Source organism: Symphalangus syndactylus, chromosome 8 (assembly GCF_028878055.3).
Source record: "Symphalangus syndactylus isolate Jambi chromosome 8, NHGRI_mSymSyn1-v2.1_pri, whole genome shotgun sequence".
Classification (NCBI taxonomy): domain Eukaryota; kingdom Metazoa; phylum Chordata; class Mammalia; order Primates; family Hylobatidae; genus Symphalangus; species Symphalangus syndactylus.
In genome coordinates this window covers 47,872,829-48,017,007 of record NC_072430.2, presented here as the reverse complement: position 1 = coordinate 48,017,007, position 144,179 = coordinate 47,872,829, and the positions used below count along the sequence as shown (strand labels likewise).

Below are 144,179 nucleotides of genomic sequence, written 5' to 3'. Positions count from 1 at the left end.
TGTTTTGTTTTGTTTAGTAGAGACGGGGTTTCACCATGTTAGCCAGGATGGTCTCAATCTCCTGACCTCGTGATCCACCCACCTCGGCCTCCCAAAGTGCTAGGATTACAGGCATGAGCCACCATGCCCGGCCTATTTTTTATCTTTTTTTGAGACGGAGTTTCGCTTTTGTTGCCCAGGCTGGAGTGCAATGGTGTGATCTCAGCTCACTGCAACCTCTGCCTCCTGGGTTCAAGCAATTCTCCTGCCTCAGCCTCCCAAGCAGCTGGGATTACAGGCGTGCACCACCATGCTTGGCTAATTTTTTTATTTTTATTTTTAATAGAGACAGGGTTTCACCATGTTGGTCAGGCTGGTCTCGAACCCCTGACCTCAAGTGATCCACCCACCCCGGCCTCCCAAAGTGGTGGGATTACGAGTGTGAGCCACCGTGGCTGGCCAGACCCATGGAATTCAATGTAAAGGAGTATAGAAAATTTATTGACATAGGTGCAGATTTCGCATGGCAACTGACTCTAAAAAACTGCCACTTATTGACTTTTGGTGTAGGGCCAAAGAGTATCTATAATAATTTGAGAAGACTACTAAAATACTCTTCCCAACTATACATTTGCATGGGGTTGGATTTTCTTCATATACTTCAATTAAAAGTACATAGCTCAACGGATTGAATATAGAACAAATGTGAGAATCCAGCTATCTCCTATTAAAGAAATTTGCAAAAATGTAAAGGAATATTCTTCTTGGTAAATATTTTTGTTTGGGAAAATATAAATAACACTTTATTTATTTATTTATTTATTTATTTATTTATTTATTTATTTATTTGCGGAGACGGAGTCTCACTCTGTTGCCCAGGCTGGAGTGCAGTGGTGCAATTTCATCTCACTGCAACCTCCGCCTCCTGGGTTCAAGCAATACTCCTGCCTCAGCCTCCCGAGTAGCTAGGACTACAGGCACCCGCCACCATGCCCAGCTAATTTTTTGTATTATTATTATTATTTTTTAGTAGAGATGGGGTTTCACCATGTTGCCCAGGCTGATCTCAAAGTCCTGAGCTCAGGCAATCCGCCTGCCTCAGCCTCCCAAAGTGCTAGGATTATAGGCGGGAGCCACCACGCCTGGCTAAATAACACTTTAAAAATTAAAAATAGTTCCAGGTGTGGTGGCTCATGCCTGTAATCCTAGCACTTTGGGAGGCTGAGGTGGGAGGATTGCTTGAGGCCAGGAGTTTAAAACCAGCCTGGACAGCATAGTGAAACCCCATCTCTAAAAAAAGAAAAGAAACAAATTAAAAATAACTATGTTGCTGGGCGCAGTGGCTCACGCCTGTAATCCTAGCAATTTGGGAGGCTGAGGCGGGTGGATCACTTGAGCTCAGGGGTTCAAGACCTGCCTTGGCAACATGGTGAAACCCTGTCTCTACAAAAAATACAAAAATTAGCCAGGTGTCATGGTGTGTGCCTGTAGTCCCAGCTACTTGGGAGGCTGAGGTGGGAGGAGCACGTGAGCCCAGGAAGCAGAGGTTACAGTGAGCTGAGATCATGCCACCGCACTCCAGCCTGAGTGACAGAGTAGACCCCGTCTCAAACAAACAAACAAATAGCTATGTCAACATGTAATGGGTTTCCTATTGTTATTTTTAAACAAATAAATATGTTTTAATTTCTCAGTTATGTTTCTAATATGGTAAATATATGGATAATACATGGATATAACTGGCATAAACAAAAACTCTTTGTGGTCTTTAATTGTTCAGCGTATAAAGGGGTCCTAAGAGGTGGAAGTTTAAGAACTGTTGCCTGAGGGGTAAACGTTATTAACCAAAATCTGTGGATTAGAAAACTGAGGTTTAGAGAGGTTTAATGACTTGCGCAGGTCACATAGTCAGTGGGTGGGGAAGTCCCAATCCAAGCCTTGCTCACTCTACCACAGGAGGCCACCTTGCAACAGGTCAGCAAGCAAGGGAAAGCCCTCCTGAAGCACAGAGAGGTCTAGGCAGGAGATGCTGGAGGCCCTGAAGAGGCAAAGAGCACATCTGGGGTGGGGTGGGGGATCTGCACAGGGAAAGGAACCAGGGAAAGCCTCTCAGAACAGGTGACACCCACACTGGGATTGGAAAGACAGGTAGGATTTTGACTGTTCAGAAATCATGAGAGACTCCACAAATCAGTATGCTTTATCTCAACCGCATCCAGACCTGGGACCAATGAGGACACTCTGATTCACTCTGTTTTGTTTTGTTTTGAGACAGAGGTTTGCTCTTGTCACTCAGGCTGGAGTGCAGTGGCGTGATCTCGGCTCACCCCAGCCTCCGCCTTCTGGGTTCAAGTGATTCTGCCTCAGTCTCCCAAGTAGCTGGGATTACAGGCGTGCACCACCATGCCCGGCTAATTTGTTGTATTTTTACAAAAAACCCTTCAAAAAACAAAAATTGATCATTTCAGTTAATTCTGGTGTGGGGACTCATGACTTATGATACAGGGATGGGAAGATAATTATTTTTACTGTGCATCCTTTTGTACCTTTTGGATTTTATATGTGTGCATGGATTAACTGTTTACACAAGCATATTAAATGATGTTTGTAAATGAGGTCAAAACCCTGTCTCAAGTAGAGACAGGGTTTCACCATGTTGGCCAGGCTGGTCTCAAACTCCTGACCTCATGTGATCTGCCCGCCTCGGCCTCCCAAAGTGCTGGAATTACAGGTGCGAGCCACTGCGCCCGGCCCACCCTGATTGACTCTAGTTACATAAAGGTGTGACGTGCTCCAGCCAGTCTGAAAGTTCCAGGATCCTGTCCCTTGCTTGCGTAGGCTATCCTTCCATTAGTATGGGCTCTACAATTCACTAATTTAATTTTAACTTTAGAAAATCCTTGGATGGGAGGCTGAGCGAGCATCATTGTTCTTATTCTACAGAAGAGAAATTTTGGGGGGAAAGTTGTTTTTTGTTTGTTTGTTTGTTTTAATATACAAAGAGCTAGCATGGTTTCTTTCACTGGGTGGATGCCTTGGGTAATCTATTCAAGCCAGATCACATAGCCTGGCTTAATGAAACCTATATCCTTTGCGGACTGACAAAAACACTGGCAGCACACATTGAGGCTGTATTTCCAAATCAGGCCGGTCCAATTTGAGCCAACACAAGAGTGAGAACCCTGACCCAATTTTCGAGGCTGGCCCCAGTAGAGCTGCTGGCGCCCCATGTTGAGGTGCACTTTCAGGAGTGCAACGAGGCAAAAGCAAAGAGCTCTGGAAGAGAAAATGGAGACTCTAAAAGGTTAAGTATGAAACTGATCATTGCAGGCTGGGTACAGCGGCTCATGCCTGTAATCCCAGCACTTTGGGAGGCTGAGGTGGGTGGATCACGAGGTCAGGAGTTGGAGACCAGCCTGGCCAACATGGCGAAACCCCATCTCTACTAAAAATACAAAAACTTGCTGGGCATGGTAGTGGGTGCCTGTAATCCCAGCTACTTGGGAGGCTGAGGCAGGAGAATCGCTTGAACCCAGGAGGCAGAGGTTGGGGTGAGCGGAGATCACACCATTGCACTCCAGCCAGGGCGACGAGAGTGAAACTCTGTCTCGAAAAAAAAAAGAAAAAGAAACTGATTGTTTCAGTTAATTCTGGTGTGGGGACTGATGACTTATGAGACGGGGATGGGAAGATAATTATTTTTACTGTGTATCCTTTCGTACCTTTTGGATTTTATATGTGCGCATGGATTAACTGTTTACACAAACATATTAAATGATGTTTGTAAGTGAGGTCAAGGTATTTTCCCATGTGGTAGAACTGGGGTTCCAGCTCCAATCCTTGGGTTCCAGAACCACATCCTAACCGTAATGCTTTCCAGCCTCCTAGAATATGCCATTTTCCAGCTTTAAAAGCTGTGAAGCCTAGATGTCAATGTAAAACATTTTTATCATTATTAATAATGCCACTAGATAGAGGGCCTTTCAAGAGGCCACGATTTGGGCCTGTTAGGAGCTGCTTTTATCTAATTAATGGTGCTACATCAGGCCAGATCAAAGCAGAGGGGACAGCACCACAGGACACTGGAGAGGACAGCTCCTTTCTACCCCAGCTCCTTTTCAGCCTGGGGTGGGGTGAGGGATCTGCACAGGGAAAGGAACCAGGGAGAGCCTCTCAGAACAGGTGACACCCACGCTGGGACTGGAGAGACAGGTAGGATTTTGACTTTTCAGAAATCATGAGAGACTCCAAAATCAGTATGCTTTATCTTAACCACATCCAGACCTGGGACAAATGAGGACACCCTGGTTGACTCTGGTTACTTAAAGGTGTGACGTACTTGATTCAGGCAAATATAGCCAGCCCACAGAGACAGCAGGTGAGAAATGATTGACGGCTGAAACTTATGGAAGGGGAATTTTACCAGCTGAATTGCCAGGTCCTAAATCCAAATTCCCTTCTGTCCTATTGACTACCACCTAGACCCGACTTTTTTTTTTTTTTTTTTTTTTTTTTTTTTTTTTTTTTTTTGTTTGAGAGAGAGTCTTGATCTGTCGCCCAGGCTGGAGTGCAGTGGCACGATTTCAGGGCTCACTGCAATCTCTGCCTCCTAGGTTCAAGAGATTCTCCTGTCTCAGCCTCCCGAGTAGCTGGGATTACAGGCGCATGGCACCACACCCAGCTAATTTTTGTATTTTTAGTAGAGACGGAGTTTTGCCATGTTGGCCAGGTTGGTCTTGAACTCCTGACCTCAGGTGATCCGCCTGCCTCAGCCTCCCAAAGTGCTGGGATTACAGGCATGAGCCAATGCGCCTGGCCGGGTTCATGCTTTCTGCTCCTGGAAATGCAGCCAATCCTGACAGAGTCCATGCATTAGGCATCTTCTGGGCAGTGCACTTGCTCTTGCGCTGAATGTGCATCTATGGCTGGGATGATTGCAACAGCCCCCAGCTGGTCTCCCTATGCCAGACCTTTGCGCACCCCCCTTGTTTACTCTCCACATAACAGCCAGGGGATTCTGCTAAAATGTCAGACAGAGCCTGTCATTCCTTTACACAAAGTGCTCCAGTGGCCCCAACTCACTCAGAGCAAAACCCCAAGTCCTTCCCCACAGCCTGTGAGACCCTGAACAATCCAGGTCTTGACTCCTCTTATCTCATCTCCCACCACTCTTTTTTCCTTCAACTACAGCCCTGTGGGCCTCTTTCTTCCTTGAACAACATCAGTTGCACCCTTGCTTCAAGACCTTTGCATTTGCTGTTCTCTCCGGCTGGAACCCTCTTATCCAGAGACCTGTGTGCCTCGCTCCCTCACTTCCCTCCATCTTGACTAAAGGATCGCCTTCTCACTGAAGCCTTCTACTCATATACTATTTGAAAATTGAACCCTGTTTTAGTCTGTTCAGGCTGCTACAACAAAATACCATAGACTGCTTGGCTTATTAACAACAGACACTTGTTTCTCACCATTCTAGGGACTGGGAAGCCCAGGATTAAGGTGCTGGCAGATTTGGAGTCTGGGGAGGGTCCACTTCCTGGTTCCTAGGTGGCCATCTCCTTACTATGACTATGTCCTCACATGGTAGGAGGGGCAAGAAAGCTCTCTGGAACCTCTTTTTTGAGGATGCTAATCCTGTTCATGATGCTCTGTTCTCATGACCTAATCACCTCTTGAAGTCTCCACCTCCTAATATTATCACCTTGAGGGGTAGGATTTCAACAGAGGAATTTTAGGGGAACACAAACATTCAGTATATAGCATCCCCCAACATTCTCAGTCTCCTTATTTGCTTTCTTTTAAATTTTAATTTAATTTTATTTTTAAACAGGGTCTCATCTCGCTCTGTTGCCCAGGCTGGAATGTAGTGGTGTGATCTTGGCTCACTGCAACCTCAACCTCCTGGGCTTAAGTGATGCCCCCACCTCAGCCTCCCAAGTAGCTGGGACTACAGGCATGCACCACCATGTCTGGCTAATTTTTGTATTTTTTGTAGAGACAAGGTTATGCCATCTTGCTGGTCTCAAACTCATGGGCTGAAACTCCTGGGCTTAAACTCTGGGGCTCAAATTATCCACCTGCCTTGGCCTCCCAAATTGCTGGGATACAGGTGTGAGCCACTGTGCCTGGCCTGCTTTATTTTATTTTATTTATTTTTTTTTGAGACAGAGTCTCGCTCTGTCACCCAGGCTGGAGTGCAGTGGCGCAATCTCGGCTCACTGCAAGCTCCGCCTCCTGGGTTCACGCCATTCTCCTGCCTCAGCCTCTCCGAGTAGCTGGGACTACAGGCGCCCGCCACCACGCCCGGCTAATTTTTTGTATTTTTAGTAGAGACGGGGTTTCACCGTGGTCTCGATCTCCTGACCTCGTGATCCGCCCGCCTCGGCCTCCCAAAGTGCTGGGATTACAAGCGTGAGCCACCGCGCCCGGCCTGGCCTGCTTTATTATTTTTTTTAACGTAGCACATAACACCCTGTAATATACCATACATTTCACTTATGTCTCATGTATTCTTTGCCTTCCTCTACTAGCGTATAAACTCTATGAAGTTGGAAACTTTTGTCTGTTTTGTTCTTTGTTGTGCCCTAGGTAGCTAGAACAGTGGCTAGTACATAGTGTATGATCAATAAGTATGTGTTGAATTAATGCACCAACTCATTCATCTTTATGACAACCTGGAGAGATAGGTCCTGTCACTTCCAACAACCCATGGTTAAGTTTGTGTCGTTGTTGAATTTGACCAAACAATTTGACTTACCAATTTCACCCCTTCCCTACTGCTCACCTCAGGAAGGGGTGAAAATATGTCTCAAATGCAAATGTATTACTTGGACATGTCATCATCAACATATCATCAGTCATCTGCACCTTGGCAAGTATTCACTTATGAAATGTAATCCTCCTATTGGAACTTTTTTATACTTCTCCCATATGGATGAGCTAAGAGATGTGGGAAGCCACAAAAAGTGAGCAAGATGTGGGCCCTGCCTGCAAGCATCTTACAGTCTTTGCAGATTAGACAAGACCAGCTTGCCCCCAGCTGGGATACATACCTAGTATCTCTGAGCCCAAAGCCTATGCACTTTACTAGTACCCTGCTGTCTCCATGATAGTGTGGAGAATGGGATATTGCCAAAGATCAAGGATGGTAGCACAGCTCCTGAAGTATTTTGATCCTGTGTCTCAGAAGATAAGAATGCCCATCTTGAATTTTCTTCTTCCCTGGGTTTGGGCTGGTTAGTCCCTCCAGATATGTTCATTTTTTCCCCCAAAAAACACTCCCAGAGTTTCATTTCTATTAATTTTTAGAGTTAATGAAGGTGTGTTTTATTGTATTATATCTCTTATGTTGTATGAAGTTAACATATATGGAAAAATAGAATAAATGCACATCTACCTGGCAAAAATAGTAAGTGAGGTAGGTATATAACATTCTCAAATACAATAAGGTTGGGTATTCTCCCTGTGGTAAAATTAATAGGAAGTTTTGCTTCTGTCTATGAAGGATTAACAGTTATGGGAATTGCCCTTCAACCATAACTGGACAAAATATATGAAATGCCTATTTCCAGACATTGGATAGCAGGCAGCCTGTGATCCCTGGGAGCAGGGGCGCAGAGGAGGTGAACTGTGTGATTGCCTCTGCCTGCTTCCTAGAGGCAGTTTTCAGACTGCCTCACCGGTGGGGGAGTCTGGGGAAAGCTTAGTCTTACTGAGTTAAGGAGAGCTTCAGGCAGCTAAAATTGCAGGGCAGTGTTCAAGAGACAGGGAGCTACGCAGAGGAAGAGTCCCATAGACCCACACAGGGTCCCCTAGAGCCTTTGAGTGAACAACAATCTGTGCACACTTAGGACAAAACCCATGAGGTGGAGCAAAAGCAATTTCTGGGGAAAAAAAAACTATTACTGCGTAGCTGTAAATAGAACAATTCCTAGAACCTATACAAAGCCTGGGATGGCTGAACATCCTTCTAACCAGAGTGGAGAAGCTGTGTCAAACACACAGGCACTCAGTGGGGACTCCAGAAGAGCTGTGTCTTTGAAGTGGAGCTAAATTAGCCCTGGGATAAAGGTTACTCTAGTCCATCTCTAAAAGAGCTCTATTTGTTATTTATTTATTTGAGGCAGGGTCTTGTTCTGTTACCCAGGCTAGAGTGTAGTGGTGTAAACTTAACTCACTGCAGCCTTGAACTCCTGGGCTCAAGAGATCCTCCCATCTCAGCCTCTGGAGTAGCTGGGACTATAGGCATGAGCCATCACACCTAGCTAATTAAAAAAAATGTTTTTGGCTGGGCACGGTGGCTCACGCCTGTAATCCCAGCACTTTAGGAGGCCGAGGCGGGCGGATCATGAGGTCAGGAGATTGAGACCATCCTGACTAACAAGGTGAAACCCTGTCTCTACTAAAAATACAAAAAAAATTAGCTGGGCATGGTGGTGGGTGCCTGTAGTCCCAGCTACTCGGGAGGCTGAGGCAGGAGAATGGCGTGAACCCGGGACGGGGAGCTTGCAGTGAGCCAAGATTGTGCCACTGCACTCCAGTCTGGGCAACAGAACGAGATTCCGTCTCAAAAGAAAAAAAAAGAAAAAGAAAATATAGTATATATACACAATGGAATACTATTCAGCCATAAAAAAGAATGGAATCCTGTCATGTGCAGCAACATGAATGAAACTGAAGGTCATTATGTTAAGTGAAATAAGCCAAGCACATAAAGACAAATATCGGCCGGGCGCGCGCGGTGGCTCACGCCTGTAATCCCAGCACTTTGGGAGGCCAAGGCGGGAGGATCACGAGGTCAGGAGATCGACACCATCCTGGCTAACACAGTGAAACCCCATCTCTACTAAAAATACAAAAAATTAGCCGGGTGAGGTGGCGGGCGCCTGTAGTCCCAGCTACTTGGGAGGCTGAGGCGGGAGAATGGCGTGAACGCCGGGGGGCGGAGCTTGCAGTGAGCCGAGATTGCGCCACTGCACTCCAGCCTGGGCGACAGCGAGACTCCGTCTCAAAAAAAAAAAAAAAAAAAAAAAAAAAAAAAAAAGACAAATATCACTTGTTCTCACTCACATGTGGGAGCTAAAAAAGTAGACCTCATAAAGATAGAAAATAGACTGATGGTTACCAGAAGCTGGGAAGGGTAGGGGGAGAGAGGGATGAAGAGAAGTTGATTAATGGGCACAAATATATGGTTTGATGGAAGAAATAAAACATAGTGTTTAATAGATCAGTAGGGTGACTATAGTTTACATAATCTATTATACATTTCAAAATAGCTAGAAGAGAATAAATGTTTCTTGCATAAAGAAAAGACAAATATTTAAGGTGATGGATATCTTAAATACACTGATTTAATCTTTTTCTCTTTTAAAGACAAGATCTTGCTCTGTCACCCAAGCTGGTGTGCAGTGGTTCAATCATAACTCACTACAACCTCGAACTCCTGGGCTCAACTGATCTTCCCACCTTAGCCTCCTGAGTAACTAGGACTACAGGCGTGCACCACCACATCCAGCTAATCATTTTATTTTTTGTGGAGATAGGGTCTCACTATGTTGCTCAGGCTGGTCTCAAGCAGTCTGCCTTCCCTGGCCTCCTGAAGTGCTGGGATTACAAACATGAGCCACCGTGTCTGGCCTCTGATTCAGTCTTTACAAATTATATGAACGTATTAAATTATCACATGTACTCCAAAAGTATGTACATCTATTATGCATCAATTTAACAATTTTTTTTTTTTTTTTTTTGAGATTGAGTCTCGCTCTGTCATCCAGGCTGGAGTACAGTGGAGCGATCTCGGCTCACTGCAAAGTCCACCACCAGAGTTCAAGTGATTCTCCTGTCTCAGCCTCCCGAGTAGCTGGGATTACTGGCACCCACCACCATACCCAGCTAATTTTTGTATTTTTAGTAGGATTTCACCCTTTTGCCAGGCTGGTCTCTAACTCCTGACCTCAAGTGATATGCCCACCTCAGCCTCCCAAAGTTCTGGGATTACAGGTGTGAGCCACCATGCCTGGCTTGAATCAAGCCTTGAAAAGATTGAACTAATCTTCATATAACTCAACTGTTTGCCAAAAAGAATCCATCACTCTTTAGAGGAATAAAATGAAATCTAGCACTCAGAAATATAAAATTCACAATATGTTGATTCTAATTTAAATATTGACATATAGGGGTCAGGCATGGTGGCTCACACACACCTGTAATCCCAACCCTTTGGGAGGCCAAGGTGGAAGGATCACTTGAGGCTAGAAGTTCAAGACCAGACTGGGCAACATATTGAAACCCTATCTCCACAAAAAATTTAAAACTCAGCTGAGCATGGTGGTGTGCACCTGTAGTACCAGCTACTCCAGAGGCTGAGGTATGAGGATCATGTGAGTTCATGAGTTCAAGGTTACAGCAAGTTGAGATCACACCACTGCACTCCAGCCTGGGTGATAGAGCGAGATTCTGTCTCAAAAAAAAAAAATTAATTAATTAATTAACATATATACCTAGAAGCAAGCAAGAGTGACCCACAATGAGGAGAAGCCATAAAAACATATCCAGAAATGACAGAAATGATGGAATTGGAAGGCAAAGACATTTAAATAGTTTTTATAAATATGCTCAATATGCTCAAGAACATAAAGGAAAAGGTGAACTCTATGAAGTGAGGAATGAAAAGTGCATATTTCAAAAGACACAAATCAGGCTTCAAGAGATAAAAATACAATATTAAAATAAATTACATTGGATGGGATTAACAGCCATTTAGACTCTGTAGAAAGGATTGCAACAATAAACTATCCAAAATGAAGTACAGCAAGAAAAAAGACTAAAAATTGATGGAAGCTCAGTGACCTATGGGGTCATATCCAGAGGTCTAGCACACATGTAATTGGAGCCCGAGATGGAGGAGAGGGAGACAGAAAAATATCTGAAAAACCAAAAACTAATGACAATAACACAATCTTTTTTATTTTTATTTTTTAGTGACAGGGTCTCACTCCATTACCCAGGCTGGAGTGCAGTGGTGCAATCATAGCTTACGGTAGCCTTGAACTCCTGGGCTCAAGTGATCCTCCCACCTCAGTCTCCCAAGTAGCTAAAACTACAGGTGCACACCACCATGTCTAGCTAATTAAAATTTTTATTTTGTAGAGACAGGGTTTCGCTCTGTTGCCCAGGCTGTTCTCAAACAGATGATCAGCCTCAGATGATCCTCCCACCTTGGCCTGCAAAGCACTGGGATTACAGACAGGAGCCACCACTCCTGGTTAAAAAGAAAATCTTAAAAGTCACTGTGAGGGCCAGGCATGGTAGCACATCCTGTAATCCCAGCACTTTGGGAGGCTGAGGCAGGTGGATCACCTGAGGTCAGGAGTTCAAGACCAGCCTGACTAACATGGTGAAACCCTGTCTCTATTAAATACAAAAAATTAGCCAGGCTTGGTGTCAAATGCCTGTAATCCCAGCGGCAGGAGTATCGCTTGAACTTGGGAGGCAGAGGTTAAAGTGAGCTGATCATGCCACTGTACTCCAGCCTGTGCAACAAGAGCAAAACTCCGTCTCAAAAAAAAAAAAAAGTCACTGTTAGTAGGTAGCCAGAGATTTTTTTTTAATAGAAAAAATATATGAATTAGAGCAGTGTATTAGTCTGTTCTCATGCTGCTATGAAGAAACACCCCAGACTGGGTAATTTATGAAGAAAAGGAGTTTAGTTGACTCACAGTTTCATATGGCTGGGGAGGCCTCAGGAAACTTACAATCATGGCGGAAGGCATCTCTTCACAGAGCAGCAGGAGAGAGAATGAGTGCAAGCAGGGGAAAGACCAGACGCTTATGAAGCCATCAGATCTTGTGAGAACTCAATATCACGAGAGCAGTATACGGGAAACCACCTCCATGATTCAATCACTTCCCACCAGGTCCCTCCCATGACATGTGGGGATTATGGGAACTACAATTCAAGATGAGATTTGGGTGGGGACACAGCCAAACCATATCAAGCAGATTTCTTATGCAAATTAGGCAAGCCAGAAGACAATGGAACGATATTTTTTAGATTGCTGAAGGAAAAACAATGACAACTCAAAAGTCTATGCTCATTGAAAACACCTTTTAAAAATGAAGGTGAAATAAAGACTTTTTAGACAAACAAAAACTGAAGGAATTCATTGCCAGCAAACCTGCACGGCAAAAACTGTTAAAGGAAATTCTTCAGGCAGAAGGAAAATGATACCAGATGGATATTTGGATTTACACAAAGGAATAAAAAGCACATAAAATGTTTAGAATATGGGTAAATACAACCTACGTTTTTCTTTTTTTCTATCTATTTAAAAGAAAGAAAATTGATCATTAAAAGAAAAGATAATAGCAGTATATCATGGGGTTTATGTCCTCTGTAGACTGGGAATCAGGAGAAAATGGAAGTATACTATCTTATAGTTCTTATATATGAAGTGATAGAGAATTACTTGAAGGTAGATGGTAGTAAATCAAAGATGTATACTCTAAAATCTAGAGCAACTATTTAAAAATTATGCATGCCAGAAAACAATGAAATAATATTTTTCAGAGTGCTGAGGGAAAAACAATGACAATCTAAAGAGTCTATGCTCAGTGAAAATATCTTTCAAAAATGACACTGAAGGTCGGGCGTGGTGGCTCATGCCTGTAATCCCAGCACTTTGGGAGGTCAAGACCATCCTGGCTAACACGGTGAAACCCCATCTCTACTAAAAATACAAAAAATTAGCCAGGTGTGGTGGCAGGCGCCTGCAGTCCCAGCTACTTGGGAGGCTGAGGCAGGAGAATGGCACAAACCCGGGAGGTGGAGCTTGCAGTGAGCCAAGATCATGCCACTGCACTCCAGCCTGGGCAACAGAGCGAGACTCTGCCTCAAAAAAAATAAAAAATAAATAAATAATAAAAAAATAAAAATGAAACTGAAGGCCAGGCGCAGGGCTCACACCTGTAATCCCAGCACTTTGGGAGGCAGAGGCAGGCAGATCAATTGAGTTCAGGAGTTCGAGACCAGCCTGGCCAACATGGTGAAACCCCGTCTCTACAAAAAATACAAAAATTATCTGGGCATGGTGGGTGCACACCTGTAGTCCCAGCTACTCTGGAGTCTGAGGTGGGAGAATCGCTTGAACCTGGGAGGCAGAGGTTGCAGTGAGCCGAGATCAAACCACTGTACTCCAGCCTGGGTGACAGAGCAAGACTCCATCTCAAAAAAAAAAAAAAAGATGTTCTGGAATAAGTGATGATGATTACACAATATTGAGTATAGGAAAAAAAAAACCACTGACTTATAAACGTTAAAATGGTTAAAATGGTGACTTTTGTTTTACATTGAATTTATCTCAATAAAAATAATATTTTTAAGTTAATCAGATTTTTAAAAATCTTCCCATAGAGAAAACACCAGGTCCTGATGGCTTCAATGGTAAATTCTACCTAACATTTAAGAAGAAATAAGATCAATTCTACACAAACTTCTTTAGAAAATGAGAGAAAAAGGGATAGTTTTCAGCTTACTTTTTTAGGCTAGCACTACCCTGACACCCAAATCAGGAAAAAGATTTGATTATAAGATTACAAGAAAAGAAATGAATCCTTAATGAGCATAGACACATAGATGCTTAACAAAATTTTTGCAAATCAAATCTAGCAATAGCTAGAAAGGGAAATGAGGCATGACCAAATCAGGTTTATCCTAGGAATAAAAGGTTTGTTTACCATTAGAAAATCAGTCATTGTAATTCACCATACTAACACAATTTTTTAAAAATTAGGAATATCTCAGAGATATAAAAAAAATTTTGGTAAAATTTAAAAGGCTTTCAGCAAACTAGAAATAGAAGGAAACTTTCTTAACTTAGTGAAGGATGCCTATGAAAAATCTTCAGTTAACATAATACCTAGTGGCGAGAGACTGAATACTTTACCCAAAGACAGGGAAAAGGGCAGAAATATCTGTTACTTTTTTTCAACATTTTACTGCATTTTACAGTGCAGTAAGACAAATAATACTAATAAAAGGCATCCAGATTGGAAAGAAAACCATCGTTATTAAAGACAACATGGGCCGGGCACGGTGGCTCATGCCTGTAATCCCAGAACTTTGGGAGGCCGAGGTGGGCAGATCATTTGAGGTCAGGAGTTCGAGACCAGCCTGGCCAACATGGTGAAACCCCGTCTCTACTAAACATACAAAAATTAGCCGGGCGTGGTGATGGGCTCCTGTAATCCCAGCTACTTGGGGAGGCTGTGGTGGGAGAATCACTTGAACCTGGGAGGGGGAGGTTGCATGAGCAGAGATCATGCCACTGCACTCTAGCCTGGGCAACAGAGTGAGACTCCATCTCAATTAAAAAAGAAAAAAATTTCTATGAAAATTTCAGGCCGGGCATAGTGGCTCACACCTATAATCCCAGCACTCTGAGAGGCCAAAGCAGGTGGATCCCTTGAGCCCAGGAGTTCAAGATCAGCTTGGATAACATGTGAAACCTCATCTCCACAAAAAATACAAGGATTTATATGCAGAATATATAAAGAACTTTTACATCACAAAAATATGAAGGCGAACTACTTATTTTAAATAGGTAAAGGCTTCAGGCATCACCAAGCAGATGCACAGCAAAGAAGCATATGACAAGATGTTCAGCATCATTGGTCATTAGGGAGGCAGAAGTTATAGCCACAACGAGATACCACTGTCCACCCACTAGAATGGCTAAAATTAAAAATACTGACAATTACGTAGACTATCCTGGGTTTGGAAAGACAAAATAATAATATAATAAAAATACTGACATTACTAAAGTATTGTCGAGGATATAAAGCTGGTAGGCATGATGAGTGGTACAATCCCTTTGGAAAACAATTTGGCAGTTTCTGTTTTTTTTTTCTTTTTCTTTTTCTTTTTTTTTTTTGAGACAGAGTCTTGCTCTGTCACCCAGGCTGGAGTGTGCAGTGGTGCGATCTCGGCTCACTGCAAGCTCTGCCTCCCGGGTTCATGCCTTTCTCCTGCCTCAGCCTCCCAAGTAGCTGGGACTACAGGTGCCTGCCACCACGCCTGGCTAATTTTTGTATTTTCAGTAGAGACGGGGTTTCACTGTGTTAGCCAGGATGGTCTCGATCTCCTGACCTTGTGAGCCACCTGTCTCGGCCTCCCAAAGTGCTGGGATTACAGGTGTGAGCCACCGCGCCCAGCCAGTGGTTTCTTACAAAGTTAAACAAACACTTACATGATTCAGTAATTCCACTCAGGTATTTGCCTAAGAGAAATGAAAACTTATATCCACACAAAAATTTGTACACAAATTTTTAGCTTTATTCATAATAGCCCATCAGCTCAACTGCCCATCAACAGATGAACTGATAAATACATCTGGTATATCCATACAAGGGAGTACTATTCAGCAATAAAAAGGAATGAACACAACGGTATGGATGAATCTGAAAAATATGCTGAGAGAAAGAACACAGGTACAAGAGCATGCATACTACATGATTCCAATGATTTGAAGCCATAGAAAAAAACAAATCTGATCTAGAAGGAAGGAAAGTGATCAGTGGTTGCTTGGACAGAAGGAGATTAACTGAGATGGGGCACAAGGGAACATTTTTGGGGTATGGAAATGTTCTATATTTAGATTGCGTTGGTGATTACACAGGTGTATAAATGTATAAAAACTCATTATATATTTAAAATTGGTATAATAAATTTGATTAAAATTCTATTGAATCCCCCCAAATGTAGTACCTTATTATTATACAGAATGTGACATTGTAGAAAGGTAGAAGAAAGAAAAAAAAAAAAAGCACCTTACGGTACATCCCAAATGCATTGGGTATTATAAATTATTCTGTAGAAATTTAAATTACAACCACTGTGCTTTCATTTACTTCTCTTGGCATTATTATTACTATTATTTGAGACAGAGTCTTGCTCCATCATCCAGGCTGGAGTGCAGTGGCGGGAACATGGCTCACTGCAGCCTCGACCTCCTGGGCTCAAGCAATCCTCCTGCCACAGCCTCCCGAGTAGCTGAGACTATAGGTGCACACCACCACACTCAGCTAATTTTTATTATTATTTATTTATTTTTATTTTTTTGTAGAGACAGGAGTCTCACTTTGTTGCCCAGGCTGGTCTTGAACTCCTGGGCTCAAGTGAGCCTTCTGCCTCAGCTTCCCAAAGTGATGAGATTACAGGTGTGAGCCACCATGAAAAGCCTGGCAAATCTTTGATAATGCTATATGGTTCATTATCATCAGCAGTACATGAAAGACATTGTAGATATTAGTATATATCTACCCCTGCAAATGTATACAATGCGCACATGATGTGAAAGGAAAGTAACATTTATTGATTATGTACCACAGTATATGCCAAACCCTTCTCATGTATTATTTCTCTTTCATGATAAGAAATTTAAATATTGGCCAGGTGCGGTGGCTCATGCCTGTAATCCCAGCACTTTGGGAGACTGAGCGGGGGGCGGATCACGAGGTCAGGAATTCGAGACCAGCCTGGCCAATATGGTGAAACCCTGACTGTACTAAAAAAAAATACAAAAATTAGCTGGGTGTGGTGGTGCACGCCTGTAGTCCCAGCTACTCAGGAGGCTGAGGCAAGAGAATCTCTTGAACCCCGGAGGCAGAGGTTGCAGTGAGCCGAGATTGTGCCACTGCACTCCAGCCTGGGCAACAGAGTAAGACTTCATCTCAAAAAAAAAAAAGAAAGAAAGAAAGAAATTTAAGTATTGCAGAGATTAAGGCACTGTGAGAAAGACAGGTAAGAGAGCAGTTTCTAGAATCATAATTCCCGTTTCAAATTCCAGCTCTCTCATTGGCTGCATGACTTTGGGCATGTCACTTAAACCCCTGGAGCTTCAGTTTCTTCATCTGTATAATTGAACAAAGCCAGTATCTACACAAAGATTTGCTGAGAGAAATTAATGAGTGCACGTTCATAAAACTCCTAGCACTGAACTAAGTGCACAATAAACAACAACAACAAAATAGTTGTAATTAAACTGCTGGAGAGGATAGGCCGATAGGCCAAATCCTTCCAGAGGTTCCCATCTGACTTCAAGTTCCTGTCTTGAAAAGGGACCTAGGATGCCATAGGGTCTGTGCCCAGAAAGGACATCCATAACCTGCATAGGTTAGCAGTGCCTTTGGGATCGAGGATCTGTCATCACAACAGCAAGGTTTCCTTATTTTTTTTTTTTTTTTTTTTTGAGATGGAGTCTCGCTCTGTCACCAGGCTGGAGTGCAGTGGCATGCGATCTTGGCTCACTGCAACCTCCGCCTCCCAGGTTCAAGCGATTCTCCTGCCTCAGCCTCTGAAGTAGCTGGGACTACAGGCACGCACCAGCATGCCCAGCTAATTTTTTGTATTTTTAGTAGAGATGGGATTTCACCACATTGGCCAGAATGATCTTGATCGCTTGACCTCGTGATCTGCCCACCTCAACCTCCCAAAGTGCTGGGATTACAGGTGTGAGCCACGCGCCCAGCCTGGCACTTGATAGTTTATATCCATTATCTTGTGAAGAAGGTATCATTACAACATCCATTTTACAGACAATCAAACTGGGAAGATTACACAGCTAGAGAAGAAGGACGAAAACCCAGGGCGTTGGACTCCAGTTCCACATGATTTTCAGCCTTCCTGGCAGAGGTAAGTTTGTCCTGCCCGATCACACTTGCCCTTCTCCTGAGGGCCTGGTGGTCAGCAACCACCTGACCGAGAGCAGGAGGGGTGGGGACAGGCCCTGGTCTCACTGGGTTGTGTCTTCATCAAGCCAGCTGTCTGCACAACTGGTCTGCCTGGGGTCAACCAGTGTAGAGACCAGGGAAAGTCAGAGAGTCAAGTCCCCCAGCAGGTTACATCCATATTGAAAAGTTAAAGAGTAGCCGAAAGAAATCTGTGATGATAGGAGTCAGAAGAGTGGTTTCCTGGCAGGCTGGGGGTGAAGGGGATGGTGATTAGGACAGGAAAGGGTACAGGGAGTGGGGTGGTAGGAGTGCCCCACATCTTGATTTGGGGTATGGTATGGTTACATGGGTATATGAATATGTAAAAATTCATTGACATTTTCACTGGAATGCATCACTGAAGATTAGTGCATTTTGTATATAAGTTATGACTCAATTTTTTTCATTATGCAATGTCCATGTAATATAACTCCATTTTTAAAGTTTTCAAAATGCAAAAAAAATTTGTAACATTGTTACCAAAAAAAGAAAAAAAGACCAGCCCTTCCAAAAAAAGCATTCCCTTATCTCTTAACCCTGAAGCAAGAAATTTAACTAACACTGAAGTTGAGATTTTTAAATTTGAAAGGAGCATAACAGCCCCGTGAGTCTGGAAGCCTGCAGGACCTGTGAGTCTCTAGCCCTCTCTCCTGGCCCATGGGCCGCAAAGCCTCAAGAACCATGCCTTTTGAGGGAGCTCTGTGGATCCTGAAAGCTGTGGGGAACATTTCCTGGTGACGTTAGCTTTCTCTGACATAGTTTAATTGTTGTCAGTCCATGGAATCCGGATGCAGGGTTTTGGCATTTAATTCTTTTCAGTTAGGGCTGAAATAGCATTTTCATTCTCCACTCTCATTTTCAAGGTCTGGTAATTTTCTGAGACCATCACCATTTGGGCTGAGATGTGCTCATTCTAGATGCAAATAGGATGAGGAACTTTTCATCAGCAGGCCTGAGAGCAGAATGAGTCTCTCTCTAGACCCATTTTTAACTTAAGTGCTCAATAAATACCAGTCTGTGAATAGCTATAAACCTGTATGCACCAAACAAATAGCTGCCAATTATAGATGGCAAAAACTATTAGAAATGCAAGGAGAAGTTTATAAAAATTAAAGTGAGATGTTTTAGTATATCTCTTCCGTAATTAGCCAGAACTAGTCATTAAAAAGAATTAGGCCGGGTGCAGTGGCTCACACTTATCATCCCAGCACTTTGGCAGGCCCCAAAGTGGGAGAGGGTGTGGGCTGTCTTTCCGGGTGAGTAGGGCATGGGAGTCACTCATCACTTTCCTGACCTTAGCTGGGGGTCCAGCAGCCTCCCTTACAGCTACTGGGACAGAGCATGTGTCACTATGGGGCACTTTACACATTTACTCCTTTCTTTGTTTGTTGCCTGTTTGAATCTGTGTCATGAGAGCATGGGAGCTCCCACTTGAGGAGCATCACTTGAGGCCAGGAGTTTGAGACCACCCTGGGCTACATGGTGAGATTCAGTCTCTTCAAAAATAGATTTTAATTACCTGGGAGTGGTGGCATGCACCTGTATTCCCAGCTTCTCAGGAGGCTGAGGTGGGAGGATCAGTTGAGCCCAGGAGTTTGAGGTTGCAGTGAGCTATGATCATGCCACTGCACTCCAGCCTGGGTGACAGAGTGAGACCTTATCTTTTAAAAAAAATTATAACAGGTTAAATAATACAATTAAAAGACTCACTTGAACACATACACATATATCATTTTTTATCTATTCAATAGAATGCATTTTTTTCCCCTCTGAGCATGAGGTATTTTTAACAAAATCAATCCTGTTGGATATTTGTTTCAAAATAATAGAGAGGGTATTAATGAAAAAAGGTTGACTATGAGTTGACAATCATGGAAGCTAAGTGATAAGGACATTAAACTTCATCTGATATTCTCTCCAGTTTTTTTTTTTCTTAGAGCTCAATTTCTAGAGAATTCTCTCTACTTTTGTGCATATTTGAATGTTTTCAATATAAAATGCTTTAAAGTGATCAATCATATACTTAGGTACAAATAAAACTTCTGTAAAAACTTAAAGTTTTTTTAATTTTTAATTTTCTTTGTTTCTTTCTTTCTTTTTTTTTTTTAAAGAGATGAGGTCTTGCCATGTTGCTTAGGCTGGTCTCAAACTCCTGGGCTCAAGTAATAATCTCACCTTGGCCTCCCAAAGTCCTGGGGTTACAGGTGAGAGCCACCACACCTGGCCTCAAAACTAGAGATTTAAGTGGGCCATATTCTCCGATCCTAATTCAATAAAATTAGGCACAAAAATGATTCCCCAAATTTTAATTGTATGAAAATTAAGAAACACATTTAAATAACCCTTGGAGAGAAAATCAAAATTAAAATTAAGTTATCTATAAAACATTAACAAAAAATCTTTTCATTTATTCATTTATTCATTATATACTGAGTACCCACTGTGTGCCTGGGACTGCTCTAGGCACAGGGACAGAGCAGTGAACAAGACATCCAAGGCCCTGTCCCTTGGAGCTCACATTCTCATGACAGACAAATGAATGAGCAACATACCATGCAGTGGTACGTGCTCCACAGACAAAGCAGTCGGGAGGGGAAAGTGGAGTCGGGGCTGTGTGTGGGGCTGGCTAACCTAGATCAGGTGGTCAGGGAAGCCCTGCTGGGAAAGGTGACATTTGGGCAGATTTGAATGAGGTGGGGCAGCGAGCCCTGGAAAGAATGGCCTGGCATGCTCTCAGAGTGAGAGGTAGTACTTTGTTTCCAAACCAGTCCCCAGGCCTGGCCAGCTCCTTTGCTCACAAGAATGCTGGCAGCAGGAGCCAGGGGCTACAGAAACAGCCTGAGAGAAGGGGCTTCCCAGGGCAGACGGCCATGCAGGCTGTAGCTGTGGGTACCCAGACTGATTCTGGCAGTAGGCTGGCCAGCCGCCTAAGAGAGGATGTCGGCTGTCTGTCTGGGTGAGTAGGGCATGGGAGTCACTCATCACTTTCCTGACCTTAGCTGGGGGTCCAGCAGCCTCCCTCACAGCTACTGGGACAGAGCTTGTGTCACTATGGGGCACTTTACACATTTACTCCTTTCTTTGTTGCCCGTTTGAATCTGCGTCATGAGAGCATGGGAGCTCCATGTTCTATAGGGTAGATTATATGATCCCCACTTTCCAGATGAGGAAGCTCCAGCTCAGAGTTTAGGTAACTCGCCCAAGGTCCTAGAGCCAATGGGAGCAGAGCTTTCTCGCTGCCCTGGTGCATGCCCTCCAGGATGCCTGGCAGGCTGGGCTTTAGAATGGGGTCTACAGAAGCCAGTTGTCATGGCAATAGGGCAGGATGGTGGAGGTGAGCTCCAGCGGTTGGAGTGGCTATTGGCCCCTGTTAGACACCAGGAGTCCTTGGGTGGGAGAGGAGATTTGGGTCAGATCCTACTTCACACTCACACATCACACTTCACACAGGGCAGTAATCTTCCCCTGGAAACAAGGCTGCTCTTGAGGATCACACAAGAACTAGTCAAAGTCCTCCTGCGCAAGGGCAAGTCCATTCCAATAGAGGGAGAATTGCATGACAAAGGGGATGGGTAGCCAAGGGTTGACAGTCCCAGGCCTCGCTGGCAGCACCTCTGGACTTCCAAGGGTGACATCGTACCTAAGGAGTCATCAGATCCACAGCACCCAGCACTGTCTGACACATAGTAGGTGCTTAATCACTGGTTGCTGTTATGATAATGAAGCCTTAATGTCCTTATGCAGAAATTGAATTGGAAGTTGAATTTCCTTTTGGGCTGAGACCAGGAGAGCTCTCCAGGGCCAGGGCTTGGTAACCAGATAAAATTGGTTCCTAATGGGGGCTCTGTGGAAGCTCAGCAACTGGCTCTATCAAATTAGCAGGCTCAATGGACATGAGGGAGCAGAACTCTTCCTGAGCCTGGACCCTGCCATCCCTCGTCCCTCCGAAATCAGATTATGGAGATGGCAGGGCCAGGGAGGAAACTGAGCTAACACAATTACCAGCCCCGGCCGGTCCACCTCAGCCTGGGAATAGGGCAGGGAAAAGGAGAGGGCAGAGAGGAAGCCAGAGTTTCCCTCAGGAAATTAGAAATCCAAGAAACTGAACAGGATAAGCCTTTCCCTGCCTTGCTGTGGGGCCCTATCCTGGGATTAGTGAGCTAATCTCCCTGCTGTTCTTACAAAGCATCAATTCCTCCTCCCTTGGAGATCAGGGTGGTCATTCCTTTTATAGCTATGACATCATCAGCCCTGGCTTGAACCTCCCTAGTGAGAGGTGTTTGTTAACCACCGAGACCTTCTATTCTATGACTGATTCAAAAGCAACTGACTGGACTGTAGCCAAGACTGCCACTATCTGGTCTTGGATCTGTCCTCAACTAGATGTTGAACCTTGGGAGGTCTTCAGCCCATTTCCCCATCTGTAAATGAGATTTTTGACCCCATGGTAGGCATGTGCTCATGTTCTCAGTGTCCATCCACCCCTTTCCCATTGTGAGGCAAGCTGCAATCTTCCAGGTGGGTTCTGATTTTAAAGCCCGTCAGCTCCACACCACGCCTGTTGCCTTCTTGGCCTCAGGAGTTTGGGCATTGCCCTGGCTGTGGTGGTCCAGGCAGAGCCACTCTTCAGACTTTCTTTTCTGCAGGAAGATTTGCTTGCCCTGTCCCCAGATGAGAATGAGGCTGTGTGTTGCCCTGGCTGATGATGTTGGCTGCCTTAACTCCTCGGAGGAAGCCAGCCTGAGACAAGGCAGATACACATGGAGGGCAGAGCCAAGAGAACTGCAGAGAAAGAGACAGAATTCTGATACATTTTAGGGCCACTCTATCATGGAATGTTTCAGTTATGTTTACAGCAAAAAATTGTCATTTTTCCACGTACTTTGAGCTGCATTTTCTGACACTTGCCATCACCCATCTTCTAATAGGCAGAGACTTCTTTTAGGGTTCAAAGTGCTGGGATTCCTGATCAGAGATTGATTTCTTTGTCATTTCTGCTCAGTGACTACAGTCTTACCCTGTGTGACTCACCACTGCATGCACCCACTGTGTTTCCACAGGAAAGGAGACTAGGAATGTGTTTGAAGAGTCCCCTCATTTCCCACCTATGTTTGTAAGCTAAGAGGAGTAGGAATAGGCTATACAGCAGAAGCCTATCCACAGAAAATGGTGCAAAAGAAGAGAAGAGCAAGTTCCAACAACTCAGTTCAGGAAGCCATACAGTCCCTTTCCAGCTGCTGCCAGTTTACGTTGGGTTTCTGTCTCTTGTACCCAAGATAGCTGACTCAGAAAATCATTTTATTCATCTTCGTTTCCCCAGCACCCAGCACTGACTGGCACATAGTAGAATTCCAGTTAAGATGAAGACTTTACTTCCCATTATCTGGACCCTTCTACCAATTTCCCCAAACTCAATATTACATTGGTATTTTTAGTTCTGTTTGGAGGAGCAGATTAGGTTTTGGAAAGGTAGCTTCAGCAAATACCTACCAGGTGCTATCTATGAGTTAGGTACACTGCTAGGTGCGTTCATGTATATTACTTCATTTACTATCCCGAACTGGTCTAGTTAATTTTATGCCCACTTTCCAGAGAGAGGAACTGAGGCTCAGAGAAGTTAGGTGGAATTTTAAAGTCACACAGCTAGCCAGGTTTAGTGGTATATGCCTATAGTCCCAGCAACTTGGGAGGCTGGGGTAGGAGGATCACTTTAGCCCAGGAGTTCAAGGCTATAGAGAGCCATGATCACATCTGTTAATAGCCACTGCACTCCAGCCTGGGCAACGTAGCAAGACTCTGTCTCAAAAATAAAGTCACAGCTGGTACTGGCAAAATCAGAAGGAAACAAATACCTTCTTATACTCACGCTGTTGATAACAAACTTATGTTCAGTTAACAGAATACCAAAGGCCCTGAATGTCCCTTCCAACTTCCATTGTGAGAAAAGCCTCCCACACAGTCTGGCCATGAGTGTCTTTAGGGAGAGCAGGAAGTGGTGGCTACGGAGTTAGCCAGTCAGTCCTCCCCTGGAGTCAGCTCTGAGTCCATTTCAGGGAGTCCTTGGCCAGTGCTGGTGTTCAAGCCCAAAGGGCCAGAGACAAGTGTGCATCATCTGAGGGCAATGGCCATGGGCAGGGTTAAGGTAGGTGAAACTCACCCAGTTCCCATATGAAACCAGAAGCACAAAGAGGAATTACCCAAGGGCAACTCACGTGAGCATCCTATCTCATTCTTCTCAGTTTTTCTTTTTAGACATCTTAATTTATTCTTTTAAATAGAGAAGGAATCTCACTATGTTGCTCAGGTTGGTCTCAGACTCAAGCCCCAGAGGCACAATTCTCCCGCTTTAGCCTCCTGAGTGACTGGGGTAACAGGCACACACCACTGCAGCCAGCTTTAAGTATCTTTACTGAAATATAATTTATAATTTATATACCACAAAATTTACTCATCTAGGCCGGGCGCAGTGGCTCACGCTTGTAATCCCAGCATTTTGGGAGGCCAAGGCGGGCGGATCACGAGGTCAGGAGATCGAGACCACGGTGAAACCCCGTCTCTACTAAAAATACAAAAAAATTAGCCGGGCTTGGTGGCGGGCGCCTGTAGTCCCAGCTACTCGGAGAGGCTGAGGCAGGAGAATGGCGTGAAGCCGGGAGGCGGAGCTTGCAGTGAGCCGAGATCGCGCCACTGCACTCCAGCCTGGGTGACAGAGTGAGACTCCGTCTCAAAAAAAAAAAAAAAAAAAATTTACTCATCTAAAGTGTACAATTCAATGGTTTTTAATTTATTTACTAAGTAGTTGTTACAATGATGCCACAATCTAAGTTGAGAACATTTTTATCACCCCAAAAAGAGAACCCCATATATTAGCAGTCACTCCCAAGTTACCCCTGAACTATTCCTCTTACCCTTGGCAAAGCTATCTACTTTCTGTCTCTATAGATTTGCCTATTCTGGACATTTCATATGAATGGAATCATATGTGTTGTTTTGTGACTGGCTTCTTTGCCTTGGCATAATGTTTTCTTTTTCTTTTTTCTTCTTTTTTTTTTTGAGACGGAGTCTCGCTCTGTCGCCCAGGCTGGAGTGCAGTGGCGCAATCTCGGCTCACTGCAAGCTCCGCCTCCCGGGTTCACGCCATTCTCCTGCCTCAGCCTCTCCGAGTAGCTGGGACTACAGGCGCCCGCCACCACGCCCGGCTAATTTTTTGTATTTTTAGTAGAGACGAGGTTTCACCGTGGTCTCGATCTCCTGACCTCGTGATCCGCCCGCCTCGGCCTCCCAAAGTGCTGGGATTACATGCGTGAGCCACCGCGCCCGGCTCTTTTTTTTTTTTTTTGAGACAGAGTCTTGCTCTGTCGCCAGGCTGGAGTGCGGTGGCGTGATCTCCACTCACTGCAACCTCCCCCTCCTGGGTTCAAGCGATTCTCCCGTCTCAGCCTTCCAAGTAGCTGGGATTACAGGTGCCCACCACCATGGCTGGCTACATTTTTTGTATTTTTAGTAGAGACAGGGTTTCACCATGTTGACCAGGTTGTTTCGAACTCCTGACCTCAAGTGATCCTTGTGCCTCAGCCTCCCAAAGTGCTAGGATTACAGACATGAGCCACCGTGGCTGGCTGGCATAATGTTTTCAAATGCTCATGTGAGCATTCATCTATATTGTAGCATCAATCAGAACTTCATTCCTTTTTATGGCAAAAAATAATATCCCCTTGTATAGATAGACCACCTTTTGCTTATCCCTTCATCAGTTGATGGACAGTTGCGTTGTTTCCATTTTCTGGGTATTATGAATAATTCTGCTCTGAACAGAGTGTGCAAGGTTGTGGGTGGTCACCTCTTCTCTTGATTTATTTATGTATAATAAATAACTCCTCACTCCCCACCCTCATTTTCCTCCCCACATAGGTCACAACTCTAGTGTGTGTAGTGTATATCTTTCATTTTATGGCATTTTATGAAAAATGTGTATTCCTCTTTTGCCTGCGTGCATTTGTATATTTCACATACATGCTATTGTGTTTTAGCTATTATTCTGTCTTACTCTCTTCACTCAACACCGTGTTTTTAGGATCCACCCATGTTGCCAGGAGTACTTCTGATCCATTACTTCCAGCTGCTGCATGGCCCCCGGGGGGTGGGCTGCGAGCACGTGTGCATGTCCACTCCCACAGGGATGAATGCCTCATTTCCCCCAGCTCCCTGTCACCACACACAAACCCACAATGGCCATCCCAGCATGTGTCCCCTTCAGGACCTGGGGTAGAATGTCTAGAATTTATGTGCAGGAGTGGATTGCTGGGTCATAGAAACGTGCATACTTACTTTGAGTTGTGCTGGATTATGAATAATCTTTCCCCTGCCAGCAGGCAACAAGATTAGGGACACATGGATTCATGCATTTTACCAAGCAGAAATCATAGCTGAAATGCACTCACTATCCAGGTTGGCAAAGCTTCAGTACATCAGTGCCGAGGTACACCGTGCCTACTGAAGGCTAGAGGTAGACTCTTTTTATTTGTCTCACATCACTTTGCTGTTTCTAGAGCACTGATTCCCTTTAAACATTCTGGTCTCATTCAGGGAGGTTGTTCTTTATCCCTTATGGATAAAGATTATGAAGGGAAACTACTTCCCAAGAACTTTCCTTTGTCTTGGGGTGCAAAGTCCTTTGACCTGTAATGACCATTTCTGTGTTTTATGACTGGGGAGGAGATGCTGGGAAATAATTGGTTCCTAAAACCCTTCCTAGCACCCAGGATCACCAAGGAGAGGAAAGGAAAGGGAGAATTCAAATGATTAGCTAGGAACTTTTACCTCTGACTTCTGGTTGTTTCCTAGAGAAAATAAAATCCTCACAAGCAGAAGAGCCTGAGACATTTCTTTCTTGTGGAAACTTCCTATATTTGCAGACAATCAATCATTCCAGCAAACCTTCGGGTTATCACATCACTGTGAGTCTACTGAAGAGAAGTCGTTTCTTTTTAAAGAACTCACTCAGAGTTTACCCTAGATCCCTACACCCAAGGGTGCCTCTTTTTACACAACAGATGGGCATCATCAGAAGTCTTTTGCAAAGAACCCATTTGTATGTCATGTGAATCCCTTTGTCCTGATTTTGGTTTCCTAAGTTTCAATTTCTCATAATTGGCTTTTCTTTATACTCCTGCTCAACAGGCTAGAGGTGAGAGTGAATTGGGCAGTGTTGGGACAGTCTGGGCAGGTCACTGTGAGCGCCTGGCTGGTGGCTGGGAGGGGAAGCAGGGCTGGGAGCACCTCGGGCTCCCTCCAGCTGCTGTCACACCATTACCCTCACCAGCTTCTGGTTTTCTAATCCCAGCTCTGTGGAGCGGCTCCTGTGGCTGGCTTTATTCGGAAGTATTTAGGGCAAAAAAGGAACCCTGAATTTCACAACACTGAGCTTCATTTCTATTTATGTTCTCATAAACGCAGAGAGGGAGGAAGAGATGACATTTTTGGAGAAGTCACCAGTACTTTCTACCTCTATTTGTCCCCAACATTTTGCTTAAGAATAGTATCATGGCAGTGGAGCCAAAGTCAACAGGTCATTGGACCTCAAAAAAGACAAGATGATGATGACAATAACAGCTGCACTTTCTACCCAGTTCCTACTAGGCATTGTGCTAGGTGCTTTGTGTATATTTTCACTAATCCACAGGAGAGCATTGCAAGGTAAGCCTCATCGCAACTTTGTGGATGAAGAAATTCAAGGTCAGAAGAAGGAAGTGACTTGGCCCATGTCACAAAGCAGAGAGTTTACCCTAAGTCTCTGGCTTTAAATATCACATTCTTCCTACTACTTCATGCTATCTGGGACCCCCCACTTTCCACCCACCGAGGCCCTCATCTTTCTCTGACTTCCTACTTCTGCTCTTCTAAGACAACTAAGTTGTGACTCAGAGCATGAGGGGAAGAGGTTTCTTGGCACCAGGAAGGGACTCAGGGCTCAGGGAGACAGTTTAGAGCCAGAATAAGCTCATTAGGTCACGAGAAAGCAGGAATGACGGGAAGACAGTTCTTATTCTTGCCCTCTGATCCCACTGTCCCTGGCAGAGTGTGGCACCCTCACCCCCGCAATGCTTCCTCAGGGGAGTAAGTTTGAAGCAGTCTGGGAAACTGGGCAGCTGAACCCCTCCTGACCCCTAAAGTCACAGTGGGGGCTGAGAAGAAGAAGAAAGACCCTGTAACTGTGGGCTCGGCAAGGGTCCAGGGATGTGTGCTGGGCTCAGGTTTTCTCTCCACCCCAACTTTGCAACAACCTGGGCTCCTGCGCCTGCTGTTTGGGGCTAGTTGGCCTGAGGGGAAGAGGGGAAAGAGGGCATTTGGGCAGGGGAGGATGCAAGCCTGCCAGGAGAGCCCGGAGTGTCCTCAGCATGGGCAGCAGGGAGTGAATGAAGGGAAGGAGAACTGCAGGGCTAAAGAACCTCCCTTTCCTGGACTGGCTGCTCCATTGGATGGAGCTTGCAGGACGGTGGCACACAGGTGAGGAGGCACCATTCCTGTGGGCCACAGTGTGGCCTCTATGGACTGCAGACACACACAGAGCAGTTTTGCCCTTAGTTACCCATAGATCATCTTAGAGCTTCCTGTTATTCTAAATGTTGAAGGTGGGAACCCTGGAGCTTGAGGAAAGTGGAGACCTGGCACCAGGAATTCCAGGAATCCAAGAGGCTGTCACCTGCCGTGAGGTCAGGTGCTCGTGGTAAGGGCCTGGCCAAGAGATCTTCCTTCTGCCTGTCAAGGACTTGTCCCTGACCCTGTAGGCACCCATGGCTGAAGTGCAGAGTCCTTGATCCATTACTGGATTAGCAATCACAAGAGTCAATTCCAATTAGAACAGAGAGTCTAAATTATCTGATTGAACACAAGTGAGTTAATCCTCTTGAATGAAGACCTAGCTTGGCCTCTTAGACCTGCTGTCCTGGCAATTCCAGTTTATCCAGTAAGTTTGACTTCTTTTCCAAGGAGACCCTATAGGCACATTCACCTTTGGTCCTCCACCTTTTCAGGGCCCCCAGCCTTCCTCCTGGCCCCCCTTTTCCCTAGTGCACCAGCATTATAATCAGTCCAGCCAACTCTTTCCTTCCTTCCAAGTGAAATCCAAGAACTCACCTTTTCCTGAATTCTTTAAGCCACCCATATTGACCCAAGGGATGAAGCGGCAGAAACAGTGTAGTGTGTAGCAGACAGAGGGTCCACACTCCTACCCCTCAGTGATCCCTCAAGCATGTCTGCTGGTCTTAGCAGGGAGTGAGGTTGCCTACTGGACCCCAAGTCAGGAGAGGAGAGGGAGGGTCAGTAGATCAAATGTAACTGCTGACTCAGCCAGCCTCATGAGAAATATGCCACACACCCTGGTTCAGCGGGGCCCTAAGCCTGGGACATCTCAGCGGGTCTCTCCAAAGAAGGACAATCTAGGGGAGTTACAGGATTTGGACACCGGCCTGAGCAGAAGGACAAATTCATCTTTGTGCCAACTCTCGCCCCCACAGTCAGCCAGACCTGGAATGAGATAGTCTGGGCCAGCTGTTCCACCTATTGGCGCTGACCAGCCTTCCCCACTGAGGCTAAACTTGGCAGCTTCGGCCCATAGAATTCCAACCTAGGCAGCTGCTTGAGAAACAAAGTGCTTGAGTTTGCTTTGAGCAGGGATGTTTAAAACTAGTATAAAGATAACAGGATATGAGCTATAAGCTGCTTATCACAGCTAGTTTAGGAAAAAGACCTTACCAGGACCCCACAGGCAAGAAGGGAACAGCAATTTGAGCCAGTCTTCTTGGGCCTGTAACTGCGCACATTCCATTTAAAACTTGTCCTTTCCTCTTCTGGCCCTTGGGTGCTTGCAACTTGAAAAGGTCTTCTCCCATTCTAAAGCCTCTGCATACCTAAAACCTAATGATTCAGCTCCCACCCTCTGGTCCCTTTTGTCTTTTCTTCCAGTACCCCAGCATGTTTATTGCTTTTCTCTAAAAGTCATCCAAAGGATTCATTTACATCTCCAGGGGGCTGAAACACCAGGACAGCATTCAGCAACCTGGGAGTGGTTAGAGTTGCTAAGCGAGGTGCAAAGACAAGTCACATTAGTCTGAGTGATGATTTTCTAGGGGTGAGGGTGATCCAAGCACAGCTGACCCTGTTTTTTCCTTTGCCAAAGGCTCCACCCTCACCCTGCCTCCTCACAGACCATATTCAGTTCCTTGCTACTGCTGCATGTTGTCTTCAGAGTCCCCGCTGGAGTCATGCTGGGTGAGGGTGGGGAGGTCAAGGTAAGCACTTCCCCAACCAAGAATCACATCTTAGTGAAGGAAGCAGCAAGATGTGCAGACAGCATAGCCTCAAAGGCCAAGCCCAGCCTCTCATTGGCCTTGCCTCTCAACCTCTAAAATGAGGGAGCTGAACTGGGTGATGCAGCTAACCACTCCCTCTCCTTCAGGATAAGCTCAGAAATGCTTATTTCCACCTGGACTCTTCTCTGCTCTCCCCGTGTCCCCACCCTTGCTCTGGCTTCTCTTCTGGCAGATGTGTCTTATTTGAAAAGCTTTTTTCCCTAAGTATAATTCCATTGCCTCTTTTCCACCAGCAATTCAAAACCTTCCTCTCTCATTCTGCTGCATCTCCAAGTGCCGCACATGTACTCCTGGGATCCAGGTTCCATCTAGATCTGTCCTGAGGGTTTAGTGGGCCAGGATTGCACTCTGACCCTCCTTCCCCTTGGCCTAGTCAGACTTCTCTGTTTTTGTTTTACGGTTTGGCTTCTTCTTGAATCAGATGTTACCGAATGCACACGTGTGCATGCACACCCACACACCAGTCCTGCATGGAAAACTCTGGTCAAAACTTTTCTTTGGCAGAGACGCAGAGCATTTCCATGGCTTGCCACTTTCCTGATTCTCTTAGCACTGGCCCAATGCCAGATAGGAAACTTTTAGCTCTGAAGGCCGGAGAGAAGTTTGCCGTCCCAGCCCGAGGCCTGTCATCTTCAGTACCACCATATTGAGACTATAGTTTAATAAAATCTGCCACTACTCACCCCAACCCATGCAGACTTGCAGAAAGTGGAGAGCTGGCACCAAATTCCAGGAATCAATGAGGCTGTCAGGAGGTCAGGCACTCACAGTAAGGGTTGTCATAAGCAAGGAGCTGAGAGACCTCTGTCAGCCAGGCCTGGCTTCAGGTGGAGCCTCTAGACAGTTGGCTCCCCAAGTTGGAGGTCGTGTCCAAGGCCCCAAACTCTGCTTTAGTCAGGTCCACTATAATGGGAATAATTTACTCTTTTTTTGTTTTCAGGTTAAGACTTACTGGGGTACGGTACATTCTTTTTCGGAAGGAGAGGTTACTTTCTCAGCAGACCTCATCCAAAAAAGTCTTCTACATGGTGTGCACACTGGTATCAACAAGCAATGAAAGCAAAAAACAGAGAATGCACTAATGATAGCAAACATTTCAGTGCTTTCTAAATAACAGGCATTGTCCCAGGCTATGTATAGCTTATATATATTATATAATTAATCATTGTATATTATTCTATTATAGTTTGTATATTATATAACTATATATATATAGCATATATATACATATCTGCTCATTTGATCTCTTGACAATGTGCTGAACCCATTTTACAGAGGTAAAGCTTGAGGCTCTGAGCAGCTGTACACTTGCCAAAGATCTTGGCTCACTGGTTCTGGTGGGCACTACAGAGATGTTTTAAGAATGACAGCTCATCAGAGTGAGAGCTAGAGAGCCCTCTGATCCCCAGGAGGGACACATAGAGGAGCTGGAACAGAAGGAATTGGATTTGAGTTGAGAGGGATTTGTTTCACAGTTCCCAAGAGTCTGAGTGACTTGCCCGAGTCTCATGCAGCAACTCCACGGGAGAACATGTATAGGATCTGCTTCTCTTGCTAGTTCAATGCTATTTCCACCTAATTCACAGTTCTCTTGGGAGGAAGAGAAAGGAACAGAAGTTAGCCTTAACTATTTAAGGCAAGGTCTTGGAGAGATAAGAGAAAAAATTGACTCTGAGAAATGAAGAGAAAATAAGGTAAGAAAGTTACAAAAAAAGAAAAAAAAAAGAGAGATAGGGGTAGGACCCAAATATTGTCATTAAGCAATATAGGAATAGGCAAGCATGTAGATGTATGTTACCCTATGAAAGCCTATGCCAGTCACCAACAACCACACACTCACCTGCTTTAAGAGCATGTTTAAGTACATATGCTGGTGTTAGGGTTATAATACAATCCTTTTTTTAATGGCATTTATGCATTCTAGCAAAGAGGTCTGAAAAGATAATTTCTCCCAAACTAATCTGCATTTTTTTCTTCTTCTTTTTGAGATGGAGTCTCATTCTTTCACCTAGGCTGCGACCTTGGCTCACTGCAACTTCCGCCTCCCAGGTTCAAGTGATTCTTGTGCTTTAGCCTCCTGAGTAGCTGGGATTACAGGCATGCACCACCATGTCCAGCTAATTTTTGTATTTTTAGTAGAGACAAGGTTTCACCTTGTTGCCCAGGCTCGTCTCGAACTCCTGACCTTAAGTGATCCGCCCACCTTGGCCTCCTAAAGTGCTCCAAGTACAGGTGTGAGCCACTACACCTGGCCTCTATCTTGCATTTTTTTGACCTCTATTATTATACAGTCCCTGACTCACGACACAATTTTTTGACTTTATGATGGTGTGAAAGTGATATGCATTCAGTAGAAACAGTATTTCAAATTTTGAATTTTGATCTTTTCCCAGGCTAGCGACATGTGCATTAAGATACTTGCTCATAATGCTGGGCTGTGGCTGCAAGTTTCGGCTCCCAGGCAGCCACTGATCACAAGGGTAAACCACCAATACTCTGCAGTGTACTCTGTTGCCAGGGGATTTTGGCCAACTGCAGGCTAGGTGTTCTCAGCACGTTTCAGGTAGGCTAGGCTATGACGTTCAGTAGGTTAGATGGCTTTTTCGTGTGTGTGTGTGTGTGTGTGTGTGTGTGTGTGTGTGTGTGTTTTGAGACAGTCTCACTTTGTTGCCCAGGCTGGAGTGCAGTGGCACTATCTCGGCTCACTGCTACCTCTGCCTCCCAGGTTCAAATGATTCTTGTGCCTCAGCCTCCCGAGTCGCTGGGATTACAGGCATGCATCAACACACCCAGCTAATATTTGTGTTTTTAGCAGAAACAGGGTTTTGCCATGTTGGCCAGTCTGGTTTTGAACTCCTTGCCTCAAGGGATCTGCCTGCTTTGGCCTCCCAAAATGCTGGGATTACAGGCATGAACCAACAGTGGTTTGTTTTAAATGCATTAAATTTTTTTTTTTTTTTTAGACAGGGTCTTACTCTCTTGCCCAGGCTGGAGTGCAGTGGTGCAATCACGGCTCAATGCCACCTCTACCTTCCCAGGCTCAGGTGATCCTCCCACCTCAGCCTCTCGAGCAGCTGGAACTATTGCTGTGCACCACTTCTGGATATTTTTTTTCTATTTTTTGAAGAGATGGGAATTTGCCATATTGCCCAGGCTGGTCTCGAACTCCTGAGCTCAAGCAATCCACCTGCCTTGGCCTTCCAAAGTGCTAGGATTACAGGAATGAACTACCACGCCTGGCCTAAATGCATTTTTGACTTACAACATTTTCTTTTCTTTTTTTTTTCTGAGATGGAGTCTCTGTCTGTCATCCATGCTACAGCGTAGTGGCACGATCTCGGCTCACTGCAACTTCTGCCTCCCAGGCTCAAGTGATTCTCCTGCCTCAGCCTCCCGAGTAGCTGGGATTACAGGCATGCACCACCACGCCCGGCCAATTTTGGATTTTTAGTAGAGACAGGGTTTCACCATGTTGGCCAGGCTGGCCTTGAACTCCTGACCTCGTGATCTGCCTGCCTCGGCCTCCCAAAGTGCTGGGATTACAGGCGTGAGCCACCGCGCCCGGCCGACTTACAACATTTTCAATTTATGATGGGTTTATCAGACATAAAACCCCATCCTAAGTTGAGGAGCACATGTATTGGGGGATTTTGGTTGGAGAATCTTGATGACCAAGTGTTTCAGAGGCCAGTCCCATGGCACATTGAATGCTAGTTCTGTGGATCCAGGAAGTTAATGGACCCACCTGGCACTTTATTTCTTCCCTTGCAGTCTTCCTAATCCCCTTTCCCCCAGATGTCTTCCCTCCCAGCTTCCCTAGATAACAAAAACTTCCCTTATGCCTAAGGAGTCTGGGTGAGCCCCTGGATATCTTAGGGGCTTTATTGTCTTTCCTAGCTTTAGTAGGGGAACTAACAAAGGCAGATAGACTTCTAAGCTACCATTCTGTACTTGGGCTGGAATCTTCCACAAACTCATGGCTTTGGGCCATAAGCCCAAAGGAGTCATTTCCCAACTTCGGTATTTCAAAACATTAGATATCCTATTTCCTTACAACGTGACTGTCTTGCAGATAAGCACTGCTAGATCCTCTGCACATTCGAGTAAATCCTGTTGTGAATTGAACAGAGTAACTCCTCTTGCTTATCCGGGCAATGTTAAGTGCAGGGCACAGGGAAGTTTAAGCTTTGCCTCTAAGCCTCCATTCTGAGAAGCATCTTACCACCACTGTTCTAACAATGAAATCCAGTTAGGATTCAGACAGGTTTTCGATCCATGTGCACTATTGCATGTGAGAAGCATCAGTGAGAAATTCAAAATTACTTTTAACTATTTGAATTCATGTAATTTAATTCCAATATGAGTGCTCAAGGACAAATGAGCACTCAGATCGGAATATCCCACCTGAGAACCACACAGTTTGTTCAAAACCACTATCCTGCTGCTGCAAGGCTGGGACTCACTGAGCCTTACTTCACCTTGGTGTTTCAATCGTGGCATGCTGTCTTGCTTAGGTCATGGGGGAAGGACAGTCTTCCTTTGGAAGCCTCTGTTTTCCTGACAAGCCTTGGTTGGCAAGAATTTTTCAGTTAACTGTAGCAGGCAGCTTTACAGGCAGGAGATACGAGTTTTGCTTTTTTTTTTTTTTTTTTTTTTTTTTTTAGAAAAAAGTTTGCAGTGCATGCCTGAGGCAAGGCAGGAAATGCAATTTGGTATTTGGAAACATCAGAAAATATTTCTTTGGGAGCCGTTTGTAATGTCACTTCACTGCATTGTTCCCTTTGTTCTAACTAATAAAATTATCAGTTCCAGGGTCTCACTATCTTAAGTCCCTTTAAACCTGGTAAAGGAGACCAAATAAATACCTCCTCCTACCCTGCATTTTATTGTCCAGATGTGACCTTTGTCCCAATACCTAAAAGTGACAATGACCATTGTCATGGATGTAGAACACTGCAGTTTTTCTTCTAGTTTTCAGCATAGCTTTCAATCAAGTTTCCAACTAGGCAAGAATTAAAACAGAAAAGAAATAAAGGAGAGGTGTCTAAGCAACCAAGTCTTCCCTGGAAGAGAAGAGGAAGACGTGAGAAGTGAATAATAGGTTTATTTGCATATACACAAGAGAAGAGTTAACCGTTGCTGGGTGAGAAGGAGGTAAGGCTTCAGCAGAGGAAGGCACCTTGACAGACAAACAAGAGACTCAGCTTATTAAATCAAGCATAGTCACAAACTTCACTTGCCCCAAGCCAACAACTTATTTAACTCATTTACCTGCTATCCTAGAGAATCATTAACAAAACCAGCTGGAAAATAGAGAGAAATGATTTTACATATCTGGACCTGCCACTTAAAACTTTATGTACAGGATGCAGGAAAAAAAACATAAGAGGCACTTCCAAATAGTTCTTGATCTAATCAGTGCCATCTGTCCTGCTATTAAAAATATCTATTATGGAAGAAATTGGGCATTAAATGCGCCATCAAAGTTGGGGCCTCAATTCTAAAACAGTTTAGGCAAAGGTACTCTAGAAGTGGTTCCTGCCAGGTTTCCAGACCCACAACCGTAGACACAAAATCTCTGGAGAGGGTGGAGCAGCTACAAAGCAAGCGTTTCTCACCCTGCTCATGTGTGTGTCTTATGGGGCCTATCACCTGGTGAGCTGAGCCTAGGATGCTGGGAAGCCTCTGCCAAGGATGGAAGGCATACTTGCTAAAAATGATCTTTCTTGGCTTCTCGAGTTAACCAGAATAAACTCTGACTTCTCTTTTGAGTACCCAAATGAGATTAAGGCTTTTAACATGAAAAGACCAAGTTCTGCATTTGGGAATTGTAACTACCAAGTAGCTAGTTCCCAAGGGAACTTTAACTACTTCTCTTCAGGAAGATATGTGGATTGTCCTTTGAGAAGTCAGAAGAGGCTATGTGCTTATTAAAAGAAAATAAATAGAATAGAATAAAGTAAAGGACTGGGTGTGCTGACTAAGAAGGGGAAGAGAAACACACACTGAGTGATCGTATTTTTTTTTGTATATAAAGGATTAAAAAATTCCAATTTAATACATTTTGGAAAAGCAAATGTAAAATGACTTGGGCTTATAAAACCAGCATTTACAATTATCTGTGAATAGTCAAAGACAAATCATAGAACCAATCTGATTACAAATCCAAAGTAATTCTAATGTTGGTTACAGAATCACTTTCCCACTCCCCCAGTAAAAGTCCAGGTGTTAAGTTGTACACACCCCCATGCTACACACACTCCTTCATCTCCTTCTCAGTGTTTTCATACCCCAGCCGCATCACACACACCAGGCACATCTTCTCTTTCACAGAGCTTATCACGATGGTATCTCCTTTTGGCTTAAACCAACCACCTTGTGTTTATAAATAACCCCCCCCCCCCCACCCCCAGTGCCTGAATTCATCCATGTCTTCTGCCTTCATAGGCAGCCTCCCCTTGGCCCCAGTTCCAGCAGGACAGGCCTTTCTCTGAAAGGAAGGCTGGGGCAGTGAGGCCACACTCGTCAGCGTTCGGCCCTACCTACACCAATCCCAGCTGGGCTCCTAGTTGTCTAGCACCTTTGCACTCAAGAAAGTTATATTGTTTTTCTCTCTTCCTCATTTCTTGCCAGTATTCTGCCTTTTCATAACATTTATGCCAACAAGATATCTGGTCATTCCTAGACCTTCCTGTTTTGCACAACCCTTCATAGATAACCGAGTGACTGCAACGCTGAGAATCTGTTGCTCTTTTCTCTTCTAAACCTGTATCTGCCTCAATAAAACTGAGTCTTTTATGGGAACCAGAAGACTTAAGACTAATGGGAACCAGGAGTCATAAGCCAGAGACTCCTCCCCCACACCCTGACTCCTAATAGACCTATTCAATAAGAATCTGTTACCTTGAGATGCCTACTGCTCTGCAAAGTCTAGTGAGAACACCACAGCCTCTATCAACTGCAAGTCTGAGGGAAGATGCCAGTCCCACCAATTCTGACCAATGGTTCTGGGTTGAGTTAAATGAATATAGTACCACATTCTGCTCCTCACTAAGCTTTTTCATTAACACACCTATAACAACTACTTTAGTAGCCTGAGCACAAAGCTCTGGAAAGCTGTCTTTGCCCTTCTTTCACTATGCCTCGATCCATCATGGGAGCCAAGGAAGCACCTGCTGGCCTTGTGAGTGCCTCTTAGGATCTAGCACCTAACTGGTTAAAGTCTGTTATCCATGACTAGCTCTATTTTATGGCCTTCATACAGTACATGTTGCAGCATTGCTCAATTTGCAAACAGTGAAATTTATCAGGAATCTATATTCTCTTGAATCTGATCTTAAGTGCTAAACCTCTCATTAGCATTAAAAATTCTCTTTTTATAGTATGTCCACATTAAATGCTCAATAAAGAAGTGTTACTTAGAGAAAACATGGAAGATTTCTTTAAGAAAGGAACCATGCTTTCCTCTCCAGCGCTGCCAATGGACTGAAGGCCTGTTTCCATTCTCTATTCTTCCAGCATAAATCTACAACTCACTGGCAGCACAACCTGATTTAACAGGCACCCATCATCCAGACCAGAACACCTATGGCATGTAAACAGGGTGAGATGGCAAAAAGTACAAATTCATAGGTCCTTTCTGATGGAGAACTAAAAGAAAGGTCTTATGAGACAATGAGCCCACACGTGCCAGTGTGCGTACACAAGAACAAGTCGAACGTCTCAACAAAGATTTACTTCCACAGAGCCTTGCACGGCACACTATGCTCACGTCTCACTAGAAAGGAGTCACTTGGGTTGTTTTTTTTTCCCTTTCTTAACACAGCACAAGCCAACGGCCAGCTAGACATTCAGACCCGTTGTTGAATGTTGGATAGAAGGGAGCAGCATCAGACACAAAATTTCAGGCCCTGGTTTCATGTGCCTTTAATACTTGTTTTTCCTTTCCTCTGTATTCACTAAACAAATTTTTTTTTGTAAGGCTACTTTTGTAGCTTTTTGTTTTCCCTTTGTATTTATCATGTTTTTAATTTCTTCTCTGAGGAGGAATTCTCTGAATCTGTATCTTCCAATTCAATTCGGTGCCTTTTGAGGCCACTGTGGCCATGAACAGCCCTGCTACTATCTGTGGCTGGGGTGTCAGTGGGGTCCTCTCTTGTTCCAGCATTGGGGGTTTCACAGGCCATTTCAGACCCACAACAATCTTTGTGTAAGAGTGTCCCTGTCAGGGACGAGTTATCACGGTCAGTGTCTGAGTGTCCTGGGGCAGAGTAGGCCACCGCCTCCAGCTCCCCCAAGTTCTGCCCGTTATTGTGAGGGTGAGAGGGACGAGGGTGTAAGCGTCCATTGTTGTGGTTGGCACAGATGGTTTCGAGGCTCCTCTCCTCACTGTCATCAGACTGGGTCCTGGGACAGTTGCCAGACCCGCTGTTGAGAGTGGAGCCAGATGCCTTGGGGACAGGAGGAGAAGGCGGCTCCTCAGCCCGACTGCTCAGGGCCTTTCCATTGAGCTTCTTGGTTTCAAAAGGGTGCTCTACTGAGCCGCTATTGCCAGTGTCCTGAGAGGTACCCTCTGGCACCTCTGCCCAAGCATGGCTGCTGTGCTCATGGCCTGGGCCATTGCTGGGAGTTCTAGGAGTCTCTTCTTTAAAAGTGTCCTTGCTGCAGCCTTCAGGTGGCAGGTCCTGGTTCCTCTGGGCCATTGCTATGTTTAGACAGGCTTCCTTACTGGAAGAAGGGGCTGGGTTGTCTTTGTGGCTGGTTCCTGCTCTCCCTTCGTCTGCCTCCCCGGTCACCAACGAGGTCTCTCCATCTTTGTTATTTGAGTAGGAGATATAAGAGTAGCGGAGCCACTTGTAAGCTTTATAAATTTTTCGCTCAACTGATTCTATGTCAGAAGTCGGTGATGTCCGGCTTGGTTGAATCTCTAGCGTGGAAGTGCTCCGCTCAGGGGACGAGGTTGGGGAGGAGGAGAGGTCATCCACTTTGATCTGGGGGTAATCATAGTTGTCTTCTCCAATGTAAGTGTTGGTGGGCTTTATCGGGACACTGGGCTTGTCTTCTCGGGTTGTCTTCTGTCGGCGCCGCATGGCATTCCGCTGCCAGGTAGAGGCTCGGCGTTCATTCAGCTCCTCCTCATCCTCGGAGCTGCTAGAGCTGCTGGAACTGCTGGATTCATCTTCGGGGCTGGGTGACCGTGGCCGGGGAAAGAGATCTGTGTCTAGTTCCACCTCACAGACATTCTCCTCAGAATCGGACTCATTGGAAAGGGCCAGGAGGCGTTTGTCTTGGTAGCGCCGCAGAGCAGACAGACGCTGCTGGCGAGAGGCTGCGTCCTCACACGTGGGTGTTGGTGGAGTTGAGGCTACTGCGTTTGTGGTGGTGACCCGCAGGGGCCCCAGGTGGAAGGCGTTGTCGGCAGACTCATCTACTGTGGGAGGCGGGGAGCGAGGCAGTGAGGCCGAAGACTCTGAGTCAGTGTAGCCTGAGCGCTCGCTGACCCCTGCGTGCAGTTGGAGGATAGTACTCTCACTGAGGTCACTGTCTGAGTCAGAACTCCAGCCCTCGATCTCTCGGCGTACCAGGGAGTCAAAGAACGCCATCATCCGGGGGTCTTCCTGGACTGACTGGTTGGCGTAGTCATGCGACAGGCCACTCCCACTGTTCAGCACAAGGCTGATGTACTCTTCATGGGTATAGAGGCAGCGGGAATCGTCCTCAATCCGACCATCGAGGTCTCCAGTACATCCTGGCTGCTTGTATGGGCTCCAGATCTGAACAGAAAATGAAAAACAAAAGCAACAAGGAGTAACTGGAAAGTATTCTTTCACTGGTGGTGATAAAGAACACCAAGGCAGAACTTCCCCAGACCCTCCCTGTAATTTAACTAGGACTTGCTAACCAACTTAAAAATAAGTTCTTTACCAGACTGGATCATGTGGGCTGTGTATGAAAACTGAGGCTTTTAGAATCAGATGTGGGGAAATGCATGGTCTAGAACACAGTATTAGCCTAGTGTCAAGAGACCTACCTAAGTCCTGTCTCTAGCCCCAGGGTAATCACATACTTTCTCCACCAGAATCTTCCTCCCTTTTAGTTTCATCTATTAGTAGTTGGACATTATAATAATAATCCTGGAGGATAGAGGGTGACTTGAAGATTGCCCAAGGTGTTAAAGACTTTCAGAAGACCGAAGCTGTGCACAGAGAGGTACTACTTTTCCCAAATGAAAACAGACCCAGCACTCAGCCCTCTATGGTAGTTAATATCTGAGCCTATAGCTCCACTTCTGCCCAACTGCAACATTCCTATTTTTAACTAATGGGAATTGCTCACTGGAGCTTGATAAGAATAGCCAACTGCCTACACTGCAGTTCCCTCTTGGACATACAGGCACCAGTTACCCAGGAAACTGGGTTCTCTTAACCAGGGAGCTGCTGGCTTGCTCCCCAACAAGTCTGTTAGCTATAGGAGTAGGTAGGACACATGCCCCAAGGACAGGTAACTGCAGCCCCACTCAAAATACCCCTCTACTCCATGGTCAGGGACATGGACTCACAGCTAAAAGGCAGCAGAGCTAGGACTCAGACTCAGGTCTGCCTGAGTTAAAGGCTTAACTTTACTGTTATGCAAATTAAGTGCAAGGTAATTAAGCTGTCACTGCAAATGAGAACGATTAGCTCCACCTGACTGCCAGACTGGTTCACAGCAGCACAGAGCAACCCAGTTACATCAGCCTGTAGTCATGGCAACTCAGATGAAATCCCAGGCAATCTTCTTGCCTGACAGGCTGGTGTCTATCTTTAGATGGCATCCAACCCAGAAAACAGTGGCCCCTCAATTCCGCATCCTTCATCTAGACCAAGACTTCGTTTCCCCAAAGCTATCTAAGGACAAATGCACCTCCCTGTGGGAATTCTCCTGAGTCCCATTCCTGCCATGCTTTACTTGGCAATTCCTGAGAGGTGGTATCTCTGCAGAGGAACCCCCAGTTCCAAAGAGGCTGAAGAAACCTTCTAGATTAGCATCTCTCCACCAGTTCCCAACTCAGATTCATTCCTCCTTCAACTTTGTTCCCTACCCATAACTCTAGATGTGGCTCAGATGTTCTCTCCTCTCCAGCTTCATAATCTTACCCTAGAGAGTTTCAAGGGATTGGTTTTCACTTTGGAGTGCACAAGAATCACCAGAAGAGCAATTATAATGTTGATTCCTCAGTCCCACTCTTAGAGGTTCTGATTCAGTAAGTCATGAATAGGTATCAGGACCATGCATTTTTAACCACTCAAGGGATGAGTAAGTAGGGAGACCAACTTTTGAGAAACACTAGACTACAGTTACCATAAAATAAGTAGAATAAAACAAAGGGTTTATCTGAAGGTTTACACACGGTCTCCAGCATGTGGCTTAAGCTATAATTACTATCTCTGCAAACAGATATCTAAGGGAGTAAAAGAGCTTGGTGGCTTAGAAAGGAAGCTGAGGGGTCCAAAAGGGAAAGCCCTTAGGATTTTTTTTTTTTTTTGGCATCTTATTCGTAATTCTGAGCCAAATCTCTCACCGCTCCAGTTTAAAAGTGGTAAAATGTCATTAACCATGTTCTCTAATATGAAGATAAATCTATTTGTACTTCACAGAAACTCACAATTTGTTAACAAAAGTACAAAATAACAACAGTGAGATGCTGGCTTAACTCCTTACAAAGCCCATTTTTAAGTTCCAGTGTATTACTACCCAGCTCCTACATTTTCCCTTCAGGAATGAAAGTCATAACACTGAAAGTTAGTTTGCGTTTGAGCTCTGGAATGTATTAAGCTGAGGTAGACTGTTCATTCCTGAAGCCTGGAGTAATGGAGTGAAACCCAGGATTAAGAGGCAGGAGTCTTGAGTGTGGGTTCCCACTCACTCCCAGTTAGTGGGTGACGCACAGCTCCTTCCTCTGAACAGTAAATTAGATGGGTCTCATCCAATCCTAAGATTCATAGCAAAACAAAACCTTCACTCCAGACACACAGTACAGCGCTTCAGGAGTAAGGGGAGCAGGTAGGAACCCCAGACCTGTCATTTCCTGTGGCCCTGAGCAAATGACCTCACACTTGAAAGCCTGTTTCTTATATGTGTAAATGAGAATGATACCAAAGCCCATACCCAGTACCAATAAATGTGATGTTTTCTCTTTCATTTGGCAATTGAATGCCTCAACCAGAATGTTAAAACCCACCCTCAGAGAAACTTCTGAACATTATAAGTACTGACCATCCCTATTATCTTGGTCCTAATCCTTAGTATTAATATATAAATTCCAACCATTTGTGAAATTGGTAATCTCTTTACACTGGAAAGTTAACAACTCAGAAGTGAATCAATGAAAAACCAACTTCCTGTTACATGTTAAATGTGGCAGCCGGGCGTGGTGGCTCAAGCCTGTAATCCTAGCACTTTGGGAGGCCGTGGCAGGTGGATCACTTAAGGTCAGGAGTTCGAGACCAGCCTGGCCAACGTGGTAAAACCTTGTCTCTACCAAAAATACAAAAATTAGCTGGACTACAGGTGCCTGTAGTCCCAGCTACTAGGGAGGCTGAGACAGGAGAATTGCTTGAACTCGGGAGGAGAAGGTTTCAGTGAGCCGAGATCACGCCACTGCACTCCAGCTTGGGCAACAAGAGCGAAATCCTATCTCAAAAAAAAAAAAAAAAAAAAAAAAAATCTATCTATCTATCTATCTATCTATCTATCTATCTATCTATCTATCTATATGGCTAGACGTGTCTTATCATCGGGCAAAGTTCATGAGAAAGAGCCAGGCATGGTGGCTCACACCTGTAATCCCAGCACTTTGGGACGTCAAGGCAGGAAGATCGCTTGAGCCCAGGAATTTGAGACCAATCTGGACAACATGGCAAAACCCTGTCTCTACAAAATACAAAAATTGGCCAGGAGTGGTGGTGTACACCTGAAGTCCCAGCTACTTAGGAGCCTGAGGTGGGAGGATCACCTAAGCTGGGGGAGGTTGAGGCTGCAGTGAGCCATGATCGTGCCACTGTACTCCAGCCTGCTGGGTGACACAGTAAGATCCTGTCTCAAAAAAAAAAAGGAAAAGAAAGAAAGAAGTGAAGAGACAAGACGAGAGATGACACAAATATTTTCCTCTCCATGCACAGTGAAGTTTAGCTTAAGGGGCTGCTGAGAAAAAGGATGCAGTTCAATTCTTATTCAAACATCATAAAAATGGAAAGCAATTAAGTGACAAGTGTTTGAGTTACACAAGTGATCATGATACGCTTTTATTTTTGGGAAAGGGTCCCACTCTGTCACCCACACTGGAGTGCAGTGGCATGAACAAGGCTCACTGCAGCTTTCAATCTTGGGCCCAAGTGATCCTCCCACCTCAGCCTCCCGAGTAACTGGGAGCACAGGCGGGCACCACCATGCCTGGCTAATTTTTAAATTTTTCATAGAGATGGGGTTTCCCTGTGTCGTCCCTGACAACAGGGACTCTTCTCCTAGCCAGGAAGGTGGCAGTAAAGGACAAGGACAGAGAGAAGGGGGAGTAGAGAGAGAAAAGCAGGTCTCAGGCTGGACCAGAACGTGGTGGCTAATGCTCTTTGAGCCACTGATCTTCTCAGAAATAGCAGGCAGGAAAGTGACATTTATTAAAATAGGAGTTAGGCACAGGTAATTCACAAGGCACTCCTGGGTGGTAAGTCACTGTCAGCACCCTCACTTTCCAGATGGGAGACAGAACCAAGGGTCGAGACTCAGTGGCCTTTCAGGATAATGTAAGTGCAGGGTGAGGCAGTAATTCCAATTGAGATGAGGCCAGCATGGCCATTGGTCTCATCCTTCTCCTTACCACCTCCCTTCCTGCAATGCTTAGTGCCATGCCATTCCCAGCCAGACTTTGAATGGGGATGACACTTGTGAGACAGCAAAGCTGAGGACTCCAGAGCTTTTTGCTTTCCTTCTCACTATGATCATCTGTACATACTTAATGTTTCAGAGGGCTAAATGTGCCTCCTGGTGGAAAAGGGTTCAGATCCCATGCAAACCAGGGAGCAGTGAGCTCCACAGTTCAGTCTGGATAACCTCACAGAGAAAACACTTCTTTCTCTTTTTCCTCTGAGAACTTGGCTAGTTTGCAACATACGACATTTAGGGCAAGGACTTCAGTTGACTAAACAATAAATAGGGAGACTTATCACAGAAGCATCCCAGAGTGCACACTCAAACAGGAATTCCTCTTGTAAAGGAGATGCCCAAGCAGAAAGCTGTCTGAGAAAGAGAATGACGTCAACAGGCCCGGAGAGGACACATTACAGAGTCAACCCATTAGTCATCGGCCAAAGGAGAGGGGAAAGCAATGCAAGGGACTGGGCCATTTCAATGACTGCCCTACTGAAAGGATAGAATCCCAGCAGCAGAATCAGGCTGCTTGCTGCCTTCCCACCAGCATGGCAAATGTGGTGGTGACTGGGAAGAACAAAGGGCAGGGCTCTATCCTAGCTTTGCCACCAATTAGCTGTGTGATCTTGGACAGTTAATTTATAATTTAAATCTCATCATCTGTAAAAAGAAAAAATCAGTAAAAATGATTTCCTCATTCTAGCCCCACGGGGAAATGTGTGCTGCCATGAAAGTCAGCTCTGATCCACAGGACCAGCAAAGCCTAAGTCAAGGAAGTTGGACTAAGGGCAAATAAAAATACTGACCTACATGCCAATATTATATTTCTTTTTTTTTTTTTTTTTTGGAGACAGAGTCTCGCTTTGTCACTCAGGCTGGAGTGCAGTGGAGCAATCTTGGCTCACTACAACCTCTGTGTCCTGGGTTCAAGCGATCCTCCTGCCTCAGCCTCCTGAGTAGCTGAGACTACAGGCACACACCACCACACTCAACTAATTTTTGTATTTTTAGTAGAGACAGAGTTTCACCCTTTGTGCCAGGCTGGTCTCGAACACCTGACCTCAGCTGATCCACTTGCCTCGGCCTCCCAGGGTGTTGGGATTACAGGCGTGAGCCACCACACCTGGCCTCAATATTTTATTTCTGACAGCTGCCCCCTGCCATCAAGCACAACTTGATTTAGCTCTGGATAGTTTTTTTTAAGAACAGAAGAAAATAAAAATTATTAAATAAAATAATCACAAGTTAATTTTTATTTTTTTTCTCTGAAAACTCTCAGGTTTTCAAAGTCATTTTAATAAAAAAATTGAGGATTTTTTTTTTTTAAACAGGGTCTCACTCTGTTGCCTAGGCTGGAGTGCAGTGGTGGGAACATGGTTCACTGTAGCACGACCTCCTAGGTTCAAGCAATCCCTCAGCCTCAGCCTCCCGAGTAGCTAAGACCATAGGTATACACTAATTTTTAAATTTTTTGTCGAGACTGGGTCCCACTATGGTGCCCAGGCTGGTCTCAAACTCCTGGGCTCAAGTGATCCTTTTGCCTCAGCCTCCCAAAGTACTGGGATTACAGGTGTGAGCCATCACACCCAGCCAAAATCAAGGTATTTTAGCTTTTGGCAGGAACATCACCTATTCTTACTTAAAAGTCATTATCTCAGGGACCTCAAGAATTAATCATTTACCCTGAATTCTCATTCTCAGATGTGGAAAAAATGGTACTATAAACTGGAATACAAGTGGTGGGCAGTGGGTTATCCTTCTGTGGACACAGGCCAGACTAGGAACCACTTTTGCAGTTATAAAAACATTTCTTGGTAGAGGTGAGTTCATTCAGCCAATGTGCAAATGATGCAAGTATTTAGTATTCGTACCCAAGTAGTCTCAATTACAACCACATGCAGTAGTTTTTGTGATATATCCTGAGACAATTTAACTATGATTCTGGCAATCAGTAGTTTTATCCATGCCATATTAGGAGCGCAATTAATGCAAAGTACATGCAAAGTAACTGAGGGGATAGTGGCTCTCCTAACCTCCAGATGAGGTTTGGAAAACAGAATTCATTATACTCAAGGCCAAAGGCATTTGAAAATGTTGCAGCATACAAGGTAGTGTCTAGAAGACAACCTCTGTTTCAAAGCCTAGTGATTAGTTTAAAAAAATGGTTCCAAGCCAGGTACAGTGGTGCATGCCTGTAGTTCCAGCTACTTTGGGGGGCTCAGGCAGAAGGATCTCTTGAGCCCATAAGTTTGAGTCCAGCTTGGGCAACATAGCAACATCCTGTCTCTAAGAAAAATTTTTAAATGAAAAACTAAATGGTTCTGAAAAGAGCATTTTAAATCACCTTTCTTTTTTTTTTTAATTTATTTATTTTTATTTTTTATTTTTTAAGATGATGTCTTGCTATGTTCCCCAGGCTGGCCTCAAACTCTTAGGCTGAAGTGATCCTCCTGCCTCAGCCTCCCAAGTAGCTGGGACTACAGGTACTGTCACTATGCCTGGCATCACTTTTTAATATCAGCTTTCTAATATTTTGTGGTATGTTAAAATCTGAGAATTCTGATAGACCTTTAGTATGTTTAAATATGAGGTCCTACATATATTGTTCTAGTTTCTTCTAATTATAAATTGTGAGAATTTCTCTAAAAGGACAGAAGGGGAAGGTGCCTCACCTTGATAATCTTTTCTACACCAGAAGAGCAGATCATGTAGGTGTGGGGATTAAATCGGACTTGGTTAACAATAGATCGATGTCCTTTCAGCACCATGAAGGCTCCGTTGACCACCCTACCAATGCCACCTGGGAAAACAGAAGGAAACAAAAATCAGATGATGAAATGAATGAAAGTAAATAGGTTCCAGTAATGGCAGATAAACAGCTCTGAATGGGAGCAAAGATTTTTGGATTATACCACCAGCAGAATGCTTAATCTTACAGATAAGTTGCTATGGAAAGAGAGAAGATGAAACACCTCTCAGCATATGTGCTCTTATGAACAGCCTTTATTTAGCCTTTAAGCATTGCCCACACTCACCCACTGCAATTCCATTGTCAATGAAACCAAAGCCACTTAAAACATTTCTCAAATTTTTGATCCCCAAGATAGAATCCAAGTGTTACCTTAGAAAAGGCTAACCATGAGCAAAATGAGACTGAACTGCTTGGGAATAGTTAGGCAGCTGAACCAAGGACATGCAGAACCAGAAGCATATAATGACTTAAATGTACAAAAAACATCCTAATCCGTTTGCCCTCAGTTTCTATGATGAAGACAGCAAACAAAACAAAACACAAAACACCATAAAAACCAAAACCACTGGGGGAAATAATAGAGAGAATACTTTTTCCCCCAATAGCAGGGAGAACTAAGGATATAGAAAGAATGAAAAATTTGGATCACTTTCATAATAAGCAGGGTCCAAGTACTGAAAATAAGAATTAGAGAGTGGGCCTTAAAGATACCATGTATAGATTAAAGTCAAGAGGATATCGATAGAAAGCTGTATCTTAAGGACCATCCTGTAGGCTTCCTTCTTCAGTGAATGAGAAAGGTGCCAGAGGCCTGGAACTTGTAACATAAATAAACATGTTATCATTTATGAACTTGGGATAAATTCAAAGGTTCCACTGCACTGGTAATGGTATCAAACCCATCCAGAACACATGCACATAAATTCTGCTCAAGTTCCTTCTGAGCCATCAGACAACTCAGTACACACAGAGAAACATGTGCCCTTGGCTAATCGGCAAAATGTGTTGCATCCAGACACAAACAAATGAGTGTTCATTTATCTACTCAAGGGACTCCCCCTTGGTCCCTACCAGGAGCATGGCGCCACTAGGCCACAAAGTATCATTAGACAGTCTCTGCTCCAAGTGCCTCCTTCCACTCCCAACTCCACCTTGTTCACTCATTCCAAATATTTCTCAATGTCTGTGTTTGGAGGGAAAATGACTACAACAATGTCCCTTCCGGCCGGGCGCGGTGGCTCAAGCCTGTAATCCCAGCACTTTGGGAGGCCGAGGCGGGCGGATCACGAGGTCAGGAGATCGAGACCATCCTGGCTAACACGGTGAAACCCTGTCTCTACTAAAAATACAAAAAATTAGCCGGGCGTGTTGGCGGGCGCCTGTAGTCCCAGCTCCTCGGGAGGCTGAGGCAGGAGAATGGCCTGAACCCGGGAGGCGGAGCTTGCAGTGAGCCGAGATCGCGCCACTGCACTCCAGCCTGGGTGACACAGCAAGACTCCGTCTCAAAAAAAAAAAAAAACAATGTCCCTTCCCCAGAAATAATATGGCTGTAGGGGTATCTTCTGCTTTTGGCCCCCTAACACAACTCTTGTCTCATGCAAGAGATACCTCCTTATTGCCATGTACATCTTTTTTATGACAGCAAAAGGTTCCAGACTGCACCCATCTGTTCACTCAGCCAGCTTTAGACACTCAATCTATTTGGTGGGTGACAAAATTGTTCTCCATATTTGACAATAATATTTGAATTGTCCAGAATGGAAAATATATTTATCATATTCATATCTCAGCCCAATATCAAGTTTGCTAATAAACCATAAAAAAAAGAGAGGGACTAGGACACAGGATTAGTGGATTTTTCATGGAGAAAGAGGATGAGGAAAAGTTAGGCACTGACGTAGACTGCCATGGTGGGAACCCCTAGCACTGGGTTCCTAAGGTGGGATGAAAGGGAAGCTGGCCCTAGTCAAAATGAAAATAAACTAGAGAGAATTAGGGAAGAGGGATAAATAGGAATCTAAAGAACCCAAAAATAGTTGTTTTGACAGAGAGATCCTACCATCCCCCAAAAGTTCCTTTGGGTCTATTTCTTCTAGATAAGGTTAATTATGACAAGTAGCATTTCTGCTCATGGGTCTCCTCTGAATTTTACTTTTTTAACATCCTACTTCTACCTCTACTCCCACTGGGGTGGTAAAGCAAAGAAACTTTGATTTAAATCTAGTAACAGTCTCTTGTTTAATCCTACTGCCTCAAAAAAAGGGGAGATATGGGGGGATTTAAGTGACTTATCCCAAGTCATAAAGCTAGAAAATGGTAGAGTCAAGATTTGAGCCAGAGTCTGGCTACAATGCCTAATGTGCTTTCCACCATATCAGCTGCCTTTGGAAGACAGAAGAGTTTAAATAGGAATGGAGTTAGAAGCTTACATTCAAAAGATTTAGATTTCTAAATCTTTCTGGCAGTTATTAGATAGGTGGTTTTCTTCTGAAGTTCTAAATTAAAAGGAGGGGCACTGTATTCAATGGTATCCTGAGCACATGCTCTACAGCATTATCATAAGCCATTTCATCACACCGCTGACACTGAGTACACAATGAGAATAGTACTGGATCTGTCTTACCTACTCTTGCATACCTAGAACCTGGGGTACAATGTCCAAAGTCCACCAGGTGCATAAATACTTGCTGAATACATAGTGTTTGAAAAGAGCAATTTTAGAATAAGTATGTCAAAAGAAGACAGCCGGAAGGTCTCATAATATAAAGAATCAGCTATCATAGAACTAAAGTGCATTAACCAAACCAATCTTTCTGACTTGGAACACAAAGTAACTATCAGATCTAAAGACTAATTGAAGGCTATCAATGCCTGAAAATTCAGACCATGGAAAAACTGGTTCTCTTACACTTTCTTTTTTTTTTTTTTTTTTGAGACAGAGTCTCGCTCTGTCGCCCAGGCTGGAGTGCAGTGGCGCGATCTCGGCTCACTGCAAGCTCCGCCTCCCGGGTTCACGCCATTCTCCTGCCTCAGCCTCTCCGAGTAGCTGGGACTACAGGCGCCCGCCACCACGCCCAGGTAATTTTTTGTATTTTTAGTAGAGACGGGGTTTCACCGTGGTCTCGATCTCCTGACCTCGTGATCCGCCCGCCTCGGCCTCCCAAAGTGCTGGGATTACAAGCGTGAGCCACCGCGCCCGGCCCTCTCTTACACTTTCATGCAATATGACCTCTTTTTTTTTTTTTTTTTTTTTTTTGAGACGGAGTCTTGCTCTGTTGCCCAGGCTGGAGTGCAGTGGCTCGATCTCAGCTCACTGCAACCTCCACCTCCCAGGTTCAAGCAATTCTCTGCCTCAGCCTCCTGAGTAGCTGAGATTATAGGCATCCACCACCACGCCCAGCTAATTTTTGTATTATCAGTAGAGACAGGGTTTCACCATCTTAGGCTGGCCTTGAACTCCTGACCTCATGATCCACCCGCCTCGGCCTCCCAAAGTGCTGGGATTACAGGCGTGAGCCACCGTGCCCAGCCCTGATTTCTCTTCTTGGTAGCAATTTTAACACAAGGTCTTTTTTGCCCTTCTTTCCACCCATGCTGGTACCTAGGAAATCTGAAAAAGAAGAGGAAATCAATAAACCCAGAGACTGATGGTAAAAATAGGTACAGGCAGAATTATAGTGGCCATTTGTTTAAGGTAACCAAGACTGTGTACAATCATAGCAATAAATGGCTTCAGAGAGGTTTTTCATAGTTTCTTTCCTGGTTCCCAGGTTTGAGATTATTGAATATAGCTGCTACTGAACAGTTTACATACAATAACTTTTTGAGATTAGTCCTAGAAATTTGTATAAGCCAGACAGCTTCTCCTCTAATTTGAAATAGCTAAAGTCAAAATGCCAATATCAGAAAGAATCTAGGGTCTCCTTTACTCTGTCATCTAACCAGACCGTGCTGGTCAACAGTAGTATCAAATTGGAAGGAGATAGGAAGGGCATATTTTTATCCAAGAACTATATAACCCACATAATCTCCCTTCAGGGTCATCTCTTAAGACTGTGGGTAAGGAACAACTTCACCCCCCTGGTTGTTGAACTAAGTCCTGACCAAATCGCTAATAATGGGTACCAATAAATAAAATACCACGTACCCAGGAAAAAAGATCTCATTCCTGAGCTGCCATTTGTTTATAAAATTCTGTATAAACCAACAGTCATTTCTCTGGGCCATCTGCTTTCGTTGGCTTAGCCAAATGTGCTGACACTATTTTTTTGTGAGATGGAGTCTTGCTCTGTTGCCCAGGCTGGAGTACCGTGGCACTATCTCAGCTCCCTGCAACCTCCGCCTCCCAGGTTCAAGCAGTTCTCCTGCCTCAGCCTTCTGACTAGCTGGGATTACAGGCACACACCACCACGCCCGGCTAATTTTTTTGTATTTTTAGTAGAGATGGGGTTTCACCATGTGGGTTAGGCTGGTCTCCAACTCCTGACCTCATAATCTGCCCACCTTGGCCTCCCAAAGTGCTGGGATTACAGGCATGAGCCACTGCACCTGGCAAGCTGACACTCCTTTTTAAGTTTAGTTCCTAAGTTGAGGCCAAAGTCCCCATATATTAATCTTTCTTTGATTTAGAAGAGATGGTAGGGCGGTAGGGAAGACTATAACCATATCTATTGTAAGATCTCAGAAAAGAAAATGAGAACAAGGTATCTCACAGAATTTCAGTATCAGTAATCCACTTACTACCTTAGGGGACCCCAGGATCCCAGGGGAAAACACCTTGCTCAAAATTCAGATAAAGATCTTTCTAAATGCCAAGGCCAAATGTCTCCCTAGAGAAGACTAAGGGAAATGTGTATGTCCTAATTTCCCTCCCTTCTCTACTTATGGCCCACTTTCATAACATTCAGTCAGGGGTTTATTGCCTCAGGCCTTTGAAGAGCCAGAATACTATTCCCATTTCTAGCCAATTTCAGTTGCTTTTGTTTAGTGTCAAGTTCATTTGCTTCATGAAGTCCTCCAAGAATGAGTATGTTTTTGACTTAAAAGCTGAAAGCAATGTGGTCAAGATTTCTTGATGTCTTGGTCTAATAGCAATTTATCAATCATGCTGGGACACTGTCCTCAATGGCACTTTGGGCTATAAAAGAGACCACTTAAGTATTCTGTACTGAAATCAATCCCAAATGCAACCTGGACAAAACACCAGGATTAATTTTCTTGCTGGAGTCTTTGGACTTTTTGCCCTTTCCTTGCAACCCATTATGGTCATGCACTGCATAATGATGTTTCAGTCAATGACAGCGGTCCCATAAGATTATAAAACTGTATTTTGGCCAGGAGCAGTGGCTCACACCTGTAATCCCGGCACTTTCGGAGACCAAAGTGGGCGGATCACATGAGGCCAGAAGTTTGAGACCAGCCTGGTCAACATGGCAAAACCCTGTCTTTATTAAATATACAAAAATTAGCCGGGTGTGGTGGTGCACGTCTGTAATCCCGGCTACTCGGGAGGCTGAGGCATGAGAATCACTTGAATCCATTAGTTGGAGGTTGCAGTGAACTTAGATTACACCACTGTACTCAAGCCTAGGTGACAGAGCGAGACTGTCTCAAACACACACACACACACACACACACACACAAAACCCTGTATCTTCACTGTATCTTTTTCATGTTTAGTTATGTTTAGCTACACAAACACTTACCATTGTGTTCCCATTGCCTTCAGTATTCAGTATAGTCACATGCTATACAGGTTTGTAGCCTAGAAGCAATAGGCTATACCATACAGCCTAGGTGTGTACTGCGCTCTACCACCTAGATTTGTGTAAATACACTCTATGATTTTTTTTTTTTTTTTTTTTTTTTGAGACGGAGTCTTTCTCTGTCCCCCACGCTGGAGTGCAGTGGCGCGATCTCGGCTCACTGCAAGCTCCGCCTCCCGGGTTCAGGCCATTCTCCTGCCTCAGCCTCCCAAGTAGCTGGGACTACAGGCGCCCGCCAACACGCCCGGCTAATTTTTTTTGTATTTTTAGTAGAGACGGGGTTTCACCGTGTTAGCCAGGATGGTCTCGATCTCCTGACCTTGTGATCCACCCACCTCGGCCTCCCAAAGTGCTGGAATTACAGGCTTGAGCCACCGCGCCCGGCCCACCCTATCATTTTTGCACAACAAATCGCCTAATGACACGTTTCTCAGAATGCATCCTCATTGTTAAGTGGCTCATGACTATAATAGGTGGAACAAACACCTTTGTAAGAATGGGAAGGCCGGGCGCGGTGGCTCACACTTGTAATCCCAGCACTTTGGGAGGCCGAGGCGGGCGGATCACGAGGTCAGGAGATCGAGACCACAGTGAAACCCCGTTTCTACTAAAAATACAAAAAAATTAGCCGGGCGTGGTGGCGGGCCCCTGTAGTCCCAGCTACTCGGAGAGGCTGAGGCAGGAGAATGGCGTGAACCTGGGAGGCGGAGCTTGCAGTGAGCCGAGACTGCGCCACTGCACTCCAGCCTGGGCGACAGAGCTAGACTCCGTCTCAAAAAAAAAAAAAAAAAAAAAAAAAAAAAAAAAAAAGAATGGGAAGAAATTAAGTGTGAAGGCAATAGTGACGAACTTATAATAGGGGCCAAAAGACTGGACGGGGCTGACAGAAGATAAAAAATTATGACAGCGGAAGATAAACCTTGTATTTGTAAACAATAGAGCAATGACCTTCATGAAGAGGTAAAGAACCTTGGTCTTCCAAAATTTAGATGTTGACATATACAAGATAGTAAAAATAGAGCAAGGTATGTAAGAAGGAGACGTGATAAATGATTGCTAAATGGAAATTAGTGAAGAACACTCTTAAGAGTGCTATTTAAAAAACTCTATCATCCAGTGGCTCATGCCTGTAATCCCAACACTCTGGAAGACCGAGGCAGGCGGATCACGAGGTCAAGAGATCAAGACCGTCCTGGCCAACATGGTGAAACACTGTCTCTATTAACAATACAAAACTTAGCGGGGTGTGGTGGCACACGTCTGTAGTCCCAGCTACTTGGGAGGCTGAGGCAGGAGAATCGCTTGAACCCAGGAGGCGGAGATTGCACCACTGCACTCCAGCCTGGCAACACAGGGAGACTCCACCTTAGAAAACAAACAAACAAAAAAACAAAACAAAACAAAAAACCCAACAACTCTATCCTCAGGCTAAAAAGACAGATTATGGTATAGGAAATGCTTTCAGTACTTCATGAAGAACCTTATCTGGCAGCTCTAGGCTGGGGTATCAAACAAAATCCTCAACAACATACTAATAAGGCAAGACTGTGAACAAATACCTAAAAAGGTAGTAGTACTTTGTAGGCAAGAAGTTGAAAATCAGATAACAGTAGTTATTCAAATGATAAAATGGACATCAAATCTCTGTAATTACCTAGTCCTTCCCTAAGCAATATGACTTTGACTTGGGAAAATTCAGTATATGACAGCATATGCTATTCATCAAAAAATCCAATGGTTAATTCAGTCTTCATCTTAACTCTTATTTGATTTATCAGCAAGATTCAACATAGTTGCCTCTTCTTTGACAGAATTTCTTCATTTGATTTCCTAGGATCACCCACTCTTGGTTTTCCTGCTACCTCAACTGGTTACTCCTTCTTGATCTCCTTTTTGGCTACTCTCCTTGATTCCTTTTTGTTTTCTTGTTATGCTGCCCAGGCTGGAGTGCAGTGGCTATTCACAGTTGGAATCATAGCACACATTACAGGCCTGAACTAATAGGTTCAAGTGATCCTCCCACCTCAGTCTCTCAAGTAGCTGGACTATAGGTGTATGCCACCACACCCAGCTTCCTCCCCTTGACTCCTAAAGATTGGAATATCTTAAGGGCTCAATCCTGACTAACTATACACACTCATTTGGTAAGCTCACCCAGTCTTATGGCTTCATACTATCTACATGCTATCCAAATTTAAATTTTTTATTTCTAGTCCAGACCTTTCTCTTGAACTCTAGACCTTCAAACCATTCAACATTTCTACCTGGATGTTTAAGAGGCATCTTGAACTACCTGCACTGCCCTCTTCCTCGGTCTTTTAGGAAATCCTGATGGTTTTACCTTCAAAATATATCTAGAATCCAACCTCTATTACCCTGGTTCAAGCCATCATCACCATTCACCTGTATCAAATGAGACCCCTACTAGTTCTCCTCATTTCTATTCTTGGCAGCCCCATTCCTACCATCTATCCTCAACTCAGCAGCCAGAGTGATCCTTTTAAAATAAGTCGGATCATGCCATTCCTTTGCTCAAAATCCTCTAATGGCACCCCATTTACTCAGTAAGAGCTTACATGACTGCATACCTGCCTTGCCTCACTCACCACTGACTTCATCTCCCACTATTATCCCCATCCCCCACTCTGCCTTAACACCTTGACTTCCTTGCTGTTTATCAAATACACTAGGTACACTCTTTTTTTTTTTTTTTTTGAAATGGAGTCTCGTTGCCGCCCAGGCTGGAGTGCAGTGGCACGATCTTGGCTCACTGCAGGCTCCGCCCCCCAGGGTTCACACCATTCTCCTGCCTCAGCCTCCCGGGTAGCTGGGACTACAGGCGCCCGCCACCTCGCCCGGCTAATTTTTTGTATTTTTAGTAGAGACGGGGTTTCACCGTGTTAACCAGGATGGTCTCGATCTCCTGACCTCGTGATCTGCCCGCCTCGGCCTCCCAAAGTGCTGGGATTACAGGCGTGAGCCACTGCGCCCGGCCACCAGGTACACTCTTACTTCAGGACCTTGACGCTGGCTCTCCTTGAAATGCTCTTCCACCAAATTTCTGCATGGCCAGCTCCTTAAGCACTTTGAGGCTTTTACTCAGATGTGACCTTCTCAGTAAGGCCTATACTAAACATTCTGTATACAACTGCAACACCCTGGGCCCCCCAATACCACTTCCTATCTTCCTCTGTTCTACCTTTTCTATAGCACTTCTAACCTTTTAAACATACTACATAATTTACTATGTTTATTGTTCATTGTTTCCCCTGCTAGAACATAAGCTCCATGATAGCAGGGCTTCTGCCTCCACTGTATCCCAAGTCTCTAGAACTGTGCCTAGCACATAGTAAGGTTTTTAATAAATATATGATGAAATGAAAAGATGTGAGTGTATTAGATGGTGGAACACAAGCATGCAGGAAAAAAAAAATCTTCACATATGGGTTCCATCACCCAATAAGTGTTTCTTTTTTTCCATCTTCCTGCAGCTAATTTCCTATCTTTTTTTTTTTTTGAGACAGGGTCTCACTCTGTTCCCCAGGCTGGAATGCAGTGGCATGATTTTGGCTCACTGCAACCCCCACCTCTCAGGCTCAAGCAATCCTCCTACCTCAGCCTCCCTAGTAGCTGAGACTATAGGGACATGGCGTCACACCTGGCTAATTTTTTGTATTTTTTGTAGAGACGGGGTTTCGCCATGTTGCCCAGGCTGGTCTCAAACTCTTGGGCTCAAACAATCCTCCTGCCTTGGCCCCCCGAAGTGCTGGGATTACAGGTGTGAGCCACCTAATCCAGCCCAGATATTCTTCTTTTTTTAAGACAGAGTCTCACCAGGCTGGAGTGCAGTGGCACGATCTCGGCTCACTGCAACCTTCGCCTCCCCAGTTCAAGCAATTCTCCTGCCTCAGCCTCCCGAGTAGCTGGGACTACTGGCATGTGCCACCACGCCCAGCTAATTTTTGTATTTTTAGTAGAGACGGGGTTTTGCCATGTTAGCCAGCATGGTCTCAATCTCTTGACCTTGTGATCTGCCCACCTTGGCCTCCCAAAGTGCTGGGATTACAGTAGTGAGCCACTGTGCCTGGCTCAGATATTCTTTTACAGCATTTTTACTATAATGTAGTTAAGTAGGAGCAGAGAAATAAAGGGGCTGAAATCCTATCTATCATTCAGGGTCCTTTGAAATGCTAACTGCATGAAAACTTTACCAATCTTCCCAAATCTCTTCAAGACCTCCTTCATTATCTTTTTTATGGGCCTCGGAAGCCACTTTTACATCAAGTGCATGTGTCTGTGTGTGTGCCCATGCACATCCTTTTTCTCATCTCTGTTATATTGGAAGCTCTTTGAAGGCAAAAAAATGTTCATTTTTCAGTGGCCCATAGAGCTTTACATGATGTCTTATCTAAGGATACTAAATAAATGAACAAATTGAAGTTAAAGCCCTCATCATCCTCTCTGGAACAAAGCTTGAAGTTAAAGTTATCTGCTAAAATGAGGTTTGATAAGAAGATTTAAGACAATCTATTTCATTCTTGACTCCACTGGTAGAATTAAGAGTTTACTCCAAGGGCCAGATGTGGTGGCTCATGCCTGTAATCCCAGCACTTTGGGAGGCCAAGGCAGGTGGATCACCTGAGGTTGGGAGTTCGAGACCAGCCTGACCAACATGGAGAAACCCCGTCTATACTAAAAATACAAAATTAGCTGGGTGTGGTAGCACATGCCTGTAATCCCAGCTACTCAGGAGGCTGAGGCAGGAAAATAGCTTGAACCCAGGAGGCAGAGGTTGCGGTGAGCCAAGATCGTGCCATTGCACTCCAGCCTGGGCAACAAGAATGAAACTCCACCTCAAAAAAAAAAAAAAAAAAAAAAGTTTACTGCAAGGCATAGACTACTTCTTTTCCTGGTACATCTAAAAAAGGTATCCAAGCCTCTTAGCATTTCAGAAAGGCCCAAGTGAACAGTTGCAGGGTCTTCCAGTCTCAAACCATAAAGAGAAGGACCATCAAGGATACTGACAATACAGACAGAGCAGTGACTGCCTCCTGGAGACCACATAACTACTTAAGAAAGGAGAAAAGCCAGATGGGGACAGCCAATGCTGTCAGTACAGCTCAAAGAGCTCCACAGGCATCAATGCTTAGTTGCACAAAAAAGTCAGTTATGCTGAGTTCTTCTTTCATCATATGTGCCTCACATGTGTTTATAACCAACTACTTGCAACCAATTAAAAACAGCTGTTTTTTTCCAATTACATGGGAGGAAAAAGCAGATACCTAGGCCTAAGTCACTGAGAGTGAATACATGTCTAGAAAAAGAAGACAGACAGAGCACACAAACATATGCAGGCCCATAAAAATGTATTTACAGCTGTTTCCAGCCTACTTCATCAGCCTACTGCCAGTGGGGGTGGTTACAGTGACTTGGCAGTAAAAATACATGTTTTTCCCTTCCATTCAGGGAAAAATTTGTCATATAAGAGAACCCTCTTGAACTACTGATGAGTCAAGGGCAGCCTTCATGCAAGAACAACTCAATCAGCCATTCCAGGTGGGTAGCAAGGAAGGACAATGTCTTGATCTCTAAGGAGTTATTAAAAGGTGAGTTTAAAAAGGAAGAAGGCCTTCTTTTTCTTCTTTTGTAGACACGGAGTCTCATTCTGTTGCTGAAGTGTGCAGCCTCAAACTGCTGGGCTCAAGCAATACTCCTGCCTCAGCCCCCTGAGCAACTGGGACTACAGGCATATGCCACCATGCCCAGTTTTCTTTCTTTTCTCTTTTTTTCTTTCTTTCTTTCATTCTTTTGTTCTTTCTTTTTATTATTATTATTAGAGACACAGTCTTGCTGTGTTGCTCAGGCTGGTCTCAAACTCATGGGTTCAATGATCTTCCTGCCTCAGCCTCCCAAAGTGTCAGGATTACAGGTACCAGCCATTGTGCCTAGCAACAGTTAGTTTTAAAAAAAATGTTTGTGAAGACAGGGTCCCACTGTGTTGCTCAGGATGGTCTCAAACTCCTGAGGCATCAAGTGATCCTCCCACCTCAGCCTCCCAAAGTGCTGGGATTACAGGCATGTGCCACTGTGCCCAGCCGAGAAGGCTTTCTTAGTGAGGAATAACAGTCATTCAGTAGCTACTAAGTACTCTCACAATAATCCTAAGAAGGTATTATTGTTGTTGGTGGTGGTATTATCCTTATTTCACAGGAGTTTGGTAAGATTAGGAAATTTTTCCAAAGCCCCCAGTTGGAAGATAAATGGATCAGGAATTTAAAGCCATTCCTAACAACTCTATCACATTATGCTTCCTTCCATAAATAAGAAGGTCTTAGAGTAAGAGGTAGCTCAGGAAAAGCAACTCGACCTGTGAAAACCCTAAAGCCCTTTCTAACAAGAATTCAGGGAAAGAGAAGGGAAAGGCAACATAAATATTTTCAAGAGACACCTACCAACCTTCCCCACACATTGCCAAATCCATTACTTCCATACCTAACTTACTAGGGAAAAAATGCTTTGGAAATGATGGATCTACACTGATCTTACTATACATAGCAGTAACAATGTCTTATATTTGAATACACATTGTTTTCAGAAAGCTTCCAAGATTATTAAATCATCACACAATATAAGGCAGAGGTGGGAGACATTTTATATAAGAAACTGAGGCTCAGACAAATACTATTATGTAACTTGCTAAGAATCAGACAAGTAGTTAGTGGTAGTTAAGTTCAAGTTAGAGGACTTGAATCCAGGTATGATTTTAAGTCTAATGCTCCTTTCAATATGTAACACTGGCTCTATATGTAACTGCTGGTCTATTTATTTTATTTTCAGAATTACCACATAAAAACAGATGCCCTTCCTACCTACTTTAGAGGTCTTAGACATATTCCAGTGGACTTTTTCTTTGCCACAGCAAAATTCCCAGTTCTAGTTCTATTCCTTTCTCTAATTTTTATTTTTCACTTTTTTTTGTTTTTATTTTTTGAGACGGAGTCTCCTCTGTCACCCAGGCTGGAGTGCAGTGGTGTGATCTCGGCTCAATGCAACCTCTCCCTCCCGGGTTCAAGCGATTCTTCTGCCACAGCCTCCTGAGTACCTGGGATGATGGGTGTGCACCACTACACCCGGCTAATTTTTGAATTTTTAGTAAAGACAGTGTTTCACTATGTTAGCCAGATTGGTCTCAAAGTCCTGACCTCAAGTGATCTGCCCCCCTCAGCCTCCCAAAGTGCTGGGATTACAGGCATGAGCCACTGCACCTGGCCCCTTCCTTTAATTTTTAAAGGGATTTTTAGAATGAGTTGTTTGAAATTACTAAAAAATTGGACCTGATCTTCCCTGGTAGCAAGTTTTATAGTGGATACAGGTCTTACATCTTGAAATGATCTCCTCAGCCCACTAGGAAGTCCTATTGGAAAGACTTATATAGTATTGTTTATACAGTAAATAAATTTCATCTCTTTGGAGTTTGTATAGCAAAAAAACAAAGACTGATTAATAGTCTTCCTGAGCAGGAGTGTGCAGAAGAAAAAGATGGCCTTGACTTTGGCTCACACTCAGGAACGCTCTCCATCTCGTTCTCTCAGCACTCGGCACGCACATGAAACACACAGCAGGCATCAAATAAATGCTGACTGCTTGTCATCTAGAGTCTAGTTCTGATTATGCCATTAGGTATACCATGGCAAGCCAGCTTTCCCTTACTAGCCTGCCTTAGAATCATATATCCAATAGGTACACAGAGAATATAAGAGAGAAAGAGGGAGGGAGGGAGGGAGAGAGAGAGAATGAATGAATGAATGAATGAATGAATGTGTATGCACTTATCCTTGGCCCATGATTATTTAAGTCAAAAAGACATTAGGTTGGATTAAGAGTTTCCTGACAAGATTTTCCTCATCTAAGCATTCAAAGTTAGAACTCAAGGGATGCATCCAGCCCACAGATATCTTGTTAGGCTTGCTGAAAGTTGCTAAATATTTTTTATAGCTATGCATTAATTGTCAACATTTAAAAATTGAGGTATTACATGTAAAAATGAGGGGTACCAAACAGTCCTGAAGCCATGTTGAGGAGTAGGGCTGAAAAAAGGAGGAGTTAAAACCATGTATAAAGCGTGGATAAAACTCTTCCCTTGAGTCCACATGACCAGGAAACCATCCTCTTCCCATATAAGCAGAAGTCTGGGGGTTGCCAACTGACATTGACCCAAAGAGGTTTTAGACTGGGGATACAAGGCACAGCTGGGGGTGGGATTAAACAAAAGTCTTCATATAGATCTGTAAGACTCACAGCCCCATTTCCCTATTTGGCTTTTAAGAGCCATAGTTTAATTACCAGGCAAATACTCTCTAGGTAGGAAAATGAAGATTCCTCTTTTGGGAAACTGACTGATTTCAATAGTAGAAAGTCAACAGAGAATGTCTAATATTGAAAATCCAAAAATATTATGAGCATGTTATAGGCAAAGGTAGAGAAAGGGACTGTTGTGCTTTTAAAAAATAAGCTTTATTATTTGATTTAAAAATTATATAGCTGTATTACTTTGATAAAAAGAAGTACTTAATTACAAAAATAGTGGAGGTAATAAAAAAGAACAAGAAGGAAGAATAGAAAGAAAAAGAGAAGATTCATGAATAAAAAAAATAAAAGAGGCCAGGCATAGTGATGCACACCTGTAGTCCCAGATACTTGGGAGGCTTAGGCAGGAGGATCGCTTTAGCCCAGGAGCTCAAGGCTGTATGTAGTATGCTATGATTGTGCCTGTGAATAGCCACTGCACTCTAGCCAGGGCAACATAGCGAGACCCTGACTTTAAAAAAAAAAAAAAGGAGAGAGAGAAAAGAAAAAAAATGTGGGTGGGATCTGTTAGAATAGTGGCAGAAGGGTTGAATCCCCAAATGAGTCAAGACATGCTAAAAAATAATCTTAAAAGATACTTTAGTTACATACAGAGCAAGATGATGATCAAAGGGACAGATTTGCTGTGATTGACGATGTAATGCTGAAGAGTGATACAGAGAAAACAAACCCTCAATTACAGTCAGTGAATCCAACAACAGGAATAGTTATAAGGTCCTGTCCTTGTGCACAAAGAAGCCCAAGTACCAAGTAAAGGATGGGGATCCAGAACCAACCATAGCCCATGTGGAAAGTATTAAGAGATTATGGGTTCTGTGGCCTCTAAAAAAGCTTATGTGACACTGGGTGTACTTTCTGAAACACTGCATAGTGCATTTTAGAATAAAGCAGCCAAAGATTCTTATCTGGCCTGGTCAGACTAAATCTGCTAGATGTATTCAGTTAATCCATAAACAGGGTAGAACAAATTCAGGAGAGAAAATCAGTACAGCAGAGGAATTGACATAATTATTTTTTAAGGAACTACTAAATAAACTTAGGGGTACTATCTCTGGAGAACATCTAGAAGGTGACATGAGAACTTCCTTATAAGAAGGGGAAGGGACACTAGGGATGCATGTGCACAGAGAAAAGTGAGAACACAGTGAGAAGGTGGCCAAGGAAAGAGACATCGAGAGAAACCAAACCTGCCAGCACCTTGATCTTGGACTTCTAGCCTGCCGAACTGTGAGAAAATAAATTTCTGTTGTTTAAGCCACGCAGTCTGTGATACTTTGTTACTGCAGCTCTGGCAGACTAGATGGTCGATATCGTAAATCAGTAAAGAAAGCAGCAGGGGTCCGGGCACAGTGGCTCATGCCTATACGCCCAGCACTTTGGGAGGCCAAGGTGGGACGATCACTTAAGCTCAGAGTCTGAGGCTACAGTGAACCAAGGTCATGCCACTCCACTCCAGCCTGGGCAAGAGAGTGAGACCCTGTCTCTTACAAAGAAAAAAAGAGAAAGCAGCAGGGAGAAGAAAAAAACCTACGATACTATTGCTAATTCTTTCCTATTCTCTCTATTCAAACGTGAAAAGGATTCCAGAGAATAGTCCTGGGGAGAAGAAGGATTATCCACATTCTATTTTTAAAGTCATACTAACAAATTAAAAGCTTTTCAAGATCAGGTAAAAGATATAATTAAACCAAAGATTACTTCTCAACGAATCAAGCTAGGATTTTCAGGCATGGGAGACTTGTATCCGCAACCACTTCAAGTGCTAGAACATCACTCTGTTCAAGTAGACTACTGCTGTTCCATTTGCTTGTGCTTCAAAGGTAAGCTGTTTCACTCATGCTTTCTAAATTCTAGAAGGGGAAAAGCCCTTTTGTAACTTGTTTAGTAACTAGACCACAGCAAATGTTGAGTTATGCCAAAAGTAGGCCTCAACAGGTTTTGAAAGGCAGATGTTTGGTAAGAATATTGTTAATTCAGCAACAGCCAAGAACTTCCCTAAACTCTGAGCACTACTATAGACACATTTTGTGTAATATACTTGGCATAGTCCTCTAATTTTCCTAAAGGCCATTTTCCAGCTTAATGTCATGTATCACCTGGAACAGATGGCTATATTGAGCTGTTTGAGTATTAAAAACAGACATTTTTCTACAATTAGGTAACACTCATTGAGCACGTGAAGACACTATTATCAAAAATAAAGAAGATTATGAAACAAACCATCCTAAGGAAAAAAAAAAAGGGAAAAAAAAAACTAAGTAAAAAGAATGAAGAGGCATGATCCACATTGTTTGAAAGCTCAGATGGCTTAAATACAAATTTATGGAAAGCTGCAGCCTTTTTTCAGAATACAGTTACAGCAAATGTAAAAATATTTCTTCCTAATTTCTTTGACGTCCTAGGTCAACAAAGCCCCAGGGAACATACCTGTCCATCAACAAAGAAAGTCTCCCTTTAGTTAACATGACCAGGGAAGACAAAGGAAAGAAAGAGCCCTACCAACCGTTTGTAAAGTAATAAGCAAGAATATGAAGATGGATAATAAAAGCAAAGCATGTAAAAGCAAGACAAAAATATTCCAGGTGTGGGCTGGGTGCGGTGGCTCACACCTGTAATGCCAGCACTTTGGCAGGCTGAGGAGGGGAGATCATCTGAGGTCAGGAGTTCGAGACCAGCCTGGCCAACATGGTGAAACCCCGTTTCTACTAAAAATACAAAAAATTAGCCAGTATGGTGGCGTGCGCCTGTAATCCCAGCTACTCGGGAGGCTGAGGCAGGAGAATCGCTTGAACCCGGAAAGCAGAGGTTGCAGTGAACCAAGATCACACCAGTGCACTCCAGCTTGGGCAACAAGAGTGAAACTTTGTCTCAAAAAAAAAAAAAAAAAAAAAAAAAAAAAAATCCAGGTGTGAAATAGGAAGAGATTGGAAATAAGGGACATAAAGGAGTTCTATGAAGTCTGAAGAAAGGTTTTTAGGAGGAAAAAAAAATCTAAGCATCATTTACGTCAGATAAGGCTATGTCTGAGGGATATAGTTTAATCTGGTTTATAATTTTTATTTTTAAATTTCCTTTGGTTACAGCTTATGTTAGAAGAGAAATGTTGTCCTCTACTGCTAAAGACCTGTCCCCTCAGGGCACAGCATGCCAAAGGTCAACAGAGCCAGCAATAGCAGTACGTTCATGCAAAGGATATACTCGCCTGCTTCTGGATCTGCAGGAATTCTCCACATGTACAGGTTGAAGTCATCAGAGCCTGAAAGGATATACTGTTGGAACAAAAAATATATAGATAACATTATATATTATAATATAGAATAATATGTTTATTGTTATATATTGCATTTAATTTTTTTTTTTTGAGATGGAGTCTTGCTCTGTTGTCCAGGCTGGAATACAGTGGTGCAATCTCGGCTCACTGCAACCTCCGACTCCTGGGCTCAAGTGATTCTCCTGCCTCAACCTCCCGAGTAGCTGGGACTACAGGCACGTGCCACCACGCCCAGCTAATTTTTTGTATTTTTCAGTAAAGATGGGGTTTCACCATGTTGGCCAGGCTGGTCTCAGACTCCTGACTTCAGGTGATCTGCTGGCCTTGGCCTCCCAAAGTGCTGGGATTACAGGTGTGAGTCACCACAACCGGCCTAAACATATTGATTTTTAATATATCTATCTGTACAGTGATTTCCTTTAAATAAACAAGATAAATGGGCATATATTTATAAGGCACCACACAGCAAACACCCTCCTAAAAATACCTGCAAATCAAAAGGCATGTTAGCTAAAGCTCAGCAACAACAACAACAACAAAATGACCTAATTCAAAAAGGGGCAAATTAGACAGTTCTCCAAAGAAATATACAAATGGCTACTAAGTACATGAAAAGATGCTCAACATCACTAATAATTAGAAAAATGCAAATCAAAAACCACAATGAAATACTATTTCACACCCATTAGGATGACTATTACCAAAAAAAAAAAATGACAAGTATTGGCAAGGATGTGGAGAAAGTGGGAACCCTTGTGCATTGCTGGTGGGAATGACTAACGAACGGTGCAGCTACTGTGGAAAACAATATGGCAATTCTTCAACAAGTTAAACATAAAACTACCATATGATGCAGCAATTACAATCCTAGGTATATATCCAAGAATTGAAAGCAGGGACTCTAAGAGATATCTGTATACCCATTTTCATAGCAGCATTATTCACAATAGCCAAAAGGTGGAAACAACCCAAGGGTCTACTGACAGATGAAAAGATAAACAAAATGTGGTGATATATACAATGGAATATTATTCAGCCTTTAAAAGGAAGGAAATTCTGACACATGCTACATGGATAAACCGTGACATTATACTAAATGAAATAAGGCAGAAACAAAAAGACAGATATTGTATGGCTCCATTTATATGAGGCACTTAGAGTAATAAAATTCACAGAAACAGCAAGTGGTTGCCAGGAGCTGAGAGGAGGGAGAATGAAGAGTTAGCATTTATTTGTTGGGGAGTTTCAGTCTGGGATAGTGAAGAAGTTCTGAAGGTAGATAGTGGTGATGGCTGCACAGCAATGTGATTGTACTTAATGCCACTGAACTGTGTATTTTTAAATGGTTAAAACGGTAAATCTCATGTTATGTATATTTTACCACAATAAAAAAAAAAATTTTAATGCAGAATGTAAAAACTAGGCGCTTCCCAGAGATCTTTTACATAAGGCCAAGTATCCTGAACTTCCTTACTACCAGCTGATATCTTTGAGCAGGAAGCCATCACCAACATAGCCATGAATTAGTGCCTGGGCATAATTTTATGTGGCAGCTCCAAACTGCTTGATCTCAAAAAAGACACTGTGCCAGATCTACTCTAATGTGAACTCATAAAAGCATTGTCTAACATTGTCTAATAGCAATCAGAGAGTAATTTTGAGAGTTCATTTATTTCCAACACATAAGTGTTTTACTTTAAGGTGAGGTCAGCATTACTTCTTCCTGTCTTTTGCCCCCATCTGCTCATTTCCCTGAAAAAGAAAGGCCTACTGTTTTCCTTTTGTGTGTGTGTATGTGACAGCGTCTCGCTGTGTTGCCCATGCTAGAGTGCAGTGGCACGATCATGGCTCACTGCCGTCTTGACCTCCTGGGCTCAAGTGATCCTCCTGCCTCACCCTCCCCAGAAGATGGATCACAGGCATGCACCATGACACATAGCTTATTTATTTATTTATTTATTTATTTTATTTATTTATGAGACAGGGTCTTGCTCTGTCACCCAGGCTGGAGTGCGGTGGCACAATCATTGCTCACTGCAGCCTCGACCTCCTGGGCTCAAATGATCGTCCTGCCTTAGCCTCCCAAGTAGCTGGGACTACAGGCAGGCACCACCACACCCAGCTAATTTATTATACAGACAGGTGTCTCACTTCCATTGCCCAGGCTGGTCTCAAACTTCTGGGCTCAAGTGATCCTCCTGCCTCAGCCTCTCAATGTGTTGGGATTACAGGAATAGGCTACACGCCTAGCCAGGTCTAGAGTTTTCTAAAGAAAATGTCATACTTGAAAATGACATCGAACATCCCCAAAAAGTGTAAGTCCAACATACACACAACCTCCTAACATAAATTACTAAATACTGTGCAATCACTTAAAATCAATTTCCTAGCCTTCAAAACACTTGTAGGAACATGAGAAAAAAGGCAAAGACAGGTAGGTTTAAAGATGAAGAAAATGCTATCTATAGGGATTAGGTAACCAGGGCACAGTGGAAAAAGCAGTGGGCTCAGTTTCTTTATCTGCAAAATGAAAGAACTGGACTGGTAGCTCTGTGAGGCTCATTTAATTATAAGATTCTATGATTACACTGTGAAGGAATGTTGGAGGCTGGATTAGACCTGAAAAGTCCCTAAGCTGCCAGCCCAAGTGATTTGATAAGTCACTCCACAGACATGTTCAAGACAAGGAAACTCATGAGGCCAGTCTTGTTAAACTTTAATTTAAAAGTTTCCTAAACTGCAACAACAAAGAAAAAACAACATGATTTCAAAAATGTGCCAAGGACTTGAATAGACATTTCTCCAAAGTAGAACATGGCCATATACAAATGGCCAATAAGCACATGAAAAGATGTTCAACATCACTGATCATTAGGGAAATGCAAATCAAAACAATGAGATACCACCTCATACCCATTAGAATGGTTACTATGAAAAAACAAAGACCCAGAAAATAGTTCCCCAAAAAATTAAAGATAGAATTATCATATGATCCAGCAATTCCAATTCTGGGTATACATCCAAAAGTACTGAAAACAAGATTAGAGATACTTGCAACCTATGTTCATAACAGCACTGTTTATGATGGCCAAGAGGTGGAATCAATCCCCTGTGTGTCCATCGACATCATTCAGCCTTAACAAGGAAGGAAATTCTGACACATGCTACCACATGGATCAACTCTGAGGACATCACATCATGCTAACTGAAATAAGCCAGTCACAAAAAGACAAATACTATATGATCCTATTAGAGTAGTCATGAAAATTCAGACGCAAAGTAGAATGGTGGTTGCCAGGGCCTAGTGGGAGGGGAAATGGGGAGTTGATGTTTAGTGGACACAGGGTTTCAGTTTGAGATGAAGAAGAAGTTCTAGAGATGGATGGTGGTGATGGTTACACAACAATGTAAATGTACATATATATTTAATGTACTTTTTTTTTTTTTGAGACAGAGTTTCTGCCGCCCAGGCTGGAGTGCAGTGGTGCAATCTGGGCTCACTGCAACCTCCATCTCTGCGATTCAAGCAATTTTCATGCCTCAGCCTCCCCAGCAGCTGGGACTACAGGCGGGCGCCACCATTTCCTGTTACCTGTTACACGTTTAAAAGAGGCTATGAACTTCATGTGGAATTCCTGCTACCCTGCCCCCCATACCACTGCAAACTAAACAAACAAAAAATAATATTTAAAAAGAGTGAGCCCAGTGGGCTTATCAGGGGTTTTACTATTTCATCGTGAAGTATCAGCGCTTTCCTATTTGTTCGGCTATTCACCAGGGCAAAGCCATGAGAAGGGAAAACAGGATTCCCAGACAGAATGCTGACTCAGAAGACTGCCTTAGAAGGAAGAAAACTCTCCCAGAGTTAAGGCCTGTTGGGTTTAATATGACAGCTCCTAAAATATGCAGAAAATGCATAGAATGTACAGGCTTCCTCTTACGGATAAAGGCAACTCCTGACCTCTCTTCCTCTTGGACCTGTTCTTCCACCCACCACAAGAGAACAGCTCGGGATGATTTTTAGGGAGGGCGTCTTGCCTCACTGCCATCTAGTGAGGGCATTTAAGTGTTCACACACTCTGGAATCACAAAACTGTCCTGCAGAATTCATTATGGCATTTCACAGTTGTCTGCTGGATGCCTTCTAGCATTAAAATTTGGCTGCCTGGGGTACTGCTGACTATAAGGACAGAAATAAAAGTGAGGTCATTCCTTTATTCATTAAACAAATATTTATTGAATGTCTAATATGTGTTAGGCATTGTTCCAGGGAAGGGAAGGCAGAGTTGATCAAAAGAGACCCTGTTTGTGTCCCATGAAGCTCACATTCTATTAATGGGAAGGGGAAAATATTATAGACATATATAATGTGGGTAGAGCAAAAAAAAAAGTTAAACAAAAAAAATACACATATATATAATGTGTCCAGTGGTGACAAATATTACAGAGGAAAATTAAACAGCAGGTTAGCGCATATAGGGAGTGCTGGGGGTTGGGGTGTTAGTTTCCGTTTTACAGAGGGTGGTCACAGAAGGCCTCTTTGATAAAATGGTATTTTGAATAGAGCCCTGAAGGAAATGAGGGAGCAAGTTATGTGGATATCTGGGAGAAGAGTATTCCAGGAGAGCAGACAGAGTTCTGACTATTTTAAAATATAAGGTAGCCATTAAGAGCTCTTTTGTCTTTTTTTTTAAGCTTTGTGGAAATAAAGATGATTTCAAGTGAGCTGAGTACAGAGATACATTTGCTATCATAAGAGCAACTAGAAAGATTCCTGTCTTCTAAAGCTATGTTGAAAGGGTCATCCCCTCCTTGACTCGGGCTGGTTGGGGCCACTGAGTGGGGCCCTGCTGATGGTTAGTGCTTAAGAGGACCACCAGGACACTGCAGGTCTAGGCGGGCCATCTTACAAATATTTGCTGTCGGATACAAGGAAATATAAGCAAGAAAACAAAGACCAAACAGTGCCAGTGGCACTGTTTCACTACCAAAGGAAACAAACCCAATGTACTTCATTGTATTAAAACTTAAGAAACACAGTAATTATTTCAATTAACCAGAAAACTGAACTTCACCTCAAGTGGTGAAACTGGAGGCACAGGTTTTTCTGTCTTTTCTTTTTTTATCTTGATGATCTAATTTCAAATAGTACCTGCTCATTCTCACCCAGGAAATCTGGTGTTTGGGGTCTGAAGCTGACCTGGAGTAAAACGCTTCTGGCCTAGATAACAGAAAGGCTCTGCAGCAGATACTCCTATATAAATAGGTAAGCTACAGAAACATAGTAGAAAAATTGGTTACCCAAAATTCCTATGTTTCATATTTTTTATTCCCTTTTATGATGTATGACTTCACAACCAACGTTCATATTTAATACACTACTGTGAAAAAAACTAAAAATTACTATTCAACTTTAGAAAGGCAAAAACTAAGTAAGATGATATGAAGTTTGTGGCCAAATGGGGACATGAATACGAAAAATTCATTACCTTCTCTAAGTTATTTATTTTTAACATCATTCTAAACATGATGAGGGGGAAACCACAAATTAAAAACTCACTTCATGTTCTGCTTTTGTACTAAAAAAAGGCAATAACAAATATAAGAGGAAAAAATAAATAATAAGATTTAAAAGAATATAAGAAAAAATAAAAAACAAAAAAATGAAACTCACTTCACACAGCCTTTTATCTTATACTCTATTGAGAAGAACAGGGCGGGGCTCCAAGAGGAAGAAAGAATGTTTTAGATACTTCATTATCTAGGCAATAAAGTCCCCATTTGCCAAAACACCCTGAGTTGAGGGGGAGGTAAGAGATCCATAGACTACAATTAGATCAGAGTGGAAGATATATTTAATTTTTGTTTGGTTTTGTGGGTAAGGTGGGAAATATCAATGCTAAAATGAACATGAGTTGTGTGGACACACATTATCCATAATCTTTCCCAGCTGGCCACAAAGGTTAAAAGTTGGCCACATTCTGATTCACCTCACTTTTCATTCATTCTGTGGTCCAAGAGGGCAAGCTATTTACTGATTTGAATGTTTACTGATCTAGACATTTTAAGTAGGGTTAACCTGAGGCCAGTGCATGGTGGGGTTTCATCCAATCCACTGTCAGTGTGGAGATACTAACTTGCTCAAGCATAGGAAGAGATCAACAACTCTCTCTCAATAGATTTCAGGAAGGAACCACCATCATGACCACCACCAAGAACAACACTGAAAAAGATTACTGACTGGTATTTGTCACTGTCTCACTGACCCAAATATCCTCTGTCAATCCATTGACCTTTATAGAAAATGTGTGTGTGTGTATTTGTGTGTATGTGTGTGTTTGTGGTGCGTGCTTACACAGGATTTGATCTTCTCCAACATCTGTTGATGAAGAAGGAAACATATTAATCAAAGCTACTATTCATTGAGTACTGATCAACTTACCCAGTTCTCTCCAAAGGCTCCTTCCATAGTAATTGATTAATGACTCTCCAGTAAATGGCATGCCTGTCTAATTAGCTGTACTGACTAGGACAGAAAAACCAGATGGCTCGCTAGCCTGGATCAGTAACAGCAGAGAGACTGCTATTTAAATGTAAATCAAACACAGCTCTTATTTTCCCCTGACCTTCTGTCAGAAGGGGAAAAACAATGTGATTGAAAACTTTGTGATATGCTCTCTAGATGACTATTTCCAGAAAAAGGTTTGCTAATTGGCATATAATACACCTTTGATCATACCATTTATAACCAGTGCTTGCCACAAATACCAACCAAAGCAATCAGAGCAAATTTTCTTTGGAAATGGGAAAAGCCGTAGATTTATTTTATTTGTGGTAAGAGAAATTTCATTACCTCCCAATAAAAGCATACAAATATGCATACCCGTAAGATTAACACTATTTTTGCAAGTGAAGTTACATTATTCTTGCTTCTTTGAGCCATTTGCCATTTCAGCTCCATTAGGCTTCTGGAATCTTTCAGTTTATTAAAATAACCAACCTTTACAGGTTCTGTGTAGAAAAAATTCTATTAATAAAGGAATATTCCATAAAGGCAGCCAATAACAGTCAAATAACCAGCAGAAAAGGAAAAAAGTGCTATAAATCACCAACAGCTGGTTATAACAAAGTGGCCAGCGTTACTTAAAGATGAATCTTTATTTGGCAAACCATTTTGGAAACCTGAGCAAGATGAGGGGCCATTAACCATTAGCGCCCCCCTCCATGGGCTTCAGTTTTCGTATGCGAGGACTGGGGAGTGAGGAGATGATAGCACTCACTTTAGTCCATATATGAGTATTTACACTCTTCATTCAAGCAAAGGTGTTCCAGCATTCTGAGGAAGTAACATTATTTTTTCTCCAAAACTTGAAGATACCTCAAAAAGAGGCAAAGCTCTTCTACTAAAAGTAAAATTTCTAAGGAGGAGGATGAGACAGGTTATACTCTGTTCCCCTTCATTAACATCTACCAGGGATTTCCTAGTGGGGCCCAGACTCCTAGCCAGGAGCCATGCATTAAAGAACTGCCGTGTCCTGTCACCAGATCACATCAATTCCACTTGTTCCTAAGAAGAATCCAGGTCACCTTGTGTTCCTTTACAGCTGAACGATTATAAACCAGACCATACCTAGCAGGCCTCATATACTCCAAAACCTTTTAAGATTTTAAGTTCTAAAATTGCATCAGTAAACAGACTAAAAGACAACATAATCCAAAGGTAAAATCTTAATCCAGGATTGTTAATACCTGAGCCTCTAGGTTTCAAGAGTTCCATAAACACTTTATTATTATATGGAAAACAATGTAGATGTGTACATTTTTCTGAGATGACTGTTCATAGCTTTTAGAGTTTCAAAAAGGTCCAGGATTCAAAAAGAGTTATAAATGGCTGATTTAATAAAGTTATATTCCAGAACTGAGTAGCTGTACTGTGTGGCACTGTGGTCTAGACACTACTTGGACAGGATGTCTCACCTGCTGATGAAACTCCTACACAAGAAGATCAAGAAGTGGAACCTCAAATTGCGGCAGCGGAACCTAAAGTTGCATGGGGCCTCAAATCTGACCCTGTCCGAAACTCAAAATAGAGATGTGTCTGAAGAAACAATGGGAGGTGGAAAGGTTAGAAAATCAAAACATGCTATGAACGTGGGCTTATCAGATGCTCAAAATGGGGATGTGTCTCAAGAAGCAGTGGAAAATATAAAAGTTAAAAAATCTCCCCAGAAATCCACCATATTAACCAATGGTGAAGCAGCAATGCAGTCTCCTAATTCAGAATCAAAAAAGAAAAAGAGAAAAATGGTGAATGATGCTGAGTCTGATACAAAAAAAGCAAAAACTGAAAACAAAGGGGAATCTGAAGAAAAAAGTGCCAAGACTCCTAAAGAAACAGAAAATAATGTTGAGAAGCCAGATGATGAAGACGACAGTGAGGTGCCCAGCCTGCCCCTGGGACTGACAGTAGCTTTTGAGGATACTTCATTTGCTTCTCTATGTAATCTTGTCAATGAAAACACTCTGAAGGCAATAAAAGAAATGGGTTTTACAAACACGACTGAAATTCAGCAAAAAAGTATCAGACCACCTCTGGAAGGCAGGGATCTTCTTGCAACTACAAAAACTGTCAGTGGTAAAACCCCGGCTTTTCTCATCCCTGCAGTTGAACTCATTTTTAAGTTAAATTTCATGCCCAGGAATGGAACGGGGGTCCTTATTCTCTCACCTACTAGAGAACTAGTCATGCAAACTTTTGGTGTTCTTAAGGAGCTAATGACTCACCACGTGCATACCTATGGGTTGATAATGGGTGGCAGTAATAGATCCGCTGAAGCACAGAAACTTGCTAATGGGATCAACATCATTGTGGTCACACCAGGCTGTCTGCTGGACCATATGCAGAATATCCCAGGGTTTATGTATAAAAATCTGCAGTGTCTGGTTATCAATGAAGCTGATCGTATCTTGGATGTTGAGTTCGAAGAGGAATTAAAACAAATTATTAAACTTTTGCCATCACGTAGACAGACGATGCTCTTTTCTGCCACCCAAACTCAAAAAGTTGAAGGCCTGGCAAGGATTTCTCTGAAAAAGGAGCCATTGTATGTTGGTGTTGATGATGATAAAGCTAATGCAACAGTGGATGGTCTTGAGCAGGGATATGTTTTTTGTCCTTCTGAAAAGAGATTCCTTCTCTTTATGTTCCTTAAGAAGAACCAAAAAAGGAAGCTTATGGCCTTCTTTTCATCTTGTATGTCCGTGAAATACCACTATGAGTTGCTGAACTATATTGATTTGCCCGTCTTGGCCGTTCATGGAAAGCAAAAGCAAAATAAGCGTACAACCACATTCTTCCAGTTCTGCAATGCAGATTTAGGAACACTATTGTGTACAGATGTGGCAGCAAGAGAACTGGACATTACTGAAGTTGACTGGATTGTTCAGTATGACCCTCCAGATGACCCTAAGGAATAATATTCATCGTGTGAGTAGAACAGCCAGAGGCCTAAATGGGAGAGGGCATGCCTTGCTCATTTTGCACCCAGAAGAATTGGGTCTTCTTCACTACTTGAAACGATCCAAGGTTCCATTAAGTGAATTTGACTTTTCCTGGTCTAAAATTTCTGACATTCAGTCTCAGCTTGAGAAATTGATTCAAAAGAACTACTTTTTTCATAAGTCAGCTCAGGAAGCATATAAATCATACATACAAGCCTACAATTCCCATTCTCTGAAACAGATCTTTAATGTTTAATAACTTAAATTTGCCTCAAGTTGCTCTGTCATTGGTTTCAAGGTGCCTCCCTTTGTTGATCTGAACGTCAACAGCAATGAAGGCAAGCAGAAAAAGTGAGTAGGCAGTGGTGGATTTGGCTACCAGAAAACCAAGAAAGTTGAGAAGTCCAAAATCTTTAAACACATTAGCAAGCAAGCATCCAACAGCAGGCAGTTCTTTCACTGAAGACATGCCTTTCTTTCATCTTGAATAACTTTGTCCTAAAATGATTCTTTTCCTCCCTTGATTTAACAGGATTTTTGTAGCCTTTAGAATTTGGACTTATCTAACAAGAGTATAAATTGACTTCGGTTGCAAGCACTGAACACTGTTACTTCTATCAAGTCTCTCTTTTATTTTTGGGATTTAAAACAGGCTTTAATTTTCTTGGTTGCCCAAGGGCAGAGTAAGGAATATCTGATCTTTCTTGTGATGATATAATATTTTAATTTTAAATATCCCTCCCTCATACACACAAATGTATGTTACTGTTTTAATTATTTTTGTACCTTTAAAAAAAAAAAAGTTATATTCCCCCTACCTTCTCTTTACAAAACAGAAAGTCTGCCCCCTTCCTCAAAAAAAGCTTCCTAAAACATTCACGCTCTAAACAAGACATACAAGGAATTCCTCTGCCACAACATTCTGTGTTCAGTTCTTCCTCGCCAGACCGTATCATTGCTTGATCTCTATAACACAGTGGGCAGCATGCCTATGAGCAAGAGGGTACAGTCATAAACAAGAAACTGAGTCTAGTCCTGGTTTTGCTAACAATTCGATTTGCCATTTCACACTACTGTCGGCCTCAGTTTCACGTGAGGATAAAACCTGTCCAATTGCACCCAAAGGTTGCTGAGACCATTCAAATATAATAGTGGGCTGGACATTGTGGTTCATGCCTGTAATCCCAGCACTTTGGGAGGCTGAGGCGGGTGGATCACTTGAGGTCAGGAGTTCGAGACCAGCCTGGCCAACATGGCAAAACCCCGTCACTACTAAAAACACAAAAAATTAGCTGGGCGTGGTGGCGCGTGCCTATAATTCCAGCTACTCCGGAGGCTGAGGCACGAGAATTGCTTGAACCTGGGAGGCAGAGGTTGCAGTGAGCCTAGATGGAGCCACTGTACTCCGGCCTGGATGATAGAGCAAGACTCCATCTAAAAACAAACAAACGATGACAACAAAAAAACATAATAGTGGATATGAAAGTGCTTTATAAGTTAAAGGGCTAAAAATATGTAAGATATAAATGGCAAGGAGATGAAAAAAAAAAGTAGCCTAAAATCACAACAAATCAAAGGATGGAAACCAACGGTTGAATTTCCCCCATTAAAAGTATATCTTTATCTCAGATAAAGGAGAACATATGGCATGCCAGGCCCCAAAGTGGGCTTAATCAGGGGTGCATGGAGTTATTAAAAAAAGAAAAAAAAAAAGAAAAGTTATAACTTTAGAGGGCCTCTCTGGCCTAGAGAGTACTTACTGGTGCATTCCACACCTCGGCTATACCCATATAGTATCAACACAGAGAGGTTGAGTGGTGATGTAATGTCTGAGGGAGGCCATTTATCCAAGGCCGTTTTGTTGGATTCATAGGGTGCAAGTCAGCTCTTTCCTCTAGGACAGGATGATTTTATGATCAAAATTTTTGGGGCCTTGCCATCTATCAAGTTCAAAAGACCAGTATAAGAGATCTCAGTGCTCAGGTACTCCAGTGCTCAGCCTTTTCAAGAAAATCTTATACTTTCTCCTTTTGTGTACATCCTACTTTCAGCAAGATGTCAGGACTATTAGACCAGACATCGTATGAGACTAAAGCAAGAAATACTTTAAATGATCAGACTATCCATTTCCAGGCAAACATGCTTGCTAGACTGAAAGACTTGCTTACCAGAAGCCTGAGCCATTCTACTGGACTCACAATCTAGGACAAGAGCCATTTAAGGAATTGTGAAAGAGAAGGAACAAGAGCCAAGTGCTGTCTTATATGTGCATGCCAGAAAAGCCAGCAGGTAGAATACTGGCATTCTTTTTTAACCCTATTAAGAGACTGGCTCACTGAGTATGTAGAGAAGTGTGTGAAGCTTAGAAGACAGAATGTACCCAGTCAGGCTTCAGGGAGAAAACAAAACAAAAATCCAAGTAGGAAGTGAAAGCAAGAAGAACCTTTGGGCTCAGGCAGCCTCCAAGGAAAGGAATGCTGTTTTATTGCCAGAGTCCCCACTATATTGCAAGACTAGAAGGTAGGCTTGCTTTAAAAAAAAAAGTAAAAAAGTATAAGCCTTTAGTTAAGGCTAATTGCTTCTGTTGATACCCAGCCAACCTGATGTCACTTTTGTCACCTGAACTGATGCTAGAAGTTATCAAACTTGAATAATTATAATATACTAGAAAGAAACAAACTATGTATTTGTAGCCAAAAGGGGAGAAGACAGATTGTATACAGGGCTTTGAGTGCAAATCTCAAAGAGGGTACCATCTGGCAATGTTATGTGAATGTATCTATCACAGCATCAGGCATGCAGTAAATGCTCAGTAAATATATGCTCTCTTATTTTAAAAGATGGAGCGAGGAAAAAGACATGAAGTTAGGAAGCCTTCAGTAGGAAGCAGGAAAAAGGAACTTGTCTCCATAAGTTAGTGACAGACCATGGCACTAAACATGTGAATAAACATCTTGCTGAATGAAGCACAGAGGTTTCAAACTGGTGGATCTAGAGCAGAATAGGTATGGTGCACAGATTTGTTTCATCTATACAATAAAGTATGAATTTGTTGTAATATTTTAAAACCAAGAGATCTTACATAAAAATCTTTATTTCTGTCCTCTCTTGAAAAAAATTGGAGGCCCTGACAACAACAGGCTAAAGCTGTATAGAAGCTGACCCCTTCAGATGGGATGTGGGCTCTCCATAATGCCCACCACTCCCTAATGTTTACTCCCAGCCCAATCCACTTATTTTTGCTGCCTGTCTTGTTCCTGTCCGCAACAAGTTGTGATCATTTGTACAGTGAAAAGGGGTCTCTATTGAGAGCCCAAAAATCTGGGTTCTAGCCCTGGTTTGCCTACAAACTTGTATGTGTTATGACTTGTGACCTCTCTGAGACTCAGTTTACTCATCTGTAAAAGAAAAGGTTTGTATAAAATGATCTCTAATAGCTCTATAATTAGAATTCATCTACAGTGGTGGCAATGAGCATGAGGGAGACACAAAGGAGGCTCAGCTATTTCACACTTTATTCCCCAAGTCTAATTTCTTGAAACGTTAATTTTATTTTGAGGCTAATGAATTACCTAGTGAACCTAGGATAGTTTAAAAAGAAGTACACGTACCCTGAACAATATCTGGGTCCATATGTATGGACTGAATAATCTCATAATTAAAAGCCAGATGACTGTCTCAGATAAATAGGATCTCTTACTGCTTTTCTTATCCATGTTCATTCCTATTATGGAAATTCTCAGATTCCTGTCTGGGATGGTTACCCCGCCTATGACTAAATGAAGAGTTCCAGAACACAGAGCCTCAGGCTGTGGGTGTTCTCAGAGCATACAGGAATGAGGTCAAATATAAAGCCCAATATAAGGAAAAGGCAGGCTTTGGAAACTGAAAGCAGAAAAAAAGATTCTGTCTAGACTCATCAAAGAATATACATGTCAGTCCTGCAGGTCACACTATAACTGTGACAATGCTGCCTTATCCTTGAGTATGGAAAGTCAGAGCCTATCAATCACCTTTGAGACATGTTCTAGGACTGGGACAGTAAGTCTGACCTCTTGTGCAATACTTAAAAAAAACTATAAGTTCAGTAGATTAGTTCCACTATAAATCTATTATTTAATTCATCCTCCTAATTGGATGAATTATTTAATTCACCCATCCTTCCAGGCCTCTGGAAGTTGAACAGGAAAAATCATACTTATCAGTCCTGATTTACAGTTAGAGAAGACTTAGGCCCACAAAGCTAAATACCACACATTGACCAAAGTACTCAAGATTTACTTCAACAAATTTTTATTGTGTTCTCACTGTGTGCCAGGATTTGGAGACAAGACAATGATGAATTAGCTACATTTCTTAGTCCTTAAGGAGTCAACAAAAAAGCCAAACATAAATCTCTGTATTTTATATACCTCTAACTATTTCGGGAATATGAACAGACTTTTAAGACTTTTAACTCTGTTAACTGATCCAAAGTTAGATTCAATGACTTTGTATCTTCTTTCAAGGAAATCCACTTACCCCAGCCAAAAAGAAGTCTTGTCTGTCAGAGAGAATAAAATACCCATAAAACTGTTCCCATAGGACAAGTCACAAATAATAAATTAGTCAAATCTAAATAGGGAAAAATCAAAAGCCATTCAATACTTTTATAATTATATATAAACTGAAAGACAGAAACAATGATATCTTTGATGTATATACCTACGACTATCACAAAATACCTTCTGTGGCTCTGCCTATGAAAATACCTGCCCCAATGCATCTGAGCAAAATGGGTAATTATAATCCAGATCACAGGTTCTCAACCAGGGGCAATTCTTCCCCCAGGGGACAATGTCTGGAGACATATTTGGTTGCTTGGAGGATAACTTAGGATGATATTACCGGCATCTAGTAGGGAGAGGCTAGGGATACTGCTAACCATCTTATAATGCATAGGACAGCCCCACACAACAAAGAACTATCTAGCCAAAATGTTAACAATGATAAGGATAGGAAACCATGGTCTAGGTGCTTACATGTTGGCTAGAGGTCTTTGTTCTGGGTCTTCTAAGGTCCATGAAGACAGGCCTTGGTTGCTAAATACAACCTGAAGAAAATCACCTTTCCCTCAGCCTCTGGTTTCTGGAAATAAAGCCTAATAAACTATTAATATCACCTTTACTGCATGCTCTATTATTCAACAAAACAAGAATTACATGCATAAGAAGTTGATAAAAGATGGAAAACCAACAAAAGCAAAGAAAGAAGGAAAAAAGGAAGAGAGGGAGAGACTTGATTGTCATTTCCACAGCCAGACAAAGCTAAATCAACCATTCTGCATATCTGTTCTATTGAGAGTCTGATCGCCTCTAGAAACTGTTTCTTCTCACCCAAGAAACAAATTCCCTGCAGTGCCATATAGGCATATACAAATCAAGTTATTCAGGTACTGTGGCCTCCCCAAGGAGACATCACTGAGGCCACCTAGTGGTCTCCAGTATGGATCTCAGCTAAGTAGGCCCTAAGACTCCAACATGAGTATAAATTCTGAATTTGGATATATAGTCTTTATTTATAAGAGGGGAAATCTCTAGTTCAGAAAACTTAAAAGAACATTCTCAGCTATCTACACGCAAGACAATTCAACAGGCATTTATTTATTTGGCTCCTATTACATCTACTAATCCTTAAACTATGATATTAGGAAGCCTCAGCAACCCCCATCTAGGGAGAAAAATCCTAGCTTTTACTTCAAAAAGCAAGGTCTTGCCAGTTTCTCAAAGAAATTTTTCTTTTAGGCCTCTTTTATATTTCTTTTATGCCAAAAATAACTCTAAAGAGGTGAGGTACAGCATATAAGAATTATAAGTCAAAATTTGACACAGTTGACCCAGAGATAAGAACACTAAACATTAGCAAGAGACTAAGGTTTTTCTTTTTCCCAATCTATATGTGAAGTAGCAATAAGATTTGTCATGCTTGAGAATAAAAAATTCTATTTGTTTATTTGATCAATCTTTCCTTAGATTTATCTTTCTTCCCATTTGTCTTTCCTCGGCTTGGTTACCCAGACCAGCCCAACTGGTCACTGACACTTCAGAACTTCTATGGCCAAGACAGAAAGGTGTAAGAAGGCCAAGTATATTCTTAAACTGCCAGCTTTAAGTCAACATCAGCATCTCCATTCCTAGTGAGATGAGAAAAGGCTGGAAACTCACAGCTTGGGCTCTTCATTTGCAGTTGTGATGCTGGCAGTAAAAAGAAAGAGTCAGCATCTGGCTCCCTCTCAAACAAAGCTGCTTACCCCATTTCATCCAAGAAAAAGATGCCATCCCAACAGGCCATTCAAGATACATGTCTCTTGGATGGTACTTAGGGTGTTTCATTCATTATTGTGTTTTATTGGTTTCTTTTTTTTTAATGTCTCTCTCACCAGCAGGCTAATTTTCCATGGATTCCCTCTCCTTTCTTCTGAAATGGCACATTCTTAGAATCTTAAAATCTGTTCACAAACTTGGCAGAGCTAGGTGGCTCAGAACCATATCGTGGCCAGCCTTGGTTTATGGTGTGTGCCTTGTATATACCCATTGGCAGCCTTGATGAAGAAACTCACTATTATTAAGTCAGAACATCTCCAGGCACTTACTGTTTCCCCTTAATTGTTTCTACCTGACATAATGCTAATGAGAAATAAAGACCAGTATAGAAAGAACAATCAGAAAGGAAAGCATGAGTGTGAGATGCAGGAGGCAGACAGCACTTACCTGGTCACGATCTCCTGCAAAACAGCAGCTTTTCATGGTGCATGAGTTGAAGTAACCCTGATTGTCAAACTGAAACACAGGCAGGCGGGAATGGATGTCATAGAGCACAGGGGGCAGGCGTCGCCTCAGGGCCAGGAGCTGGGTCCCGTTGCTGTTGAATCGTACACTCATGGCACTTTGGAGGGACAGATTTCCACCATAGCGCAGGAGAGAACTGGAAGGCACAAGGCACAGGAATCAGGCATGAGATAGGCTAGACAAGAGTCTGAAAAACACGTTTGCCTAGGACCTCCTGTCAAGCTTGTATAGCTGAATTTCAGCAAAAGGATATTTCTATGCAGTGGCTAGAATAATGAGGGTAGCAACGCTTCCTTGGTTACTTTAAAACAAGTTACTTCAATTGTCAGTTCTCTTTCTCAGTCTCCAAAAGATGAATTACCAGTAAAGTTACAAGAAAAGGATAACAAAAACATCTTGAAAGAAGACACATTAAAATAATGATTTTGTTTACCCAAGCTAACTGCACAACCAAAAACATACTCGTCAAGACCCTGAGAAGTGGGTTGTATCCACTCTAACTGGGTAGTCATGGACAGTGTTTAAGCAATATATTCATCCTTCATATTAGAGATACAAGAATCATCGGTAAAAACAATAGGCTGGGTGCAGTGGTTCATGCCTTTAATCCCAGCACTTTGGGAGTCTGAGGCAGGAGGATCACTTGAGCCCAAGAGTTTGAGACCAGCCCTGGCAACATAATGAGACTTTGTCTCTACAAAAAAAAAAAAAAATTAGCCAGGCATGGTGGCATGTGCCTGTAGTCCCAGCTGCTCAGGAGACTGAGGAGGGAGCGCCACTTGAGCCTAGGTAGGGGGTTGAAGCTGCAGTGGGCCATGGTCACGCCACTGCACTCCAGCCTGGGTGACAGAACAAGACTGTCTAAAAAAAATGAACAATAGAAACTTGTTTATAATGGATAATTTGTCAATCATAATCATTTTATTACTTTTGAACTTTTAATCTGTTCACAAAGAATTTTTATATTCTATATAGCATGATTAGATAATAAGTATTAAAGACAATTCTTCAATTTAAATGCAGAGCAAGTAGTGCAACAATTAGAAAAGGAAAATGACTTGCTTTCCTTTACAATTCCCCACAAGTTTATATGTAGCTTTAAAATATACTTTGGTTAATACATAGAACTTCATTTATCTAGTTTCACTAAAGAGTACTATGTTCTGGTTCACCTAATATTCTTCTGCAGTTTCATAAGATTCACATTTTTAAAAAAGTTTCACACAGTATGGTTCTAAATAATTCCTTTTGATGACTCAGAAGGTACTTTCAATATTATAGTGAACCAGGATGGCCACGAACATTAATAAGTATATACAGTACTAATTTTTAAAGGTTGTTGGGGGTGGTAAGTGTGATCTTTCAGGCAGTAAGGATCACTATTTTATTAAAGAGGGATGACTGCTCATAGTCCATGTCAAAACCAAGTTTTATTTTGTATGTTGGGTTAATTTTTGGAGCACTGAATTATTGGCAGGAAAGTGAAGTATATATGTTGGGGACACTGTAGAAACAAGTGCCACATCAGAACTCACTGTCTCATGCAGACATTATTGTCATGGAAAGGTATTGACCCCAGTAGTTTTAGAGAAAAAAGTTTATAAATTCTGGAGAATTACAGACCTGAAAAGGGCCTCAAGACGCCTAAATTACAGCCTAACAGACTTATTTGAAACATTTTAAAGAAGTTTTAATCGCATTGTACCAAGTGAAAAAAGAGCTATATATTACCAGAAGAGAGTTAGTATTGAATGAAGATAACACATTTTCTTTTTTTGCCAAGACAATGGTGGGGAAAATTAAGTGGACAAGAAAAGAGCTATCCTATCCTATGGGAAGGGAAGCCCTGAAACCACAGTACAAAGGCAGCTGCCAACCTAGCTTGGTCACAAAAACAGCCTGTACCAACACCAGCCCCAGTCAGTCCTGTGTCCCCCAAAGCAGTCTTCTCACCAAAGGAAGGAATGTTCTGGTAGTGCAGCTATGTGTGGAAACAAGCCTTGGGCAAAACAACCTGTAATCCTTTTAGGATTGGAATGAAAGGAAAGAGGGAAGACTTAGAAAACCATCCCTAGAATTCCAGACATCAAGGAGGGGCCTGGTATCCCTGCAGGCCCCAAGTAGTAATCCCTGCAGAGAAATGCCCTTGTAATGGTCCTAAACACAGGCCACACTCTCTCGCATACAGAAAATGAATGACAGGACTGTTAGAGACCAGGCATTTCCTTTACAGGGTGCCCTGGCTGCGACAGGCATGTGGTGTTATCTAAACACTGAACTCAAAAACAATGAGAGGCTTTCAATCCAAGATCAGTATGGAGTGTGCAAATAAACCAGCATTTGTAGGACTGACTAGGAGTTGGGGGTTGGAAACAAGAGTCAACAGAAAGAGACTTGGCCAGCCTCACCAGCCATAGCAGCAGGGGTTTGCAGCAGCTCAGGCATCCTTGAGAGGAAAGCTAGAGCCTCTGGCAAACACCCTTTCTATCTGTTAACAGGAACTTCCTCTGCCCATTCTAGTCAGGCCTGTAGAGGAGTCTGCCCAGGACAGGCATGTGGGCCATCCCAACCCCACCCAAGCTCCCTGACCCACCATCTGCAGTCTGATTACACTATAGGAATTTGGTTGTGGGCTCCAGGATAGTAACTAACTTTTCTCTTGCTGATGCTTCTGGGCAGGGAACTCTGACTTCTCACACAAAGAAAGTACAAAGGAATCTCGCTCCTAGAATGCTTAGGGGTGCTATTTAAAGAGCAGCAGCCACCAACACTGAAAACTTCACGTTTTGTCACAAAATTCCATTCCTTCCAGAGGGATGGAATGACACCTGAAATCCAGAAAGTAAGTTACATTAACTGTAATTTATCAGCAGGGGTCTACAGCTGGCCACTCCTGGTGAGAATAATAAGGATGATCTGGTTTGCCAGGAAGGCAAAGCTTGGAAGCAGTTTGCCCTCATAGTCAAGATACAAAGATGATGTCAAAGATTCTGGCTTCAAGTGTAAGATGCATGAAAAATCATCTAGGACTTTAAAAAATGTAGATTCTCAGGATTCCCACCCCCTGCCCCCCACAATATTCTAATTCAATCTGGGAAGTGGGCCCAGGTATCTGAATTTAACCAGCAACACCAGTTAATTGTGATATAGGTGACTTTCAAACCACACTGTGAGAAATATGATTCCATTTTGGAATTTGTGGGGTTGGGGGTGGAGAGAAAACAAGGCAGAGAAAAGAGAAATTATCAAAGTCAATGAAAAGCTAACCATACAATATGGCACTTTTTATGGTCTCATGTCTGTTCCCAGAAGGATCTCCAATTCCTCTTCAGATCAGAGTTATATTCCTGTCCTCAACGCATTCCCTGAAGAAGAAATTTCTCATTTCCTCTTGAAGAAATAGGGGTGCCTCTATACAAACAAGAATGCCTCAATCCTGACTTGCTTTCTGGACACTTATCTTGATAATGAAAATGCCACTGTCTCTACTCCTTCAGAGAAGTGGCTACCAATACACTCAAATGAGATGAGCAATACATTGAAAGAACTAGCAAAACATGTTAACAATGAGTTCAAATAAAAATATCTTTATAAGAAAAATTAATGAAATACATCTACCCCAACCTATCTTCATCCAAGGATTTGCTATAAAACACAACAAGAACAGGGTAGGAGGTGATCCAAGGTGATCCAAAAGACCTAGGGTGAAAAGCAAGAACACCTCAGAACATCAGGAAAACATTCCTCACAAGTGTGGTCTCCTGTGGGGTTTATTTTGTTTTTTGGTTTTTTTAAGTAAAAAAAAAAAAAAAACAAAATAAACCCCACTCAATTGGACTTCTTTATTGCTCTGGTGGGGTAAAAAGAACATTTTAAAAAGTACTTAGCCAAGGCTAAAGCCTGGGAACACAAGAGAAACAGGCTAAGGCTGTTTCCAGGGAAAGTGATTGAGAGTATCACTTCCAGCACAACATAGGGAATTGAAAAAGCTTTCAAGATCAAGCTCTGTGGACCTAGATTACTATAAATCTATGATTAACTAATCCATCTGATACACCTGGTGGTGCCAATAAGATTTTCCAAAGACCACTGGCATGAATTTCCTCATTGTTTCCACATGAAAGTTCTACAAGACCGGTGTAGAATGCTTGGAGTGGAGGCACTACTATCCTAACTCACAGACATCAGAGCTGGTGTCGTACCCCAAGCAGAGAGGGAAAAGCAAGGTCCTTTCTATGGGAGAAAGTCTCTCCCTATCACAGTTCCTGATTTAAGGCAGGATGATCTATAAGGAATATGGGATGTTTTGTATTTCCTATAATACAACCCATAGAATATGACAAATCCTAGAAGATACTAGAACTAGGTAAAAAGTGAGCAAGTTCAGGCGGTCACAGACCACACTGGTCGCATTCAAGTATGTTTAGAGTCCCAATAATCCATTAACCATTTATTTTATGTGAGTTGGAAGGTGGATGAAGAACCTGGGCTTTCTCTTTTGTTTTCCTAATACACTCCTCAGTCCCAAGACTGAAACCTCCAGAGGGAACCAGAACTGTCGGACAACCAGCCCAAGAAAGACACATTGCGATCTGTGAATGAACACATTTATTTTCCCCAGAACATGATTCACTGCCACATTTCTCTGGCTTGATATATAGATGAATTCAGTATACTTTTTGAATCTCCATAAATTTAAGTTTGACTGAAGTTGGCAGGAAGGCTTGACTAAATTTCTGTAAAGAAATCTTTATATAATCAAATGGCATATCCAGCCCTTTCATGAAGCACATATGGATGGCGGGCATTGCAGTGTTTCTAATCATTATCTTCCAGAACAGGAACATGCCCAGAGTGGAAGTGTTCTAGAGCCCAGAAGGCTTCAACTTTTTTGGCCCACAGGTTCCAAAAGCCCCACAGATTCCAAAAGCCCCCAGAACCAACCAAGATCTCAAAGCGAATTAAGAGGCAGTATAATAACAGATTTATTATCATGACTTTCCACAAAATAAGGGACTCAACATTTAGTCACTTGAGTTTATCAGATGGCCTGGTTTATTCAAAAACCCCCTCTACCCAAAAGCTGGTGAAATAACAATTTTCATAAACAGCCATTTAATCTTCATCTTACATAGTATCAGCCCTGACCTCACAGTGCATAAAACTGGGAAGAGTTCAATGAATAGTGGTTGGCAAGAAGGAAAAAAGCAAGGGGAAGGAGGGAGACTGAGATGACAGTTGCTACAGCAACAGTAACAGTGCAAAAGGAGGGGGTGGGAGGATATGCAGGTAAACAGGCAGTCTCTGATGGCAAGACAAGAAGTTGGGGTGGATGCACTGAGTATTAGGTGACAAGGCCACAAAGCTGGAGGAATGCTGAAGAGGAAAGAAGAAAAGTCTGGAAAAAAATCCTCAGTAGAGGAGGGTCTGAAAACAAAAACCGTGATTTGGTATTTTCTAAAAAGAACTCTTACGCAAACAATTGAAAACAAGAGAAGAGAGAAAGGTCAAGGAAAGAATCCTTTCCTCCAACTGCTGACTGATGAGACACGATTACAGGAAAACAGCTTGTTTCATACAGGAGCCACTCATTGAGAACATGTCCAGAAACCAAAATCACCTCTAGTTGGCAATAATATGAATGCCTCAGAACAATAGCTTTAAAATTTTTTTATAGTAACCCTTCATAATAACTACATTTTATACTGCATCCTCGTACACCCACATTAATTTAGCATAAATTCATTAAACAATAATAAGCACCTACTATATGCAATGCACTTTCTATATTTTTTATTTAAGAAATACTTGTGACCATCTAAATTGACTTCATCACCCACTGGATGATTATTATTAGTAGTATTTTTTTTTTTTTTGAGACAGGGTCTCACTTTGTCACCCAGGCTAGAGTGCAGTGGTGCAATCTTGGCTCACTGCAAGTTCCGCCTCCCAGGTTCAAGCAACTCTCCTGCCTCAGCCTCCCGAGTAGCTGGGATTACAGGTGGGCACCACTATGCCTGGCTAATTTTTGTATTTTTAGTAAAGACAGGGTTTTGCCATGTTGACCAGGCTGGTCTTGAACTCTACTGACCTCAAGTGATCTGCCCGCCTCAGCCTCTCAAAATGTTGGGATTTCAGGCATGAGCCACCGTGCCTGGCCACCCACTGGATTATTGAAAGAGCTTCCTAGCTTGTCTCTGCTTTCATTTTTGGCCCATGCTTCAGTTTATCCTGAACAAAGCAGCCAGAGGAGATGCTGAACCATGAATCTAATCCTATCATTCCTTTGCTGAAAACCCTCCAGTGGCTCTCCATTTCAACTAGAGTAAAAACCAAATTCCTTACAATGCCAGCAAGGAATACCCCCTACCCTCATCCTTTATGTCTGTGACCCCACCTCCTAGGACTCTCTTCTTACTTTATTCAACTTCAACCACATGGTGCCTCTTCACTGCTCCTAGAACGTGCCAGGCATGCTTCTGCTGCAGAGCTGTAGTACTTACAGATCCTGCAGCCTAGAATGTTCCTCCCTAGGTCTGAGCATGGTTTATTCATTTAGCTCTTTATTCAAATATCCTCCTCAATTAGGCCTTTCCTGACACCTTATGCAGAAATACAACTTCTCCAATGCTTCCTCCCTGGCCCACTTCATTTTTCTCTACTGCATCAATCACCATCTTACATACCATATATTTTTATTTACTTTGTTTCCTATTTGTCTTTTCCCACTAGACGATTAGCTTTTATATCTTTTCTTTTTGTATCCCACGCTTAAACGGTGCCAGACAATAATAGGCATTTGATAATCAGCTGTTGAATGAACAATCTAATAGATCATAAGCAGCAGTTTGAAAAACACTGACTTGGCAGGGCGCAGTGGCTCACGCCTGTAATCCCAGCACTTTGGGAGGCCGAGACGAGCGGATCACAAGGTCAGGAGATCAAGACCATCCTTGCTAACACGGTGAAACCCCATCTCTACTAAAAATACAAAAAAAAAAAAAATTAGCCGGGCGTAGTGACAGGCGCCTGTAGTCCCAGCTACTCGCAAGGCTGAGGCAGGAGAATAGCGTGAACCCAGGAGGCAGAGCTTGTAGTGAGCCCAGATCACACCACTGCACTCCAGCCTGGCCGACTGAGCGAGACTCCGTCTCAAAAAAAAAAAAAAAAAAAGTAAAAAATAAAAAAAGAAAAACACTGACTTAAAACATTTTTAAAACAAAACTAACAGGCCTGGCACAGTGGCTCACGCCTGTAATCCCAGTACTTTGGGAGGCCAAGGCAGGCAGATCATGAGGTCAAGAGATTGAGACCATCCTGGCCAACATGGTGAAACCCAGTCTCTACTAAAAATTTAAAAAATTAGCTGGGCGTGGTGGTGCGCATCTGTAGTATCAGCTACTTGGGAGGCTGAGGCAGAAGAATCGCTTGAACCCGGGAGGCGGAGGTTGCAGTGAGCCGAGATTGCACCACTGCACTCCAGCCCGGCAACAGAGTGGGACTCTGTCTCAAAACACACACACACACACACACACACACACACACACACACAAACACACACAAAACTAACAAAGCAAAAACAGGCTCCATCGAGATTCACATGGCTCTTAACATTTGTCTACCCATGAAACCTGATCTCGAGGGGCAAGCAGCAAAACAGCATAAAATCAGATAAACAACAGGAAGCTTGGAGAGCATCTGAGTCAAAGTCCTCCTCCATAGGTGCATAGGTGGAGATCTGTGTCCACAGTGATTTGTCAATGACCATCTAGGTCTCTACATCTCACATGAAGCCATGATGCCACCATACATCCTTTAAGTGAGTTAAATTCATCCCTGTGCTAATCATGTAAGGATCCAACAAGATAATTTTACAGGTAAAAAAGTATCTTAATTATATCTTAGACTTTAAAGCAAGTTCCTGGCTGGGCATGGTGGCTCATGCCTGTAATCCCAACACTTTGGGAGGCCCAAGCAAAAGAATTGCTTGAGCTTAGGGGTTCGAGGCCAGCCTGGGCAACAAAGTGAAACCCTGTCTCTACAAAAAAGCAATACAAAAATTAGCCGAGCATAGTGGCACGTGCCTGTAGTCCCAGCTACTCAAGAGGCTGAGGTGGGAGGATCAACTGAGCCACTGCACTGCAGCCTGGGTGACAGAATAAGACACTGTCTCAAAGAATAAAATAACATTAAAAAAAAGTTTCTGATATTTGCAGAAAAGAAGTTCAAAAGGAAAATTAATTAAGCTTTAAAAGGAAGCCAATTATAAGTTAAAAGAAAGTAGATTCATCTATCATGTTTCAGAAAGTGACCAGTGAATTGAGCAGGTATTAAATATATGTCCTACCCAATTATGTTCAAAAATAGATAGTGATATACTATACATATTGATGGATATACAGATATCAATAAGAAGATATACTAACTAGACCATAGAACTTGGGTCATTTTTATTTTCCTTATAGCTTTCATTTTATTTTCCAAGTTTTTCAACAATGAATATAAACTTCTTCTATAATCAGAAGGAAATGTCTTCTCACATATACTCCCTCTTTTAAAAAGGGTCCATGGAAGAAAGCTTGGAGAAAAGTATGAGAATAGGGAATTTAGAGAGCCTCTTAATGGAAACTTCACATAATAAACTGACCCATAGGATTCTGGTACAAATGCTAAATTTGAAATTCAGTCATTATTTTAAATCCAAATAATAACATTCAAACAAAAATTTTCAAAGGACTTTGAAAATCTTAGTGTCCCTTACCATCCTTCTCAATGAGGGCAAATAATATCCCTCCTTTGGTAGATTTCTAGATACTAAACAAGCTTCCCTTAGTTATCATTGGACATAGTCACCAAGTTAGGTCTGAAACTACACTCAGTTTTATTTCCTTCTACAGATCCACCATCCCACTTCCAAAGTATCCATAAACAAATGGGAAAATTAAGTGCTCAGAATAGAAAACAGATTCAAAACACACAGGTATTTTATGCATAATCCAGAAACATTAGCAGCATTCTTGGAAAGTCTTCTATATATGGGCAAATTCATGGGTAAAACAAGCCAAGACTATTATTGAGAGTATACTAAGAAGTCCCTATCTAAAATATGTAACTCCCAACACATAAAACATAAGGTCAAACCTGGAATTACAAGATAGAAAGTTCTAACTACAAAGAATTCACTGATGGGATTATATCAAGATAGATACCCCTGAAGAAGCAACAAGTTCTTCAGTAAATTTAATTTCCAAAATGTTTTCATGTATATCATATCATCTAATCCTTACAATAATCCTATAAAATAGACAGTGTGGGTAACATCAACCTATGTTACACTGGAGGCGACCAAGGTCCCGAGTAATTATACGACTTGGCCCTGACCACACAATCAAGCAGCCGAAATAGGAGAAGCAAGTTTTTTCTGCTTCTTGGTTCAACAAGATTTCACAGAATATGCTGTGGAGATGGATTATTCCACCTATTAAAAAGAACAGCATCAGACTGCAATGCATCAGGGCCAGAAGGATTCATCTAAGTTATTCACTTCACACCCTTCCCTACAATTCAGTAATTCATTTATTCATGCATACATTCATTTCAATATTTATTGAATACCTGCTGACTATCTTAGGCACTATGCCAGGCACATGGATTCAAAGATGTTACCGTTTCCATGAACAGTGCTGTAAATAAGGGGAAGATGTGCCATGAGAGGACAGAGGAAGAATAACTGCCCTCTGCTGGGGAGACAGGAGTGGGAGTAGTCACAAAAGACTTCCTGGAAGAAAAACCTAAGCTGACGCAAGAGAGAGTCAAAGGGTTGACTCAAATTCTTAACTGGCAAAAGAAGATAAATCTGGATATGTTAATACAATCATGCATCGCTTAATGACAGGAATATGTTCTACAAAATGTGTTGTTGGCAATTTTGTTGTGTAAACATTATAGAGAGTATTTACACAAACCTAGAAGGTATAGCCTACTACACACCCCAGCTATGTGGTATAACCTAGGCTACAAACCTGTACAGCATGTTATTATATGTCATTATATGGAACACCGAACGCCATAGGCAACTGTAACACAATGGGTAAGTATTTGTGTATCTAAACATATCTAAACATTTAAAAGCCACAGTAAAAATACAGTATAAAAGATTTTTAAAAATGGTACACCTGTATAGGGTATCCACCATGAATAGAGCTTGCAGGACTGGAAGTTGCTCTGGGTGAGTCTGTGAGTGAGTGATGAATGAATGTGAAGGCCTAGGACATTACTGTACACTACCACCATAGACTATATAAATATTATACACTTAGGCTATGCTACATTTATTTAAAAATATTTTTCTTTCTGCAATAATTAACCTTAGTTTACTATAACTGTTTTTTTTTTTTTTTTTTTTTTGAGACAAAGTCTCACTCTGTCACCCAGGCTGGAGTGCAGTGGTGTGATCTCGGTTCACTGCAACCTCCGCCTCCCGAGTTCAAGTGATTCTCTCCTGCTTCAGCCTCCTGAGCAGCTGGGATTACAGGCACACGTCACCATGCCCGGCTAATTTTTGTATTTTTAGTAGAGACAGGGTTTCACCATGTTGGCCAGGCTGGTCTCGAACTCCCAACCTCAAGTGATTCCTGCCTCAGCCTCCCAAAGTGCTGGAATTACGGGCATGAACCACCGCGCCCGGCCATTAGTTTACTATAACTTTTTTACTTTATAAACTTTTTTACTGTTTTAACTTTTTGACTTCTGTTATAATACTTAGCTTAAAACAGGCACATTGTACAGCTGCACAAAAGCATTTTCCTTCTTTATATCCTTATTCTTTTTTTTACTTTTTAAACTTTTTGTTGTTGTTGTTAAAAACAAAGACACACACACACACACACACACACACACACACACGTTAGCCTAGACTTACACAGGTTCAGGATCATCAATATCACTATCTTCTACCTTCACATCTGTTCTACTAACATCTTCAGGGTCGATAATACACGTGGAGCTGTCATCTCTTATGATAATGCCTTCTTCTGGAATACCTCCTGAAGGACCTGCCTGAAGCTGCTTTACAGTAAACTTTTTTTAATAAGTAGGAATACTTATTAAACACTAAAAACTATAAGAAATACAATATAGTAAATAGGTAAACCAGTAACATATATGTTTATTATCAAGTGTTATGTACTGTACATCATTGTATGTACTACACTTTTATATGACTGGCAGCACAGCATGTTTGTTTACACCAGCATCACCCCAAACACATGAAGAATGTGTTGTGCTACAACGTTATGACAGCTACATTACCAGGTGACAGAATTTTTCAGCTCCATTATAATCTTATGGGACTTCTGTCATATATGTGGGCCCATTATTGACTGAAACATCATTATACAGAACATACGTGTATATGGATAAATTCTCAACACATACCAATGAGCGAAAAAGTCCAGTTGTAGAATGATTATATAGTAGCATATTATTTGTGTGAAAAACATACAAGCATATGGAAATAATGCCATATGTTTTTCTACAGGTACATGTATAAGCATAGAAAAACCAAGAAAAAGTTCTGGAAGCATATATTATAAACTCATAATACTCACTACCCCCAGGAGAAAACATGAAGGACCAGGACTAGAAGAGGTAGTCAGAGGGGGCTTTAGCCTGTGGACAGTTTTAAAAGGAGAACATTATTACCTGTTACTTGTATTTTTTTCTTTTTCTTTTGAAATAATTATAGATTCAGAGCAAGACACAAGTATTGTACAAGAACATCCTGTGCATCCTTTACCCAGCCTCTTCCAATGTTACCACCATCTTGCATAGCCATAGTACAATATCACAACCAGGAAAATTACATTGGTACAATCCACAGAATTTATTCAGATTTTATCAGCTATACATGCATTCATTTGTGTTAAGTGGATGTGATAACCACCATGCTATGGAAACTTGCTTGTATAGCTTGTATATGTATATCATGCATAGCTTCATGTAACAATCACTGCAATTACGATATTTATCTGTACCATCACAGGACTCCCTCATGCAACTTGTCCTCTACTCTCATCCCTAACTCCTGGCAATCAATAATCTGTACTTATCTTGAGAATTATATCATTAATGGGGATTACATAAGTGGAATTATACAGCATGTATTTTTTTGAGATTGGCTTTTTTTCAGTCAACAAAATTTCCTTAAAGTTCATCCAAGTTGTATCAACACAGTTCCTTTTCATCACTGAGTAGTAGTCTGTGGTATGAACGTAACACATTCACCTAATGAAGGACATGTGAGTAGTTTCCAGCTTTTGGTTATAAGGAATAAAGCTGCTATCAACATTCATGTACAAGTTTCTGTATAGAAATAAATTTCATCTCTCCTAGATATAGATCCAAGAATGAAATTGCTGGGTCATATGGTAAGCTCATCTTTAATTTATAAAGGAACTACAAACTGTTTTCCAGAGTGGCTGTACCATTATATATTCCCACCAGCAATATATGAGTGACTGAGTTTCTCCACATCTTCACCAGCATGGCTTGTATTTTAAAAAGCTAAACTAAGAAGTCTGTCAAAGTATTTCAAAACAGAGAGATAACTAGGCAGTTTTAATTTCTTTATGGATACACACATAATCAATGAAATATTTTTGTACCCATTTAAAAAAATCAAACCTGAATTTATTCAAGCTTCTAGATATAGTATCAATTTATGGGAAAAACCTGAGTCAGAGGAACACGCTAAATTGCAGTATGAGAATGCAATCAGCATAAGCTAGAATATAAGAAATTCGTAAGACAAATAATCCAGTTTCTTCAACACATAAGTTGCAAGCAAAAGAAGTGAGAGATGGCCGGGTGGGGTGGCTCACGTCTGTAATCCCAGCACTTTGGGAGGCCAAGGTGGGCGGATCACTTGAGGCCAGGAATTCAAGACCAGCCTGGCCAACATAGTGAAACCCCATCTCTACTAAAAATACCAAAAATCAGCTGAGTGTAGTGGCGGGCGCCTGTAATCCCAGCTACTCAGGAGGCTGAGGTAGGAGAATCGCTTGAACTCAGGAGGTGGAGTGAGCCAAGATTGCGCCACTGCACTCCAGCCTGGGCAACAAGAGCAAAACTCTTGTATTTAAAAAAAAAAAAAAAGTGAGAGATAGGGGTACCTACAAACTAAAAAAGACTTAGAAGTCAAATCATCCAATTGCTTTGTAAGGATTTTGAGTTTTGTTTCACAAAAACCACTGTAACAACTAGATATGAGATGGTATTAAGGAATTATTGTTACTTTTTAGGTGGCATAATATTGTGGTTATTTTTTTTTATTATCTTTTTATGGAAAGCAGTTTGGTAGTTCCTCAAAAAGTTTAATATAGGATCACCATATGATCCAGTAATTCCACTCCTAGGTATAATATACCCAAAATAATTGAAAACAGGTTCTCAAAAAAAATTTGTTCATGAATGTTAATGATAGTAGCCAGAAGATGGGACAATCCAAACGGCTATCATTAGATGAATGGATAAACAAAATGTGTATATCCATATCTGTGTAATGTTTATATAACAGAATATTATTTAGCCATAAAAAGGAATGAGACACTAATACATGTGGATGAATCTCAAAAACATGATGCTAAGTGAAAGAAGCCAGACAGAAGGTCACTTATTGTGATGGCCAATATTAGGTGTCAACTTGACTGGACTCAGGCATGCCTACATGGCTGCTGAAGCATTGTTGCTGTGTGTGTCTGTGAGGCTGTTTCCAGAGAAGACTGAGATGTGAGTCAGTGGGCAGGGAGAAGATGACCCGCCTTTAATGTGGGCAGGCATTGTTCCAGTGTAACTAGAACAAAGCTAGTAGAAAAAGGCGGATATTCAGCTTGTTGATGTTCCTTGTTCTCTTTCCAAGCCTGATGCTTTGCTTCCTCTCCTCGTGCCCTTGGACATCAGACTGAAAGTTCTTCTGCCTTTGGACTCTGGGACTTGCACCAGTGGCCTCCTGGGGGCTCTTGGACCTTTGGCATCAGACTGAAGACTGTACTGTCGGCTTCCCTGGTTTTGAGGTTTTCAGACTTGAACTGACCACTCTATTGGCTTTTCCCATTCTTTAGCTTGCACATAGCCTATCATTCACCTTTGTAGCGGTATGAGCCAATTCTCCCTAATAAACTCTCTTTTATATATACGTATATCCTATTGGTTCTGTTCCTCTGGAAAACTCTGAATAATTATACATAGTGTGAAATACCCAGAATAGGTAAATCTTATTTTTACTATTCTACTTTTATCTGTTTTTCGTTTTGTTTTGCTTTTTTTGAGACAGCGTTTCGCTCTTTTTGCCCAGGATGGAGTGCAATGGTGCGATCTCAGCTCACTGCAACCTCCGCTTCCCAGGTTCAAGCCTGCCTTAGCCTCCCGAGTAGCTGGATTTACAGGTGCTCACCACCACGCCCGGCTAATTTTGTATTTTTAGTAGAGACAGGGTTTCACTATGTTGGCCAGGCTGGTCTCAAACTCCTGACCTCAAGTGATCCACCCGCCTTGGCCTCCCAAAGTGCTGGGATTACAGGCGTGAGCCACCATGCCCAGCCTTAACTGTTTTTTTAAATTTTTTTTTATTTTTAGTGATAGGGTCTCATTCTGTCACATAGGATGGAGTGCAGTTGCACAATCATGGCTCACTGCAGCCTCAACCTCCTGGGCTCAAGTGATCCTCCTGCCTCAGCCTCTCCAATGTCTAGGACTGCAGGCTCTGCCACTACCCCACCTGGCTAATTTTTAAAAGAATACTTTTGTAGAGATAGGGTGTATGTTGCCTAGGCGTGTCTTGAACTCCTAGCCTCAAGCAATCCTCTTGCCTGGGGCTCCCAAAGTGCTGGGATTACAGGTGTGAGCCACCACACCCGGCCTACTTTTACATATATTTGAAAAAAAGTCTTACCATAAAAATTTTTAAGAAGAAAAAGTCAACATTTGATTTTAAAATAAGAAAGTTGGCCGGGTGCGGTGGCTCATGCCTGTAATCCCAGCACATTGGGAGGTTGAGATGGGTGGATCACTTGAAGTCAAGAGTTCAAGACCAACCTGGCCAACATGGTGAAACCCCATCTCTACTAAAAATACAAAAAAATTAGGCGGGCATGGTGGCACATGCCTGCAGTCCCAGCTACTGGGGAGGCTGAGGCAGGAGAATCGCCTGAACCCAAGAGGTGGAAGCTGCAGTGAGCCGAGATTGCGCCACTGCATTCCAGCCTGGGTAACAGAGCAAGACTTTGTCTCAAAAAATAAATAAATAATTAAAAAATAAAATAACAAAGTCCATTTGATTTAGGTTTTGATATTATCTACTTCTGAATAACTGGATTTGGGGAATACGAAAGGAAGAATATGAAATGATACGTTTTTGCAGAGCTCCCCTCCATTTACCAGGCATTCCCCAGATGCTCTGGTCTGAAGCGAAGTCTCTTATCATAAAAGACATTTGTGTCTGGTGAGAAGGAATGGAGGCAAGTAATCTCTGGCCTAAACCCCAAAGACCCTGGGTCTGAGTGAACTTGAACAAAGTCAACATGGACCTCTCTGATTAACCACAGCTTCCATCTTGTAAGACCAACAAAATTGCTAAATCACCTTGGGTATTTGCCAAATAATGGCAGAATCAAAGGTCCCACCCCGAACCAACAATTCAATCTCTAGGTATGGGGTCCAGGAACGGGTGCTTCGACAAGCTCCTCAGGTGATTCTGATGCCCCTTAAAGTTTGAGAATCACTGGGTTAGGAAACCAGCGACCTGGTGTCCTCCAGTGGGCAAAACTGATTCTACACCTCCACCTTGTGGCTTAAAAGCTACAAAGCAACTTCACCAGAATACCTGGCTCTCTGCCACATAACTAATTGACGGTGGCATTCAAAGCCCAGCAAGAAACCTTACACCTCCTCTGAGGATTTATTCCTGAGATACAACATTTGGATTCATGTCATTATACTCAGGGATTAACGGGTCTATAAACATTATAGAAAATTAGCTTTGAAAGTATTTTCCAAAAGTTAGCTTTGACTATTTTGGGATGAGTATAACACTATATATTCATTCGATATTTACTAAGTTTCCATAATATTCCAAGCACTGTGCTAGGCACTAGAGATTAAAGATGAATAAAACATGCACCTGCCCTTAAAAATTCATAGAAAAACACAAGTAATAATATAGATTAGGACAAATGCCTCCTTTCTGTGAAGCAGCTCCTGGGCACTGGGAAGGAAATCAAAGACAAATACTGGCCTACCTGGAGACAAGACATAGCATATGAATAACTAATGATGGCAAAAGCAGCAACTGAAATGTGCAACATGAATGCCACAGATCATAAGTACTTTACAGAGATTCTGAATGGAGAGATCCTTTCCTCTAGAAGTTAGGGACAGCTGCATTCATTCAACATACACTCTGTGCCAAAATAGTGCCAGGTGCTGGGGGACATGGTGAGTAAAAGCATCTTTAAGAGTATGTAACAGGGAGATCTAGCAAGGAAGTTTTCCCTGATGGATTACCATTTGATCTTGGTAACTATGACGTGAACACATAAAGAAAAATCAAGAAAACAGGAGACAGTATCCTCTATGTGTATGCGTTTTGGGGGGTGGTGCAAAGGGAGAAGAGATGCAACCTAAGGAGCCAGTGCAGTCAGAACCTTATGGAGAGAGGGAAATGGGTCTGAAATGGGGTAGAGGTTTAAGGAATGAAAAGAGTGGCCAAGCACTAACACAGAGCAAAGATGTTTATGGCAGAGGGAGGGAGAGACAGAAGAGGCAAATGGACTTTGAGATTTCAGCCAGGATGATTATAAGACAGACGATGACATTAATAAAAAACAATGAAGTTTAAGAAAGGAATACAGTGCTCGGGAGAAAGCAAGCTTTTTATTAAGGAGTTCAGAGGACAGAACACTTGCATGAGTATTGTAAACCTACGTATGGTAAAGATGGGTGAGTAGAAGACAGAAAGAAGGGAGTAGCTTAATAACCAGAAGGCATGCCCCCGACTAAAGCTAATCATTGTGACAAGCAAATCCCAGTTATCTTCAGCTTTTCTGTTGCAGTTTTCTGTAATACCACCAAAATTTCTAGGTCCACCTGACTCTTCTCTCTCTCTCTTTTATTCCTTTAAGGCAGCTCTGTAAAGAGCCAGTGTTATTGCCACAGCCACTGGAATCGTAGGGAAGAAGATAAATACTCACTTGAAGACAACAGTGGCCTTGGATTCTTTTTTTAAATTTTAAGATACAACATAATACAGGCCAGGCACAGTGGCTCACGCCTGTAATCCCAGCACTTTGGGAGGCCGAGGCAGGTGGATCATGAGGTCAGGAGATCGAGACTATCCTGGCTAACACGGTGAAACTCCGTATCTACTAAAAATACAAAAAGAAATTAGCCAGGTGTGGTGGTGGGCGCCTGTAGTCCCAGCTACTCAGAAGGCTGAGGCAGGAGAATGGCGTGAATCTAGGATGCGGAGATTGCAGTGAGTTGAGATCGTGCCACTCCAGCGTGGGAGACAGAGCAAAACTCCGTCTCAAAAAAAAAAAAAAAAAAAAAAGATACAACATAATATAGTAACGTGCACTAATTCTAAGGGCATTGCTCAATAAAAATTTATATAGGTATACAACCATGAAATTGCCACCCAGACCAAGATATAGAACCCCAGAAGTTTCCCTCATGCCTTCCTTAGTCAATACCTTACCCAGAGGTAACCACTATTCTGACTTCCATAACTTGCCTGTTCTTGAGCATCATGCAAATGGAATCACACAGTAGATTCTTTTTTATTTGAATTCTTTTATTCAATATTATGACCGTGAGGTTCATCCATGTCAATGTGTATATTTATAGTTTGTTGTTTATTTGTTTGTGTAATATTCTATTGTATGGCTATTCCACAGTTTATCCATTTTCCATTTTCTTTTGATGGATATTTAGGTTGTTCCTAACTTTGGGCTATTACAAATATAGCAGCTATAAACATTCTTGTACATGTCTTTGGTGGAAATAGGTACTCATTTCTCTTAGATATACTTAAGAGTGAGATTGCTAGGTCATGGGGTTATGGTGTTTAGCTTTAGTAGATACTGACAAATAGGTTTCCCTAATGGTTGTACCAATTTATACTCACCTAAAATGTATGAGCGTTTCAGTTGGTCCATACCCTTGTTAACACCTGATACTATAAGTCTTTTTAATTTTAAACACTCTAGGTGTATATTGACACTCATTGTGGTTTTAATTTGCACTGCTCTCATGAGTGATAAAGTTCAGTACTTTTCAAATGCTTATTGGGTATTTGGATATTTTCTTTGGTAAAGTACCTGTTCAACATTTCTGCTCATTTTTTAAATTGATTTTTTGTTTTTTACTTACTGATTTTTACTTCTTTATAAATTCTGGATATTCTTACTCAATAGACTCAATATATGTATTATGCTTTTTTTTTTTCAGATCTGTTCTTGGCTCATCTTTTCACTTCCCTTTTTTTTTTTTTTTTGAGACAGAGTCTCACTCTGACACCAGGCTGGAGTGCAGTGGCGCAATCTCGGCTCACTGCAACCTCTGCCTCCTGGGTTCAAGCTATTCTCCTGCCTCAGCTTCCCGGGTAGCTGGGATTACAGGCACACAACACCATGTCCCACTAATTTTCATATTTTTTTTTTTAGTAGAGACAGGGTTTCACCATGTTGGCCAGGCTGGTCTCAAACTCCTGACCTTGTGATCCACCTGCCTCGGCCTCCCAAAGTGCTGGGATTACAGGCGTGAGCCACTGCGCCCAGTCCTTTTCACTTACTTAATGGTGTCTTTGGCCAGGTGTGTTGGCTCACATCTGTAATCCTGGCACTTTGGTAGGATGAGACAGGAGGATTGCTTGCACCCAGGAGATCGAGGCCAGCCTGGGTAACACAAAGAGATGCTGTCTCTATCAAAAACATTTTAAAATTAGCCAGGCATGATAGCATGAGCCTGTGGTCTCAGCTACTTGGGAGGCTGAAGTGGGAGGACTGCTTGAGCCTTGGAGGTCAAGGCTGCAGTAGCCATGATCATGCCACTGCACTCCAGCCTGGGCAACAGACCAAGACCCTGTCTCAAAAAAAAAAAAAAAAAAAAAAAAAAAATGGTGTCTGCTGAGCAAAAGTTGTTAATTTTAATGAAATCCAATGTGTCAATTTTTTCTTTGATGTATAGTGCTTCTGAGGTTTTAAGAAATTTAAGAAATCTTTGTCTACCCTGATGGCCTTGCATTCTGAAAGGAAGGAGGCTAATTCAGGGCAGCCTCATTCATTAAAGTTTCAACAAACATCAGAGCATGAGTGCCTTTTCCAGCCTTTGACATTAAGCCCTTGGGCTTTATTTTCCTATAATAGTATGAGCAACCCTCAAATACAATGTGGCAGAGATTGTCTGGCTTGTTCAGAAGGCAGAGTTTCATTTAATCTGGTCTCTATAGAAGTAGGATTGGCACAGGCCCCTAAAAACAGACATGTAACTGAGAGGTCCCCAAACCCAAAGAGGACCTAAGAGCAATTTCCCCTGATAGTAGGAACTTGTGCTCATTGCCCATTTTCAGAGGCGTCATTTACACAAGTGAAAGCACCATCTTATAAGGTAAGTCTTTACAGGGATTCTTGGCTTGCCCCAGTTTTATTATTGAGTGGGAAAAAAACCACTCTCTTTATTATCCTTGTCAAAGCAAGACACTGTTATCTGTCATAGAACTAACTTTTCTTGACAGAAAATAAAGAGATTAGAAGGGAGAGAGGTGGTGAGTAAGCAGACAGCTAAAACCGGCAATGAAAAGGATGAGACAAGTAGAGTGAGAGCAGGGGAAACTTTTGCTTTTCCTGAATTCTCTAGACATTAGAGGATCTCAGTTCTGAAAACTGTTCAGAGGGCACTGCAACAGCCCAAGATAGATATAACTGGGACATTGGCAGTGAGAAAGGAGGTTGCTTGTGAAAACAGCAGAAATCATCTAAATGAAATAAATGAAACCTTGTCAGAACATGAAATGTACACTTGTAAATGTACATTGTGAAATGTACTCTAATCCAGTCACTTACACTCAAGCCTCTCCTCCCCAGTGCCCACTCATCACCACTAAAATCCCTAAAGCAGAACTTTCCAACTCCAATGTCTACAGGGCCAGGCAAGTAATGTAAATGAGGGATACACGTGTATTAAGACATCAAGAAGTGGTGGGACCCTTAACTAGCATCATAAAGGTTTTGGCTGACTATCGCCATATGATAATAAAGGTCCAACAATATCAGATCTTTTGTCTTTTTCAAGAGATGTAAGAAACTGCAATTTTACTTTGTAATTTTTCAAACTCTAGTATATCAGGTAGACCAAAATATCTCTATGGGTTGAATTTGGTCTATAGGCAGCTAGTTTACAACCTCTGTTCTAAAGTGCTGCAGCAAAATAAATAGTATATGCAGATTTCCAGGGTTATAAAAGGTAAGAAGTTGGAACAGGTTCTAGGCCATGAGACAGTGAAAAAGGGTTTAACTTTCAGGGACAGAAAGTCTAAAGGATTCAGACTTCAGAATATGACAGGTCCATATTGGAAAAATTTGAAAGGAATTCTGAAAAAGTTCTATTGTAGGGAGGCATAGATGAAAGAAAACTAGAATGTACAGGGACCCTATTTGATTTAGTAAGAGAGGGAACTGGGTGTGGTGGCTCATGCCTATAATTCCAGCTACTCGGGAGGCTGAGGTCTGGGCAACATAGTGAGATCCTGTCTCTAAAAATAAAAACTAAAAAAAAGAAAAAGAAAAACAGGGGAAAGGGGAAGGATGATATATATGGACACACACACACACACACGCACACACAAATAACACACAAGTTATTTCACCTCTCTGTGCCTTGAATTTCTTATAAGAATAATAGAAGCTACCTCATAGGGTTATCATAAGGATTAAATGAGGTAATTATTCATATGATGGTCAATACTCAGACGGCAAGTAATGCTTAATAAATGTTAGTTATTATTTATTATTATGAGACACTGAGAGGTGAAGTAACTTATTCAAGATCACATGCCTATTAAGGTGTACTATCTGGATTTGTAACCAGGAAGTATGGCTTCAGAGCCTATACTTCCTATACTAAACCATCAAGCTCTTCTTCCTCCCCTTACCTCACTGAGCTAGTTTCTTATTCTTAATCTGTACAATAAGGAAGTCCAATTATATTATAATTAAAGTCTTCTTTAGAGCTGACATTTTTTTTTTCTGCCAGCCAGCCCTCTAATCAGCTTATTTCAGGGCAGCAGTGGGACAAAAGTGACTCTCCTCCTATACCTTCAGGCTACCAAGTGAAGAGGTATAGTGTAGGGTTGGGGTAAGACAGGGAAATCGTTCAAGCATTGACTAATACATAGGTTAAGCCAGGAAGGAGAACGTGGTTCAGGGTGAGACCCTCATCACTGCTCCAAGGAGATTATCTGTTTCTAGGACAGCAGGCCCTGAATTCACCCACATGCCTGTGCAATTACAAGCTAGAAGTCATTTAAAAACCTGATAAGGAACAACAGGTTTAAAACCTAGGGTATTCAGAACACCAAGCAACTCTTATCCTTTTGGAGTCAAGGGTCTCTATGAGAACTTGGTAAAAACTTTCTACTATCCCTAGAAAAAATATGACATGTATTCACTCAGATACACAAGCCACACAATTTTACCTGCAGTTATAAGGGATTCACAAATTCCTTAAAATCTCTCCCTACACTTGAAGTATCCCTGAAAAAGTTCTATCGTGTTCTAGGCTTGTCCTCCCAACAGATTTAGAGTTGCCCCAAAATCTAGGTTGGGGTTTCTAGGCAGCTGTGCTCAAGAGACAAATTATCTATTGCAACTCAGCACAACTAATCCTACATGGAAAAGAAAAAGGGCACTCTCTTCCCCCAAACCAACTTGTACTGAGGGAATTCTAACAGAAAAGATCTGTAATTTCATCCCCAAACTCCAGTGAATGCTAAGTTAAGAAGAGTTCCAAGGATATTTCATCCCCCTTTTCTGCCTGACACCTGTAAAACCTTGTAGAACCTTAGAAGAGTTGAAATAAATGCAAAAACATCCTAGTCCCCATGGCACTATGCTCCTTCTTTTATTCCAAAAAGAAATTAGTCATGATTGCCAATTAGCCTTACTAGGCAACTTTTATCCCATATGGGCTCTGAAAACCACAGGTTATCAAAGAAACTATAAAACCTTACCCATAACTGAAGAAGAACTCAAAACAAGATATCATTTTTCCCCCATAATACTAGCAATAGTTCAAGTGTTGGTGAAGGTCTGGAGACACATGCAATCTATACAGTTGGTAAATTTGTAAGTCAGTGCAGCCTTTGGTGGTGGGGCTACAATTTGACAGTTTTTATAAAAAATTTAAAAATATGCATCCTTTGATGCATCAAGTCCGTACAGATATTTTTGCAAAAGTAGGCCAAGATAGATGTATAATCAGGTTAAATGTAACATTGTTTATAATGACCAAAAACTGGAAACAAGAAGCCCTGGTTGTTGGGTACATCATATAAATTGAATGCCACATGGTCATTAAAAGAAGGGGTTAGATCTGTTAGTGTTGGTATGAAAAAGGGCTCTAAAACATATTGTTAATTTAAAAAAGAAATCGAGAACAGTGAGTATTACTACATGCTTCCTTCTGTCTCAATTTTTTTAAAGGATGCATATGCATTGTAGTATACACATTACATTAAGTTCTGGAAAGAAGAAACTATTCACTGTAGTTACCTCTGGAGTGACTACAGACACTAGAAAGGAGTAGAACTGTACTGATAGACAAACATTTTAAAAACATACAAGTAACAGAGATAATATGGAGATAGAACTTTTTACTTTTTTGTTTTTATTTTATTCTGCATAAAACCCCCAAAACCAATAAATATCACTGTAAAAATAAAATAATCATCATCACTTACAATTCTTTTAACAAGAAAGAAACCATATTTATTAGTGAGGAGACAAGTGGAAAGTGGGGGAGGGCCCATATAATGCATGGTAAGAAACTGGTGGAAGAGAATGGGAGAGAATTGGGAGAATTAAAATACCCACACTCCCCTCCTCTCTCAAGACACTGCAGACACCATGAATTACTCAAGCTTTCCACTGGAGATGAATAGCTCAGTGCCTCACTCCAGTTGCCAGCTATTCATTGCAATTATAAGTAGGGGAGATAGTAGGTTGAGAGAAGGCTGGTGCAGTTCATCCAAATCTTGCCTTTTGTAATATGGATGAGGCAGAACAGTTGTTCCTAAAGAGCCTGAAGTAGCAGAGAACACTGCAGATGAACACAATTGTCTTCTTGACAGACAGCAAGCCCCCTAAAGTTCATAGTGCACAGGCACATCAGGGGTCCTGCCACTACACACATTTCAACAGACTGTAAAAGCAAGAGCCAGGTGCCTATGCAACGGAGGGGGCAGGAGAAATCTCTGCTGCCCTGAGGAAGCTTAGGGAGCCCTGCTGAGTGACAGGCACACCCCTCTGGGCTACACGGATCTGCTACAATAGTTCCAACCATCTCTTACTGCCCCATGGAAATCACCTAGGAGTAAAAATCATCAAGGAAGATAATCTTCTGTACCTAACTACTCCTTTCATCTGAGGCCCGTGAAATAAATTATAACGTCACTTAGTTTCCATGATATTCTTCTGCAACATTGTTTTACGAAGTGGGAAATTACATCTATGCAGAATTTCCAGAGAAGCTAGCTAGCAATACACGGAAGTTTTTAAATATAGCATGGCCAACTTTATGTACAGGTGCCATAAAAAGTAGTCCCTCCCCCATGGGACTTAAGGAACATAAAAGAGCCTGCTACTCACCCCCATTCCCTCATCCTTTAATGATGCCTGAGATTCCCCCATTAGTGATTCATGCCATCATTCAGGATTGTCTTAAGTATGCTCTTTTCATAGTGCCATGTGGAGAAACACATGAGGTCCTGAACACCACAGTGCAATGGCTCTTAACCTTTTGTTGTTGTCACTATAAAGGTCATTAGTCCTTTTGATAAACAGAAAATGCACTTATTTGAATAACAATGTATAATTTTCATATAATTTTGGCAGTTCAGTATTTTTTTAAGCTCTCTTAGGGATCCCCTCCAACCTAGGCTTAAGAACCCCTGGCTCAGCAGCAACAAGTTTGGCAAATCTCCTCCTCCCCTCCACCCACCCCACACCAAAAGCTCCTATGCACCTGGGAAACCCTGGGTCTGAAGAGAAAAGGCAATACTAAAGGGATGCTCTGACTACTTCAGATAATTGCCTAAAACTGACTCTGTCTACAGTCCAGATTACTGTTTATGATTCCTCCTCAGCAAGGAGTATGGATTTGTCACTGTCTATTCCTTGGAAACAAGCTTTCCTGGCTTGAGAGACACTATATATCTTAAGAAATGCCCAGCAGAGATAACTGCCAAAGAGGTCCTTACAACACATACTGGCTGGTCACATTACCTGAGAAATGAGGCAGGGGAAAGTTTTAACACCTTATGAATAAAGGGGGCTCACCTCTGAGGTTTTCGAATGTCCCAGAGTCCCACTCCTTCCTTTGAATTGGCTGTGGCCAACAACCTGGGCTCCACAGGGTTAAACATCACACTATGAAAGGCTGATGGATAGTTTGCCAGGCAGAAAGGCTCTGTGGAAATAAAAATTATAATCAGTTCATTCCAGGTACCTTTGGGCCACTGGCAGGCAGATAAGCAGGAATGTGAATACAGATCGGAGCACTCTTTAATAACCACTCCAACGGCCTGGAGCCCCAAAACAGCACATAATCCCACCAGTCACCCCTACTCACAAGGTCCCCATGAGTCCTATACATAGCAAGGTAAACACATTTAACCACATTTTAAGCTATAACACCCAGAAATATATATAGCAGCTATCAGATCTTGAGACAAAACAGAAATGGCCACTAAAAATGGGAAAATAAGCCATTTTACAGTAAGTAAAACTGAATTCCACATCAGCTGAAAAAATTCACAACCAATTACTGGTAGGATTATTATGCTTTTAATCCAACTGTATTAGTTTTAGAAAAGTTTTTAAACTGCACACAGATTTGATGAAGTTAAAAAAAGAAACAATGACAAAATTAAGATATGGTGAAACAATGGTGTGGTTTTTCTCTTCTGGTTCACAATGCTCCCTAACACCTAGCCAGTCTGTAATCAACTTCACCTAGAAACCCTGCATCATTTTACAAAAATTAGCAGGTTCCAAGTGAGGAAGAAACCACTCAGTTACCTAGCAGGATATACTCCTATGGGACCTGTTAGAGTAATACAAAGAAAGCACTTCTCAGTCTATGACCTCCGTATGCAGTACTTCACAGGTCTCTGAGCAGGTAAAGCACTCAGTCATCTCTGCCATCAGGCAGTTCAGACAAAGGAGAATTTCACCTACCAAGCCCACAGTGACTCGACCACAGCTGCTATTTCCTGCTACCTTATCTGCCTAACCCTAAAAACAAGCTTCTCTTATAGCCTGAACCTAAATAATGAGCACAGCCCAGCATGTAAAATGTTTAGAATATAAAAAAGTTAAAAGACCCAGATCCTGCCAGACAAAGCAGGCAGGATAGTAAATTTAGGTACACAGCTGTGATCATTACAATCTGCACTGAAGGCCAGGGTGGGTATGGCAGTGGCACTAAGGCTGGTACTAGAGGAAGGGGCCTTTTGAAGACAGGTAGAATTACAGAAATCTCTCTGTAGGAAATGAGCTGAGAAGATGCATTTCCTGAAGAACTTCAGGGAAAGTCAACAAAGCAACTTCTTCATTTTACACATCAGAGAGTCAAAGGGCACATTCAGAGGAGGCACTCACACAGATAATCCCCTTTAAACAGAGTTTATTTGCCATCATTTTAAGATCCTATACACAGTTAATTTGAGATTCTGTGGTTCTTTCAACAAAATAACAAGCCTGAAACTAGGATGCAGGAAAGTGCATAACACCCCCATTCTCTGTAAATAATCAAGAATAGTTACATGTCAGCACCACAACTTCTGCTCCTTGGGGCACTAAATACCAAGGTACAAGGGTCTGTGGAGAGTCACAGGAGGGTGGAGAAGGACTGGCAAAGGTGCCTCACTTCTGAGTACTTAGGTGGAGGATAAGGCCTCCGAAGACCTCTTATGCCCCCATGTGAGTGTTTCACATTTCCTTTCCCTTGACATCACTTGCACATAGATACTGAGGTCATAAATTGGATCTTCAATGAATCTGACATCAAACTGTTCAACATAGTCCAACAGTCTTTTGCACAGTGACCTTACCTCCATGGGGAGATTCCCGGATGTCCCAAATGAGAACCCGGCCATCATCTGAGGAACTGGCAAAAATGTTGTCATTCACTGGGCTCACAGACAAGCCATATACTGCATCTTCATGAGCAAACACGTCCAATGTCTCACTGCTGGGAGATAAGACAGCAAGACAGAGGCACACACATACACACAAGCATAGTGCAGAGTCCCAGCACTTTGGTACCGAGGGTGCCATCTTTTCCATTTCTAGAAGAAAGTCAACCTAGCTAAAGCCAAAAAATATTATATTTCCTGAAAGGTAGGTAGTCAACTTCCAGGTTAAAAAAAAAGGTACTATTAAGGAGTCTTTTTAGAGATTTTATAATGTTTGTGCTAAATAAGCATATTTAAAAGTGACTCAATACCTGAGTTTTGTATTTTCATTTATTACAGAATGCATCTGCTTGTGTACAGATTTGGGGGTCGTACTTGATTTTCAAAAAGCAAGGGAAAGCTTTAAAGCAGCCAAGTCTGATGCCAACAGGCTGGAAGAGGGGTCTCCTAGCAATCTGGCATGGTGATGAAGAGCATGGCTCTGAGGTCAGATACCTAAGTTCAGGTTTTAGTACCACCTGACCTTCTGTTATCTAACATGTCTGTGCCTCTGTTTCCTGATCTAGAACGGAGATCACAATAGTATCTCCTTAGAAAATGAGTGTGAGGATTAAATGAATGAATATGTACAAAGCACTTACAATGGTGTCTGGCACATAGTAAGAACTCAATCAATATTAGCTATTACTGTTCTTAAATATTGTGGTTCCTTCTCTTCTAAACTCTTATTTTAAATTTTCACCTAAAAAGTATACTTTCATACTGACTTTCAAAACTTTCAAATCCCTTTTTCCTTTTTAAATCAAAACTTTATTTCAAACTACTGTAGGAATATTTTTTAGAAAAGAACAGCTGGTTTCATGTTTTTTTTTTCAAAAAACAAAAACTATTTTAGTCTAAAGAGATATTTGCCTCTTCATATATGAAAAACAAAGTCAATCACCTTCACACACCACCAATCTATTTACCTTTCAACATCATGGAGGATAACTTGCTCATCATTTCCTGCAAAAGAAAAAAGCAGACATTTGATCATTCCTGCAAGGTGGTCCTTGTCCACATTACAATTTAGTATTATTAAGTTTTCAGGGAAAAAATATGAACAAAGCCAATGCTAATACAAACTAGAAGTGTTAACTAGAAAAAAGATTTATAGAAATAATTTAAGAAGGATAGGACATTCTTACAGAGAATTTTTTAAAAATAATAGCAGCCAAGTATAACATAGTAACAGTTCCCAACATGTATTAACATGTATTATCCAGTGGATGATATAAAAAAAAAAAAAAACAAACACTGTGGCTACAACCTGGGCAACATAGTTAGACTCCATCTCTATGAAAATAAAAATAAAAAAATTAGCCAGGTGGTGGCACACCCTTGAAGTCCCAGCTACCAAGGAGGCTGAGGTGGGAGAATTGCTTGAGGCCAGGAGTTCAAGGCTGCAGTGAGCTATGATCACACTCCAGCCTGGGCAACAGAGACAGACTGTCTCAAAAAAAAAAAAAAAAAAGTGGGGGGAAACAACACAAAACAAAACTGTGGCCATCAAGGAAAACACTAAATGATCATTGGCAAATCAATTCACTAGCTTTATTTTTTTTCTTTTTCAGCAGAACACTCACTAATCATGAGACCTGCAATAAAATCTTTAACATTTCTATGACCTAACTTTTTAACCTATAGAATAGGGATAATAACATCATAGAGCAATTGTAAGCATAAGAGTACATCTGTAAAAGCATTCAGAATAGGGCTGATCACTTAATAAGCCCCCAATAAATGTTTGCTAATATTTCTATCCTCGTGGTCTTTTAAAAAGTTTTCTTTCTTTGAGACAGGATCTTGCTCTGTTTGTCTTTTAAAAATTTTTATTTCTTTCTTTCTTTTGAGACAGGATCTTGCTCTGTTGCCCAGGCTGGGAATGCAGTGGTGCAATCATGGTTCACTACAGTCTCGACCTCCTGTGCTCAAGCAATCTTCCCACCTCTGCCTCCCTAGTAGCTGGAACTACAAGCACATGTCACTATGCCTGGCTAATCAAAAAAAAAATTTTTTTTGTAGAGATCTAACATGTTGGGGTCTAATTATGTTGCCCAGGCTGGTCTCAAACTCCTGGGCTCAAGCAATCCTCCTGCCTTGGCCTCTCAAAATGCTGAGATTATTACAAGTGTGAGCCACCATGCCCAGCCTCATTAGCATGAAAATTTGATGACTGTGATTCCAAATAATGTGAAAGTTTTAATCTTGTATTTCTCCTTATTCTATCAAAGGAGATATATTATATTCATGATATGTGTAGTCCTGCCTTCAAATGGTTTGTATAGCAAAAAAATTAAAACCCGAATATAAGAAGACAAAACATAAAAAAAAGTCCCACTCTACGCTAAAATGCACAACCAACAGTCACTTAAATAGAAAGCAAAAGTAGCAGTAAAGACATGGCCCAGGGCATCTTAAACAAAGGCCTGGCTGTAAATTCTATTGTGGGTACAAACCAATGAAATCAGTAAACTCATACTAATGCCTTTTAGGTATCAGACACAGTGCTAGGTCTTGGGTATACAAAAAGAGTAAGATTCTACTCTGTCCTTGAGAACTCCAATTGGACTTGAGAACAGTCCAACTGGACAAACAACTAATAGCAACAAGAGGGTTTGCCTTGTAGCAATATGATCTAGCTATGGGGTCAATTATTTCCTTCATAAGCACGGTGAAAGTACATGGAGAAGGAGACCTTTGAAGAGAAACTCAAAACTCTTACCAATGAAAGGCTTAGGGGAATTGGTGGGGACTGCACAATTAAGGTGGAAGAACACCATGAACAAAAGGCACAAGGGCAAAATAGTACCGTGTAGTGCATTCTTAAAATGACAAATAGTTTGGTGGGCTAGAGAGAATAACTCAGGGAAGGGAGGTCAGGCCAGACAGATAGATCGGGGTTTAGACTTTATTCTTCAGGCACTGTAGGCTCAATGGTTCATATGGTCCAGTCTTTATTTTTAAAAGTAAACTTGTGTATGCAATGAATTCAAAGGAGGATTAGAGAGTGGTAACAGAAATCACAGAAGGCCATTGCAAAAATCCAGGCCAAACTAAAGGATGAATATGAGAGGCTTTCAAGATAGACCTGACAGGACTTGGTGACAGACTAGATGTGTAAATGTAAGAAAGGCAGGTTTGGGGATGACTCCAAGATCACAAGTGGAATGAATCATGTGAAACTGCTACTTTTTAAAGTTGAAAATGGTTAATTGTCAGCAATTTCTTTCTTTTTTTTTTTTTTTTTTGAGACAGAGTCTTGCTCTGTCACGCAGGCTGGAGTGCAGTGGCTCAATCTCAGCTCACTGCAAGCTCCGCCTCCCGGGTTCACGCCATTCTCCTGCCTCAGCCTCTCCGAGTAGCTGGGACTACAGGCGCCCGCCACCACGCCCGGCTAATTTTTTGTATTTTTAGTAGAGACGAGGTTTCACCGTGGTCTCGATCTCCTGACCTCGTGATCCGCCCGCCTCGGCCTCCCAAAGTGCTGGGATTACAAGCGTGAGCCACCGCGCCCGGCCAATTGTCAGCAATTTCTTAAAGTTAAACCTAATAGCTTATATCCATTGCAAAAATCCAGGCCAAACTAAAGGATGAATATGGGAGGCTTTCAAGATAGACCTGACAGGACTTGGTGACAGACTAGATGTGTAAATATAAGAAAGGCAGGTTTGAGGATGACTCCAAGATCATAGGTAGAATGAACCATCTGAAACTGCTACTTTTTAAAGTTGAAAATGGTTAATTGTCAGCAATTTCTTAAAGTTAAACCTAACAGCTTATATAATTGGGTGAATGGTCGTAACTGAGAAAGAAAATCCAGCAGACAAGAAGAAATTTTCACTCAGGGGAGGACTAATGATCTTGGTTTTAGATCTATTGTATTTAAGTTGCTTTCGGAACACAGGTAGATATCCAGTGGGAAAATCTGCAGCTCAGAAAAGAGGTCAGAACTAGAAATGTGGGGTCAGAAGGAGTATGGTTGATGGAAGCCATCACCAAGAGGGTGGTGAGAGCACCAGCCATTCCAATTGTACCCTAACACAACACTTTTCAAACAGCAGCTATCTGTGGGTCATGACATTCATCTGAGTTATGGCCAGCATAATCTTTAAAAATGAAATCGATTAGAACAAAAAACAAAATCAGAGTGTGCCATATATAGGAAGGTTAAGTATTGTTTCAAATATGTGTGTGTGTGTGTGTGTGTCTGTGTGTGTTTCTGTGTACCAGACTGCAACGTGAAAAGTTTTCTGCCAAAGAGAAATAAAGAAAAAGACAGGTGAAGAAAAGAAAAAAAAAAAAGAGAAAAGAAGAGAGAAAAGACACACACTATCCTAATATATAATACTGCTGTAATGCAGAAAAGACAAGCTATGAGAAACCAGTAATTCCACAGCTCAATGAAATACAGGAAGAAAAATAAGCAGTTATTTTTGCACTCTCTTCTCTAAAATCCCAACCACAATGATGTTCCCAAGGTAGAATTTCCCATTTTACCTCCAGAGAACACTTTAGTGTTCCCACTGTTGAAAGCCAGGCAAAAAATGTTGGAATGGTGCTCTCCTTTCAGCTGTATAGGCTTGACCCTGGAGTGGATGGCTTGTTCCATGTGCCATAGCAGAACCCGGCGGTCATCTCCTCCTTAAGAAGGAAGTAAGAATCTGTGATTAAAACAGCTGACATCGCAAGGCTGACAGATGGTTTTGCCAGCCTCGAATCCCATCCTTTCCAAAACGGCACCTCCCTAACTCCGTAAGATTCGCATGGAGCACAAAAACCCAGGCCTCTCCCTGCTTTACCATCAATAGGCACATGTTCTCTAGGCCATTCATCTCTCCCAGGAATTGAATCTTAAGCAGACATAGAAAATGAAAGGGATAAGCACTGATATTGAGACTCCTAAAGCCACCCTATTCCTGTCTTTCCAGAGTTCTTTAAATATTTCTTCATTTGCTACCTAGAACCCCTTCATGGAAGTCCTTTTCGTTTGTTTGTTTAATAGAACCTGAGATGACTTCCACTGCTTGCAATCAAAGAACTTTAAAGTAATATTTCTAGCATAATGGTTTTCAAAGCAATCTTGATATGATCTCACTGACTGTGGGACACCATACAAATGATAACTAAGAAATCACCTGACTCTTACAGTAATAGGACCTAGACAGAATACGGCTCAGCCCAGCTCTTAACTCTGCGTAACTTTGGGTCTGAGTTGGTTGTTGTTGTTTTTTTTTCCCATTCTTACTTTTTACTTTTACTTTTTTTGCATTGACTTTTTATAAGAAGGCTATACTATTTTCCTAATAAAAATTTAATTTACAACAGCAGCACATCATAGCAAGCTCTACACCTCCGCCTCCCTTCCTCCATTCAATGAAAAATGCAGCCACAAATGATAGCACATCCATACAATGGCATACTATGAAGCCATTAAGTTGTTAGATCTATACAAGAGCTAATGCAGAAAGATGTCCAAAGATACTTGTTAAGGGGGAAAATTAGGTATAAAACAGTATGTACATCAATATCCATTTGCATAAAACAAAATTTTTAAAAGCTCCATGACAGCAGAAACCTTGTCAGTTTTGTTCACTGGGAAATACCTGGCACCTACATGAGTGCTCCAAAGAATGAGCATTGAGAGTATGCTTATACTCGCATATCTATGCTTGTATTTGCATAGCCCTATCTAGATGGCTATAAATGAAGCTGTTTATAGTGCCAGCTATAACTGGTAGGCTGATGTTGGGAGACTTTTTATGGTGGTAAAATATATATACATGTAACTTACCATTTTACCCATTTTCAAGTGTACAATTCAGTGGCATTAAGTACATTTGTGCTGTTGTACAGCCATTGCCATTATTCACCTTCAGAACTTTTTCATCATCCCAAACTGAAACGCTGTACGCAATAAACAGTAACTCCTCCCAGCGCCTAGTCACTGTTCTTTTTTTTTTTTTTTTTTTTTGGGGACAGAGTCTTGCACTGTTGCCCAGGCTGGAGTATGGAGTGCAGTGGCGCGATCTCAGCTCACTGCAACCTCCACCTCCCAGGTTCAAGCGATTCTCCTGCCTCAGTCTCCTGAGTAGCTGGGATTACAGGTGCCCACCACCACACCCAACTAATTTTTTGTATTTTTAGTAGAGAAGGGGTTTCACTATGTTGGCCAGGCTGGTCTCAAACTCCTGACCTCGTGATCCACCCACCTCGGCCTCCCAAAGTGCTGGGATTCCAGGCTTGAATCACTGTGCCTGGCCAAGTAGTCACTATTCTACTTTCTGCCTCTATGGATTTGTCTACTCTAGGAACCTCATATAAGTCAAATCACACAATATTTCTCCTCCTAGGTCTGGCTCACTCCCTTAGCATAATGTCTTCAAGGTGCATCCAGGTCATGGCATGTATCAGAATTTCCTTGCTTTCTAAGGCTGAATAGTATTCCATTGTATATATATTTGCACACATATTTTGTTTATCCAGTAATCCATCGATGAACATTTGGGTTATTTCCATCTTTTGGCTATTGTGAATAATGTTGCTACGAACACAAGTCTACAAATAACTTTTTAAGTCCCTCCTTTCAATTTGGGTATATACTGTTGGAAAACTTTTACGTTTTAATTTTTACTTTATACCTTCCTATACTGCTTGACTTTTTGCCACAGCAGATTTCTTTTTATAATAAAAAACAGAAGATATAGAAACCAAATCATACTTATTCTCCTGCTCCTAGAAAGAAATTGCCTTTGCTACTTGAATTCCTTTGTTTCTTGAGTTTCTTCTTCCTTCCATTGTCAGCCCAAATCAAATCATCCACCAAACTGATGCCCACAGTGTTCTCTTTATGATTGGCCTATTTCAACTATGAGTTCTCTGGCCTAGGATAGTATCTAAATTATGTATTTCTTACAAATTTACCACTCTGTAAAACATCAAGCTAAGGTCATGAAAATCATGGTTTGGGTTTTTGTCACTTTATTTTAATGAAAAATGCACAAATGGTTTTCCACACTACAAACAGACTTAGGTATGGGCACTTTAGTTCTCTATGGTCTCCACTCCTACGGTTTTCTCCCAACACTGAGGCTGTGAGTCAGTGACTTATCACTGCTTCTGCTACTATATTTTTTTTAATTAGATAAGTATTTCTCTATACTCATGTCTCTAGCAAAAGCAAAATGTTAAAAGAGAGGCGCACATGTTTCTTCTACTTGCTCATGTTTCTGACCTAATCTCCCTTTGCCTCAGTTTCATCAAACATAAAATGGTCATCACAATAGTTTTTTTTTTTTTTTTTTTTTTTTTTTTTTTTTTTTGAGACGGAGTCTCGCTCTGTTGCCCAGGCTGGAGTGCAGTGGCGCGATCTCGGCTCACTGCAAGCTCCGCCTCCCGGGTTCACGCCATTCTCCTGCCTCAGCCTCTCCGAGTAGCTGGGACTACAGGCGCCCACCACCACGCCCGGCTAGTTTTTTGTATTTTTTTTTTTTAGTAGAGACGGGGTTTCACTGTGGTCTCGATCTCCTGACCTCGTGATCCGCCCGCCTCGGCCTCCCAAAGTGCTGGGATTACAAGCGTGAGCCACCGCGCCCGGCCCACAATAGTTCTTCTACCCTCATTGGTTTTATAGACGATAAAGCCAAGTACAAAAGAGTAAAGTAATTTGCCAACATCACACAATAAAGTCATTGAGCTAAGATTCAAAAGCAAGCAGTAAAGACTCTATAGCCCCGACTCTTAACCACTATTCTATACTGCCTTATTGAACGAACAATGAACCATAACTGACAAAGCAAATTCATTCTGATGGACAGTTGAAGGGATTGTCCACCTTAATAGCATAACTCAAAAATGTTAAGTAAGAATAAAGGGAGCCCAGGAGTAAAAACAGAAGCTGACTTAATTCCAGCAAACTGGCCCCTAGTGTAAACTGAACAGGACTGCCTGAATTTATAAGAATTCTTGCAGTGCACAAAACTGGTAATGGCTTAATTATCTAGAAGATGCAAAGAATTTCTACAAATAATTCTTAAAACTCCAATAGGAAAAGAGGCAAAGAATATACCATTCAGAAAAGGAAACCCAAATACCAAACATATTACAGAAGATCTCAAATTCTATATGGTATCAGGGAAATGTACATTATAATTTAGACAGATTCTCACAAAGTGGCACAAGGGAATGTACAAGAAAGTTCACTGAAGCATTGGTCATAATATCAAGAAAACCTATATACAACATAAATATCTAACAATTCAGGAATGGATAAATTCCACTGGAATATAAAATAGGTGGAGTCTAAACACAATGGAACATCATACAGCAGTTAAAGTGAACAAGAAACATGTAAACAAACATGAATAAATATTGAAAACCTAATGGTAATAAAAGCAAGTTTCAAAAGGATATGAAAGGTATAATAGCTAAGCATGTATTTTTAAATATACAATACTTTATATTGTTTATGGATAAACACACATAGTAAAAGAGGCTTTTAAGTGTATCTGTAGTGTTTCTTTAAAAAAATACACTCACGCTTGTAATCCCACCACTTTGGGAGGCCGAGGCGGGCAGATCATGAGGTCAGGAGATCGAGACCACGGTGAAACCCCGTCTCTACTAAAAATACAAAAAAAAATTAGCCGGGCGTGGTGGCAGGCACCTGTAGTCCCAGCTACCCGGAGAGGCTGAGGCAGGAGAATGGCGTGAACCCGGGAGGCGGAGCTTGCAGTGAGCCAAGATTGCGCCACTGCACTCCAGCCTGGGTGACAGAGCGAGACTCTGTCTCAAAAAAAATAAAAAAATAAAAAAAATAAAAAAATACAGAAGTGATTTTAGCAAGATTGCAAGAAATAAGGTTAATACACAAAAGTCCATCACTTTCCTATATACCAGCAATGAATAAGTGGAATTTGAAATATAAAATATTTAGGTATAAATTTAACAAAATTTTACAAGATCGATATAAGAAAAATTATAAAACTCTAATGAACAAAATCAAAGAACTAAATAAATGGACAGATATTCCTTTTTTTTGTTGTTTAAGACAGAGTTTCACTTTTTTTTTTTTTTTCCCAGGCTGGAATGCAATGGTGCAATCTCAGCTCACTGCAACCTCTGCCTCCTGGGTTCAAGCAATTCTCCTGCCTCAGCCTCCCGAGTAGCTGGGATTATAGGCACCCACCACCATGCCCGGCTCATTTTGTATTTTTAGTAGGGATGGGGTTTCACCATGTTGGCCAGGCTGGTCTTGAACTCCTGACCTCAGGTAATCTGCCCACCTAGGCCTCCCAAAGCGCTGGGATTACAAGCTTGAGCCACCGTGCCCGGACAAGACTCAGTATTTTTAAGATATCAGTTCTTCCCAACTTCATCTATGGATTCAATGCAATCCCATTCAAATTCTCAGCAAATCATTTTACGCAAATCAACAAAATGATTCTAACATTTATAGGAGAGGCAAAAGGCCCATAATAGTCCACACAATTTTGAAGAACAAAGTTGGAGGACTGACATTACCTGACTTCAGGTTACTGCAAAGATACAGTAATCAAGACACTATAATATTGGCAAACAAATACACAAATAGATCAATGGAGCAAAATAGAGAAGCCAAAAATAGACCCACATAAGTATAATCAACTGATCTTTCACCACGGAGCAAAGACAAAACAATGGAGCAAAAATGGTCTTTTCAACGAATGGTGCTGAAACATCTCAATATCCATATGCATAAAAATAAATTTAGATACAGACTTTACACCCTTCATAAAAATTAACTCAGGATTGATCACAAATCTAAACGTAAAACACAAAACTATAAAACTCCTAGAAGATAGTAGGAGAAAACCTAGATGACACCAAATGCTGGTCACGATGTGGAACAACAGGCAATCTCATTTACTGCTGGTGGGATTGCAAAATGGTACAGCCACTTTTGAAGATAGTTTGGCAGTTTCATACAAAACTAAATGTACTCTTATCATGCAATCATGCTCCCTGGTATTTAACCAAAGGAGATGAAACTTATATCTACACAAAGACCTGTACATGGATTTATTTTACAACAGCTTTATTTACAATTGCCAAAACTTGGAAGCAACCAAAATGTCCTTCAGTAGGTAAATGGATAAATCAACTGTAGTACAACCAGACGACAGAAACTTATTCAGTGATAAAAAGAAATGAAATATCAAGCAGTGAAGACATGGAGAAACCTTAAGTACACACTACCAAATGAAAAAAGCCAATCTGAAAAGGCTACATACTGTATGACTTCAACTCTATGATACTCTGGAAAAGACAAAATCATGGAGACAACAGAAAGATCAGTAATTGCCAGGGCTTGGAGGCGGGGGTTGAATATATGGAGCAGAGAAGATTTTTAGGGCAGTAAAAATCCTCTGTATGATATTGTAATGATGGATACATGTCATTACATTTGTCCAAACCCATAGAATATACAATACTAAAAGTGAACCCTAAGGTTCATTTTTTGAACATTGAGACTCTGAGTGTTTATGATGTGTCAGTATATGTTTATCAGTTTTAACAAATTTACCACTCTGGTGGAAGATATTGACAACGGGGGACGCTATGCAGGTGTGGGAATAAGGGGTATGTGGAAAACCTCCATACCTTTCTTAATTTTGCTGTGAATCTGAAACCTCTCTAAAACAAATAAAGTCTTAAAAACAAAACATCATAAGTAAATCCTTCTACCAGTAATAATAATAATAATAGTAACAATAATAATAATAGATTGGAAGTAAATTTAACAAGTCCTCATTTTGTCAAATCCAATTGGTATCTATTTTGTTTAAATACTTCATATTAAGGAAGTATTGTTACATCTCTTAGGTATTATAATGGCATTATGGTTATGTTAAAAAAGAAAAAAATCCTTATCAATTAGAGATGCATACTGAGGTGGGTGAACTGGAGTATGTCTGGAATTTCCTTTAAAACGTTCCAGAAAAAAAAGCAGAGGGATAGATGATTAATATGGACAATTGCTATAGATGCATACACTATATTATTCTACTTTTGTGTATGCTTGAACAATTTTTTCTTTTTTTTTTTTTTTTTTTTTTGAGAGTCTCACTCTGTCACCCAGGCTGGAGTGCAGTGGCATGATCTCAGCTCACTGCAGTCTCCACCTCCCAGGTTCAACTGATTATCCTGCCTCGGCTCCCTGAGTAGCTGGGACTACAGGCGAGCACCACCAAACCCAGCTAATTTTTGTATTTTTTTTAGAGACAGGGTTTCACCAAGTTGCCCAGGCTGGTCTCCAACTCCTGACTTCAAGTGATCTGCCTGCCTTGGCCTCCCAAAATGCTGGGATTACAGGCGTGAGCCTGGCTGAACATTTCCATAATAAAGAGTTTTGGATTATGTTTAATGTTCATGATAGAAAAAGAAAAAAGAAAACAAGACTCTGCAGGATGGGCTGGGATACTCATGGCTCACTAAGACCTACAGCACAGTCTCTCCTGAATTGAAGCAGCTTAAGTAAAAACAGAATATTGTGTGCCTGTAGTCCCAGCTACTGGGGAGGCTGAGGCAGGAGAATCGCCTGAACCCTGGAGACAGAGGTTGCAGTGGAGCAGAGATCGTGCCACAGCACTCCAGCCTGGGTGACAGAGCAAGACTCCATCTCAAAACAAACAACAACAAAAAACCCAAAAACAGAATATCTGCCAGGCCCAGTGGCTCATGCCAGCACTTTGGGAGGTCGAGGTGGGAGGATCCGTAATCCCAGCACTTTGAAAAGTCGAGGTGGGAGGATCACTTGAGCTCAGGAGTTGGAGACCAGCCTGGGCAACATAGTGAGACCTTGTCTCTACTAAAAGAAAAAAAAAAAGAAACCGGAATATCCATACGTTTGTGCCCAACTCATAACCATTCTCAGCCTAAGGTCTTCCCCCATCACCCAGACAGCAATAATCTTTAATGTTCATTCTAGGCATTTATAGGATGATTTCATTTTGCCTAGTACTCAGTAATTCAAAATTCATGGCTATTTGTTAAATGCCTTGGGATCATTTTAAATGATGTGTCCTTAGTAACTTAACATGATGATGACAGCCCAAGTCCATGGGAGATTGGAATCACTGAGGCAAAAATCATCGCTGTGATGAGGCCTACTTCTTGACTTTGCCCTCAAGGTTAGCATCAGAAGATGTAAGCTAAACACACCCCCTTACTCCACTCAACCCCTCATTCCTTTAGGCAAGGTATTAAGAGCCCTATGCAAAGACGGCACTTTTCAAGTATGCGTTGGCAGAAAAACAACCAGTACAAATTGAGGCATAATGTAAAACCGTTAGGCTGCTTTTCACCCAGCAGAGGGCGCTAAACAGCTGTGCCCAAGACTGATTCAACAAAGCAAAGGGCTGGTTGAAGCAAGGGAAAGTCAGTTCAGATGCAAAAGCAGCTCTACAGTTGTCTCCCTTAATGACCTAGTCAGTTCAGAAACGTAGAGATTTACTGTTTAGTTCCACAGAGACTGACCTGCAAATAATCCAAGTGAAGAATATTTAGGATCATTTCAGACCATTTCAGCCAGCCCCATGGGCCTGGCAGTTGGATGAGAATGGGGTCAGCCTCAGGAGAGGGAACACAGCCCCAACCTCTCCTGGGCACCGGAGGTGGAGCACAGGGACTTCTCGGGAAGGCTAGGCCTTTCTTCTCAGTGCCAGTGCCAGGCAAAGACAAGCAGAGGCCAGGCCTTCTAAGCCTGGTTTCCTCCCAAACAATTGCTTACCTTCAAGTCATCTGAGAACCCCAAGAAAATACAACTACATACTCTGATTTTGGTTTTTTGGGTTGGTTTCATTCTGCACTAAAATCACTAATTCATCAAAAAAATGTACTATAATCACATTGTGGCAGCAGCTTTGTAGTAGTTACAGAAAACCTTTATACTTAAAGAGTACCCTTTCCCAAAGGGTCCCAAGCTATAAGCAGAAACTAAGCAAGCCCTTACAACACACTATAATAAAAGTAATTATTTAACATTCTTCTTATTTTATTGCTCAGAAAAGCTGAGGTAAGGATTTGCTTTGGGTTTCCTCAAAAGCCAGCCAAGCACAGTACTGAGAAAGCAGTCTGAAATTCTGGATCGAATGCTCCTGGAACTTATCATTGTTTGAAGAGCAAAAGCATAATAATTTAAATGTCCATCAATAGAAGTCTGGTTAAAATTATTGTTTAATAAAATAAGCCAGACACAAAACGACAAATATCATATGATTCCACTTATGGAGGAATAGTCAAATCAGAGAGAAAGTAGAATGGCAGTGGCCAGGGCCTGGGGGAAAAGAGGAATAGGGAGTTATAGTTTAATGGGTAGTTGCTGTTTTGCAAGATGAAAAATTCTAAAGATGGATGTGGTGATGTATTAATTACATTAATGTAATTAATACCACTGAACAATAAGTACACTTAAAAATGGTTAAAATGGTAAATTTTATGTTGTATATATTTCACAATAAAAAATGTAAGAAAGTTTACTATTTATATATGTACAACACAGCCTAAATAAATAAATAAAAGCATGAGGCAGCTCTGTCTATACTCACATGGAACAATTTCTAAAATATAATGTATTAGTGACTGTATTAATTGTTCAAAACATTCTTTTATTTATTTATTTATTTTTATTTTTTATTTTTTTTTTTTTTGAGACGGAGTCTCGCTCTGTCTCCCAGGCTGGAGTGCAGTGGCGCAATCTCGGCTCACTGCCAGCTCCGCCTCCTGGGTTCACGCCATTCTCCTGCCTCAGCCTCTCCGAGTAGCTGGGACTACAGGCGCCCGCCACCACGCCCGGCTAATTTTTTGTATTTTTAGTAGAGACGGGGTTTCACCGTGGTCTCGATCTCCTGACCTCGTGATTCGCCCGCCTCGGCCTCCCAAAGTGCTGGGATTACAAGCGTGAGCCACCGCGCCCGGCCCAAAACATTCTTTTAACAAGTAACTCAATGGGATTAGATATAGAGCTTGGGGTTTCATCTTTGAGAGGCAGCAAAGATGGTGCTATAGAAGGGTACAGGAAGTACAAGCTCTGGAATAAAAGAACTTGATTCAAATCTTGGTTTCACCATTCATGTGTCCTGGTTATTCTACTCCTCTACCCTAATTTTTTTATTGTCAAATGGAGAAAATACGAACTATTTCCCAGGTTTGTTGTGTGTGGTGAGATAATGTTTGTAAAAGTACTTAGCCCCGTGTGATATATATTAGGTGCACACAGCTCTCAAAATGTCCTTGTGTCCCTAAAGTATCATCCATCAACTTGTCCTAATTTTTCAAACCTTGTTTTAGGTAGCATTAAGAATATGAATAGTATGATGCAATTACACAAAAACATACACAAATTTATACATACAAAGACAGATGCAAAATGGTTAGCAGAGGTCATCTCTTGCAGATAGCAATTTTACTTAATACCCTTTTATATTGCTAAAGTGTTTTCTTTTCTTTTCTTTTCTTTTCTTTTTAACTGTGAAGACTAAAGGAAAATCATTCAGCCTGGCTTTCTTCTCAGCCCATTTATTCCTCTTCAGTGAGTGTACTGTGTAAGACCAAACCTCCTTTTGTGTTAACCTACCTCTCCTAAGCTCCAAGAAGCTGCAGCGCATTACAGAGGCACAGTCTGTGTGAGACACAGCCCAGCTACATCAATGGATGGAAAATAAGTCTGTTTTGTTATTTTTCCAAAGCTGAAAATAATTGATATTTGTATAGAAATTCAATCACATACATATGTCACTTTATCCTCACTTGGGAGGTAAGGATTATGTAGGCCCTTTTTCTAGACACGTATCGGAGAGATAAAATGACTTGCTAATAATCCAAAGAGCTTGGCCTAGAGCCTAAAACTAAGTTGTATCCATTCTACCAACATGCAGAGGACAGAACAGCACCTAGCATTCCAAATGAGGAATGTTCTGGAGCTTTACACAAGGAAGAAAAGCACTTTCCAGGCTTTTTTTTTTTTTTTTATCTTAATGATTTTATCTATTTTTAAGTATAGAGTTTTGTGGCGTTAACTACATTCACATTTTCACATTGTTGTGCAACCATCACCACACTTTATCTCCAGAACTACCCCTTCCCGCTGACAACTGCCATTCTCCCTCTAGACACCATTCACTTAGCACAATGTCTTCAAGATTCATCCATGTTTGGTGTGTGTCAATTTCATTCCTTTTTAAGGCTGAATAATAATATTTCATTGTATGTATAGACTACATTTTGTTTATCTATTCATCCACTGATGGACCCTTGGGTTGCTTCTACCTTTCAGCTATTGTGAATAATGCCACTATGAACATTAGTGTACAAATATCTGTTCGAGCCTCTACTTTCAATTCTTTTGGGTATATAACCAGAAGTGAAATTGCTGGATCCATATGGTAATTCTATTTTTAACATTTTGAGGAATTGCCATACTGTTTTCCACAGTGGCTGCCCCATTTTATATTCTCACCAACAATGTACAAGAGTTCCAATTTCTCCATATCCTTGCCAACTCTTTTTATTCTTTGCTTGTTTGGATAATAGTCATCCTAATGGGTGTGAAATGTTTGCTGGCCTTTTTAACCTTCAAATAATAGCCTAAAATAACTCTCAAGTCCTTATTAAATATCTCAGAGCGCATCATTCTACAAACAGTTTGAGTTACCTTTCTTCATGAGTACCTACCCTTAAATTCAGTTACCATTTTTCTATTCACTCACCCTGTCCAGCCCAAAAGAGTTTTCTGTAGTTTATTTATCCCCTATTGTTTTGCATTTCACTGCCTCAAGGAACTAACATCACATATAAATTTGGGAAATTTCATATTAATTCTCTCCTCAAATCACTTACAAAAACATTAAGAGCGCTAAGCTCTATTTACTCAAGCCAGCCACTTCTGTGATTAAACCTATTTTAGAGGTGGATATAATGGGGGGCAGCATAGCACAACACAGCATTCAAAACCATAGGCTTAGTCTCCATGTAGTAAAACATAGGAAAAAATAATAAGAAAAAACCCACAGAATTAGGATATACAAACACAGGTTCAACTCTCAATGTCGCAGGCACTTTTTAGCTGTGTGCCTTTAGACAGGTTACTTAACTTCTCTAAATTACAGTCCTTCCATCTGTAAAACTGAGAAAACAACACTACCTATTTCACAGTGTTACCGTTAGGATTAATGAGATAGATCTGTGTAAAAGACTTGGCCCAGTGCCTGATACATATTAAGAGCTAGATAAATGTCAGCTAATTATTATGCTATTTGAACTCAAACAACAGCCAACATCAGTTAAGTTTACTCTGGGTCAGGGACTACCCTAAGGGTCTTACATGTAGTGGCTCTTCCAATCCTTTTAACAACCCCACGAAGTAGGAATTCACATGAAACTACAGAAAAGCTACATAATATGAAGGGGTACACAGCTACCAAGAGTCATTGTTGGGATATGAATCTCGGTAATGTGGCTCCAGAAACCATGCTCCGTACCATGATGCAATCCAGCCTCACAAATATAAGAGGCCAGGCAGCAAAGTAAATGAGTCAGACTTGCCAGATTAAGTGACAGACTGAAGAATATATCTGTATTTTTAAAAGATAAGCCACCATTCAGCTCTAGCCAGTTGTTGCCATAGAGAAATACAGACTCAAGGTTGCCAGATCTCCCAATTTTTGGCCCATGGATAAGTTAAGGTTGAATGATTTGCCCAAGGTCACAAAACTGCTGTTCAATGGCACTTCCCAAATCGAAACCAGTAGGCAGGGAAGAGGGAGGGGTACAGGCAGGTCTGGAGAGATAGGAGAGGTGGTGTCACACAAATTTTGCTCTTCATTACAGAAGTAGCTATAGGGATAACATCTACAGGCATTACTTCTGCTGACACCCTGTTTTTACCTAGCACCCTTCTGCTAAAAGCTGAGTCCACTTATCTACCTATTGTCTCATTTTTCCATGTCTTTAATGAGGTAAGTAGAACAGAAACATTATCCCCATTTTAAACATGTTAAAAGTGAGGTCCTGGCTTGCCTTAGCTCCTAGCTAGAAGCACTTTACATTAAATAGGAAGTATTAAGCAGCAGCAACACCCTAACTAGACAGCTAGAGCCTCATAAAATGAAATGATTTCTCCAAAATCAGATGACTAATAGCAGTGGAGTTTAATAAAAATAGGGTTTTGAAATACTAACCCTAGACAATGTCTCTAATTCCTGATCAGAAACAGAGAAAGAAATTCACAAATATTCAAATATCCCTTTCTCCTTACACCAGAGTCACAGAGTAGAGATGTAAGGCACCTAAGAGTTCATCTTCTAACATCCCCATTTTGCCAGTGAGGAAACTGAGGCACAAAGAAGTTAGACTCACCTGTCCAAGAGCACACCGCCAGTTACAGGCAGAGTGGGATTCAAATCCAAGATGTCTGAGTCCAAAGCCCCTGCTCTTCCTAAAGTGTGGTAAACATAGGCCACTGGATGATTTTAGACAGTAGAGAAATGATGTTAATAATTATGTATTTTAAGGTGTACTAGAAAAAAAACAACTAGCACATAAAACCCGTGACTTAGACATTATAGTAATGTCAAAAACGTGGGGCTCAAACTTCTGAAATTTGGAGAACAGGCACATTTATGACATCCTTAAGAGAGGGACTCTAAATCAGAGGCTGCAATTTGATATATACCCAGATGCAAACACGGTTAACTAGGGAATAGTCTCAAGAGGAATTAGGAGAATGTGACTGTTTTAACAAAGAAAGTTACAACCTCGTCAGTTGCACTGTAATCAATCTAAAGGAGACTACAAAATGGCCAAAACGTTAAAATATTCAGACTCACTAGTCATCAAGGCCAGTTGTATGAGAAGTCGTAATACACTTTTTAGATGATGCCAATATTCTGACTGAATTGGTTAAGATAAAATAATGCCCAGCAGTAGCCACGATGCAGTCTCATAATACATTGGTCCAAGTGTAAATAAGTTGGTTTAACCATCTTGGAGGACAACTGGGTGATATATATAGAATGTATCTTAAAAATATAAAAAATATTCACACCCATTGACACAGAATTCCACTTCTAAAGATTTTATTCTAAGGGAAAATATTTTTTCCCTTGGATTTAGCTACAAGGATTGTGATAAAAGCAAAAAATAAACAGAAGAAACAAGACAGAATTGGTTAAATTCCGATGTAGACACTTGAAAGGATACGATGTCATAATATCATGCTTCACAACAGTTGTTCTCAAAGTGTGTCCCATGGACCCCAGAAGGTCTGCAAAGTCAAAACTCTTTTCGCAATAACACTACAATGTTATTTGCGTTTTTCACTGTTTGAAACTGTACTGACAATGCAAAAGCAATGGTGGGTAAAACCACTGGTGCCTTGGCGCTAGGGCAGTGAGGGCAAATTGTACTATTCATCAGTGTATTCTTTAACTGCCACTCATTCACAATAAGACACAAATGCCACATTCACTCAGGAGTGCCTTGATGAAGCAGTAAAAATAATTGTATCAAATTTCAACCAGAGTACACATCTAAATACTCTGTATGATAAAATAGAAAGTACACATAAAACACTTCTACTGCACACTGAAAAACAATACCTATTTTGTGAAAAAGTACCTATGAGATAGTTTGCATTGTGAGCTGAACTGGCTGCTTTTTTCACGAATAACATTTTTACTTGAAATTACTGAAAAAGTATCGTTATTCAGACTTGGGTATTTGGTAATATTTTCTCAAAAATGAATAAGATGAGCCTGTCACCTCAAGGAAAGTAATTGGCAGTATTTGTAGACAAAGATAAAATTCAAGCTTTCAAGTAAAAATAAAAATTTTGGAAAAATTGTAATCACCATGGTGAACATAATCACTTCCCAATACATAGAGGCTTTTCTGATGAGACCGGTGGCCATGTCAACAAATGTGACTTTTTAAAATATACAATGAAATGTGTCAAGATTTGGAAAACCTGAAAAACTCAGTGAACCAGTATTTTCCAAACGATCAATGTATAGTGCATGGGAGGAAAGACCCAAAGTTTAAGACAGATTAATGGACTTTAATGTAACAATGTAACAGGCTATGACAAATTATTCGATATGGTTTTATATTCTTGTTGCAACTAATCTTTAAGAAACTACTACTTGTTGAGTTTTGATACAGTATTAAGGAAGAATATACAGTTATCTAAGACATTAACATGCTCTTCCCTTTTATAAATACTGATGTGTAAAGCTTTTTTTTTTTTTTTTTTGGATACAGGGTCCTACTCTGTCACCCAGGCTGGAGTGCAGTGGGGCAATCATAGCTCACTGCAGCCTCAACCTCCCATGCTTAAGTGATCCTCCTACCTCAGCCTCCAGAGTAGTTGAGACTACAGGTGCACATCACCATGCCTGGCTAATTGTTTTCTTTTTTGTAGAGACAGGGTCTTGCTATGTTGCCCAAGCTGGTCTCAAACTCCTGGACTAGAGCAATCCTCCCGCCTCAGCCTCCCAAAGTGCTAGGATTACAGGCATGAGCCACAGCGCCCAGCCTATAATTCTTTATATACTTCAGCTAAACCAATATTTTGCAAGATTAAATGTGAATGCCTTTTATTATGACAGATACACACAGATTTGGGAAAATGTAACAATGACACTCTTCTCGCTATTTTTTTTAATTTTGGAAAATATACTGTTTTTACTATTTAATGTTTTTTCACTTCTGAAAACTACTACTTTTTCAGTTTGAGAACTGTTACTTTAGGACAGTGGTTTTCAACCCAGATGATTTTTCCCCCCAGGGAAAATCACCCTTGACAATATGTGACATTTTTGGTTGTCACAACTGGAAAGATGCTAATGGCATATACTGGGTAGAGGCCAGGGATGTTCCTAAATATCTTATAGTGCACAGGACAGCTCCTCATAACAAAGACTTATCCAGCCCAAAATGTCAGTAATGTTCAGGTTGAGAAACCCTGCTTTAAAAGAATATGCAATGATATATGAAAAAATATTGTTTTAAAATATTAATCTTAATATTACAAAATAACAGAGGTGGCCTACTTTCAATTATATGTTTAATATATGTATACTAAATGTGTATCAAAAAGGCTACATGTTCCAAATATTAACAATGGTCATCCTGAATAAGTGGAATTACTTTTTTCCTTTAAATATCTATTTTCCAAATTTCCTATAATTAATACATAATAGTTGTTTAAATTATGAATGGGTGGGAGGCCTATGTTGTAAGTACCATATGCTGATGACTTGTATGATTTCAACAGGCAATTCTCCATAGTAAAGTATGGAATTAGTGACGTGTCAAAGAATAAAAGTTCCTCAAATAGAGCTGGGGGGTACTAAAAACGGGTTCTTAGGCCCTCCGTATCAGTAAGGAAAGTTATTAAGTTAGTACTTCCAGACCACAGATTGTCTTCATCTCCAGCCTTACCTCTTCTGCCACAGAAAACTAACCTGGACAATATGCTCTCCTGATAATATCACAAATACTCTTCATCCATTCTATGAGCAATTTCTGATTGTTCTTTTTTAGTTTTGTATATAAGAACACTGCCTGTCTGGACTTTTGCAAAATTCCTTGTATACACAAAATTAACAACATAATAAAGCTTTCTTGTCTCTTCTTTGGCAATTCTAAAAAGACTGAATCAGTGAAGGCCCTAACACTTCTAGGAATGCACACTACACCCAGCCACCCACCAGCAGATGTAAACAGAGATGTCAACTCTGAGACTAAATCAGGGGCTAGCCGCCAAACACTCAAATTTCACTTGTTTCTCCCCAGTACAGTAAGCCCCTTTTGCCCGTGATTTCACTTTCTAGTTTCAGTTACCGTTAGTCAACCAGGGTCCAAAAATACTACAGTCAAGACATTTTGAGAGAGACAGACCACATTCACATAACTTTTATTACAGTATAATAATTGTTCTACTTTACTATTGTTGTTAATGTATTACTGTGCCTAATTTATAAATTAAATTTTATCATAGGTATGTATACATAAGAAAAAACATAGTATACATAGGGTTCAGTACCACCTGCAGTTGTAGGCATCCACTGCGGGGCTTGAAACTCATCCCCCACAGATGAGGGGGGACTACTGTATGTCTAAGGCAAAGCACACACTTGAGTCATCTGTGGCAGCAAGTGATATAAATGAGGTATCTGTGCTAAGCCATCAGCATAGTCAAGACACCTATTTAAAAAAAAAAAAAGAAACATAGCAATCCTCAAAGGTTCCAATTAGTCACTTAGCTTTAACTTGTAACACCAAGATACGACTGGAATTTAGATACAAGACTTGAATGGAAATTCAGAATGGGGGAAGCTGTGTAACAAGATTTTGACAGGCATCTGGATTTGCAAAGAATTCCTCCTCCTGAGTAATGTTCTTGGAAGGAAACAAAGACTTTCCAAAGTAAGGAAGTATAGCTCAGCAGGCTAAGAATTAAAACTGGAGACTTAACCAGAGTGACAGTTGGCCTCCACCCTGGAAAATCTCTACCTACTCATCTGTAAAATAATAGGGCATCACCAATTTAATCAAAACCACGTTCAGGGGCAATGAAACTGCAGATAGAATGTGCTGGCAGAATAAGCCACTTAGGAGTTTAACACTGTACTTGAGCGAGTCCTTTATAAATGCAGAGCCTCATGACTTTCCCTATTGAGGGAAAAGGTCAGAAGACCCAGAGTTTAATCCTGATTGTACTACTCACTAGTTGTAACCTACTGAGCAAATCATTTTACCTCTTTGCTCCTTTATTTAGATGTAAAATTAAAGACTTCTATTAGACGATCATTAGTCCTTTCCAGCAACAAAATTCTGTGATTCTACAGAGACATCAGAAGCCTAAGATCACAAATGAGAGTGGTGAAAACAGGACTCCAACCAGATCACTTAAACATTTCACAACATGAAAGACATTCTAGGGCCAGGCACAGTGGCTCACACCTGTAATCCCAGCACTCTGGGAAGCTAAGGTGGGTGGATTGTTTGAGCCCAAGAGTTCAAAATCAGCCTGGGCAACATGGTGAGACCCCGTCTTTAGAAAAAATAAATTTAAAAAATTAGTCAGGTGTGATGGCACGTGCTTGTAGTCTCAACTACTCCAGAGGTTGAGGTGGGAGGATCACTTGAGCCAAGGAGGCGGAGGCTGCAGTGAGCTGTGATCACACCACTGCACCCCAGCCTGGGCAACAGAGTATAACCCTGTCTCAAAAAAGGAAAGAAACAGAAAGAGAGAGAGAAAGAAGAAAAAAAGAAAGACAGTCTGGCCAGGTGCAGTGGTTCACACTTGTAATCCCAACACTTTGGGAGGCAGGGTGGGAAGATCGCTCGAGACCAGGAGTTCAAGACCAGCCTGGGCAACATAGAGACCTTGTCTCTATAAAAAAATTAAAAATTAGCTGGACGTGGTGATGCACACCTATAGTCCTAGCTACTTGGGAGGCTGAGACAGGAGGATCAATTAAGCTTAGGAGGTTGAAGCTTCAGTTAGCTATGATCATGCCACTGCACTTTAGCCTGAGCAACAGAACAAAATTCTGTCTCACAAGAAAGAAAAGAAAAAAAAGAGAAAAGGAGGCTTGGGCATGGTGCCTCATGTCTGTAATCCCAGTACTTTGGGAGGATGAGGCAGGTGAATCACTTGAGGCCAGGAGTTCGAGACCAGCTTGACCAACATGGTGAGACCCTGTCTCTACTAAAAACACAAAAAAATTAGCCGGGTGTAGTGGCACACGCCTATAATCCCAGCTACTCAGGAGGCTGAGGCAGGAGAATGGCTTGAACCCAGGAGGTGGCGGTTGCAGTGAGTGAGATCACGCCACTGCACTCCAACCTGTCAGCACCACTGACAGAGTGAATAAGACCCTGTCTCAAAAAAAAAAAAAAAAAAAGGAAAGGAGAAGGAAGGACGGGAAGGAGGGAGGGAGGGAGGGAAAGGGAAAGAAAGGAGAAAGAAAGAGAAGGAAGGAAAGAAGGGAGGGAGGGAGACAGGGAAGGAAAGAAGAAAGAAGAAAAGAGAAGATAGAGAGGCCGGGCGCAGTGGCTCACACTTGTAATCCTAGCATATTGGGAGGACGAGGAGGACTGCCTGAGCTCAGGAGATCTAGACTAGCCTGGGCAACGTAGAGAAACCCCGTCTCTATTGAAACTACAAAAAATAAGCTGGGCATGGTGGTGCACACCTATAATCTCAGCTACTTGGGAAGCTGAGGCACGAGAATCACTTGAACCCAGGAGGCGGAGGTTGCAGTGAGTCAAGATAGTGCCATTGCACTCCAGCCTGGGTGACAGAATGAGACTCTGTCTAAAAAAAAAAAAGAGAGAGAGAGAGAGAAGACAGAGAAACACATTCTACAGCCATATACCTGAAAAACTACAATTCCTGAAAATTCTTCTCTGGGCCACTTGAGGGGGCCAAGTTTTACTCCAAATATACTCTGGTGCTGGATAGCTATCCCAAAAAATCAAGCCTATAACATTCTTTTCTTATTTAATTCTTATTTTTTATCATTCATATTTTACAGACGACTGTAACATGGTTTTAATATCAATATCACATCCACTTTTAGTTAAACACTCCTCAGAAAAAATTTCAACTCAGTGGAGAATCATTCCTCAAAATACCTTTTCTCAAAATCAACTCTACAAAGAACAACCCATAGAAAGACTGTAAAAACAAAAAAAAAAGTACAAGTAAACAGTATAATAAGAACTATAAGATGATGTATATAGAAAGGATGGAGTAACATTAGCCTCTGGACCTGGCATGTTCATAACGGTTTCAGCCTTTTTTTTTCCTTTCTAATAAAAGGCAAGTGACTAACCACTCTGCTTCTCAGCCTCTATCTGGTACCTTAAAAGTGGCAGCGGAGGCCAGGAGCAGTGGCTCACACCTGTAATCCCAGAACTTTGGGAGGCCGAGGCGGGCAGATCACCCCCGTCTAGGGACTGAACTCTGTCAGGAGTTCAAGCCCAGCCTGGCCAACATGGTGAAACCTTGTCTTTACTAAAAGTACAAAAATTAGCCAGGCGTGGTGGCGGGCACCTGTAATCCCAACAGGATTACAGGCTGAGGCAGGAGAATTGCTTGAACCCAGGAGGTGAATGTTGCAGTGAGCTGAGATCACGCCACTGCACTCCAGCCTGGGCCACAGAGCAAGACTCCATCTCAAATTAAAAAAAAAAAAAAAAAAAAAAAAAAGTGGCAGCTGAAAGACCTGAAGTAGGGAGAATGGATGCTTAAAGGCTTTTCTACTAGAGGCATCCCATGGTGAATGTGAGGAGCTAAGAGACTGGGGCTTTGGTTTTACTTGCATACCAGACAGTTTAATGATTATTAAGTAGGTGACCATATAACTTATCCTTTAAACTGGGACCTTTTTTTTTCTTTTTCTTTTATTATTATACTTTAAGTTCTAGGGTACATGTGCACAACGTGCAGGTTTGTTACATATGTATACAAGTGCCATGTTGGTGTGCTGCACCCATTAACTCGTCATTTACATTAGGTATATCTCCTAATGCTATCCCTCCCCCGTCCCACCACCCCACAACAGGCCCAGTGTGTGATGTTCCCCTTCCCTAAACTATGACCTTTTTAAGAATGAAAGGAACACTAATAATTACACTGGGACAATGGGGGAGCTTCAGATGGTCCCAAGTAAATCAGGATATATGATCAGCTTGGTTACAAAGGATCCCAACAATCAACAAGGCAGGCAGGGGACATAGAGTTACCTAATGAACCTTATTAGGTAATCTTGCCTCATCTTATCAACTAGCAGAAGCCCCAGCAGAGGCAGAAGGGAATACGGGAATCAGTCCTCCTGCCAACATTATCTCTGCTATGTGGATCCATTATAAACCTGTCCATTTCCTCAGATGCCATTTCCTCAATGACTCCTACATAATCTCAGCCCTCTGGAATATAACTTTCATTTTTTAAATTGGCCCTAATAGAAAAACAGTACTAGAGCACATGGACTTGATCTATGAATTATCAACTCTGTATCCCGAGAGGTATATGATAGAATTTCTGGTATTCTGGCCAGGCATGGTGGCTCACATCTATAATCCCAGCACCTTGGAAGGCCAAGGTGAGAGGATCACTTGGGCCCAGTAGTTCAAGACCAGCCTGGGCAACATAGTGAGACCCTGTCTCTACAAAAAAAAAAAAAAATTAAAAAATTAGTTGGGCACGATGGTGCATGTCAGCAGTCCCAGCTACTCGGGAGGCTGAGGTGGGAAGATCACTTGAGCATGGAAGGTCGCAGCTACAGTGAGCCGTAACTGCCCCTGCACTCTGGTCTGAGCAACAGAGCATGACTCTGTCTCATAAAAAAAAAGAAAAAAAAGAAAAGAAAAAATCTCTGGTATTCAAGACTGCAAGGAATGAATAAAGTGGCAGGGAAAGTGAACATGAAGGCATGGGAAGATGAGGTAACTAAAGTGACAAACTACTATTGTCAAGTCTTTCCCTAAATCTCTGATTTAAGAAAACTGATAGGAAGAGCAAACTGAGTCCAAGACCGGAACCAATGGAGCAACCTTCCTTTTTACCCATTCAGTGAATGACCATGAAAGTGAAATGCCTTCTCTTCCACAGAAGCAGAGTAAGGTTGTGGTGACAGAAGTAAATTTTACTTACAAGAACACTATGCTTCAAGCTCATTAAGGATTAAACAGGCTTATCATCTGGCCTAGCAGTTACACCTCCCTTTATGATACTGTGTGTGTGAAAAAGTGCTTCCAAATTACTTACTAGCGCTCTCTGGGCAAATCAGCCCATACTAGGTTTACGCTTTCTTCCAAAAAGCACTTTATTCTGAAGCACAGTATTCATCTGTGGCCCAGACAGGTATTTTCTCCCCATGTATAACTGTATAAGGAAAGACACCTATTTGTTGACTGAAATTCAGCCAAAGGTAATCGTTCAGCATGACTTGGGCAGATATTAAACTCAAATTACAGGTTCAGTAAATACACATATATTGTTTTTACTTTTAATTGGGCTAATAGACAAGAGAAACCAACTTGATAACTAGAGTATACCTACTCCTAATTAGACTAAAGTAGGGAGTTAAACCCAGTGGGAGTTAGTCACATGGTTTATATATGGAATACACAGAGTGTGAGGAAGAAGACTTTAGATAACTGTAAACATCAGAATCTAGGTGAGGTGAGTGCTAGCACCAAGAGACATCTGCTTGAGAAGTAAGTACTGTGGCTGTGATGAGAACCCTGCTTACTGGCTCCAAGCCCACTCCCGTCTTCGCAATCCCACCCATCTTCCTCCACTTACATATAAAAGTGAAAAACTGCAGATAGCAAAATATGAGTGATAGCATCAAGAGAGGAGAATGAAGGAGAAAAAATCAGATCCTTTAAAAATGCATATAACATGGTAAAAATTGCAAAGCAGTTAGCATGTCTCAGAAAACATCCAGACCCAGCCTGGAAATCTAGCTCCACCATAAACCATGGGAGCTTTCGTAAGTTACCTAACTTCTGTAAGCCTCAGTTCCCTCATATGTAATATAAGGAAAATAATACTACCCTAACTTACAAAAGATTATTTTAAGTGTTACATATGCCTGGCACATGAAATGCCCCCAAATAATATTTGATAAATAAATGACATCAAATATTACCTATTTAAAAAATCTGTTAAACTTTTTTTTTTTTTTTTTTCAAACAGCAATGTCTCAGGTGAGCATTGGGCGAGGCATTCCTTCTTAATTTGGTAGGCACTGGGGAGTGCTGCAGATCAGTAGGAGATGTGAAACAATGAGAGTTACATTTTGGGAAGCTTATATTATAATGGCAGTGGCGACTAATAAGTACTAAAACTGAAAAGAACAAAAACTTGAAAAGCAGTTATTGGAACCAAATTTTCTATAAAGTAATGGATCATGGTAATAAAAAAATCTTTTTTCACCCCTAGAATTACTTTTCACTTTATTTTCTTATGACTAGTCAAGTGAAGCAATAGGAGTGGAGAAGGAACAAAGAAATCTGTAACTGGTTGTGATCAATTAGTTGTAAACACCACTGCATTCGGACCGGCCATATTTCACTTCATTTTAACCACAAATAATGAATTCTAGTATCTATTTTTCCACCAATGCATTGCCTGTTCTCTGGATTATAGAACTCTCAGTAGTAATTTATTAATGTCCTTCCTTGATTCTTTAGCACTCACTTATGACAATTAATACAAAACCTTCAAATCTCCTTGCCTCTCTACACTACAAACCTCCTTGCCTTTCTACACTATAGGTAACACTGGCTATTTTCCAAGTGGCAAATAAGACACGTAAAGTGCTTAGCAAAAAGGCCTGGCATATGTTACAAGATTAAAAAAAAGTTAAATGATAATTTTCATTGTTATTAAGATTAAAGGGGCACAAGGCCAGGCGCGGTGGCTCACGCCTGTAATCCCAGCACTTTGGGAGGCCTAGGCGGGTGGATCACAAGGTCAGGACATCGAGACCATCCTGGCTAACACGGTGAAACCCCGTCTCTACTAAAAATACAAAAAACTAGCTGGGCGTGGTGGTGGGTGCCTGTAGTCCCAGCTACTCGGGAGGCTGAGGCAGCAGAATGGCATGAACCTGGGAGGTGGAGCTTGCAGTGAGCCGAGATCGCACCACGCCACTGCACTCCAGCCTGGGCGACAGAGCAACACTCCGTTTAAAAAAAAAAAAAAAAAAGATTAAAGAGGCACAAAATGGGTACTCAATAAATATTTTAATGAATAAATAAACATACTTAAGTAAAACAAGTTAACCTTATTTACAGCAAAACAGAGATATAATTTATCATTTAAGAGAAGCAACCAGAGTTGTACATGTGCTCCAGAAACTGCTAACATTCAGCTTTCAATTCTTTAGGACAGATCCAGAAAATGTGACCTGTCTACAAAGGGAAAAGAGAGAAACAGCACCTGCCTGGGAGCAATGAGTCCTACTTAGAGTCCTGACAGCCAGAGACAATGCAGACAGCTCAGGGCAAGTCACCTGTCTAGATCTCAGCTCCCTTTCCCATAAAATGAAAATCCTTCCATTTCTCCCATCCCATGCAGAAAAGAGAAGATATAAAAGGGTTACCTAATGCAGTACTTCACAAGCTTCAATCTTGATCATCTTTTCATTTTTGCCATATCCACATAACACCTTTATTGTTTTTCTTTAAATTGATTTGCATGATGATGGCTCACTGCAGCCTTGACCTTCCAGGCTCAAGCAATCCTCCCACCTCGGCCTCCTGCGTAGCTGGGACTAAAGGTGCACGCCACCATACCCAGCTAGTTTTTAAATTTTTGGTAGAGATAGGGTCACGCTATGTTGACCAGGCTGATCTCAAACTCCTAGGCTCAAGTGATCCTCCTGCCTCTGCCTCCCAAAGTGCTGGGATTATAGGTGTGAGCTACTGCACCTGGCCTTAATTTACTTAAAAATTTAACCTCACCTTAAGTAATAAAATCATTAAAAATATTTTATTCATGTTAATTTTTCTAATGTGTCTAAAGATAAATTAACTACTCAACTTTAAATATTCACTCAAAGATTATCTAAATTCATCTAACATACCCAAACTTTGGCAAATGGTAACCTAATTTTTATAACTGAAAATAAAAAAAATTTTTTTAATTTCCCATACTATAGCAACATAAGAAAATCAAAAAATTTAAAGGACAGGGAACTGAGTAGAAAAGAAATAGAATTTCATATTCCCACAATAATGTAAGGGTTAATTCAAATTAATATTCAGTTATTTTATAAGAATATTTTTTAAATATATGAGGCAACAAAAATTGAAAACAGAACTGATTCCTTCTTAGGTAATCTTCATCTGAATTAGGATTTTATTTCCTTTAACTTTAAAAGACTTTCATTCCACCCTTGAGTATCTAAATTCAGACTAAAATAAGAAAAGCAATTAGTTTCTTCTTTCTTAAGACCATAAAAAGAAAACAGAGATTAAAATTAAGTGCCATGTTTATTAGCAATGGAAGTGCTCTTATAAACTTATGCTCTCTTTGCCTTGATCAATGCATGAGAAAATAAATGCACCTACTTCTTAACTTGGAATTCAGGGAGCAGTATGCATTTGTGTGACAAGTTTTACTAGTCAATAAAGTTTCCCTGATCTAAATGACTCCAACTGTACTTTACAACCAAATCCATCAACAATCAGTGAATAAGCACAGGCTTGTACCTGGGCTGACACTTCCTTTCAATGTGGTGGCCAGAATACATAACTGAGGACTATTGCTCTCTTTAGGAAATCTTAGCAATCAAAAACACATTGGCATAAATCAAATTAAAAATGATCCTTTGAACAATACTGAGCACAAGGACAACTTTTTGATCTGTTAGTAACAATGTCTAATGTGACTAATGATCATCAGCTAAACCTCGCTAGGTTATTTTAAAGTAGAAGTGACACACCCAAGCATAAATCTAAATTTGCCAACCTTTGATAGGTATCAATTAGCTGACTAAAGAACAAGTAGGACAAATAATGTGTATCTATAAATATTCATATTACTTTGTCCTTATGATCTTTATAATTTATCATAGCAAAGTTCCTCACGGTCATCTCTACAGGCCTTCTTTCTTTCCCACCAAATCTCACAGGCAAGAACATTTTTGCTGTATTAAGTACAGCAAACCAGAGGAAAAAAAAATCTATTAAAGTATCATAAGGTAGGCCGGGCGCGGTGGCTCACGCTTGTAATCCCAGCACTTTGGGAGGCCGAGGCGGGCGAATCACGAGGTCAGGAGATCGAGACCACGGTGAAACCCCGTCTCTACTAAAAATACAAAAAATTAGCCGGGCGTGGTGGCGGGCGCCTGTAGTCCCAGCTACTCGGAGAGGCTGAGGCAGGAGAATGGCGTGAACCCGGGAGGCGGAGCTTGCAGTGAGCCGAGATTGCGCCACTGCACTCCAGCCTGGGCGACAGAGCGAGACTCCGTTTCAAAAAAAAAAAAAAAAAAAAGTATCATAAGGTAGAGGGGATATATTTTAAAAGGTCATGAAATGTTACAAATGAGAACTGAACACTCCTAAAACATCAGCTTTTTGAAAACATAATTTATATCTGATTCAACGTCCCTGTTCTCATAGCTCCTGTTTTACAAATAGTATGCACTCAAAAACTATTTGTTGAACTAATAAATAGACCAAATAATAAAATACCTTCACAGCAATGAATTATCAGTAAACAGAAAAGGCCAGAAGAAAATTTGAAAATTGATTCCTCAATTACCTTGTTAAAATGTCTATACTATGAAAGCTTTTCAAAGTCAGAAACCTGCTCTACTACTGGCCATATTTCTCCTGATAAGTAACTACCGAACCAAGAAATTCATTCTAATTAAATGAACAGCTTTAATAAAGTCAGGCTTTATTTAACTGGCTAAAGCCAAACGCCTTACCTGCAGATAATGTGCTTTTAGACTAATTTATCTACAAAAAACTGATTTCATAAAACGTGATATAAACTAGTGACTGGGAAACAGGAAATGACCATTAATCAATAAGTTCAAATTAAGCATATAAGTGTAATCACAGCTATTATTCAATGCTTAAAAATACTCTTTGATGATAGTACTGGTTAAGCTTATTCACAAAGTATTTTGAACAGTTCACCTCATGGAGATCTTTCTCAGTTGTTCATGGTGTACTGTGCCATGTGCAGTATATGTTAGATGTTGAAGGTATCAATCTCCTAAAAGCCTTTTGTGACATTCAAGGGAAACAACAACAGTTGCAGCAGCAGTAGCAACAGCATGGGTTAGGCCCTTGTGCTAAGAACTTTACAAATGTTATTTCATTCAATCCTTACCGCAACCCTGTAGGGTATTATTATCCTTATTACATGGGTGAGGAAACAGACAAGAAAGGATAAGTGACCTGTCAAAGGCAACCCAGGTACCAAGCAGCTGGGTTGGTGTTCACCCCAGGCAGTCTGACTTCAGAGTTCATACTCTACAATCTCTCTCTATATATTATGGATCCTTATAATGATCAATATGGTCAGAGACCCATTTGAACTAGAAACAGGCTAAATAGTTATCCCCATTTATAAGTATTATGACCAAGCAACTAAATGACTCTCCCCATTCACAACTCCTGCATAATTAATACTTTGAAACATCACAGTTGCTCATGCTATTTGAAAAACTTCTGAAGGTACTTTTCCTATATTTAGTCATAAGCACACACAAAAGATAATAATCTCTCACTGTAACTCAAAACTTCATACTTACGGGTTATTCTGCTAGCTCTATAAGTTCCAATGTCTTAAACCTCGATTCAGGGGAAATAATATTATAGCCACTCTCATTCCGAAGAGCCAAATCTTTGTTTTTGTTTACTGCTAAGATGACTTGCACAAACCCTTTACAACATATAAAAAGGCAGAGTAACAATCCAAGTCAAATGCACATAGAGATACATTCTGATTGGTCATCCAATCAGAGCCCTAAAAGATGTTCATTTTCTTCGCAAAAAAAAAAAAAAAAAAAAAACCTTTAAACAAACATATAAAGGACCCCATTCTAAGAAAAAGGAAAAGCATAAGAGGAGGCAATGAGAGCAATTTAGAGTACTAGATGCAACCAAAGACCTAAAAGGTAAACCCAGGATATCCCCTAAATATGCATACTGCTGTAATCTCATTGATGTTAGGATCTCTTGTAAGTGGCACTTCAACATACAATGTTGTTCCCCATCCCTCAAAGGACTAACACACATAAATATTTTAAGAAGAGACTACAATCATCAAGTATAAGTTAGTCTTTATAAAAAGTAATGTTCACAGGCTGGGTGGGGTGGCTCAGACCTGTAATCCCAGGACTTTGGGAGGCTGAGGTGGGCGAATCACGAGGTCAGGAGATCGAGAGCAGCCTGGCCAACATAGTGAAACCCCGTTTCTACTAAAAATACAAAAATTAGCCGGGTGTGGAGGCACGCACATGTAATCCCAGCTACTCAGGAGGCTGAGGCAGGAGACTTGCTTGAACCCAGGAGGCAGAGGTTGCAGTGAGCCAAGATCGCGCCACTGTACTCCAGCCTGGGCGACAGAGCAAGACTCCATCCCCCCCATTGCCCCCCAAAAAAGTAATGTTCACTCAAAACCAAGTTCATAAAGCACCTTCACATATAACATTTCATTGACCATTCACTACCCCCATTCATCCACCAGTGAGTGCAATCTGTTATCCTCATTTTACAGATGAGTAGTGAAGGGACTTACCTAAAATCAAACACTTTGTGATTTTAAGTAAGCCTCCAACTCAAATCACATGACATCAAATCCCAAGCACTTTCCACGCCACATTGTGCCTCCACATTCCACATCAAAAAGTCACAAAACTATCATGTCTGCCTAATCTGCACTGGTCTATTACCAATACTGTAAGAACAAATGTCTGTTATTAATGACATCATGTGTTATGAATACAAAAGAGAAAGAAAACAAACTCAGTATTTTCTCTGAAAGGCCTGGTGCTCTGTTCAGCACCCAACCTATACTTCGACTAACATAGTTCTCACAACAAGCCCCTCAGGTAGGTGCCGATATTCCAACTGTATACCTCAGAAAACACATTCAGAGAGGCTTCGTAACTTGACTAAGGTCACAGATTAAACAAATGACACAACAATGATGTTAACCACATATCTGCTATACCACACTGCCTAACATAGTATCACAGCGATGCCCTTTTCTGGTCATAAACAAGAAAAATCAAGTACTTTTTAGGTTAAAGTATCTTAACGTGTCAAATAACCATTTCTCGACTTGTTGCTGTCATAATTTCACTTCCAAGCACAGCACCTTTTCTCCTTCCTGATTTTCTCTGGTTTACTCAATATCTGCTGGCCTCACTGCGCCCTGGAAAAGGGGATAGCTGTTGGAACACAAACGTGATGTATTAGTAACTAATAGTACTTTACCCAGCCACAGGAATCATGCAAATATTATTTCTGCCCTGGGTCTAAGTTAATTCTATCAAGTACTATGTGTCAGTTACCAGAAATGTGAGCCTGCCCAAACAATTATGAAATGAAAACAATGAACAAACTATGAACAATCTATCATTTTAATCACAGTTCTCTAAGGGCTTTCCAATCCAGACAAGACACAAGAACAACAAAACGCATAAAAGTAATCTCATTACCACTCCAGCGTCTGGCATCCCACCACATTACAACATTGGGGATACACAGCATTAGCCTCAGAATACTGTGCTCCCCACCTCAGGTGTTGACTGCTAATGAGAGACAAAGATAGATAAGAAAAAAATATAAACGTGACACTAGTTTTAAACTTGGGAAAATTATTGAAGGACTTCCCAGAACAAAATTTAATTAGCTTTAACAAGTTAAGGTATATTAGGACTCCCAAAGGGGGCTTCCTTATCTGAAGCAAACAGGAGGAACTTTCTGGTAACACAGCTGTATACTCATAATGGAAGGTAAATAGCTAAAAAGGCTTTAAACCAAAATTCTATGTTCAAGGAACAAATAGGAAAAGCTAGGTGTATCTTAGCCAAACTGGAGGAGCTGTGGAATAGCCTGCTGATAGGACTAAGAACAGGAACAGGAGTAGATAAAAAGGAAACAGGAAGAACTGAGCTAGAGGGAGTATGGGGGGAAGGAGGAGGAGCAAGGGGCAAAGAAGGCTGGAACCCAGGAAGTACTGAGGGAGATGGGCAACACAAGCCTAGAAAAGTAAGGAAATAAATACCTAGAATCAAAAGGTCTGCCAGAGCCTCCTCTGTGGAAATGACCCTCCTTTTTCACAGGCTAAAATTAAGATAAAGGAAATGACCTGGCCAAGACTAGGGAAAATAGAGTTCATTTAAGATACAGGGGAGCGTCCTGCCCAAGGATAAAAGTAGTAATAACTGGTAGAGAACGGAGGGAACTTTTTAGTGCTTTTTAAAATGTAACTTCAAATAGATAAATTATGTGGCATGGAAAATATCTCAATAAATTTGTTATTTTTTTAAAAGTGTGAGCTAGGCATGGTGGCTTATGCTTGTAATCTCAGCACTTTATGGGATGAGGCAGGAGGATTACTTGAGGCCAAGAGTTCAAGACTAGCCTGGGCAACATAGGGAGACTCCACCTCTACAAAAAAAAAAAAAAAAAGTTTAAATTAGCCGGGCGTGATGGCACCTGCTGTATTTCCAGCTACTTGGGAGGCTGAGGTGGGAGGTTAGCTTGAGCCTTGGAGATCAAGGCTGCAGTGAGCAGTGATAGCCCACTGCACTCCAGCCTGGGCAACAGAGTGATACCCTGTCTCAAATAAATATGTAAATAAAGGTGTGTCAAGCTGGGCAATGTGTGACTACTTACAATTCCGTTAACATGATTAGTTCAGTTATCTCTAAAAGAGTACCCCCAAATTCCCTCACTCGGTAGGTAAAGTTTACTTGTGTCTGGGAACTTCTCTGTTGGAATACATCAGGAGTTTTATGAATACATAAAAAACAACAGCAGGGAAACTGGGAGCTAGGTCTATAAAGAAGAGGTCTTCCCCCATTTTTGCTCTTCAAATTTATTTGATAAAATTTTATATGGTGCTGTGGGGGAAGGAGGCTTTTGTCTGAAAGATCAAGTTTCTTCAGAGGATGATCTAGGGCCAAAATCTACCTAGGCAAAGAGAAAACGATCTGGGGTACAAAAGTCAAGTCAGTTCTGGACAGACCCCAGGTTTATCATAAAATGATCACAGAAGAGCCTTCTCTTTGCTACCCCCAAATTGGACTGTACGTCCCATGTCACTTCCGACGGTTACTCGCGAAGACGGATGCTTTGCCAAGATCCCAGAAGTTTCTGGCGAGCTGCTCACTGACACAAATTAGAAAGCCATTCGGGGACGGACCTGGGTGAAGCTAAGCGCCACGTCCAGCGCTGGGTTCCCCCTACATCCCTCCCAATATAGGAAAAGAGACAGAAGAGGGCAGCAGCCAAGCAGAAACGCCCAATCAGCCGTCTTCACCCGCCTCCCCTGAGCCAGGTTTCGGGGAGCCGCCCCCTAGCCCTCACGTAGGCCCATTCCCACCCGCCCCTGCCCTGGGCCCGCGACCTCAGGGAGGAGGGGACGACGGCGGCGAGCGCCCCCCACCGGCAGCAGGCGCACCTCCCCGGGGGCAGCCGTAGCCGCGGCCCGCGGGGCCCGGGCCTCCCCGGGAGCAATAGGCTATCGATTCAGCTGCCTGTCGCTAGGAGCCCCGGGAGAGCGAGGCCTACACCGCCCGGCCGGAGCCCCGGCCTCGATTTCGCCACTTTCCCCAAACCAGAGGGAGAGCCCGGGGGCAACCAGGCCCGTCTGGGCGAGAGGGAGGAGAAGCAGAGACCACTTGCAACAGCGGCCGCGGGAAACGGGGTGCGGGGCGCCGGGCTCCCGCCAAGAAGTCTCCCGGGGGTCCCCCACCCTACCCCCTGCCTCGCAAGTTGCGCATTCAAGTTCAGGCTGGTGCCCTTTAGCCTCCACAGCCCTCGCCACTCTCGAAACCGTATTAAAAACAAGACGCAGAAGAGGCCACAACCGAACGAAAGGCGATGGTGCTGGGCCTCTAAGAGCGCCGAGGGGGGCGGCCCACAGCGACCCTACCGCCCCAGTCACTTCCCCTCTGCAGACCCCGCCAGCCGCCGGGTCGCAGCCCCAGGTCCCTCGGCGTCCGGGTCTGTCACCGCCCGCTTCCCAGCCCCAAGACCCCCCCTTTTCCTTAACGCCGGCGACGGGGGCTCCAGCTCCCCCTTGCCTCCGGCGCTCCTCGGCCTCCTCCCCCTCCACATCTCCAAAATGCCCCCAGCACCTTTTAAAGTACGCGGAGGAAGAGTTTGCCGTCAAACTTTGTCGAGCGGTAACCTCGCCCCCCCTCCCCGACCTACACTTTCAGGGCAGGCATCAGGAGAGATCACTTTGCACTTGGGATAAAGCGAATTAAGGAGCTGTCAACCATTTTAGGTCTTTTTTATAGAAGACATCCTCTCCTTCCCCTCCCCCTGCAATGGTTTTAATTTGACACCAAACCTTCCCACCGCAGAAGGGGGTAGAGAAAGGGAGGGGGTGGGGACAGAGGGCAGGAGGAGGGTGACGGGGGAGAGCGAGAGGGGGAGGCTGGGAGGGTGCGGGTAGGCGCGGGGAGGGGAAGGGGGTTGATTTACCTGAGACCAGCCACTGGCCTCCATTGTTGGAGAATTCAATGGCATTGACACAGCCGAAGTGGCCGAGGAGGTCCTTCTTGTAGAGGTTTCTGCAGCCCCGCAGGCGTCTCCTCTGAAAGTCCTGAGTGAGCAGGGGGTCCCCATGCAAGCCCCGCTGGGACAAGAAGCCCACCACTGACCTCATGCTGCCCCCCAGGCCAGCTCTCCTCTTCATGCTGGAACCGCCGCCGCCGCCGCTCGCGCCGCCGCCCCTCCCTCGGCCTCACGCGCGGCCGCTGCTCCCCCCACCCGGCCCTCCCCCCGCGCTGCGATCCGGATGGTTCTTTAACCAGCCATGGCAGGCAGAGCGAGGTGTGCAGACACTCGGCGGCGTTCGCGGCTTCCTGACGGTCCCCTCCCTCTCCTTCCCCCCGAGGCTCCTCCCTCTGCCTCTCCGCCTCCTCCAGCAGCTGATCCTCAGCTGCCGCCGCGCTTCCGCGATGCGCGGCCCTTCCGCCGGCTGCGGGGCCCCGAGAACGCGGCGTCGGCGCCCCTCCCCCCCGCGGGGGCCTGGCCGGAAGAACGCCGGCGGCCGGCCCGGAGACCACGGGCGCCGGCTGCTTTCCCAGTTCAGCCGCTTCCCGCCTGGGGACCTGGGTGGCGTCGGGCGGAGACCCCGCTGCACCCCAGCGCCCTGCACTCCGCGGAGTTGAATGCGCCTAACAATCCGAGTGGCCGCCGGGCTTCGGCTCGCCTTCCTCCCGCGGGGACCCGCGGGCCGGCTGTTGCTGGGAGCCGAGCGCCCGTACGAGTTCGGGGAAAATGCGGCTGGAGTGGGGGAAGGTGCGGGCGGGGGCTCCGGTCCTCCTCCCTCTGCTGGCCTCTGCCTTGGGCAGTCCGGCCCTGCCCGAGGCGGGGGAACCGGGAGGTAGGGCCGCACACTTGGA

At 42.0% G+C, this 144,179-nt stretch overlaps 1 protein-coding gene and 1 pseudogene across 6 annotated transcripts; one reads left to right on the top strand and one right to left on the bottom strand.

The window, feature by feature from the left end:
* Positions 1 to 35,197: 35,197 nt before the first annotated feature.
* DCAF5 (DDB1 and CUL4 associated factor 5) lies at positions 35,198 to 143,687 on the bottom strand. 6 transcript variants are annotated; one of them, XM_055289033.1, is made up of 9 exons: positions 143,254 to 143,687; positions 111,505 to 111,648; positions 107,934 to 107,970; positions 106,882 to 107,018; positions 105,107 to 105,236; positions 80,421 to 80,634; positions 64,102 to 64,168; positions 46,688 to 46,815; positions 35,198 to 39,886 (listed from the first exon to the last, which is right to left on the bottom strand). In XM_055289033.1, the coding sequence occupies exons 1-9, from the start codon at positions 143,465 to 143,467 to the stop codon at positions 38,132 to 38,134; spliced, it is 2,826 nt and encodes a 941-aa protein (XP_055145008.1). In that variant the 5' UTR covers positions 143,468 to 143,687; the 3' UTR covers positions 35,198 to 38,131. The 6 variants fall into 6 exon arrangements, with proteins under 6 accessions (XP_055145008.1, XP_055145007.1, XP_055145010.1 ...); XM_055289032.2 differs by having other exon boundaries at positions 106,882 to 107,021; positions 143,254 to 143,625; XM_055289035.2 differs by having other exon boundaries at positions 106,882 to 107,021; positions 143,433 to 143,624.
* LOC134737315 (ATP-dependent RNA helicase DDX18-like) lies at positions 64,267 to 78,231 on the top strand (annotated as a pseudogene).
* Positions 143,688 to 144,179: the final 492 nt, after the last annotated feature.

What these genes read in the sequence shown, in the direction of transcription:
- DCAF5 (XM_055289032.2), bottom strand. Translation starts at nt 143,467, where the DNA reads ATGAAGAGGAGAGCTGGCCTGGGGGGCAGCATGAGGTCAGTGGTGGGC. An exon ending in TTGCAGGAGATCGTGACCAG is followed by an intron (nt 64,169 to 80,420) that starts GTAAGTGCTGTC and finishes TTGTTCCAACAG; the next exon opens with TATATCCTTTCAGGCTCTGA. An exon ending in GTGTAGAAAAGATTATCAAG is followed by an intron (nt 39,887 to 46,687) that starts GTGAGGCACCTT and finishes TTTTCTGTTCAG; the next exon opens with ATCTGGAGCCCATACAAGCA.